Source organism: Pseudorasbora parva, chromosome 9 (genome assembly GCF_024679245.1).
Source record: "Pseudorasbora parva isolate DD20220531a chromosome 9, ASM2467924v1, whole genome shotgun sequence".
Taxonomy (NCBI): Eukaryota; Metazoa; Chordata; class Actinopteri; order Cypriniformes; family Gobionidae; genus Pseudorasbora; species Pseudorasbora parva.
In genome coordinates this window covers 32157730-32301908 of record NC_090180.1, presented here as the reverse complement: position 1 = coordinate 32301908, position 144179 = coordinate 32157730, and the positions used below count along the sequence as shown (strand labels likewise).

The window sequence follows — 144179 nt, the reverse complement described above, 5'->3', positions numbered from 1 at the left end:
TTCGAATCAGCTTTGGCCGCGACTCTGGAAGACTTGGATTTAGGCTTTTCTCTGAGAAAAGTACAAAGAACGGCACTGAAATCATTCTTAAGAACGGAAGATTTGTTCTGAGTTTTGCCGACCGGATACGGCGAAAGTTTAATTAGCACTTTTTAAAAATAAGTTTAAACTAGCTCCGCTTCACGTTGCTTTGGTTGGTTGTAGCGCTATCCAATTGCATCCCAGAGAGCAGGAAGTAGAGGCAAGATGTCAAAAGCCAGCCCACACTCTGATGCAGAACAATTCAATATGTTGATGTGAAATAAACAGTTATAGAAATGTAGAAATTAAAGTTAAAGCTCCAATCCCCTCACGAAAAGCACAAAAAAAAGTCAGTTAAGTCACTCAGAGAAGCCGTCAATCTCAGCTGTCAATCATGACATTACAACCCCCGTTTTTATAGCATCAAATATAAAAATATTGCACTAAAAATGTATTAGAAATTACTAACTAAACTTATTTTAAAGAAAGAACACTTGAAATGAAATCATCGTGATAAAAACTGCCTATAATGACAGAAACCAACTTTGGGGAAAAAATTGTTATTAGAAAACCGTTCATTTCGAAAACACAGATGGGCGTGGATTATGAGCTATACTGGGACCAACCACCGGGGGCGATCGAGGCGCAAAGGCTTCAGTTATTTACAAGAGTGCTGCAGGCTTGGTGTAAATAAATCAGAAACAACAACGGAGTGTCTTTTTATAAACCCTCTTTTGTGCAGAACCACTTCTTCTACCATGAATTCAAATCTCAAGTTGACAGTTTGACAATTGAGCCCAAGCCTCCATTACTAATTTGAAAACGTCACTGTAGAACTAGTAACAAAGATACACGTCGCTTCATTGAAGGACCCTTTTTCAATATGAAATATGGCATATTATTTGAATAAAAAATAATATTTATTGAACAACAATATTTATTTGAAAAACTATAGCCATTATAAAAGACCATATGAACTTAACTCAAGCAAACAATTCAGTCAAACATTCAAAAGGCAGTGCTCTAGTACAGAAAGTTCAATGTAGACTAAATATAAAGTTATGAAACTTAATTTTCTTCTAATTTCCCAAATATATTATTTATATATCATGTTTAACCATTATCTACATAGAGTAAGAGCCAGCAGCAAATTCCCTCAGGATTGTCTGGGATGAAGATGTTCTAAGCGGGTACATGAGCGCTGAACGTCCGCTGACTTTCTGGAGCTCACATCTGTGATAGCGGATTTTAAAACAGGCGCAATGTTTATGTTTGAGGTCTAAATAACTACAATCTCACCTAAAAAAAAACCCTAAAACTACAATCCATGACACAACAACAGTAGAATTTGTAAAAAAAATAACTTAAAAATAAAAAACACATTTGGTGAATTTGCCTTGAGCACCATGACTCTCGACACAAGCGGAGTGATACAAACAGTGAAATGTTTGAGTGCTGATGCTGGGAGAATATTGCATGGCTGGAAAAGGCTCTAAACCAATCAGATTCAAGAACCAGAAAGAACTGTTGTATAAATAGTTTTACTTACCAAAACAGGATACAATGTATGAGGCGAGAGAGCGCGGCGTAAATGACTGTGTGTTTCCTATTCGCAAACAAATCATTCTTTTAAATGGGTCTTTTTTTTCCCCAGTCATTAATTTGTGTGTTTGCGTTTTCTGAGCAAAACTGAGCTAATGAATGCAATAGCCAATCAAAGGCAATTAAATTAATCAATCAGAGAGGGGAAATAAGCTCAGTACTGCTCAAATCGCCAGAGTTTTGCTCAGCATGAGCTTCTTTACGCTTGCGAATGCTCTCGTTACAATCAACAAGGTGTAGAAACAATGTAAATGAGATTAATCAGTGCATAAAACTGCTATAAACTAATTCAGACAGACACACACAAAGCTTCTTGCATGGCCTACATATATAAACAGATACAAACAGAAATAGTTGACTGGCTGATGAATAGTAGAAAGTAGATTGGAATCATTCACTGGAAACTAAGGGACTTGCGCTTCATTGTCAAGGGAAACGCCGTAATTTGTCTGTACACTGACAACATCTACAAATGGATAGAATCAGGATTGGAAAGAGATAGTAAATACATAAGCAAAAAGAGAAATAAAGGGACAAAAATGTATTCAATCATTTTTAGAGCTGTTATGCTGGCAGAGAAGGGTTTGCTGGCCCTGATATTGTTCTCAAAATGCTACAAAATGTGTTTTAAACCATTCACCTGTCATTTTCAGGTCCTGGGTGTTTGGTGCTTTCGCATTGCTCTGTCTTCTCTGTCTGACGTGGTCGTTTGGCCTGTTTTTCTTGAACGACTCTTCAGTAATTATGGCGTACCTCTTCACCATCTTCAACACCTTGCAAGGGATGTTCATCTTCATCTTCCACTGTCTGCTGCAGAAGAAGGTAAACCCAAGCCCTACTGTGAAAAGTTTTATCATACACCACATTCTTCATTATTGAAGGGTGCTGAGTATGTCAAATGTTGATTTATAATGCCATTTATTTTCTGGCTGAGATGTTTATTTATTGTATTTAGTTAAACTAGAATTGTTTGAGCTCATGGCACTTGAAGTCAGTAGAAAATTTGAATGTTTTTTTAATGGATTGTTTTAAGACGTTATTTCTTTTATGTATTAAAGAAAATATATATTTAGTTATAATGGTAAAGTCAACATTACTGTTTGCAATCCAGTTTGAGCAGTTTTACATGCGAGCAGTTATATTTTCACAATATCAAGCTTTTAATTTAAATTAAATAATTATATGCATATAAATAACCTAAGAGCCATAAGAGCCTTTCACAGCAAACACAATGAGCAAAAGTAAACAAATTGCAGAAGAATCGTCCTTTCGCACCAGGATTAAACTAAATGTGCTAATTCCCACTCATACAATAGAGGACGCAACACAAATAGGGCTGGGTGAAAAAATATTTATCTCTCGATTTTATTCGATTCTCATTTTTAAGAATTGACACTTATCTTTTAATTTACAACTTTTGTAATTTAAGTGTTTATATACACATCAGTTAATATGGTTTTAAAATACGTTACTATAATATTGATGGTTAATACATATTATAGTAATGTAGTACCAACTGACTGCCTGTATAGTTTACTGCATTATATATTTTTTCTTGAGAAAATGTTCTATGTACTGTACCTGACATATTTCTAAAATTAATCGATATGGAATCACAAGACTGAATCGAATTAAAATTGAATGGTGAAATTTGTGTCAATACCAAGCCCTCGACCAAACTCATCTTTTACAGATATTAAAATAATCTGGAGAAGTTCAACACTCTCCTTTCAGCAATAATAAAACAAACAAACAATTAAACGTGATTTTTGCCTCATGTAAAGCAATTTGTTGTTTGCTTGGTCAAATTTTATTATCAAAGACCAGCAGCAAAGACACTAATAAATAAAGAGTTTAAATCTTGTATATTTGTATTATGTAACACAGATATTCATTAAGTTCTGTGTTTTATTCATTTAATATTAATATTGAATCTTGCTTTGTGCTAATGAGACAAGCGAAGAACTTCTGTTTCAGAATTCAGCACCTGTCTGTAGTCTATATTTAAGCAGCACATGATATATTTTACTGCAAGTGTGATTCAAATTAATTGTTGAACTCGCACTTTAATCTGTAGATACTGTATTTACACTTTAATCATAGGGTTCTTAATTATCTACAAATGCTTTATTGCAGTAATTGTCTGGCTGTTCTCAAGTCCTCTGCGTTAGCGCCACCAAAGTTGTGCTTGGATTCAGTTGTTTAATATGTGATAACGCAATGAAACATTGTGCCGACATGATTTTTGGCCAGGCTTTTGTACAAAGAAATTATGAACGCATGCAAAAACAAGAGAGAACCAACATAATATTAATAACTGATAATGATGTAGTCAGTGCATGCTTTTTCCTGTAAAAGAAAACCTGTAGCTGCAGTTTACCCTTTTTTGCCAAATAATTTTATTAGATAAATACCTTAAACGAGTTTAGTGTTCTCTATCTCACATTTAATGTATTTAAAATAGATATATATAAAATGTTATCCTCATATTTTGATGGGTTGTTAAAAACAAATATCCCCTCTGGACATCACTTTTGGCCACTGGTGTACATCATGTGTGTCTCCTACCCCTTGCTGGTGTAATTTTTTTTGCTCTGGGCTTTGCGTTTGGTTGTTAACTGACCTGATGTTGGCTTGTGTCATCATAGGTGCGTAAAGAGTACAGCAAGTGTTTCCGGCAGTCTCAGTGCTGTAGTGCTCTTCCCTCTGAAGGACCCCACAGCGCTAACAAGTCCTCGGCCTCCAGGTCCACTGCTCGATATTCATCTGCCACACAGGTAAGTCTATAACCTCTCCAGGTCTATCATTATGAAAAACCATGTGCAGTAAAGCAACATGCTTGAATGTTGATTATTTCCCCCATATTCTCCATTGCTGCAGCACCTCTCTTCCCATTCTGTCAGTAACACTCTGTTTAGTTCCTGTTTCTGAAGCCCCACCTTCTATAAAGCACAATGTGCTCTGATTGGTCGGCTAGGGAAATTCTGGGTCAAATTCTAGTTGGGAAATAATCTATTTGGGACTATTTGCAAACAATATTGCATTAATTTGTCAAATATATTATTAGTCCCGAGATTCTTCGCATGAGTAAATAAATAAGTAGGCTACATCTGCTGCTTATATTTGGGTTCCTCAGTCGTCTAATAGTAGACTTTTAGTAAATCGCCCCAGATGTTCCGAGTTCTGATCCGCTCACATATAGTTTTCTTCTTCAGTAAAATGTTCATCAATGATTGTATGTTAAGAGCATGAACACTGCATTTGTGAGTGTGCATTTAGTTTTGTGATTTCACCAGAGAGATTACCCGATAGATTGATGCGCTCGTCTTTGTGTGTGTGTGTGTGTGTGTGTGTGTGTGTGTGTGTGTGTGTGTGTGTGTGTGTGTGTGTGTGTGTCTGTGTAGACTACATGAGCAAAAGAGAATGTAAACCCTGCCTACTTTGATTTGATTGGCCATCTGAGCGCTGTTAAACCACATTTGTTTCAACTGTCTGATCAGCCTCTGTTCCTGTCAATCATGCGGTGTCAACCAATTACACTGCATGAGGGAGGGCCGCCTTAACTCTCTCTTATACACACACACACACACACACACACAAAGTGAAGCAGAAAGCATGACTCCGCAAAACACTAAACGTTGATGTCAAGTAGGGGGCCACAAAATATCATCCTGCAAGTGGCCCGCGAGTTTGAGACCCCTGCTGTAGAGAGTGATGTGAAGATATGGTCATGTGAACCACATTCAAGCGTTTCATACACTTTTTGCCGCAGATTTACGTCACAAACTAACTTAAATATGATTTTCATTTACATTGATCAGTAATATAATTCTGTATGATTAAATGTTCACCGCATCTGTCACTCGACGTTTCATTTTGAGGCAGACAAGAACAACTGAGTGAGTTTCAAGAAGACGTGCTCTGCCCGGATCAATAAATCAGTGACATGTTGACAGCAGAACAGCTGCGATTATAATCAGTCCAATTCACATTTGAGGCGGTTCAGCAGGGGAACAGAACCGCCTTGTTCACGAATTAGACATGGCTGTTGTTTCTATTTCTTCAGTTCAAAATAATGAGTGAATTCAGTGAAGTCAAAAGAATGATATTTGTATGATTTGAATGTCGTTAAGTAAGATTCCCTAAATAAATATACTTTGATAAAGTACACACATTTTACACGCTATGTATAAACCATAATTAGTCCCTTTAATAATCAATTAAAAAGGAATTATTCCTGTTTGATATTACGCTGTACCCACATATAAAGTGGATGGATAGATGGATGATTCAGCTGCAGGCACCATCTACTGGTCAGACGTGGGAATTCATTCAGCCTGTGACTCTCACAGTGCATTGCGGGTATTCTCTAGCCATTTAGCATACATCAGTTGTCCACTCGTTATTGCGGTGCATTGTGGGATTGAATGAGTGCACTTGATAACATCCACTATGGTTTCGGAAACCACTACAAATGGCTGTCCCCTCAAATAGTGTCCTATTTAAGGGTTTAGGGGTTTCAAAGCTGTTTGCTCGTTCTGCATTAATCGGCGAACGTGTGTTTCTCTCGCCGTAGAGCCGCATCAGGAGGATGTGGAACGACACTGTTAGGAAACAGTCAGAGTCTTCCTTCATCTCCGGAGATATCAACAGCACTTCCACGCTGAACCAAGGTGACAGATCTTACCCAGTGAAACACTGAGCTTTCAGACACGCTACCATAGATTCAGAGACACTATTGGGCTTTTCCCGCTCGCTGACTGAGAGTCTGATGTTCACTGTTTATAGTGATTATCATAGTAACTACATGTAACGTGTAACAAGGACGCTATGACAATTTAGCACAGTTTTGATGATCTATGCGGACTGAAGTTACTTGAATGTAATATAAAAATCACTGATATATGAATGCAGATTATTTTCTACAGAGCCAGAGCGAGGACATATTATTAATAATAATAAATAAAAAAATAATAATTAAAAATGTTAACTTTTTGGTAACACTTTACTTAAAGCTACATTGTGTAACCTTTTTAGTTTGTTCTTAGTTAAAAAAACACTTAGTTCTTTCAAAAAAATATGTGCTCATTAATGTATATTTACTTCTTTCAAGTTATAAAGTATTTTCATAAGTTTATAATATGCCATTGAAAATACATACGGGTGAGGGGTTCGGATACCGGTTGCCATGCTGCCCCTCCATCTTGAAAGTACATTAGCCAAAGAGGGACATACCCGTAAATTCAAGCTTCGCTTTTCGCGTTTTAACACTCGATGGCAGTCATGAACAAGGTCGAACTGGAAGCCATGTTAATCTTGGACTAAATTGGCCACCGTAGGAGTTAAAACGAAATCGGAATTTAGAGGAACAGAAACTAATATTCACTGGATTGTCATATACCTTTACACCGCTAGATGGGGGAAATATCACACAGTGTAGCTTTAAAGCCTTTGTGTATAAAGATATTTATTTATAATTGTATATTATAATGCATTATATCTTTTCTTAAATAATTGTAAAAAATGTCAAATGCATTATGATATTTGCTAAATTTATAACAGCGAAAAGATGAGCATAATAATATATTATGACGGTGGTTACAGTTATTCATGAGATCATCTAATACATTATAAGGTGCATTATAAGGCATAATTAAAATTTGTATAATGCATTATATATAAAGACTGTAAGTGTTACCATTTTTTTGTTTTGTTAGTTAGTTAGTTAGTTAGTTAGTTAGTTTAGGGTTCAATTCTCACTATTAAGTAGTTGCTTATTATCATGCATTATTAGGATTATATTATTAGGATATTGGCTGTTTATTAATACTTATAAAGCACATATAAATGCCTTATTCTGCATGATAGTATTCTTCAACATCTTTTAATCCTACCCAATACTTAAACTTAACTACCTTACTAGTTGTTAATAACCAGTAATTAGGAGTCTATTGAGACAAGTCATTGTTAATAATTAATTAATAGTGAGATTTAGAGAAAAAAACTATTTAAGAATTATAACAATATATAATACATCAATCAATCAATTCATAGTTTTTAGTCACATGACTGGCACAGAGAGCAAAACGTCCTTAAACTGCAGCACAGGCCTGTCAATTTCCCATCTGTTACAAGCCATGAATATTTAGATCACCTCTCAAAAGAAGAAAAACAAAAATATGTGAACGAAATGCAAGTTTTGGGCTCTTGTGTTCCATATACAGCACCAGCTGCAGTATTTCAATCAGTAAAAACAGTGGGACGTTATAAAACACTTAATGTGCTAAAACAGTGTTATTAAATGATCAAATTCAGTTTACAGCTTATTAATGATACAAGCGAGCAGATGAGCCCAGAATATAGTTTGGCATTTTCTTTAACCAACCCCGATAACATAAGTTAAGCATTAGTAAATAGTTAGTTCATCATTTATAAAAGCATTAATATACATTAATAAGCAGTTTATAAATACAGCTGTAAATGTTTTGTTCTTTATTTATTAGCATATCTATAATGTGTTTAATAATTGCATTTTCATACTTTATTTATTATGATCAATTTATTATTTCTAAATTAATTATTACATTATTTACAAACCAGTTATTTAGGAGTTGTCAGTGGTTCATAAGCTCACTTAGAAAGTAAATGATTAATAAACTATTTAAATGTACAGCCATTTATACGTTATTTAAAAATACAGTTTCTCAGTGTGTTAATAAATGCTTTATTAAGATGTGTTCCTTCTGTAATTCATGATTAATATAAGTAGTGTTAAAACATTTAGTAGTTGCCATTTAACTTTTTTTGTGAGCTCATCTAAAGTGAGGACTATTTATGTAAAGGATATTTACAAGCGTAGAGCATTGTAATATCTTTACAATGATAAAGATAATTTTTCATTAGCACAATCATATCTTTGGAGCAATGGCCAATCAGAGGTGCTAGTCATTAAGTTAGTTAAAAATAAGCTTAAAAACGCATCGTGAATCCTTTCATTATAACCAACAAAGTGTAAACGTGACGTAAATAAGAGATTCATTGGAAAATTAAGACAGCTTTTTTATCATTCGATTTAATAAATAAAAAAATGTGTCTATCCCTACAGGGGTAGACAAAAGGCTCGACAAACAATACAAAAAACCCCCCCAAACAACAACAATTTATAATAAAAATGTATAATAAAAAACAAACATTCATCTTAAGATCCTATTTAAAATATCAGTGACAGTTGGAATAAAGGTCTTCTTATACTTGGCCTTTTTCACCAAAGGTGCGTTGTACCGTCTACCAGATGGAAGTACTTGAACTGAACTATATAGAGGATGGGAAGAACCTGCCACAATAACAGAAGCGTAGTAAAGTCAAATCAAGTAGATGTACTTGATTCTCACCAATAATTTATCCAGCAATTGTAATAATCCTTCAGATCCTGTTCTTGTGTTTAACAGATAGAGAGTTGGACCAGGATGCAATATTAAAGTGAGCACAGATTCAATGAGTGATTTATACACAACTATCAGAATGTCCTTTTCAATATTAAAACTACTCAGTTTCCTCAGTAAGCCTAGATGATGGTAAGTTGGACCTTTTTAAAAACACTGATCAAACTGGGAGTCAATCTCTGTTCCCAGGTATTTAAAAGTTCCCACATGCTCAATTTCCTTTCCATTGAGTAACAAAAGTGTGCGTGCATTTTTTAGCCCCACAACACATTTCTTTGGTTTTGTTCATATTAAGCTGCAAAGAACTCTCCACTGTGCAGGCGATGAGAAAATGAACAAAATTGAAGTAGATGTCCAATGATTGGATATCATAACAGGAGTTTTGGCGAGAGCGCTGAATTCAGTGAACAGCCTCAGTGATTATAAAATGAGGTCTCTGGCGCTTGGTACGTTTTTCCTCTTCAAACCAAACTTCGGTCTTCAGCCATTGAAATCCCGTCTGGCTAGCTCTTCCCATAAGGCTCACGCATTAGGTCAGAAGGCGGAGAGTATTTTAGTGGCTCTTCAATGTGGATGTGTTTTCGATGACCTCTGGAAGTGGTTAAAAAGTGGACAAGCTCAAAGTTTTTGACCCTGTTTACACTTGTATTAAGCAACATCCACTTGCGATCCGATCGACCAAAACGCATCTTAATACCTGGTGTAAACAGGGTCCTTGATTTGGAAATGGAAGGTCATATAATAGTGTTTTTGTAGCAGTCATAAGTATAATCTAACAATATTTCTCTGTGATTTGGCATGCTGTAAGCATAAACATAAACACTAGTGTCAAAAATGTCAATCATCACATCAGTTCTAGTGAATAACGAAGAGATATACTTGTTTACTTCTGTGCATTTGGTTGGTGGGCCGTTCTGTTCACATATCTGAAATATCTGCAAATCTTCTGAACCCATCTGTGGTTGTCTCCTGTTTTCTTCTGTTCTGCTTTCCTAGACCTCTCCTCTTATCTCATGCTCCTCTCTTTATCTATTCAACAGGAATGACGGGCAACTATCTGCTAACTAACCCTCTCCTCAGGCCTCACGACACTAACAACCGCTATAACAACCTTCTCGCCGAAACCATCGTCTGCAGCACGCCGTCTCCTCCAGGTGCTCTACGGGGCTGTTCCGGTTCTGCCGGTTGGGAATGTTGAGGTGGTGTGGGTTGGAGAAATACAGCTCTATTAACACTCTTAACTGTCATTCGCAGCGGCTGTAATGAAATCACTGCGGCCGCTCTTCCTTTCAAAACTCGTTTTTCAGCTGCATGAATCTTTTGCTTTTTCTATTACCATTACCTCCAAATTATTAGTTCACCCTTTTGAATTTTGATGTGTTTTTGAGACGAGTTTTGTTTTGTGAACGATGTGTTCATGCTTTATATTTTTTCTTGTTTTATAGCGTTCAGTGCACAGCCTGTGTTGGCATTATATCAGCAAGGGTTATTATCATTAACTAAAACTATTACAAAACATTTCTGTTCAGTTGAAATGAAGGCGAGATAAAATCAAATATGAATATTAGTTGGTAAAAAATGTACTAAATGGAAATATGTTAATAAATTAAAATAAGTTTAAGCTGAAGCACTAAAATTATTAACTGGAAATAAAAATAAACTAAAACTGAAATTAAAAGTAAATCAAACCTAAATTGCAATATATATATATATATATATATATATATATATATATATATATATATATATATATATATATATATATATATATATATATAATTATCTTATTATATATATATAAATATATATAATTTTCTCAAAATCTACAAATAGTTGGAAACGTTTGGGATATTGTAAAACTGAACAAAATATATAACACTGGCCTGGTGGTTTTTGGCCTTTGAGAGACATTCTAGTGACATGTAGTTTTTTTTCTAAATTATTATTATTACCAAGGTTTAGTCTTAAATATAATATATACACATTAAATACAACAATTGTTGTAACAAACCACACAAAGATTATGTTAAACAACCATGCGTTTACGTTAAACAAAAAAGACCACATTTTGATAATAAATGTTTTCCATAAGAGTCATCCTACCAAAGCACAGATAAAGCACATTATTTATTGTACAAGTTTTCACTTTTTAAGGCTACTACAGTTGCACTTCCACATCCTGCTGCAGTCCTGCATGAATTCAGCGTGTTCTGTAGCTTTATATAGTGTGACGAATGGATTTAAACCATCGGCTCTGCAGAAGAAAGAGGGAAGTGTTTGTGAATCAGAGCCTGTTCTCTGTAGTGCCGTTGTTAGAGAGCATTATGAGAGGAATCCAGACACAAAGAAAACGATGCCAGACCTCTTTCGTATAGTAGACTGATGAATGTGAAGAGTAAAACACATACGCTTGAACCAACTATTGAACCACAGATCACTTTGTTTGAGTCATTTGAGTATAATAGTCAGCATTTGCCATTTAATATTGTATTGTCAAAAATAAAAACATTTAATCCAAATGCATTTAATCAACATTTTAAGCCAGGTAGAGTATAAAACGGCACGATCTGCTGTAGCTTCAACAGTCTAAGAAGACCAGAATTAAATACATTATACAAACATTGTAGATATTTTTTAATAAAATCAGTTTTATGGTAAAATATGCTAATTTACAGCATATGTCTCTTAAATAGTGTAGCTCTTTGTGAGTATAAGAACACTGACAGATTTAGTACTGTTTATGGACATGTGGATGAATGTGTTCGCTCTGCTAATTAAATATAAGCGTTATGTGTTTTCGGGAGTCTCAGGGCCGACTGCAGCTTGAAGGCACCGCGTGATGCCTAAGGCAGAAGGAGTAAACAAAAGAAACTATTTAGTAACTGAAAAGAGAAAGAACTGAGACCTTCACTCTTAGACAAACACCAGCAGACGAAGAAAAGAATAGCCGTGCCCATTGTGAACACTGAGTGCATGCCGCATATCTCCGACAGCGAACAGTCATAGATCTGACCTGGCTTTTCTCCCAGAAATCCTGCTTTCCAGCTTGTCCAGCAGCATTGTGTCTGCATCTGTTGGCCAGGCTCTCCAGACAGCTCCGGTCTGGATTAAACCCTTCGCCAGCGCATAAACAAATGCAAATAACCTCGGCTCAGATGATGTTTTATGCCTGTTTGCTTTATTTTTGTCCTTCCTTTCTCCCGCTCTCCTCTCGTTCAACCCTTTGATGGCTGTTTCACGCTCTAAAACGAGACTCTCTTTATTTCTTAGCAGAACACAGATATGGTTTTCACATCCCTGCTATCTGAAGTTATTTAAATCCATCCTGTGCTCTGCATGATTTTCCCCACTCTCTGTTCTGTCACCAATTTTTTATTTAATTTTTTTACTTAAGGAACACTGTTGATATTTCACACTGCTTTGTAATTATGACTCCAGATGTTCATTTAGGCCTAAACAATTACTTTTTTTATTAATTTAATTACCTGTTACACCACCTGCATTCAGCCTTCTGAAAGATTCACTCACTAAAGTCGACTCACAAATCATAAAAAAAAAAAAATCAAATACATGAATTATAATTCTGTTCTACATTCATACTCTATTAATAACACTTCTGGTCATGGACGTCAACTGGAATAACTGGCTAAAATCATATTTGAGCTAAATATTGATTATATTTTGTTTGAACGTTTTGGGTGCCATTCAAAAATGTAGTGGGACATTTTAAATTTAAATTCCTGAATTTGAATATCATTTGAATTGGGAAGGAAAAAAAAAGACAACGCATTCCATTTCTCTGGATCATCTTTGAGATTAATCTTTGATAAATCTTTGGCAAATGCAATTAATTGGATGTGGTTTGTAAACGCACACGCCTTTATTTAAGGTCTAAGAGCTGAAAATCATGAGTCAAAAACCAAGTCCAGCAGAGCGGAGAGACCGGATTGTGTCGAGGCACAGGTCTGAGGAAATCAAAGGGCTTTTCTGCATAAAAGGTTCACAAGAGCTCAGCAGCCTCCATTATTCTTCAGTCAAAGACGTCTGGAACAACCAGGGACTCTTCTGAAAGAGCGAGAATTTCATTTAGTTTAGAAGTACATGTAGGAATTCAAATGGAATGGAAATGAAAGAAATTTCATATCATTGGCATTGGTTTTAATACATTAAAGCTGCAGTCTGTAACTCTTTTTTTTTGGTTAAGTGATCTGAAATCAATTTTTGAGCAAGTGCATAACCAGCCAATGTTCAAAATGATCTCCTTACCTTAGCCGGATTCACTACGGTAAGCTTGTTCTGGTAGGTTTCTGCTGGAAATACAAGCTTTTGCTGTTCATCTTTGCATCATCATGTCATGTCCGTTTACATAAAGAAGGAGTCCGGCTAATAGTAGTATCGCATGTGAGGATGCTGCAGGTGGCGGATCATTTATAGCATTTTCACAAAACAGCTGGAATAATTAAACATATAATTTTGATGTGGATTGAAATTTCAATGTACAGGTAAAGCTAATGCACAATAAATACACGTAGTCACACAATGCTGATGATGGTAACATTAACAATTTGAGAACATAGTATAATAATTTGCAAGGTTAGCTGTAATACGATTTAAGTAGACGTGCCAGTTTTCGGTAATGCGATATATCACGGTAATGAATATGGACGATATTGTTATCATGAGCACCTCAAAATACCGTAAATAATAATTTATTAACAATTATTACATTTTTAACATTTACATTTATTTTTATAATGCACTTAAGAATACTTTGCCCACCAACCGTATAAAATGCTCAACACCGCTGTATTCAAAGGGACACGCGCTCAGGTATAAACAAGCCAAATGGCTGAAGCTTTGAGGACAGCAGAGGGCGCTGATGGAACTGCAGAAAGCAGCGGAAACCCGCTATACATTTTGTATAGACTCCAAAAACAGCCATTCAATTTTTGTTATCTCAGTGTTGTTCATTACAGCACCAAATACTTAATACTTAAAGAATTAATAGGCTATTTATTTTCAAACTTACATTTTTTTATATATTTTAATCTAACCTACATGCCCTAATAATTAGAAATGTTCTGATTATTTGTAATTGTTCAGTAAAACTTTGAGACACACGGCTTTACAGTATTAGTTAACGTGTTAATTCATTATTACCAAACTGACAATGACAAATAGCTTATAAAGAAACTTAGAAAGAATTAATTATTCTAAGTAATGTTAACTTATTAGTTACTGTATAATAACATTACTAAAATCAAAAGAACTTATTTAATGGACCTAAAATAAAACTAACAATGATCAGTTGTATTTCTTAACTAACATTAACAAAACATAATACTTTCTGTAACAAATGTAGCTATTGCTCAATCTTAGTTAATGTATTAAATAATGATTGTAATGTGTTATTGTAATTCTTTTGCACTTTAATCTGTTTGAAAATGTTACTTTTATATATTTTTGGTGCATTGTATTACTGTATTTAAACATTCAGAGTTATTTTTGTTATATACACACTTTTTTTGCAATTTATTTCAATATTGTGATAATACCATATATCATGATAAAAGCTTCAGCAATTAATCACAACATGAAAAATTGATACCGGCACATGCATGTTACTTACTTGTTCAGATGACATTTTCCAGTGAACAATCTTATTTTGGTTATACTCCAAGACGAAGTACCGTATCCACAGAGGTGTGGTGAATGAATGACAAGCCACATAATTCCTCAAAACATTAGATTCATCTGCACTGAGAGCCGTGCCGATGCACTACCCACGTAAAGATGATAATTCCACAAATAACTGCAATTGCAGGTTTCAAACAGAGATGGTGACAAAGAGGCAAAACTTACAGACTGCCGCTTTAATGAATACTTCATAATTACCCCACAAAAACATTAAGAAGTGTTTAAAATGCTAAAAATTTAGTACTTTTTAAATACATTTCTTCATTTAAAATATCATAAATAAATTACCTTTTTTTATGGAGTAAAATGTATTATGTGGTTATAGTTCATATTGATAATCACTTTTTATAGCTGTTAATAATTTTGATCATGTTGACTAGATTTATATTAGGCTGTCACTGCAAACTTGTTCTTAATTAACTTGGAACAAAATACCAATTTATATGAAAATAATACGAGCAAAATTAATTATGTTGTTTCATCACAAATGACATCATTAAATTATCTTGTGGCATCTGGCCAATTCAAATCAAATTCAAGCGTGAAATTCCCAATTCTTACAATAAGTTTCTTCCTAAGAGAAAAAAATCATAATTTTGAGTCTGATTTTCAATGTGTAGCATTACAATTCTCGCATATTTTTTCGAATTGTGAGTAAAATGTGAGCTGGATCTTGATGGACTGAATTCAGACGTTTGTAATTTGCAAGCATTTCTGCTTGATGACTTCTCACTTTTCTGTCTTCGCTGCGACTTTCTAAAGAAGCTCTTTTTCTTTTGGCACATGGGCAGTTCTCAGGTCAGCTAGCCTGAGCAGACACACATGATGTGAGTGTTTGCAACCTGCCTGCGCTCTGTGATCGCTGTGATCCACAAACATGCCTCCATTTCTCTATACAAACATTTACAGCATGTTTTGTGTTGATGCATCTGGCATTCATTTGCAGTAATGGCTCTTTTTGTGTTTTTGCAAGAGGTTCTCTGGCTGCCTTTTAACATTCTTTTTCTCTGTGCTATACGGTTAAGGACATCAGTTTATGGAACATTTTGTTTGGACGGTTTCTGTTTAGTGACATGCATCTCTACTCTTTATAAGAGGACCTATTATGCTCAAGTCTTGATTTTGTTTTTGTAGTTTTCTTGCTTGAATGTTCAAATTGTTTCCCCCATATTCTCCATATTTGCAGCGCCTCCCTTTCAGTCAGTGATGCTTTTGGGGTGCGTTTGCCAAAAGCGCTATTAGTCAACTATGGTCGCATAATGCATTCTGCCGTTATCAGCATAATTCATCGAGTCTGTGTTTCCTGAAACCATAGCTCCAACAAACATTCTCAAACAGCATCACACAGTAGTTGGAACAACAGCTCTCGACATTTGGTTAGAAACAGTTTCTTGTTTGCATGACGTGGACTTAATAAATCCTTATCTTGAGAAAAATAAGCAAGCTGACATTCAACACAGTTTTTTATTTCGTATACATACACGTCATTTACATATTTTAGTTAGTCAAGATTTTTAAAGCTCAGTTGTGCGTGTGCGTAAGAACGAGCCTATGATTGAATCTGGAATTACAGCTAAATAACTGAGAAAAATGATAATTAGTATTTAGATGCCATGTCTGTAATTTATAGCAAAAAAATCTGCCATTAATTAATTCTCAAACGGATAAATTTAAAAAATATATATATATATTACCCAACCACCTGTGTGCCATCCTCATCATTCCCTCGGGTCATTTTGACCCAAAACTCATTTTAAAAAATAAATAATAATAATAATAAAAATTGAGTGTTCATGAGAGTGATCTAAGACCCTAGGACTTGTCACACTTGAACCACAAATACACAAAAAAAAATTGACTGGATTCTGGAACTTTTGTGGTTAACAATGTAACAATAATTTGAACAAATCCTTCCATCGCTGCTCAACTTGACCCCCATAAGAATGAGTGAAATACGATGAATGCTTCAGTTACACATATACAAATCTAAAAATGCTCAAAATTTAAACTAAAAATGCAAAACAATGACCAAAAAAGGATTTTATAGTGTCTACATGTGGATCTGAATGCATTTTGAAAGAAACTGACAAACAGAACAGCTCATATTGAGCTATACGGCCATCTAGTGGCAAGAGTCGTGAAATATCATGTTAAATTATTATTTTTCCACAATTGGGTGTCGGCAGAGACACCCAGTGTGAGATATTTTGAGCTGAATTAAAAGTTATGCATGAAATTGTGAGTTATTTTGAATTCAAGTTGAAATAAATATTTATTTATTATGTACTGATAAAATCTAGACAGTTAAATAATAAAGAACAAAAAATTTCCAAATACATCGCATTAAAGGGTTAGTTCGCTCCAAAATTGAAATTCTGTAATTAATTCCTCACCCTCATGTCGTTTCAAAACCGTAAGACCTTCGTTCATCTTCGGAACACAAATGAAGCTATTTTTGATGAAATCTGAGCGCTCTCTGACCCCTCCAGAGACTGCTATTTAATCAACACTTTCAAGGCCCAGAAATATTTCTTAAAATATTTCATCACATTAGGTGGTTCAATCTTAATTTTATGAAACAACAAAAATACTTTTTGTGTGCAAAAAAACTAAAATAATGTCTTTATTTAACAATTTGTTCCTGACTAGCTAGTTGATTTCTTAAAGGACGCATCCTACTTTGATCGTTTTAGGCAGCGAGTTCTGCTGTTGTATGGGAAACGCACCCCTGTTTAGTTCCTGTCTCTATGAAGACCCTCCTTCTGAAAAGCACAATGTGCTCTGATTGGTCGGCTGGAGCAGTGTGTTGTGATTGGTGTTTGGGAAATGTCCCACCACTTGGACTGCACTTACTATAACCACCAGTTTCAACACACTACTGACTAACTCAGGCAGGCCACGCCCCTTTATTCTGCATATTAATTATTTAAATGAGGGAAATTGTGTTGTGTTTGTTCCCAGAAGAAGTTCGGGAGTTCAGAAACACTGATATGAGCCCTATTCGGATGGGATTATTTTAACATGGGGAGGTGGGGGTAAACTAATTTTACCTCAGGACATCTGTAATATTAATGCCCAATTCGCACGGGATAAGACATCTCAGTAAAACTAGCAGAAGTGGGAGGAGTAACTTGCTTTCGGCACCATGGTAACCTTCTTGTTGTCATGTGCGGATGGCGTTGCTTCTGTTATCACATGAGCAAACACCCAACATGCGCGGGAACGGGATTATCATTACACAAGGTCATTTTTCCGGACCTTTTTACAGAAGGTTTAGATCCCCATGTTAATCTAATCCAGTCCGAATAGGGCTATAAAGATAACCTCCTGCTGGAGGGACTTTGGAACAGCAACATTACACACTAAAGACACATGAACATGGACAAAAGCATCATAGGTCCTCTTTGAATATGTTATTTTTAGTTGGCATTTGGCATGTACTGAGTGTGATGAGAAATATCAAGTCGTTCTCTGTCATGCCACTTACTATTTGTTCACTGGACTGAATTTTCCGTTTGTCATTTCAGGCCAGCCCTCGCTGAGCAACAGCCGTGACGTCAGCACCATGGACACTCTCCCTCTCAGCGACAACTTCAACAACAGTTACTCCCTGCGAGAGGACGACTACGAAGACCCCGCGTTGATCTGCCCGCCCGCTTGCGCTCTGCGCATAGACGACGCCGCCTTGGAAAAGATGATCATCTCAGAGCTGGTTCACAACAACCTGAGGCCTCGCAAGCTGCCGCAAAACCAAACCGGCTCCAAATGCCAACCGGGGCCCGACAGCCGCAGGGACAGAGACCCGTCTCCACAGGAGAGCTGTGACGGGGGTGTCGGGAATGGAGTCGAAGTCGCAGTTGCTGATGCCGACACCTCCGCTCCGCCGCCGTCCGCCAGTCACCAGCCTCTGGAGCTTCTCCTCCTCCACCCAAACGACCGGGAGGCCCTCGAGGCCCCGCTTCTGCCTCAACGAACTCATTCGCTCCTTTACTGCGCTCAAAAGGCGTCTCAGGAGGCCACCAGGCCTCAGAAGGACAGCAGAGAGCCAGACGAAGATAGAGAGGAAGACGACGCGCCCTCGCCAAACAACAGGGACTCGCTGTACACAAGCATGCCCAATCTCAGAGACTCACAGTCCTCCTCGCCTTCCGAATCCCCCGACCTCGTCAGTGGACAGGACGACGGTTCCCCTCACTCATCCGCTCAAAGTGAACTTGAGGAACACTGCTACAAGAGCTTGCCCGACCTGGGAGACGGGTCTCAAGCGCTTTCCTACTATCAGATTAGCAGAGGAGGCGCTAGCGAGGGCTGCATCGGCTCCGGTGAACCCACTAGCGATGGACAAATGCAGCTGATCACCAGCCTCTGAGCCAAGGATCTCAACTTTCGTCCGTATTCTTCTTTTGCCTCTCGTTCTGTCCGTTCAGCCTCAAATGACAGGAGGAGAGGGACAAGTCGACGGCACAATGACTCTTTCACACTTGTTTTTTTTTTAGTAACAGAACTGGTCAAACTCGAGCAGGACATGTCGAGACTGGCACCATCTACATCTGCCAATAGCTTTGTACAGTATACTGTAAAAAAAAAAAAAAAAAAAAAAGAGAGAGAGAGAAAAGAAACATGCCAATGTCTCATTTTTGTAAGGCTTTGAAAACTCTCCCAGCCAATCTTCCCTTCTTGGAAACACAGAATGAAGGGAGAGAGAGACTGTGATACAGAAAATTAAAAGAATTAATATCCCAGACTCAGGCCTTATATTTTCTCTATTGCACAAATAGCTGTTGTACGAATGAAAACTAAAGAAAATATATTTTGCAGTACCAAGTGTAGAGAGAGACCCATATCACCACATCTCCACTTGTGACTGATGTGTTCAGTTATGGATTTTACCATGAAAATCGTATTTTGCCAACGTATATATGTACAAAAAGAAGCTTCCTTATTTTTTTTAGCGTAACGGAAGCTGTGTCTTGCACAGATTTGGAATGAATTGGACTAATGTCATTTCTTTTACTTAAAAATGCTTTGACTTTGTCAGGGATCAATAACATTCATATGTGTCAACACAATGTCTTAAGAACATATCTCATTATTTGGCACTAAATAATTTATTGAATGAAGTATGGAAATAAAAAGGGTTGGAATGAAAAGCGGGTGTGATGTAACACTGTTGATATTCAGTCTTTTCTAAGGCCCCGTTGCAGATGTACATTCAACTCTTGTTTAATATTGAATAAATGTGACAATTTTTTCTTGTTTGCAGATCATTCTCATTCAATGCAGCATTAAACTAGCAAAAATATTTTGTAAAAAGTATGACAAATGAAAAAAAAAAAGATCTGACAAAGATTGACTGACTGGTTACTGGTTACTTATTTTCAATATAAATAAATTGTTGCTATTTGTGTGTTGTTTTTCTAATCCATCTCATTTTTACGACACAAATGTACTGAATTTCAGAGTCATGGACATAAATATCTGGTGTGTTTGATTTTGGCTCGTAAGGATGAAGTCGCATTAGCGTAATTTTGCTGGAAAAATATCCATCCTACACCGCTTTCTGTTCATCAACCTGCCAATTAGAAGTGACCAATTAGAACCCATGGGGAAATCTTTCCCCCTAACATGAAATTCACAATTGCATGGATTCCTATTAAAATTTGGCTGTGTTAGTCAAACTCACATCAGCTGATCACGTCTAACTATAGGAATACGACGTCTATCGCATTTGGTATTCTAATTCCCCTTGAATCAGATTAAATTTCTGAATTATTTTATACATTTACATGATATCTGCAATACATTGTGATTCTGTTCTGTTTACCCTAAGGTGGGTTATCGCTGCTCTCCCTGCTCTTATCCATGCTAGGCTGCACGGATACTCTACAAGGAGTTCTTGCCCAGAACGGAACAAATACCGCCAATCCAAACTAATTTGCTAATTGTCAATCAATCATCTTTGACGATAATGGTCCTGACAGAAATATGACCACAATTTAAAAGATTTTAAAAGGTCCAGAATGATGAACCACACGTTTGTCACAGTTCATGCAATCCTGAATATAACAGCAGTTAAGTGCAAAGGCTTAAACACAAAGACACTGATCTCTTACATGTTCCATATACTGTAATGGAGGTGTTACAACTACACAAGAAAGTTGTAATATTGTACGGTTATTCTGTAACCTTTTATGTACTTGTTTTGTCCAGTTTTTTTGATAATATTTATTTTATTCTTTATATTAAATGGCAGTAATTAAAACTGACACATTACACATATTCAATAATGAGATTAACTACAGCACATGACAATAGCACAATAACAATATTTTTTACAAATTAATAATTAATTTATTTGCCCTGTGGACATAAGTAACTAAATAACTCTTTCTCCTTTTCTCCATCTCCAACATTTACATTATTACTAATGTATATATATATAAATATATATATAAACTCCTATTGTATCTGGCTGAAAGAAGAAAGTCATATACTTTACACCTAGGATGGCTTAAGGGTGAGTAAATAAATTACATTTTTGGGTGATGTAACAACAGACAAATCAGACACAATTATTTATTCATTATATTTAATAAATAATTCAGCAAACTCACTCTCCCAACAAAGGGTTGTGAACCATTCCTCAAAACTTTCAACTAACATCCCTGGTGCAGCTAACACATGGGGCCTCGGGTTACAAGACACATGATAAGGTTTATGACCAGAAGGAATTTGCAAAGAGTTGTGACTCTCACTTTATTGTTTTTGAAAAGGACACATAAACCATCTTAAACCCATATAGCCTGGCCTAGAAATCTAGACGCACCCTAGCGGGAGCAAATCTAATCTGCCGCGAGTGTCGTCTAGAAACTCTCAATACCCTTCTGAGCTGTAAACGGCAAACTCTGGTCGGGCCAATCACATCGTGTATAGAGTCGGTGGGTGGGGCTTAACATAATGACGACAGAGTTGCGCTTGCGTGCTTCTAGTAAACACAGAAACTGGCGAACGGCAGTCTTTCGAATCAGCTTTGGCTGCAACTCTGGAAGACTTGGAGTTAAGCTTTCCCTGAGAAAAGAACAAAGAACGGCACTGAAGTCATTTTTAAGTAGGGAAGATGTTTTCGGAGTTTTGCCGACCGGATACGGCGAATGTTTAATCTATCGACGAGCTCCGCTTCACATTGCTCTGATTGGTTGTAGCACTATTCAATTGCGTGCAGAGGGAGTTTGAAAGACAACCGTTTATCCCGCCCCTCGGATTGAGCCCTGTCAATGGTGAGTTTCCAGACCAAACATCTTGATGTGGGTCTGGCTTGTCAGGCCACATATAGCCTGTATATAACCACTTGAGAACTATATAAACGTATATACAGTGTTGGAGGTAATTAATTACAAGTAACTTGAGTCACGTAATCTGATTACTTTTTCAAGTAACCAGTAAAGTGATACATTACTTTTCAAATTTACCAAAAAATATCTGAGTTACTTTTTCAAACTAGTAACACAAGTTACTTTGTTTTCCCATTTATTGACTGAAAGCTCTCTTGTCCCAATGCTGATATAAATCATAAGTGTAGAGTCGTTGTGTGTAAACATGATGGTTATTGTTAGAATGGGTAAACCCAGCCTGATCTGCCAGGGATTTGATTTCGCCCGGCAACTCAGTCTGGAAACCTGAAGATTAATTTCTACTGCTTCTGGTAAACTTTTGCGGGAACCAATCACAGACTGGATTATCCATCTAGCATGCTATTGGCGGGTTTAACACGATGACAGATAGAGAAATGATGGGTCGTTGCCCATTGATCGCGCCTCTTGACCGATTGGTTAAAGGCCTATCCAATTGCAATCAGAGTCATTCAAATAATGCCAGTTTATCACGCCTCTTGTCCAGTAGAAAATACAGAGCAGACTCCCCAGACCAATGAGAGATCAATTTTAAATTGAGCTTGGTCTGGTGATAGCCAGACAAGGTTATTGTAGTTCTAGGTTAAATGTGAGCGTGCATTTACTAATTTCATTTGCACAAAAAAAAAAAAAAAAAATAGATTCAGCATTCGTCAAAATTAATACAATCTGTGAAATGCAAAATCAGAATAGGCTACTATGCAGACCTACAATAATTAAATAATAAATAAATCAAATATTTGTATGCATTCAATCTCACTTTATTGAACAATGTACTTGCTGCTGACCTTTAATGAATCCGTTTAAACATGCAAAAATGATTTTAGATTTTTTGAGGCTGAGCTTTGATGACCTGATGCTTATTATCTACTTTTGGTGTGAAAGGGTCGTTACATTTGCGGAAAAAAAAGAACTTTTTTGTTATATAAAAAAAAACAAGCCCAGCCCAGGTAATAAAAAAAAAAAAAAAAAAGTAACGCAAAAGTAATGTAACATTGATTTTCTAAGTAATGCAATTAGTTAAAGAAAAAATATTGTAATGCATTACTTTTCAAAGTAACTTTTGTCAACACTGCATATATCCATCTCTTGATTTTTCTTTTATAGGGTTTCGTCTATGTATGAATTAAGACTTGGTTTGAATTATATTTCAGAATTGCATACTATGTTTGACTAAAATTATTTGTATTGCATGTTTGGTCTCTACGAACTCCAAATTTTGTTCCCTATTTGTTTATTTACATTACATTTTGCTAACTCTAGTTATTAGTAATAAGAATCTTGAAGGTTCTTCTCTTTAGCACCCAATCAAATTACATATTCAAATGCCCTTCTAGAAGACAAAAGATTTTAAAACTTTCCCTCTGAAAGCATAAGTACGACTGGCTCACTGAACCCTTGGAGGAGAGGCAATCCTCAGAGGTTAAAATAGCCCCCTGCGCAAATCTAGCTCTCTTCTCTCTGGCACCTACGACTGCGCAGCATCTGCTGGCCACTTGTGCTTCCTCAAACTCTTACCAAATCCTCAACACCACCTGAAAATGCAGACTTCATTCTTCAATCAAGACTCCCTGATGCAAGAGCAATTCAGGTGAGCTGGGACCTGCACCGTACAAACAAGGAGAACATGCAGTGGCAAATCTACTGGATGTGACTACTCTTCCCTGAGGATTACTGTAGACGACTTTCAGTGTGAAATCACTATACAACTGAGCAAAAGTCTTTGAAAACCAAGAACACAACCAGGATTGTGTGTCACCAGACCAGATGACCAACACACAAGGCTCTAAGAACTCATCCGCCATTACACCTTTGACCCAAGGCAACGTCCTTTTAGATCCTAATACCCCTTTTAATCAGAGAGCGCAGAAAATACACGGATAATGTGTCCCGGAATTTGTCCTGGGGTCGTTTGTTTTTGGTTCATTCACACTGCCAGTGTTTTCTGTAATCTGTGCATCGTTCACACGTCCCATAAAGATCCCGTAAACATGCGTTAACATCAGAAAGTCTCCGCAAAGTCTTAAGTTTGATTATGATCAGGATTTTTTCTCTAAGACAGAATTTCAAGATATAAAGTCAAAATTGCATGATTAAAAAGTCAGAATTGTGAGATATAGTCAGAATTGCATGATACAAACTCAAAATTTTGAGTTATTAAGTCAGAATTGCATTATATAAACTAAACTGCAAAACAATTGTGAGTTATAAAATAAGATTTGTTAGATATAGCCTATACTTTCACAGCATTGCGAGTCCTATATAATAGTGTTACACCAACTATATTGAAATGTGTTCGATTTGAATGTTACCTGTAAAAAAATATCAGAATTGAAAATTGTACTACAAAAGTTTTGTTGAGTTGCTAACAATCCGATTAATGGAATATCCACAAAACTTTTGTCCTGTGTGCGCAAATGCGCCAGTTCAAACTGCAACAAACAATCCACCTGCATACACACTAACCAGATGAGACGCATAAAAGAGAGCCATAAACAAGCAGACACTCTTTTATCAGCATGTTTTTAAGACACAACACCAGGCTTAATGAAAGTCTTAAACACCTCCAAAAAGCTTCGCAGGGTTTCTATGCATATATATTGCCTCATTCTTACTCTGAAAAACAGCCCATCGCATCCTATTTCTATGTAATTATCACCCTTCAGGTGGAGCAGATGGCAAATTAACCGCTGGATACAAACTGCTGACAATGTTGCCTTCTTATCCGTTTCGCATCATGACAGTGTTAGTGTTTTATGCACATCCTGATTACAAGAATTTTGACTGTGGGTGGTTGTTTTTAGAAATGATTTCTGCAGGTTTTTTTCTGCGATATAATCAAGTTCCATCTTGAAATTTGTTGTTTGCATAATGAGGGTTCATTAGTAGCACTTGTTATGCAGTGCAAACTTTGGTTTTGGAGTAAGTAGTTGTTTTATTTATCCATTTTGGGAAAATTCATTTGTTAATTGAAAGAGTATTGGCATTTTTGTTTTTTATGACAAAATATATGCAATTAAACAGGGGTGTTTTTTCTACATCTGACCTTGTGTAGTAACACATTCAGGAATCGAATAGTTAAAATAAATAATTCTCTTCCGCATCTTTTTGCACTTGAACGGTTAACACACATACACAAAAAAACTAAAACTTTTCCACAGTTTTTGAACATAAATGTGTATCAGCAATGTGTGTGCACAACCACTAGACTGGGTAAACCCAGTCCTATCTGCTGGTAATTTGATTTTGCCCTGCAGCTCAGACTGGAAACATGTATTGGTTTATCCTGCTTCTGTTACAAATTTGCAGGACCAATCACAATCCGGCTTATCTAACTTGCGCACTATTGGCGGATTTAACACAATGATGGATGGAGAAGTGATGGATCGTTGGTCTTATTGAATTATTCGTTGGTCCTATTGCTTACAGAGTCATTCGAACTATACCTGTTAATCACGCCTCTTGTGGTCTGATTGGTTGAATGACTATCTAATTTTCGTACAGTCATTTGATCTCTGCCCGTTCATCACGCCTCTTGCAGTAGAAAATACAGAGCAGACTCCCCAGACCAGTTTTCAATCTTAAAATATTGAGCTTGGTCTGGTGATAGCCAGACTACACAACCACCCTATCAAAATATATCTACTCCCTTTTTTAAACCCTATAAATCATAAGCAGTGCAAATGCTCAGGCTCTGCCCATGACTGCTGACGAACTCCACCCAATTAGCATACACTATGTTTAAGACCTGTCTGACATCCAGTTTTCTGTGCACGTGCTGCTGGAAAGGGTGTTAGTGAGACCAGCAGGGGGCGCTCTGTGGTCTGTGATGGTCCTAACACCCCAGTATAGTGTTGGGAAACACTTTACTGTAATAACCACCTTTTGGATGAGGCGTTTAACTGAGGTCCTGACTCTCTGTGGCCATTAAAAATTCCAAGATGTCCTTTGGAAAAAGAGTAGGGGTGTCCTGGAGTCCTGGCCAAATTTCCCATTCTTCATGACCTCCTAATCATCCCCATATACTGATTGGCTTCATCACATTGTCTCCTTTCCACCAATCAGCTGGTGTGTGCTCGGCATTCTTGTGCAATATGGCTGCCGTTGCATCATCATGCAGGTGGATGCTGCACACTGGGGGTTAAGGAGATTCCCCCCTTCTATATGTAAAGCGCTTTGAGAACCCAGAAAATTGCTATATAAATGTAACTCATTTTATTACACGGCTCTGTGGAATACTTGATTCTGATTGGTCAATTGTGCATTCCAGTGGTATGTTATTCCCAGATAACCGCCAAAGTTGAATAACACACCGCTCATCCGGGTACTACAAGTTATCTTGACCGGTACTTCTTATATACTTAACGTGTCACTCCGCTGTCGTCGACTGTCTGGTGCCATCGTATGACTGAATCACTTAACCACCACGGGTTACAATGAAAGAAGACTTCAAGGTGTTTTACTCATGATTTACTCACTCTCGAGGCATCCTAGGTGTGTATGACATTCTTCTTTCAGACAAATAAAATCTGAGTTATATTTAAAAAACGTCCTGGCTAATCCAAGCTTTTTAATGGCAGTAGATATTTGTTTTTCTGTTATCTGTTTTTGAAGTCCATAAAAAATGCATCTGTCCGTCAAATAACATGCTCCACATTGTTGGGTTAATAAAGGCATTTCGTCCAATCGCATTCTGTATTCAATTTATGAGGAAAGTGTTGAAAGTGCCTCTGCAGTTAAAAAGGCCGTACGTATCTTGAATTGCGAGAAGCCACTTTCTATACTTTTTCCACAGAAGAATGGATTTTCATTTATGGGTGAACTATCCCTTTCAGCATTAATTTCAAAATATATGTTAAAAAAATATTTAGCAATAGATAAAGGTTTAAAGCAGTTTGGAACTGTTTCTTCGCGGAAGGTTTACGTAAGAGCTAATACAATATTTAAACTCAAGACAATATTTTGTGTCTAATTTACTTGAGACAAGTTAGCCATGTAATAAGCGGGATAATGTACACCTAGCTGGTTATCACATAATTAAATTTGAATGTTTAGAATCTCCACAACCATACAAATTTGGACAAATAATACTGTCATGTTTGGAACAACAGTAAATGAAATAACTTTGACCTATTTCTTTAAGGTCTGCCTCCACCTGTCGGTCTGTCCTAAAAGAAATATTTTTTGTTTGGATTAAACATTGGCCATTTGAACACCACTGCCTGATCTTCTCCTGCAACACATTGCTACAAGGAAGAAGTGTGTTTATTTGAATGTAACACTACCTGAGGGAGATAAGAAGAATATCAACACCGGTATCTTTAATATAGATGAGCAGCAGGGCAGATCTATGACCATTCTCTGTATCTTACACCCATCAGAGTCTTTCCTGTGACACTGACACTGATCCTTGGATTTTGTTACGCCGTATGGATACAGATATGGAACAGATTTGGAGGGGAAATAATACAAATTGTAATGTGTCGTCTGTGAAACATTTGCAAGGTTAATGGTACAACAAGATAAAGCAGCACAAATAAAAATAGGACTACATACCATGGCCTTTTCAATGTCCTCTTTTTTCAGGCTTCCATTGAGCATAATTAACCAATTTCCAATAGAATGCATGCGTGTGGGTTACTAAAGATTTCAAATGATCACAGAGTGAATGAGAAGAGCCGGTGTGAATGTCTGGTGGGCACATTACCGGTGTCACAAAAGCTGCTGTCACCCAGAAAGGTCATACCAACCTTTTCACAAGAAAACCAAAGTGTCTTGAAGACATAGAAAGAAGGAAGTCAACTGAACTGCAGCAGATTGCTGTGTACCCTGGCAAGACTTTACTAAAGGGCATTCAGATACGTTGTTTGACCATTTCATGACATTTAGTATCGCCTAGAGCCTTCTTCTTTCACCCAGCTTGGCACTTGGCAGTGATGAGCTGATGGCTTACTTCACTGCAAGAACAAAAGAGCTATATGGAGATCACATTATTTGAGCTTGTTCCCAAAAGGGAGGACAGGGAACAAGTCAGAAGTTTGAGAAAGAGACAGGGAAAAGAGAAAGGACTATTTTTTAAGGAGTTTTTCTTAAATGAGAAAAAGCTGGAATTACAGTTTAGGACTTCAATAATTAGGTAACTTTTTCTAAACTCTTCACATAGTTCTCCCAACCAACTTAAATCTTCACACAGCAATTCATTTCACATTCAAAATGCAAGAAATCTACCAAAACACTTAGTTCATGTCTCAAATTAACTCATTCTTCCAGAACACTAGCAACATGAGAATGATCATCTTTATTACTTATAATTCACTGCAGTTTATGTTACATAGTCCATGTTTACATTACAGTACTAAATTATTCATAAGTTTTCCATTTTGAATGGATGGTAAGGAAATGTATGTGAAAAAACTAAAAACAAACAAACAATCAAAATCAAGATATATATATATATATATATATATATATATATATATATATATATATATATATATATATATATATATATATATAGTGTGACAAGCGTCCCGAGCCTCTATCAGCGTCGCCCTGGCAACAGACCGGATGCACCCGCACCCGCTCATCATGGGCTGAGCGGTCAAAGCTGCAGCTCATCCGACACCCGCTACATAAGCAGAAGAAACGAACAGCGAGGTGAGATATGTCTCCAGCAGACTCGGCTAACCTTCTTCTCTGCTATTCCCCTAGAGAGCAGCATGTGACCGCCAGCCCACCACACGGAGAGGTGACCACGGACCGGACCCCAGCTCTCTGCTGCCCAAAAGGCACATCTGCAGCACCAGGTCAGTCAGTTTTCTGTGGTTTTCTCCCCCCGGCCCGGGTGGACTCCGAACAACACCTGGAGTCGTCGTACGGCAGCACCCCTACCGGTTTCTGGAGGCTCGGCGACACGCCATCGAAGAGGAAGTGCAGGAGATGTTAAAGTTGGGGGTCATAAAACCATTTAGAAGCCCATGGTCCAGCCCCATTGTCATGGTTCCCAAGCCCGATGGTACCTTCCATTTCTGCAACGACTTCCGTTGGTTGAACGAGGTCTCCGAGTTTGACGGCTATCCCATGCCCGGGTAGACAAGCTCCTCGACTGTTAGGGAAGGGCCCGGTTCATCTCGACCCTCGACCTGACCAAGGGGTATTGGCAAGTCCCCCTCAAGGGGCCCTAGCCACGTTCCAGCAACTGATGGACGTCCTCCTGCGGCCGCATATCTGGACGACGTTGTCATACACTCGGAGACCTAGGAGGACCATCTCGACCGGCTGCGGAAGGTGCTGTCAGAGCTCCGCCGGGCTGGACTGACCGCCAACCCCGGAAGTGTCACTTGGCCATGGGGGAAGCAAAGTACCTGGGGTACCAGGTGGGACGTAGCCTGATCCGTCCCTAGGAGAAGAAAGTGACCTCCATCCGCTCCACGCCGCGTCCCACCTCCAAGACTCAGGTACGGGCCTTTTTGGGGTTGGTGGGTTACTACCGGTGCTTCATCCCTAATTTCTCCTCCTTAGCCTCTCCCCTGACAGACCTGACCAGGAAGGGGCAGCTGGAGAAGGTGGCCTGGAGCCCTGAAGCGGAGACGGCATTCCAGCGGGTCAAGACAGCCCTCACGGCAGAGCCCGTGCTCCCGGCTCACGACTTCAACCATCCCTTCCTGTTGCAGACGGACGCATCCGACACCGGGTTGGGAGCCGTCCTCTCCCAGATCATCGACGGTGAGGAACACCCATTGATCTACATCAGCCGAAAGTTGACCGCGGTGGAACAACGGTACGTGGCCGTCGAGAAGGAGGCGTTGGCCGTCAAGTGGGCAGTCCTGGAGTCACTGACCACGCTCCCCTTCAATGGATGCCCCGAGCCAAAGACACCAATGCCTGGGTGACGCGGTGGTTCCTGGCGCTCCAGGACTTCCACTTCACGATCCAACACGGAACTGGGACGGCCAACGCCAACCCTGACGGTCTCTCCAGGATCTGGTCAGCTTTTGCAGGTCTGTCAGGGGCCACTCCCCGCCCTCTCCATCGTCGCCGCTTCTCCACAAGAACAGGAAGACGCTTGGGGGGTGACAAGCACCCGCACCCGCAGCCGCAGCCGCAGCCGCACCCGCACCCGCACCCGCACCCGCACCCGCACCCGCACCCGCACCCGCACCCGCTCATCATGGGCTAAGCGGTCACAGCTGCGGCTTATCCGGCACCCGCTACATAAGCGGATAACTCGGCTAACCTTCTTCTTTGCTATTCCCCTAGAGAGCAGCGTGTGACTGCCAGCCCACCACACGGAGAGGTGACCATGGACCCACTCTGCACTGCAGCCGGAACACAGCATCAAGAAAGACCCGCCGAGCACCGAGCACCAAACAACTGCACTTTTACACCACTTTCACCCAATAAAATGGGGAACTCACCTGCACTATCGTGTCGTGTGCTTCTTCACCCCGTCAAAATATATAAAAGGACATTTCTTGGTTATGCTCATTTACATGTTTTTCATGTCATTTTACACCAGACATGTGAATTTGCAGTCTATTTCAGTAATTTGACATTTACCACATTTCAAAAGTATGGAGAAATCTGTCAAATAAAACGGTAAAATATCGCAGAATTACAGGGTTTTTTTCCACAGGGTTTTGGTGCTCAGTTTCATCTTATTGCTTGATAGTATGTGATTTTCTAGATTCATAATTTAATTCCAATATAACTTTAGAAATGTAGCAAAGATCTGTCTTATAAGTTTTGTATTATGCTATTGTTTTGAACTTAAGTTTAACAGTTTTGAAAACAGAATGTAAACAAAATTGGCCTCTAGGTAGGCCTACACAGAATTTAGGCAGTTGATTAGAATTCATGTAATTTGAAAGATGTCATCATTGAATTGTAAAAAAAAAAAAAAAAAAAAAAAAAACTCTAAAGGGAGAGATATACAATTCCAGTATAGATAAAGTGCTAAAAGCAATCTCACTCTTTAAAAAACTGGAAAGGATTTTTGGAAAAACACAGCTTGAAAAGTGCCAAAGATTTCCAAAATCTCCTTTCTTACTGAGAATAGCTTCTGCTCTCTGGCATTGGCTGGTAGTCCTATTTATAAAATTGCAAAAAAAAAAAAAAAAAAATTGCAGTCTGTTATTTTTATCTTCGTTAAGGGCTCCCATACTTTTTGGGGGAAAGCAGGGGAGCAGCTTTTCATCCTTAGTACATCCAAATATACTGGAGAACTGGAGTGAACCAGATCAGATTTGAAATAAGATTGTAATAGTCTTTACATGGTTTTGTTGTTGTTGTTGTTTGTTTTCAGTAGTATAGGCCTATATGTTTTCCAGTAAATTAACGTTTTAACAAGCAGAAACTGAACTCTTGTAACTCTAATCATTCTAATTCTAGAACCAGAATTTGTAGAAATTACGTCAATTGATTTTCCATATGCCTTTTGTGCTAGTGTTTGTCTCATAACAAGTGAGTTAGATACCAGATCCTCTTGCTCCCTTCTGTGGCCTTTAGAAGTGTGTCTTCAGCAAACCTTCTCTCAGCTGATTCCTGGTCTTCACTGAGCACATTTTGGTTAGTTCACCTAAAAATGAAAATTCTGTCGTTCCAAACCCATCAGACAAATTAAATTCGAAACAAAGATTAAGATTTTTTTTTTTTTTTTTATGAAATCTGAGAGCTTTCTGACCCCTCCATAGACAACATAGGCCAAATTAACACTTTTAAGGTCCAAGGTAGTAAAACATTGATTGTCCTTGCAACTCCAGTGGTTCAACCTTAATTTTATGAAGCGACTAGAATACTTTTTGTGCGAAAAAACTAACAAACAAAAAAGACTTCATTTTTGCAGACTTCCCTAATCAAGGACTAGTGAGAAGAAGAGGAGACATGAAAGATGAGAATGATAGAGAGCCTAATATGTAGGCAGTAGGCCTATAATAGCAGTGAATTCACGTTCATTCCAACTAAGGTGGCACATGGAAACTGACAACAAGCTGCTACTGACATCTTGTGGTTAGACTGGAAATATCATCTTTAATGAAATCCGTCTTTATGTGAACAAGTTAGCAAATAATTATCTAAAAATAACAGAACTACACTGATTTTTTTGGTTTTATACTTTAAAACAATTTTCAACAGAACTTGCTAGTACATTTGACAAATAATTACAAAAAAAGAGGCAAGTGACAATAAAATAAAACATGAAATTGTGAAGTATTTTGAAAAGTGTGTGTGTGTGTGTGTGTGTGTGTGTGTGTGTGTGTGTGTGTGTGTGTGTGTGTGTGTGTGTGTGTGTGCATGTTTTTCTAGCTTGGTGAGAACTTGCATCTGAATGCACACATGGGGACTAAATTGAAGTCCCCACGGGTACAAAAGCTTATAAACCAAATAGAATTAGTTATTTTCAAATTGTAAAAATGCAAAGTTTTGTGTGGTGGGTAGGTTTAGGGGTAGGGTTAGTGTAAGGAGAATACAGCAGGTGGCGATGCAGTTTATCTTTGGTGCCTCTCGCCGTTATATCAAAGAAAACAAAGAAGAAGACAGATCGAAAGCGAAAGTGACAGACTTCGACCTATGTCTCTTCACGGTCACTTATTCTTATATAATGTCATATTTTCGCATCTTCAAAATACACATTTTGAACTATTCAAAATGTGTAGCCTAACGGTCAATCTCAGGTAACTTAAATTTTTATATCCTGTTACTGTTACCAAAACACGTGTGCCATTTTAAAACCAACAATTCCTTTTTTCCCCTCAAGAAAGTGTTTATTTAAAAAAAAATGGCTAGTTATAGGTTCAAATAATTAATATTTGTGACAATTCTGTTTTAATAACTAAATGTATTAAACAATTGTGTAAATGATGGACCAAACTAAACTGATAAGAGTGTATGGGTTATTGTTTTAGAAAAAAAGAAAACAAAATTAAATTGAAACAGGAATGGTTCATGTGTGTGAGAGTGTGTAGGAGTATTTCTGTGTTGAAGGGATGTACTATGTGCTAGTACTTCACAGTAAAGGAGGTGGAAAGAGATAAGAGAAAAGAGAGGGAAGGAATAACAAAAAAAGGGTATATTATCAAATACAATAAATAAAAACAAGGACTTACATTTGGTCTTCTCATGGCCTTAATAAGATCCAGAGGGTGCAACTTCCTGTTAAAAAATGTCTTGTGGCATTTTTTTAGAGGGGTCAATGTGTGAGGTAGAACTGAGTGAAAACCTGGGGGCATGACTAAAATGTGTATTTTATATAACATTATGGATTTCTTATGAAAACATTTTTGTAAACATTAATGATATATGGAATCACAACAATGCAAGAAAAAAAAAGATTTCTGAAATATTTTAATGATTATATTTTTAGGATAAAGTTTAGAATTATATAACGGGGTCAAATGCAATTGTGTTTGTGTGTGTGTGTGTGTGTGTGTGTGTGTTCTCGGTTTTATTGTTTTAAATTATATATTTTAAATTAGCAGTTAGATTAATGTTCAGGACACTTAGCTTTATAATAAAATGTTTTTGATAGTTAATTTCATGCTTATTTATACATACAATGTCCTGGGGACAGAAATGTTACCTATTCAGTGGAATGGCTCTTTTACACTTTATGTCTCTGAAAAGTCAAATATTTCTTCAAACTTCAGATGTGTAATTATTCTGTCCCTCTAGTTCGCTAGTGCATTTCTTTATTTTCCCACTAGAGGTCACTATCTCCTTTAGTATTTTTTTGGGGTTCATCATCGATTATATTTTGCACGTGCTATGACTGCTCGTGTCAGCAGGAAGAAAGTTTGTTACCCTCAGTGTGAGAAAATGTCTGGAGGTGTTGACATGCTATACACTCCTCTCCGACCCCGTATATCTTTGGGAAGCTTGGACATGCCATAATCTTTTTACAAAAAATCAGAAAAGAGAGGTCTTCAGTAAAGGCTTTAAGAAGAAAACTGTCCTGTCATTCCTGGAGCCACACCTTCTCTTACTGCATGTTTAGCTCGCTGCATAGGCTGAGTAGCCACACACTCAACCAAGGGCAGAAGAGTAAAAAGATTATCTACCTATCAAGCACCCAAGATGTCTCAGCCTGAAGCTACACCGCCTATGTCCCAGATGGTAGCTCGGTCGGAGTGCTACTCACGTTCTTCACGCCGTTCGTCCACCAGTCAAGCTGCAGCACGAGCCCGAGCAGACGCGGAAGCTGCCCGCACCAGAGCACAGTACGCCAAACGCCAGATCGACATGGAGGTTGAGAAGGCGCGCATCGAGGCAACGCTAAACGCTCTGATGAAAGAGGGTGAGGCTGAAGCAGCGCTTGCTGCAGCTCATGTCCTGGAAGCGGCAGCAGACGAGGAGCACCACGCCATCGACCTCACTGAGCAAGGCATCTCCCCTAAAACGCCTCCTTCCATTAGACGTGCTCGAGACTATGTGAATGCTCACTTCGCCAACTTCAGTTTGCAAGTGAAAGAAGAAGAAAAGCCTGACACAGGACAACTGGTCAGTCATAATGACTCTCACCATCTACAACAGAGCCAAACTCCAGTCGCTTCCTCTCCAGATGAACATCTAACTGATTTTGTAGACAGGGAACAGCTGAAGCCCCCTCCTACACAGATAAAAATGGAGTTTTCCCCCCAGTCTAGACCTTCAGTGACTCCACAGACTGAACTGTCAGATCTAGCAGCCTACCTAGCACGCCGTGATCTGCTGACAGCGGGATTCAAGGTTTTCGACAACCGTCCTGTAATCTACTTGTCCTGGAAGTCCATCTTCCGCAACGCCATAGAAGGCCTTAACCTCAAGCCCAGCGAAGAGCTTGACCTTCTAACCAAGTGGCTCAGTGGGGAGTCACTTCAGCACGCTCTGAGGATCAGGGCGGTCCATGTGAACAACACACAAGCAGGTCTACAACGTTTGTGGCAGCGTCTAGACAAGAGTTATGGCTCTCCAGAGGTAATCGAAGCATCACTCTTCCAACGCTTACAGTCTTTTCCAAAGATATCCAATAAAGACACTCACCTGCTGCAGGGGCTTGCAGATCTTCTGCTAGAGTTAGAGTATGCACAAAGTGAAAGTTTTCTGCCAGGCCTTAGCTTTCTTGACACCCCAAGGGGGATAAACCCGATAGTTGAAAAGCTCCCTTACGGACTCCAGGAGTCATGGGTGAAACAAGGGACAAAATACAAAAGAGACAATGGTGCAGTTTACCCACCTTTCTCATATTTTGTTCAGTTTGTAAATGACTATGCTGAAATGAAAACAGACCCTAGCTTTGTGTTACAAAGTTCAAACATAGTAGCTCCAAAAGTTGACAAGACACTGGTTAAACCAACCAGATACAGAGTTCCTGTTATGGTGAACAAAACAGATATCAGTCAAACAAACGCCACAGCTCAATCATTCATTCTCAATCCGGACAAGCAATGTCCCATTCACCACAAGCCCCATTCACTCGCTAAATGCAGGGGATTTAGGTTGAAAACGCTGGATGAACGAAAAGGTATTCTCAAAGAACATGCTATTTGTTATAAGTGTTGTTCCTCCACAAATCACAGAGCTAAAGACTGTAAAGCCCTTATCCAATGCTCAGAGTGTAATAGTAATGTACACGTGTCCGCCATGCATGCTGGTCCACCTCCGTGGACACCTAAAGACTCTAACCCTCTACCTCAGAACCACGGCGGGGAGTCCGATTCCCCAAGCCCTGTAACTACAACCAGTTGCACAGAAGTGTGTGGCCGAGGCCTCAAAGGTAAATCCTGCTCTAAGATTTGCTTAGTCGACGTGTATCCCCGCACATCCCCTGAAGAGAAAAGGAGAATGTATGCCATGTTAGATGATCAAAGCAATTCATCCTTAGCCAGGTCTGCCTTCTTTGACATGTTTAATGTAAAAGGTACCATACTCCCATACACCATGAAAACATGCGCCGGTTTGTCAGAGACTGGAGGGCGCAGAGCTAGTGACTTTGTTATTGAGGATTTAAACGGAGAAGTGTCCATGCTGCTGCCCATACTAACAGAATGTGATCAGATTCCAGATAACAGGGACGAGATTCCCACCTCTGAGGCTGTGTTGGCTCACCCTCATCTACAGGCGATCGCTTCGCAGATTCCTCCTCTGGACCCATCAGCAGAAATCCTTCTCCTCTTGGGCAGGGACATCATCCAAGCTCACAAGGTCCGCAGTCAGGTGAATGGTCCTAACAGTGCGCCTTATGCTCAACGCCTTGACCTGGGATGGGTAGTTATAGGTGATGTCTGCCTCTCGGGTGCCCACAAACCCACAGTGAACTCTTTTAAGACAAACGTTCTTAACAATGGCCGCCCTACCTTCCTCAGCCCCTGTGAGAACAAAATCTATATCAAAGATAAATACACAGAAAGCTGTCATACACTTGATAAGACACAAGTTGAATTGGGGAGGCACATTTTCCGGCAAACAGCAGATGATGACAAAGTGGCACTTTCTGCAGAAGATGCTTTGTTCCTGGACATTATGCACAAAAACTTTGCAAAAGATGATGCAAATAATTGGGTAGCTCCACTCCCATTCCGCACCCCCAGACAGCGTTTGCCCAACAACAGGGACCAGGCCCTCAGTCGTTTAATGTCACTCCGCAAAACGCTAAAAAGGAAACCTGAAATGAGGGAGCATTATGTTGAGTTTTTGGGCAGAATCTTCAGTAAGGGCCATGCAGAACCAGCTCCTGCTCTTACTCCAGACCAAGAATGCTGGTATCTCCCTAGTTTTGGAGTTTACCACCATCAAAAGCCGGGGAAAATTAGGGTAGTCTTCGACTCGAGTGCTCAATACAGCAATGTTTCTCTCAATGACGTGCTACTAAAAGGGCCAGATCTCAATAACACTCTTGTGGGAGTTCTGATGCGTTTTAGGTCTGACCCATACGCAGTCATGGCAGACGTGGAACAAATGTTTCACAACTTTCTAGTTCGAGAAGACCACCGCAACTACCTTCGCTTCTTGTGGTTCAAAAACCATGATCTGGATGGAGAAGTGCAGGAATTTAGGATGAGAGTACACGTATTTGGGAACTGCCCTTCCCCATCCGTGGCTATCTATGGACTGAAACGGTCAGCGATGGAGGGAGAAAGGGAATACGGCAGTGATGCAAGAGAGTTCATTGAGCGTCACTTTTATGTAGATGATGGACTGAAGTCATTCTCTTCCACAGATGAGGCCGTGGACATTCTCTGTAGAGCTCAAAAGATGCTGGCTCAGTGTAACATACGCCTGCACAAAATCTCATCCAACTGTCCTATCATCACAAGTGCTTTTCCAAGTGAGGACCTTGCAACAGACATGCAGGGCCTTGACCTCGGGCAGATTACTCCACCTATGCAGCGCAGCTTAGGTTTGGGGTGGGACCTGTCCACAGACCTGTTCAAGTTTCAGGTAACAATCAATCAAAAGCCCTTCACTAAACGGGGAGTGCTTTCAGTCATTAATAGTGTGTTCGACCCACTTGGCTTTGCTGTCCCAGTTATTGTAGAAGGCAGGGCCATACTGAGAGACATTTCCACTGACATTTGTGAATGGGACACCGAATTGCCCAAAGACAAATTACAGCAGTGGCAACAATGGAAAGACTCCCTTAAATATCTACAACAACTTGAAATTCCCAGAATGTACACCTCAATACCACTATCTGCAGCTCCAACTAAGGAGATCCATGTTTTTTGTGATGCCTCCACTAAGGCAGTGGGAGCTGTTGCTTACCTCAAACTCACAGATAGGGATGGGCACAGTGAAGTGGGTTTCCTTCTCGGCAAGGCACGGCTTTCCCCGAAACCAGACATCACTATACCCAGACTTGAACTTTGCGCAGCAGTCCTGGCTGTTGAGGTGGCCGAGTTAGTCCTGGAGGAGCTAGACAGCACAGTCGAACAGGTCAGCTTCTACACAGACTCCAAAGTAGTGCTCGGTTACATCTTTAACAAAAAGAGACGCTTTCATGTTTATGTGCATAACAGAGTGGAACGTATTAGGCGCTTCACACAAGCTCACCAGTGGCGTTACGTGCCCACTCATTTAAATCCTGCCGATCATGCCACACGAGCACTACCCGCTGAGCAGCTCTCTAACTCCACATGGATCAGTGGACCCGCTTTCCTTTCCAATTCAGGAAAGAGTCAAGCACAGGCAGAGTTGTTTGATCTTGTAGACCCAGAGACTGACAACGAACTGCGACCTGAGGTCACTACTTGTGCCACCACTCTCTTAAAGGAAAGACTCGGTAGTGTCAGATTTGAAAGGTTTTCGAGTTGGAATGTACTTCTTAAAGCTATATCCAAACTCTAACACATTGCCCAGTCATTTAAGCCGAACACAGAGAGCTCCTGTCATGGCTGGCACAGCTGTAATGAATATTTCACTGAAGAACAACTCAACCAAGCCAAGAACACTATCATTCGCACTGTTCAAAGAGAAGTTTATGCAGAGGACATAAGACAAGTTGAAAAAGGTGTGCCCCTTAAAAACTCAAGCCCACTCAGCAAACTGAGCCCTATTGTCGACACTAATGGAATCCTCAGAGTGGGTGGGAGACTTAAACGTGGACAGTTGACATCGGACGAAATAAATCCCATACTCATCCCTGGAAAGCACCACCTTGCCCAGCTCATTATAAAACACTTCCACGGGAAAGTATGCCACCAGGGCAGACATTTTACTGAAGGGGCAGTCAGGACTGCAGGTTTTTGGATTGTGGGAGGTAAAAGAGCAATAAGCAGCGTGATATTCAACTGTGTCACATGCCGCAAACTAAGGGGGAGACAACAGGAACAGATCATGGCTGAGCTACCAGAGGACAGACTGTCCATGGACCCTCCTTTCACTCATGTAGGCCTTGATGTGTTCGGCCCCTGGCCTGTCACAGTCAGAAGAACACGTGGTGGGCAAGCGGATGCTAAGCGATGGGCGGTCATATTCACATGTATGAGCACACGTGCCATTCACATTGAAACTATAGAATCAATGGACACGTCGTCGTTCATCAATGCCCTGCGTCGTTTCTTCGCCATCAGGGGTGCAGTCAAACTTCTTAGATCTGATTGTGGGACCAATTTTGTGAGCGCCTGCAAAGAACTGCAAATAGACAAACAGGGCTGTCACAACAGCAAACTTCACAGCTTTCTCAATGATTCTGGCTGCAAATGGCATTTTAACCCCCCACATGCATCTCATATGGGTGGCTCCTGGGAGCGCATGATTGGGGTCACACGCAAGATCCTCGATGCCATGCTCCTAGAGCATAGAAATGCAAAACTTACTCATGAGATATTAGTGACATTAATGGCTGAAGTCACTGCAATAGTGAATGCTCGCCCGCTCACAGCAGTTTCTACAGATCCAGAAAACCCAGCTATTCTTACCCCTGCCATGCTACTCACACAAAAAGTTGCGACTCCACCAGTCCCACCAGGTCAGTTTGAAAGCAGGGATCTTTTCAGAGCGCAATGTAGGCGCGTGCAATACCTCGCCAATGTTTTCTGGAGCCGATGGCAAAGGGAGTACATCTCAGGACTTCAGAACCGCCGCAAATGGAAAACAGTAAAACCAAACCTACAAACAGGAGATGTTGTTCTGCTAAAGGAGGCAGTTGAACATAGGAACAACTGGCCACTTGGTCTCATCACCAAAATCTTCCCAAGCGAGGATGGACTTGTCAGAAAAATTGAGGTGAAGATTTTCCGCAAGGGTGAACTCAGATACTACATAAGACCTATAAGTGAGGTTGTGTTATTGGTGTCTAAGGACAGTACATAGAATCAGGCATTTTATCTGTATTTACAGGCTAGTTATGGATGACATTCTACAGATGTCAGGCGGGGAGTATTCTGTCCCTCTAGTTCGCTAGTGCATTTCTTTATTTTCCCACTAGAGGTCACTATCTCCTTTAGTATTTTTTTGGGGTTCATCATCGATTATATTTTGCACGTGCTATGACTGCTCGTGTCAGCAGGAAGAAAGTTTGTTACCCTCAGTGTGAGAAAATGTCTGGAGGTGTTGACATGCTATACACTCCTCTCCGACCCCGTATATCTTTGGGAAGCTTGGACATGCCATAATCTTTTTACAAAAAATCAGAAAAGAGAGGTCTTCAGTAAAGGCTTTAAGAAGAAAACTGTCCTGTCATTCCTGGAGCCACACCTTCTCTTACTGCATGTTTAGCTCGCTGCATAGGCTGAGTAGCCACACACTCAACCAAGGGCAGAAGAGTAATATTTATCTCACTAGACTGTTAAACTATTGTAGTGTGTTTATTCATGTTTGTTGACGGCTACTGCCGTCTGACCTCTTTTTAAACTTATCTCCTTTCTTTTCTCTTTCTCTCTTACAGTTTCACAAGTAAAGGAACAGGACTCATGTTTGCCTGACCCGTCATAGACATTTTTCGCTTAATTTAGCTAAACTTTCAGGACTATGATTGAAGTGTAGAGGTAATTATTATTAATATTATTATTAAACTAAAGTAATTGCAATTATCTTCGCAGCATCATATTAAAGTAGAAATAAAGCACGTATTGTCATGTTATCATTAGTTGTCTGTTTCTCCATATACAGGCCTCATATTAGTTTCACATTATGGAGAATAAAGGGAGCAGCAAGAGAGCAGCATCACAAAGACCCAAACATAATCATCCTCAATTCAGTGATGAAGCAGTGACCTCTGACCCCAGGTGAAACTCTATTCAGTATTACAGACAACAGACTTGCTGAAAAATGAAACAGCAGGCAGAACCAAAGGAATAATCATTTCTGTGTGTTTTCTCTCATTATCAGGAGTCAGAGATCTTCATCTCCAGAACCCAGCTGTGTGTCTATGAAGAGTGACAGATCCATGGGTAATCCTCCTAACTTCAGTGATGAATCAGTGACCTCTGACCCCAGGTGAAACTATCCAGTATTACAGACAACAGACTGACTAAAAAATGAAATAGTAGGCAGAACCAAAGGAAGATTTATTTACTGTGATTTCTCTCATTACCAGCAGTCAGAGATCTCCAGAACCCAGCTGTGTGTCTATGAAGAGTGACGGATCCATGGGTAATCCTCCTAACTTCAGTGATAAAGCAGTGACCTCTGACACAAGGTGAGAATCTGCCCAGTATAACAGACAACAGACTCAAGCTGCCAACTGACTAATGAGTGTAATGTCAATTATGAATGTAATTTGATACTTACGACTAATCATGACGGATCTATGGGTAATCCTCCTAACCTCAGTGATGAAGCACTGACCTCTGACCCCAGGTGAAACTCTGTCCAGTATCAGAGGTGGACAGTAACTAAGCACATTTACTTGAGTACTGTACTTAAGTACACTTTTTGAGTATCGTCTCGGTTACGTATGTAACCCTCGTTCCCTGAAGGAGGGAACGGAGACGTACGTCAGAACTGAACCGACGAATTGGGATCTGCCCTCAGAGACCTATCCACTTCGAGTGTGTAAAAACGAGCCAATCGGAGATTGGCATGTGATCCACACATTCCACGCTCCGCCCCGCAGCGCGGGTATAAATAGGAAGTGGAATGGTAGATCAAATGCTTTTTTCAACTGAGGAGCCGAATACGTGACTGGGCTCCTAGCTGAAGCACAGCTCCTGGCGACGGGACGTACGTCTCCGTTCCCTCCTTCAGGGAACGAGGGTTACATACGTAACCGAGACGTTCCCTTTCAGTCGGTCACGTTCGACGTACGTCAGAACTGAACCGACGAATTGGGATCCCTTTGGAAAACGCCAGGATGCTGGCCCTTCCAGCGTCCTGCTTGAGCGCACTGGACCGTCTAGTATGGTACGGAAGTCAGGGCTCCAAGCAGGGAGGTCAGTCACTGCTGTTTCTGCAAGACCCACTTAGAGTGACCATAGACCGCTGGGAAGCGTGCCCTCTCGGAAGAGGTACGCTGCGGGGCCACGTCCTTCAGGGAAGGAGTGGTGGCGGAATACACATAAGGACTAACCTGGCAGGGTAGTGCAACATATGGCAGTCTCTGGGGTGGTTCCAACCTAATTGTAGGGGGGAAAGAACACGCCCAGAGACAAAGACACGGGGCTAGCCCGAAGGGTAGCTGCTTCCGTGGACGAATACACATATGGGGTTGCCGTGAGGGAACCGCTACATATGGAACCCAGCCTACAACCACGTTCCACAAGCATACGGGTGCAGGCCTAGCGTCAGACGGTCCGCAACGTCTGACACCGCATGGGGTGACGGAGGAGCTCGACAGGGTTAGCCGGTTTCCCGGGGAACACAACTGGAGACAAATAAACGCACGTATCCGGCCCAGAGGGCGGGAGTGGCGTTGCAAGCCGACACTTAGAACGGGCACTTAGCGCTCCTGGCCACCAGGGGCGAGGATGCGGGAAGATACCGGCTCTACACGTAAGCTATAAAACCTAGCAAACGTGTTAGGTGTCGCCCAGCCCGCAGCTCTACAAGTGTCTGTCAGCGAGGCGCCTTGAGCCAGCGCCCAGGAAGAAGCAACACTCCGAGTGGAGTGTGCTCTTACACCGAACGGGCAAGGCACGTCTTGGGACTGGTAAGCCAAGACTATAGCATCCACTATCCAGTGGGCTAACCTCTGCTTGGAGACAGCCTTTCCCTTCTGCTGGCCTCCGTAACAGACGAAGAGTTGCTCTGAGGTCCGAAAGCTTTGGGTCCGGTCAATGTAAGCGCGAAGAGCGCGGACCGGACACAACAAATCCAGGGCTGGGTCTGCCTCTCCGAAGGCAGCGCTTGCAGGTTCACCACCTGGTCCCGGAAGGGAGTGGTAGGAACCTTGGGCACGTATCCGGGCCTGGGTCTCAGGACAACGTGAGAGTTACCAGGCCCGAACTCTAGGCACGATTCGCTGACCGAAAGTGCGTGCAGGTCCCCTACCCTCTTGATCGAGGCCAAAGCAGTCAAGAGCACTGTCTTCATTGACAGGATTTTAATCTCAATGGACTCCAACGGCTCGAAGGGAGGGCTCTGAAGTGCTCTGAGCACTAGAGCCAAGTCCCAAGAGGGTATCGAGGATGGACGAGGAGGATTTAGTCTCCTCGCACCTCTGAGGAACCTGACGATTAGGTCGTGCTTTCCGACGGACTTACCTTCGACTGCGTCGTGATACGCCGCTATTGCGGCGACGTACACTTTGAGGGTGGAGGGAGACAGCCTTCGCTCCAACCCGTCTTGCAGGAAGGAAAGCACAACACCAATCGACACCTCCGGGGGTCTTCCTGGCGGGAAGAACACCACTCAACGAACAGGTTCCACTTCAGTACATAGAGGCGCCTCGTAGAGGGGGCTCTAGCTGAAGAGATGGTATCTACGACTCCTTGTGGTAGTCCATCTAGAACCTCCGCGTCCCGTCCAGGGACCAGACATGAAGATTCCAGAGGTCTGGACGCGGGTGCCATAGAGTGCCCCGTCCCTGAGAAAGAAGGTCCTTCCTCAGGGGAATGGGCCAAGGAGGGGCTGTCGCGAGGAGAGTTAGTTCTGGGAACCAGGTCCGGTTGGGCCAATACGGCGCAACTAACAAGACCTGCTCCTCGTCCTCCCTGACTTTGCACAGGTCTGTGCAAGAAGGCTCACTGGGGGAAACGCATACTTGTGTAGGTCCCGGGGCCAGCTGTGCGCCAGTGCATCTGTGCCGAGGGTACCCCCGGTCAGGGAATAGTACCACTGGCAATGGGTCGAGTCCGGAGAGGCAAACAGGTCTACCTGTGCGGCTCCGAACTGGTCCCATATCAGCTGGACCGCCTGGGGGTGGAGTCGCCATTCTCCCGGAGGTGCTGGCTGCCGAGAGAGCTCGTCGGCTGTCTGGTTCAGCGCACCAGGGACATGCATGGCCCGAAGCGACCTCAGATGCTTCTGACTCCACAGGAGCAGGTGGCGGGCGAGTTGGAACATGCGACGGGAGCGTAGACCACCCTGACGGTTGATGTACGCAACGGCCGCCATGCTGTCCGTACGGACCAGTACATGCTTGCCACGTAGCGGCCCCTTGAGGCGGCGCAGTGCCAAGTGTACTGCTAGCAACTCGAGGCAATTGACATGCCAATGCACTTGCGGTTCCGTCCACAGACCCGCAACTGCATGCCCGTTGTACGTGGCCCTCCAACCCGTGGATGAGGCATCCGTGAATAGCACAGCATGCCTGCACACTTGTTCTAGGGGCACCCCGGCCCGGAGAAACGAAGCGTTGGACCACGGGCTGAAGGTTTGGCGGCAGTAAGGAGTCACTGGGACCCGGTACTGGCCGCTCTGCCACGCCCACCTCGGGACTCGGCCATGAAGCCAGTGTTGGAGCGGTCTCATATGAAGCAATCCGAGCGGCGTGACCGCGGCTACGGATGCCATATGCCCCAGGAGCCTCTGAAAAAGTTTCAGTGGGACCGCTGTTCTGCCCTTGAACATATTCAAGCAGTTCAACACCGACCTGACTCGCTCCTCCGTGAGGCGCGCAGTCTGGCAGACCGAATCCAGCTCCATACCGAGGTAAGAGATTCTCTGCATAGGACAGAGCTTGCTCTTCTCTCGGTTGACCCGAAGGCCCAACTGGCTGAGGTGACTGAGCACCATGTCCCTGTGTTCGCACAACTGCTCCCGAGACTGGGCGAGAATGAGCCAGTCGTCGAGATAGTTGAGGATGCGAACGCCGCGTTCTCGGAGTGGAACAATGGCTGCCTCCGCGACCTTCGTAAAGACGCGAGGCGACAGGGACAGCCCGAAGGGCAGGACTTTGTACTGGTATGCCCTCCCCTCGAACGCAAGCGTAGGAACGGTCTGTGTCGAGGGAGTATGGACACATGGAAGTACGCGTCCTTCAGGTCGATCGCTGCGAACCAATCCTGGGGACGGATGCATTGAAAAATGCGTTTCTGCGTGAACATCCGGAACGGGAGCTTGTGCAGGGCCCGATTCAGGAAGCGCAGGTCCAGGATTGGCCGGAGCCCACCCCCTTTCTTGGGCACGATGAAGTAGGGACTGTAGGACCCTGACTTCATCTCGGCTGGAGGAACCGGCTCGATCGCGTCCTTCGCCAGTAGGACCTCGATCTCTGACCGCAAGACTTGAGCATCGCTGCTTCGCACTGAGGTGAAGAGGATGCCCTTGTACTTGGGTGGCCGGCGCGCGAACTGAATCGCGTAGCCGAGTCTGATGGCACGGATGAGCCAACGGGACGGTCGAGGGAGCTGTAGCCACGCTCCCAAGGACCGTACCAGCGGGACCAACGACACCACAGACATGCCCGGGGTGGGGCAGCGCAACGGAGAGCTCTGGCTCGACTCGGGAGGCCCTGAGGCGGCCCGGAGTGTCGCGCGAGCACTCCTGGTGCGGGCAGGGAGCGGGTGAGAAGGCCCGGAGGCGTCCTCTGAGCCCGCTCGACTGCTCGCTGCCCGAAGGCAGAGAGGTGGGATGCTCAGACCCGACTCGGGAGGCCCGTGGGCGGCCCGGAGTGTTGTCTGAGTCTTCCCAGGAGGGGCAGAGAGTGGGTGAGAAGGCCCGGAGGCGTCCTCGAAGCCGACTCTGCTGCCTGCTGCCCGAAGGCAGGGGGGTGGGGCACTCAGACCCTACTCGGGAGGCCCGAAGGCGGCCCGGAGTGTTGTCCGAGTACTCCAGGTTGGGGCAGAGTGTGGGTGAGAAGGCCCAGGGGCGGTCTCGATGCCCACACTACTGCCCCCTGGCGAGAGAGGGGAGGAAGGAAGTAGCAAGGCCCGGGGGCGTCGCACACTACCAACCTGGCCCTCTGAGGCCCAGAGAGAGAGGAAACTGCTCTGAATATGTGGGTACCGCTGGACTCTGGAGAGCCAGTGGCAGAACGTTAACCAGTCAGGGCCCCCCGGTCCTCCTCCGGGGGGGTGGGGGAGGGATACGAATATCACCTCCCCCCGAGCAGCTCCTGTTCTCCCCAGCCTGTCCGTCTCAGGGCCGCGTCCCCTTGCGCTTGCCTGCCGGTTAGCGGGGCCCTGGACGGGTTGGGCGCCTCCCTCGCGCCCGGCACCCTGCTCCTCCAGTGGAGGCTGCTGCTCGGCTCTAGCAGGGTGGAGGCGGACGCAGGAGGGGATGCCCTCGGCGACAAGCCGGCAGAGGCGCCGCGACCGACGACCGAGCAGCTCGTCGTCGGCACCCTGATGCAACGCCTCTGTCTGCTTCTGGGCCACCAAGAACTGCTGGGCAAAGTTCTCGATGGCGTCGCCGAGGAGGCCAGCCCGACAGACAGGCTTTTCTTGCGCATATCTGCCAGGTTAGCCCCCTATTCCTGGACCACTAGTGTGGACATCGCCTGACCCAGGGAGCGTGCAGTGATTTTCGTCGCCCATAGGGCGAGGTCCAACACCGCACGCAGTTCCTGCACAACCCCTGGGCTGGGACTACCCTCGTGCGTGCAGGGCAGAGGGCAGTGAGAGAGGGAAAACAATGATACTTTTTTTTTTTTTTTTTCTCATTTTTGGCCCTTTTGACCCTCCATATTTCCCTCTCTCCGATGCAGCAATTGACATCTGTCCTCTGCCAGAGCAAAAAATGAAACGGGGTTCTGGAGATCTGGAAACGGTCTCTTCTAGGACCAGCGATTCCATCTCTCACTACAAGCAGGCATGTGAGACAGTGAACGTGGCCGTCAGAACGGCACACAGCGCACTGAACGCTCAAGCCTCAATGAAGATGGCAAGGCGAACAATGCCCTGACGTGGTCATGTTCTCATGAGAGAATCCGTACCACCCACGAACAGAGTCTCAGCATGCTTTTGATGCGATAGAGGAGTGGGGGCCCGCGGGGATTTACCCGGCGGGGAATCCCCACTGTAATCCTCAGGCCACCAGCGCTTATCAGCCAAAGTAGCCCTTTTCCAGTAACACTAGAAATGAACTAGATCGGGGGATAGGCGAAGGGACTCGACCCCATCTGAGGTTTCATAGTCTCGGCCGCGCATCTAGAGCACCGGCTGACGCGCGTCGGTTGCTGTGACAACCACCGCTGTCAGCCGGCCGCTCGACGGCACACGGCGCGCTGAACACTCAAGCCTTTTATGAGAAAGGGTGAGACGAACAACGCGCCGACGTGACCATGTTCTTCTGCGAGAACATGAATCACCCACGATCGCAATTTCACATGCGATCGTGGCCGTCAATGAGGACAGGAAACAGTTGCATTCCAGGAATGCACGGTTTGAATGACATCTTGAAAAAGACGCAGGGTCAAACCGTGTTGCTCTTTTAGAATGGAAAAACTGCTCTTTTAGTTTGTGCTGAAGCACTCAGGGAGATGACCGCGGTCAGCACGCAGTCCACAGTGCAAGCCTGCGTGTGACACTCAAATGTTTTTAGGAAAACGCCCAGCGAACCAACAGTTTGGAAGCTCTTTTGAATGCAAGCGATTGCAACAATATACGGTCACTCGCTGAGAAGCGCTATGACACCCGCACTGGCAGTTCCTCCTTTTCTCCAAGACTCAGCTTGTCTTTAACACTCTTCGTGGAAACAGTATTGAACTGTTCGGCTCCGAAGTTGAAAGCATTTGATCTACCATTCCACTTCCTATTTATACCCGCGCTGCGGGGCGGAGCGTGGAATGTGTGGATCACATGCCAATCTCCGATTGGCTCGTTTTTACACACTCGAAGTGGATAGGTCTCTGAGGGCAGATCCCAATTCGTCGGTTCAGTTCTGACGTACGTCGAACGTGACCGACTGAAAGGGAACTGTAATTTACTTGAGTATTATTTTTTCTGGAAACTTATGACTTTAACTTCACTACATTTGAAAGACAAATATCGTAATTTTTTACTCCACTACATTTTTATCAAGGTCCTCGAAGTCAAAAGTCGTTTCTGTAGCAGCTTTGAAAGTCAGTGGATTGTTTGGGGTTTTTGCAGGAAGCCTTTCAGGAATCACTCTTGTTGAGTCAGGTGAAGTTCAAGGATTTCAGAGCATTTTTTTAACATTGATTTATAGTTAATAGAAAAATGGAAGAAGACGGATGTCAAAATGTTAATTTTGGTGAGTATTCACATAAACAAAGTTTATTATGTCTAAAGTGAAGATAAACAGTTGGAGAATAACAGATGTGTATCAGTCTATTGGATCTGTGCATTCTGTCTTAAAGTGACAGCAGCTTTGTAAAGAGCTTTGTAACTTTTACACAAGTATTTAAATGAGTTTAAGTTAGTCGTATGCTAGTATGTCAGATGGAGCGTCACTGACTGGCTTAAACCAATGTGGCATAATGAGCATTTATACCACAATAATAAAATAATGCGTTGGCATAAAAAAGGAAATTTACTTTTGATACTTAAGTACTTTTAAAAGCCAATACTTCTGTACTTTTACTTAAGTAAAAATCAGTTTTTACAACTTTCACTTGTAACGGAGTAATATTTGACCAGTAGTACGTTTACTCAAGTAATGAAGTTGTGTACTTTGTCCACCTCTGTCCAGTATTACAAACAACAGATACCCCTTTTCCATCAGAAGGAAGCAGGTGCTAGTTCAGAGTCAGTACTAGTGCCAGTTCGGAGTTGGTTCAACTGACGAGCCTTCTAAGAACCGGTTTGGCTTTCCACATGCTGAGAGCCACCACAGAGCCACGTCTTATGTCCCTATACGTCTCTTCCTTCTTAGCAACGCTAGCAAGGCAGAAGGAAACACAAACACGTCAAGCTTGTTCGAGATGCTTCGGCACTCCACAGACCGATCCGCGTATGATATCAAAATACAGCATAAGCGATTCAAAAGCATAAGGAGTCGTATGCTCTTGCTGTGCTTTGATGTCATAAGCCGATCAGTCTGCACAGCGCTGATGCATCTCGAACAAGCCTTCCATCGACAATGGCGAATGTTGCTTTACTATCAATGCTCATGGCTTTGTGATCATCAAAACACAGTGAAGCCCAGGCATTTGTGAAGCGCACCATAATTTGTATCGATGGAGATTACAATCGAGCAGTTGTTAGCTCGATTATTTGCTATTTCAAAAATAGTGTTTACAAGTTTGTGTTCATCTTGTTGGCTACGGTAACCCCGCCCCCAGCAGCTGAGACAAGCAGCTCTTACTTCTAGACCAGCAATGTGCTGATGCTCCTTAAAAAAACCTTTTCCTGGTTTGGAGCTGGTGCTTTGGGTGTGGAAAGACAAAGAACCAATTTTAAACAAGTCTCCGGCTCTGAACCAGCACCAGCACTGCCTTGGTGGAAATGGAGTAAGACTGACTGAACAATTAAACAGCAGGCAGAACCAAAGGAAGAATTTTTTATTGTGTGATTTATCTCATTATCAGGAGTCAGAGATCTCCAGAACCCAGCTGTGTGTCTATGAAGAGTGATGGATCCATGGGTAATCCTCCTAACCTCAGGGATAAAGCAGTGACCTCTGACCCCAGGTGAGACCACTTAACATTGATTTCTCATTGATTTTAAGTGTTAAGTGGTCTCTTAATTTTTTTCCAGAGCTGTATATATTTTTGGTGCATTATTGTATTTAAACATTCAGTTATTTTTGTTATAACAAAAATAGTTCTTAAAGCTGTTATGCTATGGCAACACTTGTTTTTTTGCAACTTATTTCAATATCATGATAATATCGTATATCGTGATAAAACTTCAGCAATTAATCACAACATGAAAAATTGATATCAGCACATGCCTAAACAGCAGGCAGAACACAAGGAATAATTATTTTTGTGTGTTTTCTCTCATTATCAGGAGTCAGAGATCTTTATCTCCAGAACCCAGCTTTGTGTCTATGAAGAGTGATGGATCCATGGGTAATCCTCCTAACCTCAGTGATAAAGCTGTGACCTCTGACCCCAGGTGAAACTATCCAGTATTACAGACAACAGACTGACTGAAAAAGGAAACAGCAGGCAGAACACAAGGAATAATTATTTCTGTGTGTTTCCTCTCATCATCAGAAGTCAGAGATCTTCATCTCCAGAACCCAGCTTTGTGTCTATGAAGAGTGACAGATCCATGGGTAATCCTCCTAACTTCAGTGATGAATCAGTGACCTCTGACCCCAGGTGAAACTATCCAGTATTACAGACAACAGACTAACTAAAAAATGAAACAGCAGGCAGAACCAAAAGAAGATTTTTTTTACTGTGTTTTCTCTCATTATCAGCAGTCAGAGATCTCCAGAACCCAGCTGTGTGTCTATGAAGAGTGACGGATCCATGGGTAATCCTCCTAACCTCAGTGATAAAGCAGTGACCTCTGACACAAGGTGAGAATCTGCCCAGTATAACAGACAACAGACTAAAGCTGCCAACTGACTAATGAGTGTAAGGTCAATTATGAATGTAATTTGATACTTACGACTAGGGTTGGGAATCGTGAGAAATTTTCCGGTTCCGGTTCCGGTTCCGATTCCGCCTAACGATTCCGGTTCCGATTCCGGTTCCATTAAAATTATTAAACAAATAGTGGTAAAGGAAAAAGGCACAATACGCAACTTTAAACAATACTTTTTTGTGTTTATTACTTGCTCTCAAAAGAATTTACAGGTTGGCAATGTCAAAAAAAAGTCCTGTACTATACATATATTACAGGATTAATCGAGCCATATGGAATTTATGGAAATTAAAATAAACATGTTCAAATTTACACCTCTGAAATTGTCTTATTACATTTTCTCTCTCTGTTTTAGGGATGTTAACCGATGACTGTTTGACCGATGGTTGACCGTCAACGTTAACCGATCAAAGTTGTCTGAAAAAAAAAAAAAAGTGATCTCTAAATTAGGCTATTATAGACAGTGGACAAAACGCTACTACAGTTAGCCGTCTCATTCCAAAATATTTTTGTGTGAAGTGAAAATATCCCTCGCGCTCAATTTTTCATAACTCTCCTGTTTGTACTTAATAAACCAATAAAAACATTTGGTGCGAGGTCGCAGCGTTTGCGCGCTCACAAGGTTTGCAAAAAGTAAACAGTTTTTAGAGCCAGAGCAGACGACAGTATGAAGCGTGCATTCCGCATAAGATGGGCTTACATTTGGAAATATATATATATATATATATATATATATATATACACATTTGTAGTGGTAACACATAAGGTGTTGATCGTCTTTCTTTATTATTGTTAGCACTAACTTACCTCGAACTAAAGCGGCGTCTCTTCAGAGCTGTCATTTTCTTAAATGAGCCGCGGCAATGTTTCAAATGAGCTCATAACGCTAGACAAACGCCTTTATTTTCAGCACGATCACCTTGTACCCAAACCATTTCGAAACTAATGAGCCATTGTCCTTGGATTACAAACAAGCTCCTCGGCGCCGCGTTTGCGGGACTCGCGCTGTGGGGGATTTTAAAAAAGTGACGTGAGGGGAAAGGAGGCGGCAGCGCTAGGACAGTGTGAGTGTGAGTATGTGTGTGTGTGTGTGTGTGTGTGTGAGAGAGAGAGAGAGAGCGGGAGCGCGGCTCGCGGCTATACTCCCAGCGCTTCGCACACACATTGCACCAGAACCGTTTTCGGAACCGACACTCAGGAATTTCGCGCGGTTCCGGTATTTTTCAAAAATCAGTATCGGTTCTGCATAAGAACCGGTTCTCGGTTCCCAACCCTACTTACGACTAATCATGCCCAAGCACGCAGAGTTAGATCCAGTTGCGTTCAGTCAGTGTTTACAGTTAGTGTTTAAATTGTGCAGTGTGTTGTGCCTAAAGATTCCAATCTTAAGCCACGTTTCCACCTTACAAACTTACCCCAACAACTAGGGACTTTGGGGTGGTTTCGACCACAGCAACCGGGGTCTTAATTAAGTTCCAGGTAAAAAAAAAATCCCCCTCAAAAGGACCTGCTTGGAAGTAGTACTTTTTCAAAGTTCAGGAACTTTCGGGAGTGAGACTTGGACGCTAAACATGCAGATTGGTTGAGTTCACGCAGCATTTTATTTTAACCTAAAAGTCTGTTGTGGTGTGTGCAGTAAGAGTATTCAAATATAGTTTAAAAAATATGACAGATGGACCAACGACGAGATTCAGGCTTTTTAAGTTTATGTGCGGTAGTCGAAATATAGTGGGCTCAGGAAAATCGTGTGCAGTCCTACTTCACCGGACTAATCTTCACAGTACTTTAGACCGTGATGGAAAAAGCAGACAGCAGCAGGTCTGGAAGAAAAAAGTTTGTGGGTAATTTTGGTGGAAAAGGCACTTTAGATTTTAAGATCCAGCTGTTACCAGTTGTCCTCAAAAAGATTTTAGAGTTCCCTGTTTAACTCAACTCTCTTGAAACTTTTTGAGAAGTTTTTCAGTCAGTGCTGAACTGCCTAAATATGTTCAGGTAGAAGACAGTGGTTTCACTGAAACAATTTCAGAGGAGCCATTTGCAATGGGCATGATGCCTCGGGCTCTTGGACAGGACCTCGATTGGATTGACATATCAGTTGCCTTGAGTTGCTAGCAGTACTCCTTGCCCTGCTCTGGTTCTGACCAATGCTGCACGGCGAGCATGTACTGGTCCGGACGGATAACAATTTGACTGTAGTGTACATAAACCATCAAGGTGGTCTACAAACCCGTTGCATGTCACAACTCATCTGGCATCTCCTCCTCTGGAGTCAGCAGTGGCTCAGGTTGCTGTGCGCCATTTACATTCTGGGTGTGCTCACTCGTGTGGCCGACGCGCTCTCATGACAACTCACGCTCCAGGGAGAATGGAGGCTCCATCCTCAGGTGGTCCAGCTGATTTGGACCTGTTTGCCTCTCAGGAGACCACATACTGTAAGTTGTTTGGGACTCTCTGCACTGATGCACTGGCACACAGCTGGCCTCGTGGCCTACACAAGTATGCATTTACCCCTGTGAGCCTTCTCACAGAGACGCTGTGCAAGGTCAGGGAGGAAGAGGAGGAGGAAGAGGAGGAGGAGGAATGCTCCATGGATGATTCCCCTGAGAAAGGACCTGCTTTCTCAGGGACGGGGCACCATGTAGCACCCATGTACAGACCTCTGGAACCTCCACGTGTGGTCTCTGGATGGGACTCAAATGGCAGTGGTAGACACTATCACTTCAGCTAGAGCCCTCTTTATGAGACACGCTTATGCTTTGAAATGTCCTCTGTTTGGTGAGTGGTGTTCTTCCCAAAGGAAAGATCCCTGGAAATGCCCGCTCCGCTCTGTGCTTTACTTCCTTCAAGATGGCTTTGAGCAGAGGCTGTTCCCCTCCACCTTGAAGATATATGTCACAGCACATCACAATGCTATTGATGGCAGCTCAGTGGTAAAGCACAACCTGATCATCAGGTTCCTGAGAGGCATCTGGAGGTTTAATCCTCCCTGGCCATGTCTCAACCCCTCCTGGGACCTCTCTTTTCGGGCATACAGAGAGCTCCTTTCGAGCCACTAAAGTCAGTTGAGCTTAAAATCTTTAATCCCCAGGAGTAGGCTCGTGTTTTTTCTTACCAGTTCACAAAGAGACTCATATAACTCTGTCAGTTTTTATCATTCAGGCAAGTGTTATACTCAGCTCAACATCAACTCAAATAAATAGATCAACACTTTACATCGGTTTGAGACGCGATGAGGAATGATGGTGGAATAATTTAACTAAAAAAAAGCTGTTTATTTCTAAGAGCAACGATGCTTGTGAGGTAAGTTGATTCTGATAGTGTCATAAATATAATGTTAATATAGTGTCATGTAAATATAAATCCTGCGGCAACGCGAAATGTAATAGACGCAAGACTGTTTAGACAAGATTTATTCAGCCTGTTTTGGACATATTAGTAAATTGTAAAGTTAGTGTTTATTGCAAAATATCAATAAAGATTTTGTTTCCAAATGTCTGCTCAGATGCTATAAATATACTAGTCAAACGTACTTTGATTCATACTGATGTGAATTTGTATATTTCGTTTTGTAAAAATTATATCTTAACTTTAATCAATGTATTTGCTTCTTATTTAATACGTAAATATAGCAGACATTATAGCCTTAGCGCTGGTCCGATCATGCATTGCATGCGTGTCTTATAAATAAACCGAAACTCAAAATGATGTGTGTATTGCATAGTTTACAAAATCAAATGATTCAGAAAAATGTTGCACATGGAAATGACTGAAAAAGTAGTCCCAAACAACCTGAATTCACCCTATACTCTTTGAAATCATAATTGCATTGCATTATGTTGTTTTAAATTGTTTTAAGTTTAAATGTGTATAAAGTATTTTACTTAAAACATTCATCATTACCAATTATGCAGTTTTTTGTATTTACTAAATAATAACTTGTGTTCAATGTCACAATATTAGGCCTACTGTTTTTTAGCATGAGACTTTCAAAACATTAAAAATAGTACACTGAATTTTTCTTTTCTTTTTTTTGTGTCTTGTTTAGTCTAAATACCGCAAAATTCTTAAATCAAGATGCATTTATTAGATAAGTAAAATTACATGATATTTTTTCTTATTTTGTTGAAAATAAAATCAAGCAGTTTTGATTTTTTACTATTACAGCAACAGCACTGAACTGAGCTTTTTAAACACTGTAATTTTTGCTGTTTCACTCCCTTACATACAGAACAAAAGACATTTACATCAATAAATAGTCTGAAAAAATGTGCATTTTTTTAAAATACAGTGCAGTCTTTTTAATATTAATGCTGTTTCACCTTTTTATTTATAAATACAGCCATATTAACAACAGGCAAAATACATTTATAAGGTCTAATATTTTCAAATGGAGAACATAAATTAGAGTTGAGTCTATCAAATCCCCATAACTATGAACATAAATATAAGCATTCATTTTAAACTACAGCTTTAAAAGGTTTATGTGTTTAATAGACTAAAGATTGAATATTCTCTGGAATTGTAATAGCTATGATGTGTTCGCGGGTTTGTTTCTTTTTCTTACAGAGTCAATCTCATCTAGTACGGTATCAAAATTAATGTTTGTGTATGTCAATGAAATGCTGACGACAGCGCTGTTTTCATCTCTGCATTTAACTTACACGTCTCGCGGAGATAGGCCTAATAATAAATTTTCATGGAGCTGTAATTAATTAGATATTTTTTATATAAATGTTATATAGCAGACGTTACAGCCGCACTTGGCTACTTTTGCTCTCGGGGTCCCCCTACAGTTTGGAAAAAATAATGTCCTCAACTACTGTCGTAAGAGCTGTCATCCTACAACAGGGGATGCCATCGCGCATGCATTTGTTGACATGACAACCCTGATAGCCCTGAACTAGTGATGCGTGGGTCGTCTCATAACCCGCGGACCCCGTATGTCTATTTAATGGTCGCGGGTGCGCGGCGGGTCGTAAAAATATATACAGTGGTGCGGTGCGGGCCAAATAACTGCCGCGGGTCGGTGCAGCACTAACAGTTCCCCTGAACACTGCAAGAGGAGTTCTTCTGGCGTCGCGTGTGAAATGTCTTCATCCCAGGTAACGTTACAGTCAGTGGCATATGTTTCAGCATGTCATATGAATATAATTTCATGGGTTTTATTTTTTTCAAACGCCAAATAATCACGATGCTCACGTTTACTAGCCAGCGTCATTATAGTAGTCTATTGGTTACCGTTTTACAGAATCTATATGATACTTCAGTTCAATGTTTGAGTGGTAGCTCACCGTAACAAGCAGGACAGCATCGGTCGGGCACGCCTCCTTCAGCTCACGCCGACGAGCAAACGCTGGTCACATGTTGATTCTCGTCCTGCCTTTAATCCCATCACTTTTTAATTTCCTCTTATTGCTTTCCTCCAACAAAACCTTTTCTTTCTTATTTGTCTGTGCTGCTTCGGACATGACTATATTATCCGACGAACAAAGTTGGGCTCGCACGTCCGAATTTAAGGAAGTGTGGGTGTTGGTGGAAGTGACGTATATGCCGTAAAGCAGTCGAATTTTTTAGTTCTTTTTTTTCTCGGGTTACTACCCGAAACCTGAAGTTTAAAAGTAAGATTAAAAACGATACAGACCCCATCAGGCTATGGCAGACGTGTCATTCAACCTATTGTAAGTCGATTTATCATCACAAGAGTCTTAAAAAATATATTATGAAGGTTGAAAAGTTACCTAGTGCTGATTTAATATAATTTAAAGAGTTTTAAACGAGTCTGTCTTGTTTACATTATAAAAACAAGCGTTAGCCTATATGCTGGAGCAACAACTCTGTGAGAGAACGGCTGAATGCGACTGAGCATAAACACATAGAAAGAAAGAAATACAGTGCTTTTACTTCCAACATGCTCTCATTCATGGCTGTTTTGTTTCATTCATGTGAAGTTACGTCTTTATTGTGACATGACGGATTACCTGACGACTCCGTCAGTGAGTTCGTCTCTACAGCGCCAAGTTTAAACTACATAATACAAAAAATCCTTCTCAAAAAATTTGCTTGTGATAAAAGTTCATTATTTTCCATAATGTAATGATAAAAATTTAAATTTCATATATTTTAGATTCATTGCACACCAACTGAAATATTTCAGGTCTTTTATTGTTTTAATACTGATGATTTTGGCATTCAGCTCATGAAAACCCCAAATTCCTATCTCAAAAAATTAGCATATCATGAAAAGGTTCTCTAAACGAGCTTAACCTAATCATCTGAATCAACTAATTAACTCTAAACGCCTGCAAAAGATTCCTGAGGCTTTTAAAAACTCCCAGCCTGGTTCATTACTCAAAAACGCAATCATGGGTAAGACTGCCGACCCGACCCTGTCCAGAAGGCCATTATTGACACCTTCAAGCGAGAGGGTAAGACACAGAAAGAAATTTCAGAACGAATAGGCTGTTCCCAGAGTGCTGTATCAAGGCACCTCAGTGGGAAGTCTGTGGGAAGGAAAAAATGTGGCAAAAAACGTTTCACAACGAGAAGAGATGACTAGACCCTGAGGAAGATTATGTAGAAGGACTGATTCCAGACCTTGGGGGACCTGCGGAAGCAGTGGACTGAGTCTGGAGTAGAAACATCCAGAGCCACCGTGCACAGGCGTGTGCAGGAAATGGGCTACAGGTGCCGCATTCCCCAAGTCAACCCACTTTTGGGCTACAGAGAAGCAGCACTGCTCAGTGGTCCGAAGTACATTTTTCGGATGAAAGCAAATTTTGCATGTCATTTGGAAATCAGGGTGCCAGAGTCTGGAGGAAGACTGGGGAGAAGGAAATGCCAAAATGCCTGAAGTCCAGTGTAAAGTACCCACAGTCAGTGATGGTCTGGGGTTCCATGTCAGCTGCTGGTGTTGGTCCACTGTGTTTTATCAAGGGCAGGGTTAATGCAGCTAGCTATCAGGAGATTTTGGAGCACTTCATGCTTCCATCTGCTGAAAAGCTTATGGAGATGAAGATTTCATTTTCCAGCATGTCCTGGCACCTGCTCACAGTGCCAAAACCACTGGTAAATTGGTTTACTGACCATGGTATTACTGTGCTCAATTGGCCTGCCAGCTCTCCTGACCTGAACCCCATAGAGAATCTGTGGGATATTGTGAAGAGAAAGTTGAGAGACGCAAGATCCAACACTCTGGATGAGCTTAAGGCCGCTATTGAAGCATCCTGGGCCTCCATAACACCTCAGCAGTGCCACAGGCTGATCGCCTCCATGCCACGCCGCATTGAAGCAGTTATTTCTGCAAAAGGATTCCTGACCAAGTATTGAGTGCATAACTGAACATAATTATTTGAAGGTTGACTCTTTTTTGGAATAAAAACACTTTTCTTTTATTGGTCGGATGAAATATGCTATTTTTTTTAGGTTTTTTTTTAAGGAATTTTGGGTTTTCATGAGCTGTATGGAAAAAACATTAATATTAAAACAATAAAAGACCTGAAATTTCAGTTGGTCTGCAATTAATCTAAAATATATGAAAGTTAAATTTTTATCATTACATTATGGAAAATAATGAACTTTTATCGCATATGCTAATTTTTTGAGAAGGACCTGTATAATCTCATATCATCTTATTTGTGCATATCTCAATTGTGCATTAATGTTATGTTAAACAAAGTTTATTAATTAAGAGATGCAGGTTATTTTACCTTTGAACACCATTGTTGACTCATCTCCCCTTAGACAGTCCGTTAATGGATGCAATTCTCAAAATGTCCACAAGGTGGCGCCATTTATCAGGAAATCCGATATTACAAAACCGATACCTAATTATGGGAAAATGCTTAAATATCCAGAAAAATATCCGGAATCAGATATATCGGTCAATCACTACCCATGATGTCAGTCCGATGTAAAGTCTCTGCTCCCTCCTTCAGAGAAGGGGGGTTACATTAGTAACCTAGACATTTTTATTTACAATTTTACCTGAAATCTGTGGACAAAAGTTCAGTGATGGAAATTTTACTTTGATCCCAAAAGAAACTTAATGGTTAACATAATCTCTGATGTCAGATTTGAATGTGTACATTTACATTTTTTATTTGTAATATATATTTAAGTTTGTTTTCCTTTGTAATTTCAGCCGTGTGAATAGAGATGATCAGACTGGAGACCAAAATTCTCCTCATCCAGTAGATGATGAACTACAGAGAGCCAAAGACCAACACAAAACAACCATGAAGAACAAGTATGAGAACTTATTTGAGGGAATGAAACTTCAGGAGAATGAAACCCTCCTGAACAGGACCTACACACAGCTCTTCATCATAGAAGGAGAGAGGGAAGGAGTGTATACACAACATGAGGTTTTACAGATGGAGAAAAAAGCCAGAGACCAACAGTCACAAGACACTTCAATCTGCTGTAATGACATTTTCAAAGCCTTACCTGAGCCAGGGTGTGAGGAGAAAGAGAAAATCAAGACTGTTCTTACTAAAGGCATAGCTGGAATCGGAAAAACCGTCTCTGTGCAGAAGTTCATTCTGGACTGGGCCGAGGGAAAAGCGAATCAGGATGTAGATTTCATTTTTGTGCTGCCATTTCGAGAGCTGAACTTGATCCAAGATAATCAGTACAGTCTTCACAGACTTCTGATGGACTTTCATCCTGAACTTCAAGATTTAGACTCAAAGATTTATAAGGAGTGTAAAGTTGTGTTCATCTTTGATGGTCTGGATGAAAGCAGAATGACACTAATGTTTTCAGATGCTCAGAAAGTTTCTGATGTGACTGAGACTTCTTCAGTGGGTGTGTTGATGTCAAAGCTCATGAAAGGAGAGCTGCTTCCATCTGCTCTCATCTGGATCACCTCCAGACCAGCAGCAGCCAATCAGATCCCCTCCAAATACATCAACCGTCTGACAGAGATTCAGGGATTCAATGAGCCTCAGAAGGAGGAATATTTCAGGAAGAGAATCAGTGACGAACATCAAGCCAGCAGAATAATCTCACACATCAAAAGAGCAAGAAGCCTCCACATTATGTGTCATATACCAGTCTTCTGCTGGATCTCATCCACTGTGCTTCAAAAGCTCCTGAAAGAAGATCTGAGTGCAGAAATCCCTCAGACTCTGACTGAAATGTACGCCCACTTCCTGCTGATTCAGATCAACATGAGGAATCAGAAGTATGAAGCGGGAGATGCAGATAAACCCCTGCAGTTCAACAAGGAAGTGATTGTGAAACTTTCTGAAGTGGCTTTCAAACAGGTGATGAAAGGCAATGTTATGTTCTATGAGGAGGACCTGAGAGAGAGCGGTATAGACGTCACTGACGCCTCAGTGTATTCTGGGATTTGCACTGAGATCTTCAAGGAGGAATCTGTGATTCATCAGAGGAAAGTCTTCAGCTTCATTCATCTGAGCATCCAGGAGTTTCTCGCTGCTTTCTATGCATTTTACTGCTATTTAACAAGTAACAAGGAACCACTGCGGGAATTCATATTTTACAGCTCTGATGAAGAATCTCTGTTTGATTTACTAACATCAGCAGTAGATAAAGCCCTCAAGAGTAAGAATGGACAGCTGGATCTGTTCCTTCGGTTCCTGCTAGGCATCTCACTGGAATCCAATCAGAGACTATTACATGATCTACTGTCAGATACAGAGAACAGCTCACAGAGCATCAGAGAAACCACACAGTACATTCAAAAGGAGATCAAATTTGGACACAGTCTCTCCACTGATCAATCTATCAATCTGTTCCTATGTCTGCTGGAAGTGAAAGATCAGACTCTGTCCAGAGAGATTCAGGAGTTTTTGAAATCAGACAATCACTCAAAGGAGAAACTCTCTCCTGCTCACTGCTCAACAATCGCCTACATGCTTCAGATGTCAGAGGAGGTGCTAGATGAGCTGGACCTCAAGAAATACAACACATCAGATGAGGGTAGAAGAAGACTAATACCAGCTGTGAACAACTGCAGAAAAGCTCTGTGAGTGCTTTATTATTAACAAATAAAGGATAATGTTTAATAATGAATCAAGCACCTTTAAAAAGAACCATTTACTAAAGGGGTTCTTCAGCGCTGGGAAGATGAATCTGTATTTAAACCGGGTCATTAATGTAGTAGAAATGTGAAATTATTTTTGAATTTGGTGCTTTCTAGACTGAGAAAAGACAGAAAATGTATTTTTGTCTCATGGGGATGAAAGACTACAATTCCCAGAATGCTTCGCTGCTCTGTGAGGCCATTCCCAAAGCCACCGCTACTGGATTACTGTGACTGAGTTCAGAAAGTACAATTAAATACTGAACGTGTGTTCAATATAATGATCGAGTTGCCGCGTGAGTCTCACAGCACTAACTCAGATTAGGAGTCAGATTACATTTAACGTCATAAATGAGCTAATGAGCTTTCGTGATGAGAGCTGAGGTAATCGCGACCACATTCGCGGCATACATTCACAACACGTTTTTAGTTCATGCCTTTGGAAGCTTAACTTTCATAGAAATTAATTTGAGAAGTTAAAACACTTACATTGCTCAGCATCCGTTTAAATTAATGCCTGTAGCTGCCAGCTGTGCTGTAAGTGTGATCTCCCATTCCCCATGCATGAGTTGAAAACATGCGGAAATGGCTCCTTCTGCTAGCTGTAGTCTTAAGCCTCTGGGCAAATATTCCAAAGATGACGTAAATATCGTCAGTTTGCGTCACGAGAGGACATTTTTCAGAAATAAAATGCATAAATCTCTCGTCTCAGGGGGATCTAAGAGGGGGGAGCACAATCATTTGAATATACTCCAGGGTTTCTACTGATACAAAGCCATATGCTAATCGCTGAAGTAACCCTTAACTGAGGGATATTCTTTTAAATAGCAAGCTTAGGGTCAGATTACTAACAGCTTTCACCAACACAAACACTTTTGACTAGGGGAGTTGAAATTATTAATTTCTACGATGCATTGTGATGCAGACGAGAGCTATTCGGTATCGGTTCAGTAATAGGCCATAACCGAATATAATATACTGACACTTTTCTGATGTCATTTGTCAGCATACAATGGCAGAGGAAGGTGAGACACGAGTTCTTTTATGAACTTTTTATGAATGTGAGCTTTTAACGCCTGTCATTGCCAAGGTGGACACAGCTCAGTAGGGGTGTGCCATATCATACCATCCACGATAATACCGGTATACATTTTACATGATAAAAAAGTGTCATATCACAATATCAATGATATACACTCCTGAACAAAATCTTAAGACCAGGGGATGCATTGCAAGTTTTACACATTTCGCACTTGTGGATCATAACCGGGTTGTAAGTGCTGCTTCAAAATGCCAAAAGAAGAAACAGGAGCAAGAGACAAAAAATAGAGAGTAGGCAATTTATTGAAAACTGCATTTAAACTGAAACATGCCGTTCACCAGCTGATCAAAAGTTTAAGACCATAGCCCAAAAATAAACGCACAACAGTACTAAAAGTGTCAAAAAAGGACTCAGTAGTGAGTAGCCCCACTGTTCTTGTTGATCACTTCAAAAACTTGTTTCGGCATGCTTGATGCGACTGTTTCCAGGAGGCTGGTGCGAACGTTGCTCCATGTGGTGAAGATGGCTTCACGAAGGGCATCCACGGTCTGGAACTGACGTCCATTTTTGTGAACTTCCCTTGCCATCCATCCCCAAATGTTCTCAATGGAATTTAGATCACGGTAACACGTAGGATGGTCCAAAAGAGCAACGCTATTCTCCTGGAAGAAGTCCTTCGTCAGACGGGCTTTGTGAATTGCAGCGTTGTCCTGTTGAAGACCCAGTCATTACCGCACAGACGGGGGCCCAAGATCATGATGGAGCCTCCTCCACTGTGCTGCATAGAAAACATCTCAGTTGGGATCTCCTTGTCATGCCAGTAACGTTGGAAGTTATCAGGACCGTCCAGGTTAAATTTTTTCTTATCAGAGAGATGTCCCATGTTTGGTGCTCCCTTGCAAATTCTAAACGGGCAAGTTTGTGTCGTGGGAGGAGACGTGGCCTTTGAAGACGTTTTTTGTTCTTGAAGCCCTTCTCTAGTAGATGACGTCTTATGGTAATTTGGCTGCAGTCAGCATCGGTTAGGGCCTTAATTTGGGTTGAGGATCGACCTGTGTCTTCACGGACAACCCGTCGGATCCTGCGGTTCAGTGCAGGTGAAATCTTTTTGGGTCTACCACTTGACTTTTTTGTCCCATAACTCTCAGGATTTTTTTTTTTTTGATTCTTTATTTATTAGACATTTTACATTTTAACACTCTCAGGATTTTTTAAGAAATGTAAAATTACTGTCTTACTGCGTCCAACCTCAGCAGTGATGTCGCTTTGCGAAAGGCCTTGCTTGTGCAGCTCAACAATCTTGCCACATTCAAAGAGAGAAAGCCTTTTTGCCTTTGCCATCAGGAGATCTTGACAGTATGACTGCTTGAAGGACAATGACATGAAAGCCATATTTTTGTGCAGATTTGACCTTTTTATGGCTATGGTCATAAACTTTTGATCAGCTGATCAATCAATCAATCAATCAACTTTATTTATATAGCGCTTTTACAATCACGATTGTGTCAAAGCAGCTTCACAGTGTCAAACAGGGTAATATTGCGACAAAATTAGATTTGGCTGTACAGCCGTACTGGAGAAAACAGTGATGTTATCAGCTTATTTTAATTTATCATATAGCGACAATGTTGGCAGTCTATTTTTTGTCTCTTGCTCCTGTTTCTTCTTTTGGCATTTTGAAGCAGCACTTACAACCCGGTTATGATCCACAAGTGCAAAATGTGTAAAACTTGCAATGCATCCCCTGGTCTTAAGATTTTGTTCAGGAGTGTATATAACACTGGCCTAGTGGTTTTGGGATATTTTACTGCATAGTTTGCTTGGGAGGATGAACAGATGAAAATACTACATAGTGCACCTTTAATTTTGTAAGAGAATTTTGCAAGAGTATTTTATGACCGAGCAAATGACTCGTCCAGCGTTCATCTGAAAGGGATTTAACTCTCAACTCTGCAGCAGATATTAATATCCACACAATAGTTAAGTACTATTTTATCCAGGTAACTTAGAACAGCAGTTTAAGAAATTAACATAACACATAACACAAGAACACTTATCTTTAATTACAAACAAAACTTTATTGATTTCTCTAACATGTAAAACTAATATCTAACAAACACACCCAAACACAAGTTGCAGAAAAGAGGGAATAATGAGTTTTAAGAGATAGAAAGGATGGAGTATCAAGTTTCTAGCAATATATGCATATATTACAAATTACCCAGCCAACACACCCATGTGGGGCCCAAAGGGGTTGCTCATGGGCTGATATCTGGGGCCCACCTGGGCTACCCAACTGGGACCCAGCTAATTTTGTCCTCAGTTTCCATGGAGGCCCCACATGGGTTTGCCCAGAAGGGTTGATGGTGGGTATCTTGATGGGCTCATACCGGGCCCACATGGTTAACCCAGGTAGAACCCATTTGGGGCTTACATGGGTTTGCCCAGATGGGTTGAAGATGGGTCTCTTGATGGGCTCATACTAGGCCCATATGGGTAACTCAGGTAGCACCCATTTGGGGCCTACATGGGTCTGCCCATATGGGCTGATGACGGGACCCAGATAGGTGTAATGTTGGGCTCTTATGGGCCACAACGGGTATATATATGGGCTTGCACATTTTCTGTTTGGGTTACCTTATTTTACAGTAAACCCCGTAATACAAACATTACATGTAATCCACTAACTACATTCAAATGTTAAAGGTATTCAATGAACTGAAACCAGTTTATGATTTACGTTATTAATCAAGGTTTATTAGGAACAATTCAAATATGACTATTATAACATTTATAACTTTATAACACAAAAATATCAACAATAAAAAATGTATACATTAAAATGAAGCTCCTGACAAACTTAATTTGACATAAATTGCATATCTGAACACCAGTGTTGCCACAGTTACTTTGAAAAAGTAATCTGATTACTGATTACTGATTACTCCTTTAAAAAGTAACTTAGTTACTTTACAGATTACTTGATTTTAAAAGTAACTAAGTTAGATTACAAGTTACTTTATAAGTTACATTCAGCAGTTGCCGACAACACCCCTGCCGCCTAAAAATATAAATGACAACCGTTTTTGGCAACACACTTTATTGCATTTATGCCCGAGCCTGACGGCCCCGACTTTTTTACGCCCCTTTTTTTTAGTCTTCTCCTTCGTTTTATATTTATTTTAATAATTAAAATGAACAATGAGATGTGCTGGTGGAAACAACATGAGACCATGATAGCTTGCGCCACTGTCAAGATATGGCTCGCGCAGGGTTAAAGAGTCCGTCTCTTCAGTGCAGCTGCTAGAGTTATGGCCTTTTTACTACTGGTTCCTTCATTCATTTTCTCTGACCAGGTATCTATCTGATTGCGAAATGACCAGGAGTAGGCCTAATGCCTTCCGAGAGTCTTTCGAGACGTATTTAATTCCGATCACTCAAACAAACCAATTCAGAAGGTGCATGAAAGCATTTCAAACTAAACCGGACAAATGTAAATATATCTGGTTGTTTAAACCACATGTGTAAATTTTACTCCTGGCAAATAATTAAAAAATAAATGTGTGAGAGCGTGTTATGTTGTAGTCAGATAGATATGACGGTGCTACTGCAACATCGCTGCAAATGAGTAAAGCAAGCCAACGCATATGGCCGTAAATGAAACTTTAAAATAAGTCACACAAAACACAATCATCTTCAATATAAATTAATGAGATTAATGATCTTACCAGTGCTTAGGTCGCTCTCTCTCATATGCGATCTTTGAATTTGAAATGAGCTGCAGAATAAAATGCTGGAATCTTTTGCTTTGATGTGAACTCCGTTAAATGAGCATATACCGCGGGAATTGAAGATCGGATTTATATTAATTTTGCTGAAGTGTAAGGTAGGTTATAAGACAACCTGCATGTACTTTCTATTTTTTTTTTTTTTTTTAGATTGTGTAGCCCGTTTCGTTTTTTTGAACGCCGTTGTGAGCAGTAGGCTAATCTATCAGCCTGCCTCAGCTCGTCAAAAATTTCTTTGTGGTGGTATAATAACTAGCCTACTTTGTTTTTGATGTCAAAGTAGTTATATTTCGTTTCGTTTCTTTGTTAAGGTCATTTCGAAAAATGTTTAGAGCAATTTTTTGTTTGTTAAATTAAAGTTTTAATTTTTTTATGTGACGACCCAGTGAGTTAACCGCATGTTTAATAGCCTAGTCTCTCAAACCAACTCTTGAATTGCCTTGCCTATATAAACTTTAATTTAACAAACAAAAAATTGCTCTGAACATTTTTCTTAATTAGGTTTATAAAGAAACGAAACGAAAAATAACTACTTTGACATTAAAAACAAAACTGAATTATGTTAATGGCTGCAACAATGTAAAAAAATAAAATAAATAAAAAACACGGGCTCCAGCCGGCGGGCTGAGAATTTTGATAAGCTGTCGGTTTTTACTAAGGAAAATGACTAAAATAGTAACTCACAGTGACTGGGATAAGTAACTTTAATCTGATTACTGGTTTGGAAATAGTAACGCGTTAGATTACTCGTTACTGGAAAAAAGTAGTCAGATTAGAGTAACGCGTTACTATGTAACGCGTTACTGGCATCACTGCTGAACACTCAAAAATAATGTATTTCACAAACAAAATGGAAAAAGAAAACAGTGCAGCTCCTCACTCCTCTGTCGTCGGCCTCCCAACGACCCTTTGAAAAGACAAAATAAATTAAATCAACCATTGTTCCACTTTTTTTATTCCCCTTTTCACACTTAAAGCCTTTTGGTACCCCACATGAAGTTGGTCTAGATCAGAAGTTGGTAAATCTGTCCTGAAATACCCTCAGCACTGAACATACTGGCTGTGCAAAAAAGTACATTTTGACCAACCTTACCTTTTACCACTTTTGAAGTAATTTTAAAGAGAAATTAGTATTGTAGAAAATACATGCTGTTACCAATGCTCTTTCTGTTTTGTTGTAGATCATTAAACCATTGTGCTGCCTCATAAGTCTTTCCGAAATCAGTTTTGTGTGGTAGCTTACTATCTAAGCACTGCCTGTTAAGTCGTTGGCTGATAGGTCGGAGAGGCAACGAGTCAGCTGCATAAGTTGTCAGATGCAGCCTTTGTATGTCTTCCTCATCTAATACATCTGATTCATCTTATCAGCTTATTATAGAAGACCTGAGATTATGCAAGACCTGAAGTGGGTATGCAGAGCTGACAGATTCCAGGACAAGTCACTGTAACAAGTTACGGTCGCTCTACACTGCGTGCAGATTTTGAGGCACGTTGATTTTCTGATCATATTTTTTTATCAGGCATTCCAAATCACATCAATCTTAATAGCTACTATTCTTTTTGTATTTAATCATTTATGAGTGATATATGATTGAAAAAAAAAAGATCAGTAAAATCAACGTCCCTCATCTGCACTGTATGTAACAGCTCTCAAATGGTAAAACAATTTTGAATTTGTATTGATATGCACTATCATTCTTATCTTTTTATAGTTTTTATTACCATTTAAAACCAAGCAAGTCTTAAATTATTTACCCGTCTTGCTGTCCACCACGTGCCCTCACAGTGCGGTGTCCTCCCCTGTCCCTGGCACCGATTAGCCACTTTGACACTGCCTTTTCTGCGTCTCTTCTGGTAATAGAGTTTGTAAGCACATTTTTTTTCAAGCTTCCTGTAAAATATTTAAAGAGCATTAAAGTGAGATTCAATTCCAACAAAAAGGAGTTCTGCCAGAAAGACTCGGGAGAATAAATACTGTGACAATAATCCATTTATTAACAATCCAGCAAGCAATAAAGTACTTTGGCATAGGCCCCGTCCGTAGCTCGCAATCAGAGGGTATGGACTCTGCATATCCTGCCTGAAGACGAAGGCAGAGGCGCAGCCGAACCCCCCCCCCCCCCCCCCCCCCCCCGTGAGGTATGGAAGGGACCATCCTGGTGGTGGTGGTGGGGTGGAGTAGGGAAGGATTTGACATTTTTCAGGAAATAAAATAATGGTATCAGATATAATATCTGCTATACACAAATGGTTTCTGTGGATTTTTACAAAAGTGACAAGAGCAACATTTTTGCTCCAAAGGTTTATTATATACCAATCAAACACAGAAACAAGGGCACAGGGCAATATTTAAAGGGATGGTTTACCTAAAAACTAAATTTGTGTCATCATTTAATCATAAATAGTTATACCCATCAAGTTTTCAAGTTTTCTTGTTAACACAGTCGGTTATGTCTAAAGTAAATGTAAACAGTTGAGAAATTGGATTTCATTATTTTGGATAAAAGCATTATGTCTTATCTCTAAATGAAGAACTGGCACCTTGCAGAACTGTCCTGGTGCGGTCTGGAGTAACACCCGTTAAAGGAGTTGAAGGTGGAGGGGGCTGACACACCCATTTCAGGTTTTGCAGTTTCTGCTAATGAGCTCATGATTTGAATCAGGTGTGATAGATGAGGGAGACATACAAACTGTGCAGGGCTGGTAGTACTCAGGAGAAATTTGAGATTTATATTTGGGGGAAATATCCCTAATTTCTTACATAACCAATTACTTATTTCCTTTTTTTTCTACTGTTTTCAGTTCAATTAATTATTAGCTAATCAATGACAAAAAAATTTCATACCTCTTTGAGAAGTACTACATTCAGATTAATAATTAGAATGATGCATATAGCCTAATTAATTATTAAGTGAAGATCCGAACTATTACTATGACTCAAGTATTACCAAATCCTTCAGAAGCCAATGTAAATTATTTGGAACAGTATTCTTGAGTGTTAAAAAACGAGATGACGTCGGACGCTTTGCTGCTTAGAGGTGTTTTTTTTTTTTTTTTGGTTCATGCGCTCATAGCGCTTCTTTATAAACGCATAAACAGCCCGCAAAACGCTCACTGTTATCAGAAAACCATTTTAAAAAGGCGCCTCTCACGGCAAAAAATAAATAAATAACGCTTCTATATTGGTAATCTTTTGTGCATTTGTTATTTAAATTAACACTAAATAAAAAAGGAAAAGAAGCACATAGGCAGGAACGCTTGTCTCATAATTACATTGGAAATATAAATAAGTCCTGCTTTCATTCTGGGAGTTTGATGTGCACACTTTACACAAACTAAGAAATTACTACCATTGAGGGATTTATATCGGAAAACAGTGGTAGCCTACAATTTCAATGCTGAAGTCTCCAAAATATTTGTAATAATTCACAGTTTGTATACTACTAATTATAAGAAAATAAGATTATTTCTATAATAGGGTACAGTTATGCTTATCGTTTGGTCATGGCGCCGGAAAATGCCACGATTTAGCGAAGTCTAAAATTTTAACTTAAAAAAATCTATGATTAACCTTATGCTTTGAAAACAATGTACTTTAATTAACATTTCAGTTTAGAAATTGTTTGTTCTTACCTTGAATCCACTGGCAGTCAGCAAGAAATCCTGTCTTTCAGCAAAGTGACAGAGGCTGTGACAATGTGCGCGCTTCGAAAGCCAAACCGGACGAGATACAGGGTTGCCAGGTCCACACAACAAAACCCCTCCAATTGCAAATAAAAAGTTGCGGAATCACGGCCAAAATGCGCCAAAACGCGGCGGATGGGAGATAGAAATATTGCTAGGGTAAAGCCAACTCAAACCTGTGGACTACAGGCAACAAACATTCCACAGCAATAATAGTGTAAAAGTAGCCAAATTTCAGACTTGGCAACACTGAACCAAGCGTCATTAAATGACCTATAGCAGGTGTGTGAAAACTGACAGCAGGTTTGTGAAGGGATTTTAAAAGGAGAAATGGAGGCAAAATAGTGTTTTTTTTAATAGATTTTTTTATTCGCTTTTTATGAATTTTGAGCGGATTTTAACATGCTTCAAAGCCTGCGACATCAGGAGACCAGACAATGACCAGGTTTAAAGCCTAACCTATGGTTTAGTTAGCATATTATTTCTTATGTTAAATGTAACCGTTACAATACATTTTCACATTTATATATTTACGTCCAAGACTTTATTGAAGTAGCCCAGCCTACTTCTTTTTTTTTTTTTTTTTTTTTTTTTGATTATTCAAATGCGTTGTACTTTTTATGACATGGCATCGACTGATTCAGTCCAGCAAACATGAAGACAGTGGACACAACTCGGATGATGTCCCTCTGGCTGAGCCAGGGTCTCTATTGTTTAGCCCATCCCGGACCAGCATGGTCTCCCACTCAGCTCAATGAAAGTGTAGCCTACATACAAATGTTGTCTTCTGTTTTATCTGTTAATTTAAATTTGTGTTCTTTCTGATGTTAAACCTAAATTATACTGTATAAATAGTTGTAAAAAGTAACCTACTTTATGTAATGTATAGACCAAAGTATTTTAATTTACACATTTTAATTTGACCGGAAAATATATGTATAGAAGAATTAGTTTAATGTACAAATTAGAAATTGCATTAACAAATAAACAATGTACAGAACAACCACTTCTCTTTTATTTTTTTTCACAAAAATAAAACACAGCAACACATTTCAAGTTACATATCAAAAATAAACAATGTATAGTATTACTCTGGTTAGTTTACAAATAGCTTGCTTTACAAAAATAACTAATGTAGGCTATAGAACTTTAACTATAGAATTTAACTTAGGCCTACAAATTACAATGGACAACAATGACTTGTTACATTAATCTACAAATAACTTGCATTTCAAAAAAAAAAAAAAAAAGAAAATGTATAGACTTATGTTTACAAAATAATATATAGAAAAAATGTTCTGTGGTTCCCGGCCACGAGTGCACATTTAGAGAGAACATTCAGCCTTTGGAGGAGACTTTCGGTAATAGGCCATCGTGACATTCATTCATGGTTGAAAATTAGGTAAAATTGCAATTGTGTTGGAATTTTTAGATTTTTATTAGATTGAAGTCACATTGTGTTAAAGTGTGAAAATAAAATAATTATTTCAAGGTTGCATATTTGTGTGCTATCTACCCATGTAATCAACCTTTGGAATTGACTGTGTTTGCACTTGTCTTTTTGGTAAAAATTAATTAGCTGTGTAGCCCATTTTCAACCCATGTACTCATTTCCCATTGGTGAACCAACTAGGTCCCACATGTGGAGCCCAGCTGGGTTTGCCCATGTGGGACCTACTTAGTTCACCCAAGTGGGCCCCAGATAAGATGCCCATTTTGAGCCCATGCCCACTCTGTACCCCTGTAACCCATGTTTAACCCATGTGGGCCCCACATACACGTGTTGGCTGGGTACCTGAATGAACCACCGATCATTAGCTTAACCCTCCTATCGTTTTTTTGATATCATTGCACCAGCTCAGTTTAGAATCTGGATTTAGAATCTAGAATACTTGCATTTGTGTCTCTGTGTCCTCTGAATGGCAATACCCTTTTCGGTCCTGGCTGGTGAGGAGTTTTCCCGGTTTGTGTTTCTATGGTCTTGCCCGTCTCTTAATCGATGTCTTGGGAAGCCAATCACGTGGCGTGTTGGCAGCTGGATAAAAAGTCTGGTGGGTGTTTTGAAGTTCAGAACTTAGTTCCCTTAAATGAGGTGATTGACATTTCTCTCAGTTCCCACTTGTTTTCATTTTTGTGCGATCAGCTGGAGTCAGAACACCAGTTGTTCACAAAATTAGGTTGTGCACAAAATTAGGTGGCTGAAATGCACAAGCAGGTGCACACATTTCTGGAGGAGAAACGTCTCCCTGGCAAAGCATTATACGGAGGCTAATTTCTTGTGAAACTGGTATACATGTCACATATCTTTGACCAGCTAATCCAGCTAAATTTGTCCTTTAAGGGGAGAAACATTTCTTGATGGCTGACAAAATTGAAGCATTCAAACAGAAGTTGGTATTGTGGGAGAAGAGAATGCAGGAGAAAATTATTAGTAATGTTTCCTAACCTTACTGATGTTCTGCAGGAATTCCCTCACATAAGCACCAACATACAGAGCCCGGGATCACCTTACCTGATTAACACAGAAATTCTCTGATTATTTTCCCAATGACCGAAGAGTTGGGAATGTGTGGATTTGCGACCCTTTTTCAGTAGACTCAAGTAATGTGGATTTTTAGCACTACCTATCTTTGCGAGGATTTATAACAGTGACTGTAATGAAAACAAAAATCAGGAATAGGCTGACCACAGCTAATTTGTGTGCAACATTATGAGTGGCCTTTTCGCCAATTCCACTGCATCTGTATATTATAATTTCAGAGCGGCAGTCTCAATGCCACATTAACGTGCAAAAAATATTAATTTGTTTTTGCCTCATAGTCTGCCTAATTATTGAAAGTGTTTGTGTGTTTTTGTGAAATTAATTATAAGCATATACGGTGTAGCCTAGGTCTAAAGAGCCACTTCAGTTATTTATTTACATCTAGCCTTAGTGAGTCTTATGACTGGCACACTAAAGGTTGAGAAAGTAGGGGTGTAAGGATACACTCGTGTCACGATTCGATATGTATCTCGAAACTGAACTCACGATACGATACGTATCCCGATATTTTAAAGCAAAATAAAAAGGTTTTATTTTGTACTTTTTTATTATTATATATTATTATTTTATATTATTATATAGTTTTATTATCAGGACCCACAAATTTTCCCCCATTGAATTATTATACATTATATTCAACATTATGTATAGTTGTTGTATGACTCTATGTAATAAGATTATTAATGTAATAATGTCACTGAAACTCTAAACTTTACTTTTTTCCCCTCACGCATTATTCATGCTTTCAATGCAGGCAGCATCTCTCCCCATGCCTGGTATGTCCTGCCTCTCCCGCTATTAATGCAGTATGTAAGAATGAACCATCTGAAATGCTTTGAATAATCCTACTACTAAAAATTAAATGTGATCTGGTGATTTAAATGATGTTTGCGCTTTCACTGAGTGTCGCTTTAAATGGTATTTGCGCTTTGACTTTGAGGAGTGTCGCTTTAAATAATGTTTGCGCTCTCACTGAGGAGCACCGTTCCGCCAGCGCCTGCACTTCAGATGATCAATGCAATCCGTCACAGCTCTAATCGCAAGAAAGCTCGTCAGAATGGCCGCTCTCAAACTGTAAACGTTTAGTTCATCCAAGAATTGTAATTCTGCATTTACTCCCTCTCATGTTGTTTTCACGGGTCACGCAATCATTTGAACATCCGTGTTTTCTACAGTATGTGCGTTGTGTTAAATATATTCATCACATAAAACCATTGTGTCTCTTCAGAAGACTTGAAGACTAAAGAAGATTTGGATTAGACACTCGATTACTTATTTTTACATGCCTTTATGACATTCTTTGCATCTTTTAAGTTTGAGAGAAATGGACTTTAAAAATGGAGGGACATAAATCCCTCAGGTTTCATAAAGAATATCTTCATTTGTGTTTGGAAGTTAAAAAAAAACACATGATGGTGAGTACATGATGACAGAGCTTACATTTGTGGTAGCCTACATTTGTTAATTTGTGTTTGGGTGAATTATACCCTATAAATAGGCCTACTACAGCAAGCTGAGCCTTGGATAAAACAACTCTATATTGCGAATCATCGTTTCGATATATCGCTACACCCCTATCTGTCAGTCAACATGATGTTCAATGCTAAAGTAGAGCAACCTATTTCAATGCACTCAATATTTTTCTGCAGATATATTATTTGATCTTAGTGGTAAACCCTTATTTGTGGCTATTCTGAAAAAAGAAAGGTTACAATTGTATATTTTTAAGATAGAAAAATGCAGACACTAGAAAATTGGCTGTCAAGTGAAAGATTTGTATCAAATAACTAGATCTGTCTGTTGATGTGTGTTCTGCTCTCTTTCAGTCTTTCTTGCTGTAATCTCACTAGTCAGTGCTGTGAGAGTTTGTCATCAGCTCTTCGATCCTCAAACGGTGTCCTGAAAGAGCTGGACCTGAATAACAATGACCTAAAAGATTCAGGAGTGAAGCTGCTATCTGATGGACTGAAGAGTCCAAACTGTCAGCTGCAGATACTGAGGTATTTAATAACATAAGAGATAATTTACAGTCAGTCGGTCATAATGTTGATGTGTGTTTGTTGATGATCCAACTATTGATGTGTGTGTTCTGCTCTCTTTTAGTATTTCTGGCTGTAATCTCACTAGCAAGTGTTGTAAGAGTTTGTCATCAGCTCTTCAATCCTCAAATTGTGTCCTGAGAGAGTTAGACCTGAGTAATAATGACCTGATGGATTCAGGACTGAAGCTGCTCTATGATGGACTGAAGAGTCCAAACTGTCAGCTGCAGATACTGAGGTTTGATTTTCATATTCAGTTTCATTAATTTTGTTAAAACATATACTGTACCTGTCAAAAGATTGGACACATTACTAGGGATGCACCGGTTGACCGGCCCAAAATCGGAACCGGACAGTTTTTGCTTCTAGCGCGCGACCGGCAACCGTCCGTTTTTTTTTTCTTTCCGCCGATTTTTCCGGAAGTGCGCCCACTTGTGCAATCCACATACATTTATATTACAATCATTCGCGAACGTCACTTGTGTGGAAGTATTTATTTCTACCTGTCTGAAGCACAGATACCAAGAAGCAAACAGCCGTTAGTGTACGGGCACACAAATACGGTAAGAGCCGCTTTCCTGCACTCTCTGAAGTTGCGCGAGCTCCTCTCTGCGCCGTGCACAAGCGTAGATAGTGAGCACTTGTTCAGCTCAGTTTCTCACGTGTTGGAAGAGAAACGAAACAGACTAACTTGTGAGAGCCGAAATGCTTCTGTTTGTAAAAAAGAACATCCATGCACTTGAAGTGAAATAGGCCTACTATCAGTTAAGGATGATCATTTTTATTTATTTTTTTATTTTACCTTACCTTAATTACATTGAATTAATTTGTTGTAGCATCTTTGTTTTCTCATTGCACTAAACATTATTTGATTTAACATTTTTGGAACAATGTATTTATAAACTTTTTTAAATTATATAATTTAATTATTTATTTTAATTTAACTGGTAAAGACTTTTTTTTTCTTCTTTAAACTGAATTTAAAAACAAATGCTGATTTAAGTTAATTCTTTGTTTGGATTGTGTTGATTGTGTTGTTTGGATTGCAGAATATGCATATGTTAAAGTTAATAGGTAATGTTAATTTTTAAATAGGTTCAACCTAATTTAATTTCCTATTAATTTCAGATTGCAAACTTGTTTTCATTGGCCAAAAGCCAAATTGGCCTATTAAATACCAAATAAACATCTTGTTCATGTATACTTTTTCTTTCTTTATTGTTTGTTGCTTAAAATAAAATCGGAAATCGGTATCGGAATCGGCCACTTCGCTTGAAAAAAATGGTATCGGAATCGGCCATGTAAAATCACGATCGGTGCATCCCTACACATTACTATTTTTTATGTTTTTGAAATAAGTCTCATGCTCATAAAGCCACATTTTACTTGATGTGTGTTTTGTATATGATGAGGTTGTTTTGATCCATCTATAGGTTGTCTGGCTGTATGGTGACAGAGGAAGGCTGTGGTTATGTTTCTTCAGCTCTGAGTTCAAACCCCTCACATCTGAGAGAGCTGGATCTGAGCTACAATCATCCAGGGGAATCAGGAGTCAAGCTACTTTCGAACAAACTGGACCATCCAAACTGCTCACTGCAGATACTCAAGTATGTCAAACTGATACTGACATACTGATTGTGTGTGTGCATGATGCATATCTACATTAATGTTTGTTTGTGTCTTTATAGTGTGGATCATGGAGGGGAGATCAGGATGATACCAGGACTACAAAAGTGTACGTCTACCAACACACACACTCAACACACAAACTCTCTTTCTCTCTCTCTCTCTCTCTCTCTCTCTCTCTCTCTCTCTCTCTCTCTCTCTCTCTCTCACACACACACACACACACACACACACACACACACACACACACACACACACACACACACACACACACACATACCGCTGTATAATGCATATATATGAACCTGATTCCAAAAAAGTTTACAAATTGTTTACAAATTTACAAAACTCATAAACTTATATTTTATTCAGAATAGAATATAGATAACATATAAAATGTTGAAAGTGATACATTTTGAAATGTCATATCAAATATTGGCTCATTTTGATTTCCAAAAAATTTGGGACAGGTAGCAATAAGAAGCCGGAAAAGTTAGATGTACATAAAAGGAACAGCTGAAGGACCAATTTGCAACGTATTAGGTCATGATTGGGATAAAAAGAGCATCTCAGAGTGGCAGTGTCTCTCAGAAGTCAAGATGGGCAGATGATCACCAATTCCCCCAATGCTGCAATGAAAAACGGAGTTTCTCAGAGAAAATTGCAAAGAGTTTAAAGTGCAAAATTTCATCCAAAGATTCTGAGAATCTGGAACAATTTCTTTTGCAAATTATTTTGCAAAAAAGCACAACATTTTGTTTTTATTGAGTGTACACATATAAAAGTAGATACATAACAGATTATAATGATGTATAACACTTGCCTGAATGATAAAAATAACCAGTTATTTGAATCTCTTTGGCACTGATAACAAAAAAATTGGGGGCGGTTGCTCCGGCGTGATCTTCAACCTCTATGGGGTTAAGATAAGGCTTTTTCAAGCAAACTTCGAGCTTTGTTTGCAAACTTTACTCATCAACGTACCCATCACAGAAACGTGCAAAACACTACATTCAAATAAAAACTAGCGTGAGTGTTGTTTTGTTGTTCTAGATGTTTCTTTCTTCTTGTGTTCAGATGCCTGTCATCTCACACTGGATCCCAACACAGCAAACAGGCTTCTCGTTCTGTCTGAGGAGAACAGGAAGGTGATGCGTGTGAAAGAGTATCAACCATATACTGATGATCCAGAGAGATTTGATAAGTATCCTCAGGTTCTGTGTGGAGAGAGTCTGATTGGACGCTGTTACTGGGAGGCTGAATGGAACGGAAGTGCTATTATATCAGTGGCATATAAAGGAATCTGCAGGAAAGGATGGAGAGACTGTGAGTTTGGATCCAATGACAAATCCTGGAGTCTGTGCTGCACTTATATTGGATTAACTGTCCGTCACAATAAAATCCCCACTGATATACCTGACATCTGTTCATCCTCCCAAAGAGTAGGTGTGTACGTGGACGTATCGGCCGGCACTCTGTCCTTCTACAGCGTCTCTGACACAAACACACTCACACACTTACACACACTCAACACCACATTTACTGAACCCCTCTATGCTGGATTTATGCTTTCTAATTCTGGTTCCGCAGTGTCTCTGTGTTAGATTAAACAACACAGACACTTGTAAATCCTCTTTCTAATGTCCACATTAGGGCTGGGCGGTATATAGAGTTTGTAAAATATCGATATATATTTTTTTAGAAACGGTATGGATTGAGGCAATACTGTTTATATCGATATACAATAGTTTAATATGAGCGCATTTGAAAAATAGCGGAGGACACAGAGTGCATAATTTAATTTGTCCTAAACATGACACACACTTCATATTCAGGGCTTCAAAATAACTGGTAAAATATAGTTAACGCGTATAGTTTAAATCAGCAGACACTCTGACAGATACATGTGCTGACTGACAGACTCAAGCTGTTTAATATGTTTGAGATGTTTCACAGGTATTTTCTCCATCTGTAAATGTTAGAAAGTCATGCAAATATGTCCATTTTGCTGTCAGGAGAGAACAGTCCTTCTGCAAATAAATGTCCACTAAAATTCAGGCTTCCATGAACAAGCGCCGCCATGCGCATGCGTGCCAAACAAACAGTACAATAGAATAAGAGCGCAATAATTCTGACTAAAATATACATATTGCTGAAATATTTGTTGTTGGACATAAAAGTAAGTTTAGCCAAGTAAATAAGGGCACTGTTGTCAATATTCGCAGAAGGTGCGCATTGCCTTTAAATACAGCGCTTTCTATGAGTGGAAGATTCGCAGTACCTGGATTGTTTGCTGTGTAGGTGGTTGTTGGTCGCTGGAAGAACAAGTTCTGATAGGTCTATTTTAATGGGAGTTATGGCTTTGAGTAGAGTGTTTTTTGTGCTTGTCTGTGGTGTTTTGGTGACCCTTTTGATGTATTGGCCAAAGACCAGCGACTTTAAGCTGATAATAAATTTGATGCAAACAGTACGGAATAATCCCAGCTGTGTAATAATTTTGTTGTTTTTGTTGTTGTTGTTTTCTCCGTTTAGTTGACTTTTTGATTTGTGCTTTAAATGTCCTAATGCTGATTAAGTTTGGCTGGACGAGCAGTAGTTGCTGAATGATAAGTACAGCATATTGCAAGTGTGTGTGTTTACAATTTATTAAAGTAGATCATTTTAATGTATGAAATGATTAGTAGCATACCCTTTGTACGTATCAAGACAAGTTATTCTTTTTTGTAGAGAGTTAAATTAGTATTCCTGTTTTAGGAAGTAAATGGCTGTACTCCCTGTGGTTTCTGAAATCTGTCAAACGCAACAAAGGTATTTATTCCTGTTTTTATGTAATGTTGGGATAGCTAGCATATTTTAACATTTTCTGATATATATATAGGGACAAGGGTTTCTATTTCAAATTGTAATGTGATGTTGGTTATCAGTGTATTTTTTATTTTATTTTTATTGGTATCTGTTTTTAATGAATGTGGTTTTGTTTTCATGGGCTGCATATTGTGTTACTTTGTTTTTTACTATTGTATTTTCTTTGAGTTCTGTCCTTTGCTTTTGATCACTCTTTTTCCTACCTATAGATGTGCCTGTTTTGTTACGTCAGGATAAGTGAAAAAGGTGAGGGGAGTCAAGTGCAGATAAAAGAAGATTTATTTACAAAAATAAACATAAATACAAAACAAAAACCCACAAGGGGGAAAACGTATAATCATTAAGCATAAACCAAAGACTCAAACATACCAAAAGGAATCACGGGGAAATGGGAGACGTAGAGATTACAAAGATCCGACAAAGACTGACACACACTAGGAGCTTATAAAGGGAACAAATGAGGCAGGGCCCGAGGGAACACAGGTGGGAGAAATCAAACACTAATCAGATAACAAGGAGGAGGGATCTGACAAGGACAGGAGCACATGCTCAACATCACAAAACCCACATGTGCACACAAGAGAGGACAGGCATGTGACAGTTTTAACTAGCCCCCTATTAAACTTATTATATTAAACTTATATTGACTTTTGTACAGTAGAATGGAAGATATTGCATAAATGCAATGTGAAAGTTATTCATCAGCGTTATTTAAGTTTCAAAACAGATGCAGTATGTAGAGAAAAATTAGCCATTGATTCCGAAACTAAACCTGTTTGGAGAGTACTCTACACAAAAACAAAAACAAATGTTGATTAACAATGGAGGGTTTTACATGGAGCTATTGCTAAATGCCTTTTGTATGTATTTTAAACCCCACTGTAAGTGACAAATGTCCTTTTTTTGGAACGAGGGACCATTTTTTAAAATGATTTTATGTACTGTAATCGACTTAACCCTCTTTTTGATTTAAGTGTTTGCTTTTTTAAATTATTTTCAAATTTGTTTTTCAAAGCAAGATTTTATTTAGGTTTTTTTTTTGTTAGTCCAAAACAAAAGTTAAAATGTAATGTTATTATTGTTATTGTGGGACAAGCTAAATATGCCGTTTATATTACTAGAAGAAATAAGATAGAAGAGAGGTCAGGACAAGATGTGCTCCTTTTAAAAATATGGTAAAATCAAGAATTCTTATTGATTTTAATTTTCATACACTAAACTGAGTACGATAAATGCTTTTAAAATTCAGCTGGGTTATAATGTTCTGTGTTCAGTTACTGATGAAGAAAGTTGTAGTTTTTTATTATATAACAATGTAAATGTTTAAAGGACAATTATTTTAATAAATTGACTTTAAAAATAAATCCCCCCCCCCCCCTTATGCTAAGAAAGGCATAAAAATGTATCAGTTTTAGCCTGATTTTTTCCAAGGGCCTGTATTTATTCATGTATGAATGATTTTAAATGTCTCTGAAGAGTAGTCATTTGGCTGAAACTCCTCCCGCATGGAGCGCAGTGATACAGTCACTAGATAAAGTCACCAAGAAAGGTTAACTATTTCAGAAATCAGAATATTAAGTTAAGGACCCAGAAAAGGGTTAACAGACCAAAAACTACTGTGATTTCTCAAATCAGAACAGTCTATTGTGACTAGATTATCATTTTAAAACTTATATAAGCTGATTTATGTAATGGTTTGTATTGTTATTCATTGGCACATTTACATGCCTAGATGTCAAGAAGTTTAAAAGGAAGAGATGACTACCAAATCTTGTTTTTACGACCTTTTCTGATGACAATATTAATGTGCTACTATCATTCTAGTGCAAACACACTCATACAGAGTTATTATCGCAGTTACAACCAGTGTTGGGGCTAGTTACTCAAAAAAGTAATATATTGCATATTACTCTCAAAAATAGTAATGCATTACTTTACTTTATTACTCCCAGATAAAAGTAACTAGTTATTATTACTAGTTAGTATTACTAGTTATATTACTAGTTACATTTTTTTATAATTGCCTGAGATGCATCAGATGGAGGGAGATATTGTTAAATTGTTAACAATTGTAAATTGTTAAAAAGCAACAGGTACATTGCGATGGTTTTCCTGTCGGAAAACGGCTGGTCTGTCCCTGCTATCGGTAGAAAGAGGTAACATTTCTTCTATTACGTACGAGGCAACAAGCTATCTCAGATTTTGATGTTGGTAGTAGGCTACTTTATGTTCAAATGAAAGTTTTTGCTGCTTGTGGGGCTGCTCGTTCATGTCACTCTGTCGCTTCGCAACGAGCGTGATGTGTCCGTGCTGTCGCTGCAGGTGCTTCTTCAAGTTGGAAGTAGAGTTACAAGCGGTGGAGAGCAGCTTTCTCCCCGGGCAGAGTGTGCACTTCACTGTCAAGTTATTTTCCTTCCGTTGAACATATTCAAAATAATTACTGAATCTCCACCCGTCGAAACTAGCTTTCTGTTGTTGGGAACCTTCCTCTGAAAAAGAGCTTGCCGTTATTGACGCTTCCATTTTTCCCCCCTCTGTCTTTGAGGGTGCCGCTCTGCTGCTGGCTGCCGGGTGTCGACCAGTCGGTGATGATAAATGATACCTTGTACCAAACCCAGACCAATCACTGCTCCGTTCACGCCCTCCTCCCCCTCCCTTCTGTTCTCTGTGTTGTGTGCCTTGTGTGTGATGAAGGTGCTACTGGCAAATGTAACGCAAGTAACTAGCTCGGGAAAACTGTAATAATATTACCATTTTCAGACGAGTAATGCCTTACACTACCAGTTACTGGAAAAAGTAATATGATTACAGTTACTTTGTAATGCGTTACACCCAACATTGGTTACAACACTGTTACCGTCACTATAGTATACTGAAGAGTCAAGAAAGATCACCAACCTCTTTCATCATCTTTCACTCTGCGTGGTTCAGGCTCCCACGTCTTCACGCTCCTCTTTAATAAACTCCATCATCTCAGCAGTAGATTCAGCTGTTGCTCCTGGACTCATTTGAGAGGCTTTTTCTCCAGTGTGATCAGGATGATCTGTCTGTCTGTGTTTATATTTATGAAGGGCTGTGGGAGTGTCTGACTGAAGCTCTGATGGTCAATTGCTGTGCGAATGGACTGTGTCTGGGCTTGTCTCCTTCTCCTGAATTTACACATGAACCATCCAACTAAAAGAGTTTAAAACTTGTATTTACTGCTGGTCCAGATGGAGCCAGTCTGAGGTAGCCTGACAAGCCAGACCCACATCAAGATGTTTGGTCTGGTAACTCACGATTGACAGGGCTCAATCCGAGAGGCAGGATAAACGGTTGTCTTTCAAACTCCCTCTGCATGCAATTGGATAGCGCTACAACCAACCAGAGCAACGTGACGTGGAGCTAGTTGATAGATTAAACATTCACTGTATCCGGTCGACAAAACTCTGAACACATCTTACCTTTTTAAGAATGACTTCAGTGCCGTTCTTTGTTCTTTTTTCAGAGAACATCTCAACTCCAAGTCTTCCAGAGTCGCGGTCAAAACTGATTCGAAAGTTTGCTGTTCAACAACCTCTGTGTTTACTAGAAGCATGCAAGCGCAACGCTGCCGTCACTTTGTTAAGCCCCGCCCACCGACTCTATACACGATGTGATTGGCCTGACCAGAGTTTTGTTTTTAAAGCTCAGAAGTGTATTGAGAGTTGCTAGACGACACTTGCGGCAGATTAGATTTGCTGCCGCTAGGGTGTCTAGATTTCTAGACTATCTGCCTAAAGGAAGACTTGATTAAAATAGGGAAGCTGTCTAAAATGCTCAGCTGGAAGACGCATTATTTACCTGAGACGAGCGGAGTGCATGTAGTCACATCATGTCAGAATCACATTTAATAAAAAAATCTAACTTCATCAGTATGAATATAAACAAATAAGATGTCTTTTAGTGCTCACTATCAAGCTAGAATACTGATACTGGTAAAGTTTAAAATATATTTTTCTTTGATTCGGTAACGAGCTAGTTATATTTATAAGGCAAAGAAAATGGGTAGCATCGATACATGTTTTTCCAAAAACATCAGTTATACTGTGATGAAGATGAATTTCGTGTAAGATTCATAACATATACTGTGTTTTGCATGTAAGAGTTGATAATGAAGAAAGCATTGTTGACTAGTAGTAGCTAAAGCTTTTGCGAAATTCCACACGACGGCGATCAACTTGAGCTAAGCATATTGAGTATTTATCATCTCTACTAATGGCTAAGTGTTACATTGTAACTTTATGCTAAGTAATGTTATGTTAGCTATATTAGGCAGCTTCATGTGCTAGTGATACATGCTTCATGAAAACATAAACCAAAAAAATGTATAATCAAAATTAGGGGTGACACCTAATAGTCGAAGATTCGATGCATCGATATGCCGGACCGGATTCGACCATTGATCTCATGGTCGAATCTTCGCGGGTGTTATGAAATGAGGATCATACCATTTTGGCAATATGGGGGTGCTCAATATTAGTGTTATAAAGACGTGTCGTGGCACTGAGTGATCGCCCCTTTAAGGGCTCTGAGCTTCGCACCGGACGCGCTGCGCCTTTAAAATTCGAACACATACACCGACGGCGGCATTCAACGCCTGTCCGCGGCGATTAAATGTATATTTCCCTCAAATCGTGAATGTACATACTGATTTCACCCTGTGCTACAAGATACACTCATTGTGCAGCTCTTCTGTCAGAAGTCGATTCAAAATTGAGCTTGCGCGTCTATAGTGTTCGCGTCTGGCTGAAGTGAGATAACGTTACCTGAGACATGGCGCTGAGCTTCAGTCCGGTGTGCGACCCCCTTTTAGGCACAATTGGCTTAAGAACGTGCATATAGACGCACTCAAAGTGTTCTTTTCCTCTCTAGGCAGGTATTTTTTTAGGTTTATTTATCAAAATGTTCTTTTATATATTTGTGTGATGTTCTGTGTTTCGATCGCGGCTTTTAAATGTAGTTTAAAATAGTTCGTTTTAGATAGTTTAGAATGTGCTCATAAATTTTTGACTGTGCTCCTAATTTTTTTAAATTAGGAGCACAAGTGCTCCTCAAGAAAAAAGTTAGCGTAGAGCCCTGTTTAATGATCTCATGGACATAGACACCAACACCGTAGAACTGAGCAACAACGAAATATACAACATAGCATCAATTACACATTCAGTTACATGGAAAACAAATATATCACATTAAATTAGCAAATAAACAGAAAACATATCCACATACCACATTTGCCTGCTTGTGAGCTAAGAGAGGGGGTTATATTTTGATGATTCTTAGTTGGATGACTTATAATTAAAGAGAGAAACACCTTTAATTTTGTGATGATTACATCATTCCTTCTCTTCATGTGAATGACAAAAAAAGAAGTGATGTACAAAAGCATGATGGAATAAAATAAAATATATCCAAAAAACTCTTAAATTCAGTATAGAAATCACAATGAACATTATAAAAATTAGACTAGTCAAAAGTAGCTTAAGTAAATGAGTGCTGAAGTACACAAGCGCCATCTAGTGGAAATTAACATTATAGACAGAGAACATTGTGACAGCAAATACACTCCCACCATCATGCAATGTGATTCTTAATCGAAGTTGTGAATACAACATTACATTAAGGGAAAACATTTTTTAAGGGAAAACATTAAGGGGTAAGTATTTTGTATACTTAAGCATACATAGTCAAATATTCTTGTCAAACTTAACCCTTTAATCAGCTTCAAGTAGTTACACTGTTTTGTGTATGGGTCTTTCTAAGTAGACTGACTTGTACGTGCACCCTTGCTATCTAGTGTTGCATCACTAATGAGAGGTTTAAGTCTTCTCACCATTCCATCAGTTCCTGAGAAGACCTTTACCACTTTGGCTAGCTTCCACTGATTTCGTGGTGCCAAGTCATCTTGGAGCAGAACAACATCCTTTATCTTGGCATTTCTCCTGCTCTTATTTTATTTACGTCTCTGCTGCAAATTCAACAGATATTCCTTTCTTCACCTGGTCCAAAACTCATTCACCAGAAACTGAACTCTTTTCCATCTCTTCTGAAGATAGAGATCCTCCTTTACAAACTCTCCAGGAGGTGGTGCAATGATGGTAGGCTTCATTGCTAGTATGTGATTCGGCGTCAATGGTTCTGGTGCCACAGGATCATTGATGTGCTCTGAGGTCAATGGTCGACTATTTAAGATCTCCATTACTTCATACATGAATGTTCTTAAGGAAGAACTGTCCAGTCTCGCTGCAGACTGATCTAGGATGGACGCCAATACACTCCTTACAGTCCGGATCAGTCTCTCCCAGACACCACCCAGGTGACTAGAAGCAGGCGGGTTCATGACGAAGGTACAGCCTAACTCTTTCACACGTTCCTGGTTCATCTGCTTCATCAACTCTAGGAACACTCTCTTTGCACCAATAAAGTTGGTACCCTGATCACTGTGCAGTTTTGCAATAAATTTGCAAAAAACCAATAAACCAATTGCAATAAACCAATGCAGTGTGTTAAGAAAGGCATCAATGGTAAGATCATCCAACACCTCAAGATGAACAGAACGTGAACACATGCAGGTGAACAAGAGTCCGTACCTCTTCAACTCTCTTCTTCCCTCTTTAACATAGAATGGTCCAAAGCAGTTAATGCCACTATAAGTAAACGGAGGGGTAGCTTCCATCCTTTCTGGTGGCAGGTCAGCCATTCTTTGTTCCTGATTGCATTTCCTTAGCTTCCTACACTTAATGCATTTGTAGATGAGAGATGACACTTCACTACTGCATCCCAGGATCCAAACACCATTGGAACGGATTTCATTGATGGTCATGCCACGACCTTGATGTTGCACCTTGTCATGGAAATGTTTTATGAGTAGACGAGATACATGATGCCCTTTAGGAAGAATGGCTGGATGCTTGATATCAGGGTGAAGTTGTGCTTGCATCAATCTTCCTCCAACCCGTAGGATATCATGATCGTCAATAAACGGACTTAACTTGTACAGCTTGTTGGACTGATTTGAATTAACTTCTTTCCCTTGTCTTAGACACTTAATTTCAGCACTGAAAACTTGATCTTTCTACCAAACCTTTCACCCTCCTTGCATAACGTTTGAGTCTTGCTACGCCTTTCACTGCCCTCTTCCAATCAGAGAACCTTTGCAGGTGATCTGAAAGAGACCACTCTTCCTTTGCCTTGGTCATAAGAACCTGTGCCTTTTTGAGCTCCGGGTCTCCATCGTCAACCTCTCCCACCGTAATGTCCTCATTAGGAAGTTCTTTTTCCCACAAGAAACTTGGACCGGTAAACCAGTTGGATCCCATGAGTTCCTTTACAGTGAGCCCCCGAGAGGCATGGTCAGCTGGATTTTGATCTGAAGCAACGTATCTCCATTGACTAGGCTCAGTGCTTGTTCTGATCTAATCAGTTCTGATCATTGTTAATATAGCCAAGGACAACCTTGGAGTCGGTCTAATAGTATTCACGAAGGCCATCCAATTGTCGTGTGTGCTGGGAAGAAAGAACAGAAAGATCCAATTGCGAAATAATAAAGATTTATTTCTCTCAGTAACTTAGCAAGAACAGTCTTTCACAAGAAAGTCAGGTAGATCAGTCTCAGGTGATGATGTGGCAGTGAAGCAGCGTAGTCCGTGCGGAGAGGCCTGCAGATACCGATGTTCCGTGAGCAGGGAGGCAAGGGCAGACGCGGTCGGGCGGAACCGGAACAGAGGCGAAGCAATCCCACGAAGAACACGAACACACAGGAACCACAAGACACACTGCAACGATCTGACAACAGACTGAGTGAGACACAGGAATATATGGGCCCGGTAATGAAGGCAGCAGGTGAGAGTGATCAGTGATGAGTAATCAGTGACCATGCCTCCAACAACACAACACAATACAGGCAGAAGGAGACAGTGAATTTATGAACCGTGACACCTTTGAGCAGATCGCCAGTTCTTGTGGCAACCACAGCAACTGAGAGCTCCAGTCTGGGAATTGTCGTTACCTGTGTTGGGGCAACCCTAGCTTTACCCATAATGAGAGTGCAGTAGACTTCTCAAGACCTGGTCACAGATCTGAGGTATGAACATCCTCCATAGCCTGATAGACTGGCGTCCGAAAAATGGTGTAGCTCATATTGTTGAACATCCTCCAATGTTGATGGAACATAGCAACGTGCTATCTTTATCGAAGACAGGTTAAGAAGGTCTTGTAACCAAGCTTCCCAATGCGGCTTGAGGTAATCAGAAAGTGGTTCATCCCAGCCTTTCTTGTTTTGACACATCCTTTGTAGGATTCTTTTCCCAACTAAAATGAAGGGAGCTACAAATCCAAGAGGATCAAAAATGGAAGCAACTGTAGACAGCACTCCTCTTCTAGTAAAAGGGTTTTCTTTTACTAGTACTTTGAAAGGAAACTCGTCTGAAGCTACCCACCATTGAATTCCAAGCGCCCTCTCTACTTTAGGTTCTCCTAGCGCCAAGTCAAAGTCAGTCGCACTTTCAGTGCATTCCTCCCATGGAATTGTGGCAGTCACCTTCTTGCTGTTGGTGATGAATTTGTGCAAGCGGAGCTTCCCGGTATTGCAGAGATCCCTGGCTTCCTTTACGAGCTGGATTGCCTCTGCTTCGGTGCCCACACTTGTTAAACCATCGTCAACATAAAAATTACATTGTATAAACTTCAATGTGGCTTGATTAAACTTTACTTCACCTTGTGCAGCAATGTACTTGAGCCCAAAATTTGCACATCCTGGCGAGGAGGCAGCTCCGAACAAGTGGACCTTCATCCGAAAAACTGCTGGTGGGGTTCCCATGTTGCCTTCCTCCCACCATAAGAACCTGAGGTAGTCCCTCAGGTAGCCCCTGAGGTAGCCACACATAATGGCTGCTTGCCCCTTGCGGAAACGACACAAGACCCCAACAAGGGTGTTCGTGAGTTCAGGCCCAGTCAGTAGATGCTCATTCAGAGAAGTATTCTGAAATCTTGTAGAGCAATCAAAGACAATGCGAATCTTGCCTGGTTTCTGCGGGTTGTAAACCCTAGGTGAGGGATATACCATGCTGGCTGATTGCTCAACTCAATCTCTGGGACCTTTTCAGCATTGCCTCTTGCTAATATGTCTTTCATGAAAGCCAGGTAGTCCTTGTTGTATTGCTCATCCCTCTTCAAATGCTTCTCTAAAGATTTGAGTCAATGCTCTGCACACACTTTGTTATTTGACAAGTCTGGTCTCTCACTTTTAAACGGCAATGGCATCTGATAGTGCCCGTCTTGCATTTGATTAATGCCTTTGCTTAACTTTGTCAAAAACCTTTAAGTCTTCTTGTGATGTAGAGACTTCCTCATTATTCCTTTCAACAAAGTCAGACAAAAAAACCTTCAGTACCTCTTCTGGAGTGATCATCTCTTTAACCTTGTTCCTGTGTATAAAGCACACTTCAGACCTGAGTTTGTGAGACAGTTCACCAGCTGTTAGAACTTGCTTCAGGATAATCATATGACTCACACCGATTTCATCTTCATAGTCCCCGTCGTAGTGGTTGTATCCAATGATACTCCAACCCGGCTGATCTTCATTACCGCTGAGAACATCTCTGGGAAGTAAGGCTTGAGGACAGTTATAACCTATTAGCAAACCCACTTCACAATCAATTGCAGGAGACATTTCATCTGCCAGATGTTCTAGATGAGGCCAGTTCTTGGCGGTTTCACATGTGGGTATATGAGATCTATTGACAGGTATGTAGTCTCTAGTGTAGGTCGTTGGAAGTTTGATTTTCACTTCGGACTTAATACCTCTTACTTGTAGTCCATTCAATTTGGGACTTGACACAACCTTTGTTTTGGAAGTTATTGTAGAGATCTTAAGTTTGACTGGTTCTTTCTTGATATCAAGTGTCTCAGCTGTATCCCTCAAAATGAAAGTAGTGTCACTATGGGTATCAAGCAAGGCGTACACTAAAATCTCCTTCCTTGGTTCAGCTGTTGTTGAGACATATACTGGAATGATCGATGAAGTATGAGTGTTGTTACAGTCTTGAACTACTCTGTTTGAAGTCACAGGCTTTGTGATGATTACATCATTCCTTCTCTTCATGTGAATGACAAAACAGGAAGTGACGTACAAAAGCATGATGGGAATAAAATAAAATATAACCAAAAAACTCTTAGAAAGATTACATTTTGCACAAATAAACAACAATTCATTAAAGAAATCACAACGAACATTATAAAATATTCAAAATATACAAAATTAGACTAGTCAATAGGAGCTTAAGTAAATGAGTGCTGAAGTACACAAGCGCCATCTAGTGGAAATTAAAATTATAGACTTTGTGAGAGAGAAAAGAGAACTTTGTGACAGCAAATACAGTCTACGAGTGTGTTTAATCCCAAGAGACTTCAACAAAGCTATCCAGCTATCCCACTACCCACTCCCAACATTTGAAGATGTCAACACAAAGCTATTGGGAGCCCGCTACTTCAGTGTCCTAGATGCCAGGTGAGGGTACTGGGCCATAAAGTTAAGCACAGAATCATCAATGCTGACCACATTTTATACTCCATTTAGCAGGTACAGGTTCCTCCGACTGCCCTTTGGTATCAACTCAGCGCAGGATGAATTTCAGAGGCGTGTGAATTGAACGTACGAAGGCCTCAAAGGCGTTGCTGCCATACTTGATGACATCCTCGTATTAGGTAAGGACAAAGAGGAACATGAAACTAACCTAAGAGCCACGTTACAACACACGAGAAAAGGAGGGCTAAAACTGAACCCCGATTAAATACCGTGTCGACCATGAGGTCAGCTATTTTGACCACAGGCTCACAAGTGAAGGCATTAGCCCAGACCCACAAAAGGTAAAAGCCATACAAGAGATGCAGCCACCACAATCCAAGCTTGACCTAGAGACCTTGTTTGGCATGGGCCACTACTTGGCAAGATTCACGCCATACCTCTCAGACGTGAACGCACCGCTCAGACAATTGCTAAACAAAGATTGCGAGTTCGCATGGGATGCCGTCCACGATGCAGCATTCAAGCAGATCAAAGAACTGATCACAAATCACCCAGTATTGGCATATTTTGACCCAAAGAAGAAACTTACATTGCAAGTAGACGCCTCAAAGAATGGCCTAGGTGCAGTTCTACTCCAGCATGATAAGCCTGTTGCCTACGCATCCAAATCACTTAAAGGTGCACTATGCAACTTTCCGTCCACTGGAGGGCGCCTATTCAAAACAAAGGCGTAGTTTGAAGACGCAAAGTTTGAGCGCAGCATCTTGGGACATGTGGTCTTCACCTCACAGCGGTGGAAAATAGAACTCGGGCAGAAATCACATTCATGCATGCGGTTATTAATGTTACTGTAGTGTAAAGCAGAGCAGGACCAAGTGTTGTGGAGCTGAGCACAGCTGCTGTAGCGATTGTTAAGAAAATACCTGCCTCGCAAAAACCGGGACTTTTATTTTGACGGGATGGGACACAGTCGCCGGGCGCCTGCACTGATCCGCTCTTCCGGTTATGATTATGAGGTAATGCAGCTCTGTTTATCATATTAGATACATTGAAGTGTTGAAAATGATGTTATGACGTTACTCCGTGCATTCACTTGTTGACACTGCTAGGAGTAAAGCACTCCTGCCAAATAAAACCCGAAACCAAGGGTAACGCAGATATGACACAATTGACAAGCGACTTCCTCAGACGCTATGCTGAAACGTCCCGATCCTTAGTTAAAATAGCAATTTTCTCACAATTTACAAATAGTTGGAAACATTTGGGATATTGTAGGTACTCAACTGAATAAAATATATAACAACGGCCTAGTGGTTTTTGGATATTTTACTGCAAAAATTCTACATAGTGCACCTTTAACAGTACAGAACAGAAGTACGCCCAGATAGAGAAGGAGCTGTATGCAGTACTGTTCGGATGTAAGCGTTTCCATGAGTACATGTATGGCAGAACAGTAACTGTAGAATCCGGCCACAAGCCACTGGAGGCAATACTCAGGAAGCCTCTTGCCTCAGCCTCCCCTCGTCTCCAGAGGATGATACTCCAACTCCAAAAGTACAACATCCACATCCTCCACAAACCTGGGAAACAGATACCAGTGACAGACACACTATCACGCAAAGCTATCGAATATCATGACAACAGCTTAAGCGAAGGCATGGATGCGCAGATACATACTCTGATAACCAATCTCCAAGTGAGTGATAATAAACTGAAGGAAATAATAGCAGCGACGGCACAAGACACCCAGCTCATGGCACTGAAGCAGGCCACAAAGACCGGCTGGCCCGACAAATGCAGACAATGCCCACTACTTATTCGGGAGTATTGGAACCACCGATGTGAAATCTCTGAAATTGATGGCATAATGTTCAAAGGAGAGAAAATCATAGCCCCCCAGAACTTACGAAAGGACATGCTAGACCGCATTCACATGGGACATATGGGCATGGAGAAATGCAAGAACAGAGCACAAGACCTTTTATTCTGGCCGTGAATGGGACAGGAGATTGAAGCAATGGTGGGACAATTTAGCATCTGTCAGGAATGATGCATTGCCAACACCAAAGAACCCTTACTATCACACATCGTCCCTAAAAGACCATGGCAAGTGGTAGGAACCGATCTGTTTACATAGAACGAAGAGAACTACATCGTCATTGTGGACTACTGTAGTCGATACTTTGAGATGGAAAGGCTTCACAGCTGCATTGCAACAGCTGTCATAACCAAACTCAAGACAGCCTACAACGGCCCATGCTACAGCACAGAGGAGTTTCACAGATTTGGAGTGGCATGGGATTTCAAACATACTACCACGAGCCCCAGACATCCTCAAAGTAATGGCCCATCGGAGAAAACCGCTTAAACTGCAAAGCGCATCCTTGGGAAAGCAAGAGCCGATGACGAAAACTACCACCTTGGACTTTTAGAATACCGGAACACCCCTGTGGATAACTTAGATTCCCCAGCTCAACTCTTGATGAGCCGCAGTTTACGATCAATTCTTCCCATAACAACTGCACCACTCCAGCCCCAAGTCACCCCTCAGCACATACTCCAGAACCGCAGAGGAACATGTCAGCACAGACAACAGTTATACTACAACAGGTCTGTCAAAGCTTTACCCCCCTTAGCGGCAGGGACACACATCCGTTTCTACCAACAGGATGGCTCATGGCAGCCAGCCAAGATAATACAACCTGCTAGCACACCCAGGAGTTACCATATCCAAACCGAGGATTGACAAATGCTTTGACGCAACAGATGACACCTTTGCAAAACCAGCGAGAGCCCAAGTACACCAGAGAACCCCCAGCCTACATCACCCCACAGTGCTACCCCAGACCCGCAACCTGAACCCGTTAGCCAGCCACAGAAGGACCAACATGGCTACACCACAAGATTCGACCGTGCAATCAAGCCCAGACAAATTATTGACCTATAAATACTAGTCTAACCAGTCACACAGAACAGGATCGCTATTATACATTCACACCCTTGTTGTTATAGCAGACACATTTGAAGGTTTTTCTATCATGGGTTGTTAATAATTCAAACCTAATTTGATGTTGAATTATGTTTCAAGTTTGCTTGAGTTATGTAAAATTATTTTAGTGAACATGTACGCACTTAAACATCACACCATGCTTCCTTAAAGAGGGAGATGTAACATACTGATGTTATTAATGCCTCAGTTACACTAAGTACTACATATTGGTGACATCATTATCGCGAGACTACCTGGTGGTAGAGAGATCTTGTGTGTGTAAAGAGATCAGAGTAAACAGTGATTAAAGCTATACCAGTCTCTGAGCTCTTTATTGTATAAGGGTTAACAACTTGCCAAAGGGCAACCATAACAGTTGCAACAACATTTAGTTAAAAAAAATGTAAGTGCCATTTAAAAAAATTAATAAAAATGTACTGGCTTAAATTTCAAAGTCGTTCAGTTATATGCTTTAAAATTGTGCTATCCAGGCCTAGCCTATGTATCTTCCAGACAAGAAAAAAAAGAGAGAAAAAAAAGACAAAAAATAACTTTCAAGTTTATCTTTTTGAATAGATTGGTGTACCTTGGTGTGGAAAATAAATATTCAATAATTTGATCATGGAGCCACACATCTATGGACTGAACCATATTGGGCCTTTAAAATTAAGGTTACAAAAGAAAAGTTTATTAAGAATGAGAATATAGAAGGATATAGAAGGATATTTAGATATATTACACAATATGGGAAAGATAGTATTGATGGCACATTTAGACAGAAATATTCAATTGTAATGACAGAAAAAAAGAGAGTTTCAGCATTATTTTGTTGTGGGTGAGACCATTGAAAATCTCTGTGTGAAAATGAAATGATTATTATTAGATTTTTCTAAAGCCATTTTTGCAACTGTGAAAATTGGCATTCTGACCCACTACAAAATATCGAATTACTCAGTAAATTTAACTTACATCTGTTACATTCAATAATGTGACACCCAAACCCCCATCGCTGCCACGGCCGAAATCTCACTCTGAACTCAGGGCTCTCAAGTTCAAAACTTGAGAGCCCTGTTATTGTTATTTGATGTAGGCTAACTGTACTGTGACCCTCACATTAGTCCAGCAGGTGGCAGTATCAATTATTTTTCTGCTTGCAATCGCCATGTCTCTGATACAGCAGAGGAAGATCTGGCTTAGTGGGTGAAGAAGAAGAAGAGCGCTGTGAGAAAGTCAAGAGAGACTCCGCGATCACCGTGGCGGAGACCAGAGGCTGCCATCTGCGGCAAGGAAGGAGAAGAACCGCTGCCGAGGGATCTGTCCCGCTACCGATATCTCCCTGTGTAGATCGCCGTCCGTGTGAAGCGCTGCTCCATAAGACGCGGCCCGACCCGAGGTGTCGAGTTCAGGGAAGCTTCCTCCAAGGACTCGCCGTCGTCTCGCCCGAGAATCGCCCGTGTCTCCCGCCGCACTATGGGAAACGCAGCTACTGCCAAGAAAGGCAATGAACTGGAGAGCGGTAAGAGGAGGAGCGTTTGATTCACCTGCCGTTACTTCCAAAAGTCCTTGCTCTTCTTATAATGTCAGTGTTTGTTTAACTTTGTAGCCAGGGCTAATGCTAGTTAGCTGCAGGTCTGGAGATGTGAAACTGTTATCGTAAGGAAATCCGTGATCATAATCTTCACCATAGACCGCGTTAATGTTTTTGTGTTTAGATCGTGCTGCTGTGGTTGTTTGCCATCTAGAAACCACAAAGTGAGTCAAGCTAGCTTGATCGGAGGCCCAAGGCTTAGTGGCGGTCATTTTTCTACACGAATGGCAATGCTTATATAAACTGAAACGTTACAACGGAAAAGGGCTTTTGTTTTCATAGCGTATGCAATGAAGCTATACGGTTAGAGGCTAGTTAAGCTAACGTATATGCTAGGATAGAGAGAGAGAGAGGCCCAGGCCTGTAAGTTATCAGGAGAAACACTCGCTTAAACGCTGTCTCTTATCGTTCACACATGTTCACTTGGTCTCTAGATAATGCACACAGATGAAGAGTTGGTTTAGTTGTCCTGAACTGGAGGAGGATAAATGAAATGTGCGCTGACTGTCGACCCGGGCCTGTTAACAGCAGCTTTTCACTACTGTCTAGTAAACAACACCAAGACATTAAGCGAATTAAACGCTTGCTGTAGCTGGTCAGCTCATGATAAACACTTGGGGAAAGTCTTAAACGAGTGTTTTCTTGCGGTGTTCGTCAGTGACATGTCAAGATTTACAAATGCTTAGGGTTGCCAACACCAGATAAAGGAGTCATTTCAGTGTGCAGTTGAGTATGTATAAAATATTTCTCAGATATAAACACATTTGTTTTGTTTTACCTATTAATAAACATTTTAATCCTAAAAAGAATGTTAACGTCATAGAGATAAATGGCAATTGGTACACACAATAGATTAACTATAAGCTTTTGTAGCATATACACCCCACCGTTTTAAATGTTGCTGTCAGTAAGAATTAGTTTGAAAGAAATTTGTAGTTTTATTCAGCAAGAATGTGTAAAATGTATCAAAAGTGGCAGTAAGGACATTTTAATGTTACAAAAGCTATTTCAGATGAATGCTGTTCTTTTGAACATTCTATTCATCAAAGAATCCTGAATTTTTTTTTATACGCAATTGTTTTCAACATGGATGTCTCATTACAGACAGCATAAACATTGTATAATTTGTTTGCAATATAATCTACAAATGCATACCCCAACAGATGTTCCTGTTACGTTTAAAGGCATTTTACTCACATACACCTAGTTTGCAGAGCAAACGAAATGCTCCTGTGGTGTCTGTCGTTGCTAAGAGATCATGAGCTGTGTTCTCCATGATGAAGTTTCAGCAAAAGATAAATGGATTTCCAGCCCTTGCATTAGCTCTACTGTGAGACATATTTATGGAGATTATCAATAAAAAACTTGCTGTGTAGTTATGTTCAGCTGCTAATCCATCTTGCCTGAGCTTTCAATGTTGTTATGAAAAGGCTGAAGCTGTTCGGATGGTTCGATGTCACATGACCTGCAGTGAACGCATGAGGGTCGCGACGTGTTGCTCTATTTGAGAATAATTTAAAATGAACTTGTGTACACAAAAGATGCAACATATGTGAACTTAGCAGTTAGTTCAGTGTAGAAGTCAATAAATTGGTCAATAAAGGGAGGTCACGTACGGGACAAAACAATACTCTACTAATCAACTAGAGATGCTTAATTTGTATAACATACATCAACTCAAGGTGCAAGAAAAAACGCTATCTGCCGCCATCACTGGCCCTGTCCCAAATGGCACACTTCATGTGCACTTTCGGTCTTGTGGACTTCCAATGGCCATAGTGTGTGCGTGTCTGTTAAGTCCACAAGACCGTAGGGTGTCCCATTCGTCATTTAAGCTTAAAGAAGGGTGCTCGTGAGCGCCCCCCTTTGCAGCTGCTCTGTGCCCTCGATGCACATTTCAGCTAAGCCCACAAGTTTGCGAGCTACGCAGAGAACTTCTACCCGGCAGTCAAAGCGGCATTACGTTGTAAAAAGTGCGGACTCCGAGGAAGACCGCGAGGGTTTAGGGTGCCATTTGGGAAAGGGCCACTGACAGTGTAAATAATCCTCTTCTTCTGCATTTGCCTTGAGACTGGGGGTTACCATCAGCATGCCTGTGCATGTGTAATTGCATATTGACAACAACGCAGAAGTATAAATGAAAACCAATACGTAACTTGCGGTGTAGAGGATACGGCGTAGGTCCAACGCAGAAGTACAAATCAGCCTTAAGTTGCACGCGCGCACGCCCGTGCACTTGTGATGCCGCGGCCACGCAGAAAGAATAGATAATAGATAGATAATTGCAGTGCTCTGTTCGAGAGCTACAGAGTTAGTATCATTATAGTGTTAGAACCGGTGAATGCGGTTTACAGGTTTCGTAGAGAGAATGTTGCATGTGAGCGGAAGTGAGTCATGTTTTGCGGTCCAAATAATTCAATATGAGGCAATGTGAAACGCAAAGACGTAAAATAAAAAATCATCATGTTTTAAAAAATAGTGGCTTGATTAAGTGGTGACAATAATGGATGATGGGCACAGCACAGTAACAAAACAGACATTTACAGTTACACCCACCACAAGTGTAGCATGCAAACTCAAAACACCTAAGCAGCACGTCAGTTTAAATAGATGAGTGTGTGGTTTCGGTTTCAGAGATGTTTAGATAACTTGGATAACGTTCACACGTTCCCTTGAACATACATAGCTATTAGATCTAATTGTAACTGTTAAATTTCATATTATAATATTATAAAGAATTTATTTGTTTTGGCAGAGATTTTTAATAGTTTTTCTTGGTAAAGAAGATTTGTACAGTTAACAGCATTGTTAGAAAAAACTCGGTCAAATTAAAATGTGCATGAGCTACATAAAGGGTTAAATAAATAGAAATGGCATTGAAGTTAATTTATAACTGCATGATGAAACTACTTTTTGTGGGAGTTTATGCATGCTGTTTGGTTTTCATCGGACAGCCTCTCTCTCTCTCTCTCTCTCTCTCTCTCTCTCTCTCTCTCTCTCTCTCTCTCTCTCTCTCTCTCTCTCTATCTATCTATCTATCTATCTATCTATCTATCTATCTATCTATCTATCTATCTATCTATCTATCTATCTATCTATCTATCTTTCTGTCTACCTATCTGTCTATCTATCTGTCTATCTATCTGTCTATATATATATATATATATATATATATATATATATAAAATTTAAATTAATTAGGGCCAGGCCTTTAACGCGTTAATTAAGATTAATTAATTACGGGACTTTAACGCGTTAATTAATTACGCAAAAAAATAAATAACATAATTTTAACCACACTTATTTTTGCACCGCGGAACGTTTTTCAATGAATGAGTTTCGACGGACCGATTATACTGGAACACCAACTAGCGCTCACGAGTCACGACAACAACAAACCATAGACATCATATAGGATGTCTATGCAACAAACCACAGTGAACATGAACGAAGCTGATGAGACCGTTTTGCTTGGCCCCGTGGATGGGAAATTTTGTTTTAAAAAATGAAAGGATGGAAGCGTCGACAAGAGCAAGGTTGTGTGCAAGCTACACAACAAGGAGTTTGCGTATCACCGCCGCACATTGAGCCTCAAATATCACAAATATGCTTTTGCTACACTTAATGGAAAACATTGCGCTGGTGTGCTGGACTGAAATAAATAAACAATATTTTGGTGATTAAGCTTATGTATTCAGTCATTATTCAATGGTATACTAAACATCCATGTGAAAAATTACTTCTCGTTGCTCTCGGGTCAAATTTTTATATGCAATTAAAATGCGATTAATTTCGATTAATTAATTACAAAGCCTCTAATTAATTAGATTAATTTTTTTAATCGAGCCCCGGCCCTAATATATATATATATATAATCAGCTTTCCTTTAGCTCAACCAGTAGAGCATGGCACTAGCAATGCCAAGGTTTAAATGTAAATGTATATATGTGTATATATATATATATATATATATATATATATATATATATATATATATATATATATATATATATATATATATATGTATATATATATGTATATATATATATATATATATATATATATGTATGTATATATATATATGTATATATATATATATATATGTATATATATATATATATATGTATATATATATATATATATATATATATATATATATATATATATTAGTTACGCTTTCTAGTATTTGTACAGCTTTACATTTTATTTCAATGTTGTAATCAGCAACTCTGTGAAGCAGATTTGTTACGTGATGGCATTTATTTAAGTTTCTTAAGGCTCAAGAACATTTTTCTAAGGGCTCAGCAACTCCAGGATGATCTTCGAAGATCCTAACAATCCTTGATCATGTCATATCATCAACAATGAAACCCAGATAACTGAGTAAAAAAGTTATATGAAGTGTTAAGTTCTTTTTAAAGGTGATTTTAAGACAGGGAAATCACTGTCATCTAGAAATGAGATTGCGTTGATGTTTGAATAGAGATTACCAGTTTTTAACAATGATTCGTCCAGCTTTAACACGTAGTAACGTCAATCTGGATGTTAACTACAGTTACTGTAATTGAGTGATTTACATAACATTACATGATTTACTCTGAAAAATGTATTTTAAAGTCATTAAATATATCTTTAGATTCAAAGATCTTTCTCTGTTCCTGTTGAAAAAACCTAAGCTTGGTGGCTTGTCAGTGTCATAGCTGATTTAAGATGGTTTTAAGCTAAAAAGTGCCCAGAAACCTCAACAGAGTAGCTTTTATTTGTGTGAAGATGAGCACAAACTACAGATTGCTCTGTTAAATTATTAATCATATTTGTACACTTGTTTAAACTGGTTTGATCAGTACAAAAATTAAATCGGTTGAATATTTCATACCAGTTTTTCCTTTTATACATTTGTACTTTCCCCTTACTGGTATTATAAATGACCCTCAAAAAACATTAGGATAATAAAAAAGCATGTCATCATGACCTCTTTAGAAAGCAGCAAAGTGGAGCACAAAAACATGTTCCGTGTGAATCGGCCTCACATGAAGGTGAGTAATGATAGCATTTTTATTTTTCAGTTTGATATTCCTTGAAAGGGATAGTTTACCCCCCAAAAATGAAACTTGTAATCAATTACTCACTTTAATGTCGTTCCAAACCCATACGATTTTGGGCCCAATATAATTAGTACTTTTATTTGCATATACACATTGATCAGTGCACATACATATAGCACATAAAATACGGTAAACAGAAGCTCAACAGTGTACTTGATGCAAACCTTATCAGTTATTGCAGAAGATCAAATATTCTTGCATGTGATTAAAAATGTGTTATTGATAAACAAAAAAGTTACTTTGGTCTGAAAGCAACTGTACAAATGAGTGATTCTCAGAGCACCTGTAGTCTTAGTACTATGGGAGCCTTCCAAGCCTAAGTACACTTAGGGATGGTTGTTGTTGCAGCATGGACTGTAATCAGTGTGACATCAGTCGTGTTATGTTGTTTATATCTGATAGCACAGACCGGGCTTGTTGTGTTCAATAAAGTTAAGTGTACGCAACTATATTGGTATCAACCGTCCCTTCTATTGACAATAGAGGATAAGAATAATTGGTAGATTTGACAGGCTTGATGCAATCAACTGCAGTTAACACTGTTATTTGAAGTTGCACACATCCTTAACCTAAATGCACTGCTCAGTGTGATGGACCTACATCACCAAAGGCAATGTGGACTTTACATTTAAAGTGCTCAAACCAGGACTTTTTAACTAAAAGGTATATGATCATCCAGTGAATAATAGTTTCTGTTCCTCTCAATTCTGATTTCGTTTAAACTCCTACATTGGCCGTTTTAGTCCAAGATTAACATGGCAATCCCCCTTTTCACATTCGACACGGTGCCATCGATTGGTAAAACGCGAAAGGCAAAGCTTGAATTCATGTCTAGGCCTGTCGCGATAGTCGATAAATCAATTAATCGCACGATAAAAAAAATGAGCTCGTTAATTTTTTTCAGCCACGATAATTGCCATTTGAATGCTTTTTTGTTTTCCTCGTCTCTCTCGTTGACTGCGCGCGCATCGTCCGTTTGGGGGGGTGTTTATACTCAACGCGCAGACCGGGTGCGGCATTCTCGGCCAACAGATTCGTATGGAACTTGTGGCTCTTCAATTGCGGAGCCACATGCAAAATTACGAAATTTGACATCATTCGAACCCCTCACCCGTATATATTTTCAATGGCATATTATAAACTTACGAGTACTTTATTACTTGAAAGAAGTAAATATACATTAATGAGCACATATATTTTTGAAAGAACTAAGTATTTTTAGCCAAGAATAAACAAAAAAAGTTACAGTGTAGCTTTAAATATCTTTGCAGAAAATATGCATGAAATGGGAAGGCAAATATTGTACAAACCTATCTTAAACATATCCTATATATTCAGAAATAATATAAAATGAACGTTAAATATTTCTTAGCCAAAAAGTAATAGCATAAATAACAGCACTAATAGGCTATTGGTAGCAGCAAATTTTTTGTAAAAACAGAAAATAACAGCAGCTTTCAGCCTGTCGCCATCATGCAAACATGAAATATCAATCATACAGTAGTAGTTATTTACAGGTTTATGCATTCCATTGAGCTATTTTTCCATTGTTTTAATGTTTGGCGGACATATTTGGCTGCGTCCCACCCATGAAACGGCATTCTAAAAACTCGGCTCTCAAGTTAAACAAGGTCAACTCCTGTCTAATAACTTTTTTTTCCCATTCCACTGCCGCACCTCGCTTTTTTCAATGTAATAATGCATTTCTGAGTGAATAGCCATTGAGACGTGATGTGTTCTACGTTCATAGACAATGTCACACAAGAGCTGTTAATGATGCACATCATGTGTTCAGAACATTTTATTCTCTTAACTTTTATCATTGCTGTATTGTCAACCGTCGCCCTGGTTGCCTTAGGCTTTGGCTTGCTCAGTTGGGGACACTACATATATTTAATTACATTTACCTTAAGGATTATTAGGAACACCTGTTCAATTTCACATTAATGCAATTATCTATCTAATCAACCAATCACATGACAGTTGCGTCAATGCATTTAGGGGTGTGGTCCTGGTCAAGACAATCTCCTGAACTCCAAACTGAATGTCAGAATGGGAAAGAAAGGTGATTTAAGCAATTTTGAGCATGGCATGGTTATTGGTGCCAGACGGGCCGGTCTAAGTATTTCACAATCTGCTCAGTTACTGGGATTTTCACGCACAACTATTTCTAGGTTTTACAAAGAATGGTGTGAAAAGAGAAAAAAACATCCAGTATGTGGCAGTCCTGTGGGCGAAAATGCCTTGGCCGACTGATTCAAGCTGATAGAAGAGCAACTTTGACTGAAATAACCACTTGTTACATCCAAGGTATGCAGCAAAGCATTTGTGAAGCCACAACACACAACCTTGAGGCGGATGGGCTAAAACAGCAGAAGACCCCACCGGGTACCACTCATCTCCATTACAAATAGGAAAAAGAGGCTACAATTTGCACAAGCTCACCAAAATCAAACAGTTGAAAACTGGAAAAATGTTGCCTGGTCTGATGAGTCTCGATTTCTGTTGAGACATTCAGATGGTAGAGTCAGAATTTGGCGTAAACATAATGAGAACATGGATCCATCATAGCTTGTTACCACTGTGCAGGCTGGTGGTGGTGGTGTAATGGTGAGGGAATGTTTTTTTGGCACACTTTAGGCCCCTTAGTGCCAATTTGGCATCGTTTAAATGCCGTGGCCTACCTGAGCATTGTTTCTGACCATGTCCATCCCTTTATGACCACCACGTACCCATCCTCTGATGGGATACTTTCAGCAGGATAATGCACCGTCACACAACTCGAATAATTTCAAATTGGTTTCTTGAACATGGCAATGAGTTCACTGTACTAAAATGGCCCCCATAGTCGACAGATCTCAATCCAATAGAGCATCTTTGGGATGTGATGGCACGGGAGCTTCGTGCCACAAATCTCCATCAACTGCAAGATGCTATTCTATCAATATAGGCCAACATTTCTAAAGAATGCTTTTAGCACCTTGTTTAATCAATCCCACGTAGAATTAAGGCAGTTCTGAAGGTCAATAAATGGGGGTCAAACACAGTATTAGTATGGGGTTCCTAATAATCCTTTAGGTGAGTCTATTAAATTCTGTTGCAATATTTTCCTCTTATCACTGTGAAGCTGCTTTGAAACAATCTTCATTGTAAAAAGCCCTATATAAATAAAGGTGACTTGACATGTCTAAATGGAACGTCTACTAATATATATTTAAAAAAAACAACACAATTTCTCAATTTAAAAATAATAACATTGCGGAAAAACATTACATTTTGAATTAAATTAAACTCGCCCAGCACTAATGGACCCTCTCAACCTTTACGATGAAGAGAAAATCCAACGTGACCCAGCAAAACATGATTAGGCCTATGTATTTCTACTCCGCTAGCGACATTGGATATCAGCCACACACCACGAATACTTTTTCTTATACTACTTTCTTTGCATAACAGTCCTATCTGATAGCATATTAAGCAGGACTGTTAAACAGATTGTAAACCATAAAGACAGAGAATGTGAGAGCTGTGTGCTCAGGATATGGGATTCTCAGCACTGTCAAAATAAGTCACAAGAAGTGCAGCTTGCGTTACTTCAGAGTTCCTATAGGAAAATGTTCCAATAGTATAGGGGGACTTTTAGTTCTCGGGGGAAGCACCCTGGTGGCTAGTTCCTAGAACTATCCGGTGGGAAAGCCCCTTTGGTCTGAAATGCAAAACTGTTCTGTTGTTGCTTTGTTTGCCACTAATTAACTATTTTCAATGGAGAAGCAATATGTTATGGCATATAATAGTGCCTGAATATAACTTACTGAATATTAAGATCTTGTGGTAACACCATTTTACAGTGTCTTTGTTTCATGTTACATGTACTTACATTAATAACAGTAAATTTTACATAATTGCATTAACCCCAACCCTAAACCTATAGCAAGTATGTGTAGTTAATTATTACTCAGTACTTGAATGAATAATTACACTGCAACAAGGACACCTTAAAATAAACGGTACCTGTTTTTGTTTATTGAATATCGTATAAAACCAATCAACTGTTTAAGGAAGCAGTGATATATACTTGCATACATAAAACAAATAAACGGTAGAAATAACAAACTTTTATATACCAAAAAAAAAATCAACTTTTGTATAGTTATTTTAATCAAGGATTATCAAGATACATTTATATCAGAAGCTGTTGAGAAACACTTGAGATATTTACAGAGAATGTACGTATATCTAGTACAATTGTTTTTGTCTTGCTGCACTGGCAGATTTTTCACATTTTAAAGCAAGTTAAAAAGTACAATTCTGCCAGTGCAGAAAGACAAAATACACACATCCAAGACATGGTCAATGAAATTTTTTTTGATGCTAAAGTAAATTTCTAGATATTTTTAGTGGAATGTACAAAACAGGGGCAGACCTGTTTGTTCCTCTGCGTTCACTGTCAATATTTATAACAGTCAATATTCATTACAGTTTAGAAGCTTACTATTAAATTTCCAGTAGGTTGTTTGACCATCCTGGCTCAAAATCAGTTTTTCTGCACAACCTTAACATTTTCGTGAATTCATATTAAATAACTGAGCTGTTTTAATCTTTGCCTATATTAGCCACCTGTACCCATAAGCAGTCGCACTTCACAAAATGGTTTGTTCCAGGCCGTCACATACTTGCAGAGCAAGAAAATACCATAAAAGGATGTGGCGGTGAGAATGATCATCCTGCAGACGTCTACGCTTGTAAAATATCTTCAAACAGAAACTAGCACGTGCATGAGACGGTGCCCAAAACCGTTTGTACACATTTAGCTAAATTCTTGTGAACTATGGCTAGCGTCTTAGGACGTTCTCTAGCAGTCGTCTTTGTTGTCTGATTATTCTGATTACTTTTGATAAACTCAACTTTACTTTGTGTAGTTTCTTTAGGCCTATACTTTTGTCACGTCTAATCCATGTCTTGCACTGATGTGATTGTTTGACAGAAATATTTCTTTTGTATCTCTTTGTCTTTCTCTCTTCTCTGTCTGCCTCTTCATCATCCCATCCATGTGGGTCAATGTTCCTGAAAATCCGTGGTGATCTGTAGAGACTTTTGGTATGATCACGATTACATTAGGTTACCGCAGTGACGGAAAACATTTGCATAAAATCTCTTGACCATTGTAAGAAAAGCCACAGTAAATATATGATTAGCTTTCTGATAATTTTTCCGCCACTGCGGTCAACTGAAGTCTGCTGTGTTTTTGTTTTCTGTGGGATTGTTGTGTTAATCAATAACTTAATATATGCATGCTTCATAAGAACACCTGTCTGTTCATCACTGATGTCCATGGTTGACATGCCTGACTTTGATGTCTAGAATGTATCACTAGCTAGAAAAATGTATTCCTGGTTTACTGCTAATTTGGTGTCAACTTGAATATGAAGTGTCTTTATAAGTTCCAGCTACAGTTTTCTTGATTGTACTCTTGATTTGTCCCCTCTCCTTGCAGTCAAAGAGTTTCTAGCCAAAGCCAAAGAAGATTTCTTGAGAAAATGGGAATCACCACCACAGGTGAGTTATTATTATTATTAGTAGTAGTAGTATTTTTTTTTTTTTTTTTTTTGCGGTGATGCTTTCTTTTCCCAATAAGTATGTGAAACATATATATTGGTGATCATTTTCAGATTTTAAATGTATTAAAATATAATTAACTTTACACGCATAAAGCATTATCGTATGACATCGCATTTTTTTTTTAATATCGTGTAGCAGTAGTATATAGAGTGCATCCGTAAAGTATTTACAGCGCTCCACTTTTTCCACATTTTGTTGCAGCAATTGTTACAGCCTTATTCCAAAATGGATTAAATTAATTATTTTCCTCAATTCTACAAACAATACCCCATAATGACAACACAAACTTTTATTTTTTTATAAATATTTCATATTTATTAAAAATTAAAAATCGTATGTACATAAGTATTCACAGACTTTGCCATGACACTCAAAATTGAGCTCAGGTTCATCCTGTTTCCACTGGTCATCATTGAGATGTTTCAACAACTTTACTGGAGTCCATCTTTGGTAAATGCATTTGTTTGGACATGATTTGGAAAGGCGCACACCTATATAAGGTCCCACAGTTAACAGTGCATGTCAGATGGAGTTGTCTGTAGACCTCTGAGACAGGATTGTATCAAGGCACAGATTTGGGGAGTGGTACATAAACATTTCTGCAGCATTGGAGGTTCCAATGACCAGTGTCCGTCATCCCTAAATGAAAGAAGTTTGGAACCAACAGGACTCCTAGAGCTGGCCACCCGGCCAAACTGACCGATCAGGCAAGGAGGTACTTAGTCAGAAAGGTGACCAAGAAAACGATGGTCACTCTGATAGAGCTCCAGCGTTTCTCTGTGGAGAGAGGAGAACCTTCCAGAAGAACAACCATCTCTGCAGCACTCCACCAATCAGGCCTGTATGATCGTGGCCAGACGGTAGCCACTCATCAGTAAAAGACATGACAGCTGACTTAAAGGACTCTCAGACCATGAGAAACAAAATGCTCTAGTCTGATGAAACAAAGATTGAACTCTTTGGCCTAAATGGCAAGCGTCATGTCTGGAGGAAACCAGTCACCGCTCAACACCTGGCTATAACATCCGTACAGTGAAGCATGGTGGTGGCAGCATCATGCTGTGGGGTGTTTTTCGGCAGGAACTGGGAGACTAGTCAGGATCGACGGAAAGATGAATGCAGCAATGTACAGAGACATTCCTAATGAAAACCTTCATACTTAAAAGGACTTGAGGATGTTAACGGTGCCAAAGGGGCTTCAACAAAGTATTGAGCAAAGGCTGTGAATACTTAAGTACATGTAATTTCATTATTATTAATATATATTTTGGAATATATACATTTGCAACAATTTCAAACTAGCTTCTTTCACATTGTAATTATGGGGTATTGTTTGTATAATTTTGTGGAAATTAATTAATTTAATCTATTTTGGAAAAAGGCTGTAACATGAAATATGGAAAAAGTTAAGCGCTGTGATTACTTTCTGGATGCACTGTAGTTTTTAACATTACCTATTTTTATAATAAATACGGCAGCAGCCAGTTTTGCAGCTGGAATGTTAGGTGTGAGTTTTAAAATCTCTAAAAATGATTCATTACCCCATTGACAAATTAAATTGCACTTTAATGCCCACTCGTTAGGATTTTATTACATTTTTATTTAGATAAACCAGTGTTGATTCTGAATTTCCAAAATTAATGTGCTCTTTTCATAGGGCCCTAAGAAATCTGCTTAATATTAAGCCTAAAATATGTTTAATATCACTATTAGTAAGAATAGTAGTATCTCTTTATGATAATCTTTAAATGCAAGATATTTATTGAGTACCTAAAGTATATTGCAGTAGTTAATCTTTAGCACATTCAAATATACTTAAGTATGTCTTTAGATGGACCTCAGCACTGTTTCCAGATTAATGTACATTAGTACAAAATAAGTTGTTCCAATTTAGTAGACTTTAATTCCAAATTAGTATACCAACAGTACGTTTCCAAGGTTTTTATATTCAGTACATTAAATATGTAAATGTATTTGTAGTATACTAAACATAAAATACATGTATTTAAAATATAATTTGGTATATTTATTTTTCACTAGGTTGTGTATCTACTTTATACGAATATATATAGTTTGTATTAATACATTTTCAGAAGTTAATTTGTGTGTAATATGGCACTATTGTAGGACAGTTTATTATAAATGTGTGTTGTTTGTCCCTATAGAGCACAACAGGTTTAGATGACTTTGAAAGACTGAAGACGCTGGGAACAGGATCTTTCGGGAGAGTCATGTTGGTCAAACACAAGGCTACAGATCAGTTCTACGCCATGAAAGTTCTGGACAAACAAAAGGTTGGTAACTAAAAGTACTGCGTGTTAATGATTTCTCAGTATTTCACACTATAAAAATGTCATTTATTTAAGTTCTTCAAGACAAAAGTATCATCGACGCTTTCACTGTCTAGTTATTTGCATCAATATGTAAGGGTAATAAACAGCATTAAAACTGTGATTTAACTGATAGAAATTCAGCCAATCAGAACCGAGAACATGCTCTAAATACAGTATGTATGATGAGTTCTTGTTTGTTTTTTGTGCTAGGTGGTGAAGTTGAAACAAGTGGAGCATACGCTAAATGAGAAGAGAATATTACAAGCAGTATCCTTCCCGTTCCTCGTCAGATTGGAATATGCCTTCAAGGTACCTTACAGCACCTTCCTGTAGCTGTTTCATTAGCTGTGTGTAGAGATCAACCGACATTATTTGGCCCTTTTAGTGGTATTGATTGCGTTGCCTTAGGCCAAGAAATAAAAAGTGGGTAACACAATAAGGTTTCGTTAGAATCTGGATAGTTATGGAAAAATATTTGTGCTTCCAGACTATTGACTATATTCTGTTTTCTAAAGTATAATATTTATAAAAATTAATCTGTCATACAAGCAGTGTGGTTTTAGTGTTCATTTAGTGATTGTTGAACACAATTGAATAAATTACAGTACCAATCTGATGTATCAGAGGTATATAATATATGCAGGTTATAAAGTGTTTTAGGTTTCTTCTTAGCAGGTAAGCACATGCTATCACTTCAAGAACACCAATGGGGAAAACAGAGAAAATAAGAATATTTATAGAGGACTGTACTATATACCAAATATAATGCTGTATGAAACTGCTGTATTAATTGAAGCTATAAGAAACATTTACAGTATGTTAAATATGAGAAATCTGCAGGTTTGGACATTAGAGTCTAGAAAACTATGGAAAATGTCAGTGATTTGTACTCGAGACTCAGACTGTCTAAAAGACCATATTTTAATGGCCTCGCTCTCGTCATGGACTCGGTCTTGACTCGTACTTGAACATATTAGGACTATTAGAGTTCTTTCCGAGTCCACTCGAGTTCCATTCAGAATATTCATGATTATTACTCTATGTTAATATTTCTTTAAATTGATGTTTGACATGTCCAATGGTGTGATTTTCTTGATCGCAACTGCGCATGACTAACGTTAGTTTAAAGGTAGCAGGACTTAGGAAGGAAGGATGTCATGTAGAGCGAGCCTCTAGCTCTTATCTACAGGTCCTTCTCAAAAAATAAGCATATTGTGATAAAGTTAATTATTTTCCATAATGTAATGATAAAAACTAAACTTTCATATATTTTAGATTCATTGCACACCAACTGAAATATTTCAGGTCTTTTATTGTTTTAATACTGATGATTTTGGCATACAGCTCATGAAAACCAAAAATTCCTATCTCAAAAAATTAGCAAATTTCATCCGACCAATAAAAGAAAAGTGTTTTTAATACAAAAAAAAGTAAACTGTCAAATAATTATGTTCAGTTATGCACTCAATACTTGGTCGGGAATCCTTTTGCAGAAATGACTGCTTCAATGCGGCGTGGCATGGAGGCGATCAGCCTGTGGCACTGCTGAGGTGTTATGGAGGCCCAGGATGCTTCGATAGCGGCCTTAAAGGGGTACTTCAGCGCTGGGAGGATGAACCTGTATTTAAACGGGGTCATCAATGAAGTAGAAATGTGAAATTATTTTTGAATTTGGTGCCTTCTAGACTGAGAAAAGACAGAAAATGTAGTTTTGTCTCATGGGGATGAAAGACTACAGTGAGGCCATTCCCAAAGCCACCTACTGGATTACTGTGACTGAGATGAAAAAGACAGTACAATTAAAAACTGAACGTGTCTGTTCAATATAATGAGTGAGTCACCGCGTGAGTATGACAGCACTGAGCACTAACTGCAAGAGTGATGAGAGCTGAGGTAATCGCGACTACACTCGCGGCATACATTCACAACGCAAGTTCAGTCTGGTGCGTTTCAGTTCATGCCTTTGCAAGCTTAACTTTCATAGAAATTAATTTGAGAAGTTAAAAGACTTGCATTGCTCACCATAGCTCCATTTAAATGAGTGCCTGTAGCTGCAAGCTGAGCTCTTCCTGCAAGCTGAGTGTGATCTCCCATCCCCCATGTGCATGTTCAAAACTTGCAAAAATGGCTCCCTCTACTGGCTGTAGTCTTTAGCCTTTGGGCAAACATTCCTCCTATGATGCAAATATCGTCCATTTGCCTCATAGGAGGAATTTTTCCAGGAATAAAATGCATAAATCTCTTGTCTCAGGGGGATATGAGGGGGGAAAGCACAATCATTTGAATATACTCCAGGGTTTCTACTGATACAAAGCCATATGCTAATCGCTGAAGTAACCCTTTAAGCTGTGTTGGGTCTTGCATCTCTCAACTTTCTCTTCACAATATCCCAAAGATTCTCTATGGGGTTCAGGTCAGGAGAGTTGGCAGGCCAATTGAGCACAGTAATACCATGGTCAGTAAACCATTTACCAGGGGTTTTGGCACTGTGAGCAGGTGCCAGGTCGTGCTGAAAAAACAAATCTTCATCTCCATCTCCTGATAACTAGCTGCATTGACCCTGCCCTTGATAAAACACAGTGGACCAACACCAGCAGCTGACATGGCACCCCAGACCATCACTGACTGTGGGTACTTGACACTGGACTTCAGGCATTTTGGCATTTCCTTCTCCCCAGTCTTCCTCCAGACTCTGGCACCTTGATTTCCGAATGACATGCAAAATATGCTTTCATCCAAAAAAAGTACTTTGGACCGCTGAGCAACAGTCCAGTGCTGCTTCTTTGTAGCCCAAAGTGGCTTGACCTGGGGAATGCGGCACCTGTAGCCCATTTCCTGCACACGCCTGTGCACGGTGGCTCTGGATGTTTCTACTCCAGACTCAGTCCACTGCTTCCGCAGGTCCCCCAAGGTCTGGAATCGGTCCTTCTCCACAATCTTCCTCAGGGTCTGGTCACCTCTTCTTGTTGTGCAGCGTTTTTTGCCACACTTTTTCCTTCCCACAGACTTCCCACTGAGGTGCCTTGATACAGCACTCTGGGAACAGCCTATTCGTTCAGAAATTTCTTTCTGTGTCTTACCCTCTCGCTTGAGGGTGTCAATGATGGCCTTCTGGACAGGGTCGGGTCGGCAGTCTTACCCATGATTGCGGTTTTGAGTAATGAACCAGGCTGGGAGTTTTTAAAAGCCTCAGGAATCTTTTGCAGGTGTTTAGAGTTAATTAGTTGATTCAGATGATTAGGTTAAGCTCGTTTAGAGAACCTTTTCATGATATGCTAATTTTTTTTAGACAGAACTTTTGGGTTTTCATGAGCTGTATGCCAAAATCATCAGTATTAAAACAATAAAAGACCTGAAATATTTCAGTTGGTGTGCAATGAATCTAAAATATATGAAAGTTTAATATCATTACATTATGGCAAATAATGAACTTTTATCACAAGATGCTAATTTTCTGAGAAGGACCTGTATGTGTGAAAATGTCTGCTACATCTGTTATTCAGTTTGCATACAAGAGGCACAAAGAGTTCATATGTAGTACCTCACATTGGAAAACTTTGGAAAGAATGATACTTTTTTGAAGGTTTTAACTGGCTTTAAAAAAAAATGTTGTCTGAGGTTAAATAAATGACTTTTGCATGGTTTTTACATTCAAAAACATCATAACTAATAAGTAATAGGCTATTTTCTACACTGGTTTTGAGGCTGTCTTCTGAACGCTGTGTTTTGATGGGCGTGGCGCACTGGAGACTTGGAAGTAAACGCCCATGGCTAGGATTGGATAAGATTTGCATATTTAATGAGCTTCAGCTTCTGTCATATCTATGCCCCTGTCAGTTCAGTTCACATGAGGGAGGGGTTGTTTTGAAAGCGGCAACCGGAATGATTCAAGTACGTCTTTATCAAACAAACACATTGATTTATTTCTCATCCACCCACAGTTGATTTTCACTATTGTTTTTGAATTACATAGCCCGCACGATTGTTCGATATAAGCGCAAACTACACACACACACACACACACACACACACACACACACACACACACACACACACACGTATGCCCTTCAAATGTCTAGTCAAGAGAGAGATAACAGCGCAGTACAAGAAAAAAAGGAATATTTTGAGAGGCTTACGTTTTAGTAGCCCGTCTGGAAAACACACACCCCGGGACGTTGGGCTTTGTGAGCCCTGGCCCACACGTGTCCAGCATGCTAAAGGTATGTTCTGTAAGACACATACACATAAGCAAAACAATCTATTACAATGCAATACTATTACATAGAAAAACACGAACTTTAAAAATAAAGTTCAACCACACATTCCCAATATTAAGATCTGAAGGAAGTTTATGCAGCGACTGTGTTCTTCCCATAAACTGTAGGTTCTTCCGCAACCAGGAATAGCACAATATCTTGCTAGATTCTTCAGCATGTTTATTGGTGCTGGCTAGTGTGATCCGATGAGTCGGTGGACGGGGCTACTGAATTACACGTGCTTATTATTCTGTAGAGGCGGTGTTTCGTTAGTCGATGACGTCAAGATGCGAACACGATTGTTTTCTGGGCCTGGTGTCTATAAAAGCTTTTCTTTGACTAACAAGGATGTTTTCAGCTCTTAAACATACAGAATAATCTTATATTACAATGATCTTTTATATATCAAAAATTTCTCAATTTATCACCCCTTTAAACATGTAATTAAACCGCCAGTAGGTGGCAGCAGGTGACATCTTAATTCATTAGTTAGACAGTCATTAATTCAAACGATTCATTCAAGCGACTGATTCATTCATGAATGAGGCATTTGTTTATAAATGGTTAATTGAATCTTTCACTTAACCGATTCGTTCAAAACGCTTGAATCATTAAGTAGTGAAAACAGTGTGGCTGTGAGATACGCTATGGTTCTGCTGTGATCTTTGATTGGAACTGATTTCGCTGCTGAAATGGAACAAAAACAGTCAATATTGCATCTAAAATGTAAGGGACTTACATAAACATAAGTACATAAACTGTATTGAACTGTGAACTGTTGTATGATATCAGTATCAGTTTTTTTTTTTTCATTTTGCACGCTAGTTTGCACGTCACATGTCAATGGAGCGCACTGAAAAGGTGTGAGTGAGTAAGTGCTCAAAGATGAAGTTTAATGGGTTATGTGGTAGAATGGTAGACTGGTCTCTGTATCGGCTCACAGTAGGCACATACTCTGCAGTAATTAGCCAATATTTTGTAAAGAAATGAACACTGGTCACACCTCAATTATTTGCACTCACACAAATGCACAAATATTTTTTGAGGTCGCACAGATTACATTTTGGCCCAAAATGGTCTAAATTTCAAGCCTTGTAAAACATGATTTGTAGGGCTGGGCGATATGGAGCAAAAAATATATATCGATATATTTTGCTATATCTTGATATACAATATATATCTCAATCTTTACAGGAAAAATAACCCCCTAAAAACTACAGCAAAAACAAGTATGCCAAAAACAAATAACACATTCTTTTTTGAATTTGCAGAGTGCAAAGAGGTAATCAGTTCCTGTAGGAACAAAGTGCTTTTGCAATATTTAAAAAAATGTCTCCCCGATTACATAAATAATAATTTAATTGAAAAAGAAAATAATACATATAGCCTTCTTTTCATTCATTTCATGCTTTCATAAGATGAATCAAAGACTCTTAGACTTTTTTACACTTAGAGTAAACAGTAAGCATTCTGCAGAAAGATGGGGGCATGACTGAGATATAAATAAACTGATTTTGTCATAACACCACTTCCTGTTAAATTTGTATCAAAATTCAAACAGATGTCGCACTCTTTACTAAAGCGTGACTGAGTGCCTCATCATGCGGATCATGTACACATGAGCCGATATTCACTTCTTTTCCAGTTACAGAACTAAATAAAAATGTCAGAAGGTAGGCTATATGATAGGCTTAGGCTACAGCACAACTTATAGAAGAGCACTGTCTCAGGACACCCGGGATGTCTCGTATTTCCCTCTTGGTTAAAACATGAATAGACCTATTCATCATAATCCCGCGATAAAGCTGACAATATAATAATGATATTGCAATAATTTTTTTAATGTTTTCAAATGATATGAGATTATTTTAACTGAAAACTATGCGATTAGTTAGACACAAATCATAAACTGACATGATTGTGACCGCGTCTCTCACCAATAGTGTCAATCACCTGACTGGGTGAAACTTGCATTTTGAACTATAATGAACATTAATATTTCTTTATGAATTTTAGCAAGCTGTTGTGTTAGAAGGAAAATCATGGTCTCTAAACTGAGTTTTGAACAACGCACGCGCTTGTCAACATGATAACTAATCCTCACCTGGTTGCGAACGCCGCTGTGTTCAATGAGACAACACGCGAGGGGACGGGGAAGAAAAGCAAGGAGGCGGGAGGCGCGCGAGCACAGAGAAGGCAAACAAGCAAAGTGGTGGAATTAGAATTAAATATAAACAACATACCGATATATACGATATGTCCAAATCCATATAGAGTTTAAAAAATATCTCTATCTCGATATTTAAAATATATCGCCCACCCCTAATGATTTGCCTTATTTTATTATGACAGTTATTTGAGCTTAGCCTTTGTAAAGGAAAAGAAAAGATAAACCAAAACGTAAATGTGTAAATAAGTGTTGTAAAACTGAATGAGAAACATTATGGAATAGTCGAGGAGTGTTTCCAGGAGCGTTTGATACCTCTACACATCTCTATTCCAAACTTGCTTTGTGTGTCTGTCTATTTCAATGTGGGCTTTATTCTCATAGGACAACTCTAATTTGTATATGGTGATGGAGTATGTACCGGGAGGAGAGATGTTCTCACATCTTAGAAGAATCGGCAGGTTTAGGTGAGTAGTTACAGCTTGATGTAAATTATGACAGAATGTGTTCACTTTTGGGTGAACTAACTTTTTAAGCTAACAGAAAGGTTTGATCGATTTGAAGTTAAACTCTAGCTCAGGTTTATGCAAACGATCACAGTGTCTGATCAAATTATTGCAAATTAATATCAAAAATGTTACTTTGATAATGTTGTGGAAGAAGTAGTTTGTCGAGTTATTGAATTGTTTTAAAAGTTAGTATTAGTAAATGTGCTTGAGAATTTCTTTTTTTAAAATGTTTTATATTGTCTGTAAATGTTAGATATTCCTTTTACAAAATGGCTTGTCTTAACAGCACTCAAGTCAGTCTGTGCATGCATGTCAAATACTTTAATTTAGGTTTAAATTATTTTTTTTATTAAAAACATACATGTAATGCCATGCTGTATGGGATTGAGACATGTTGTGGGATGTGACAGAAAGTGTTGCTATATTCATCAGTTCATAATAAAAACTAATCCAGTAGTCATTTCCAATATCAGATAAATGTTATGATTTTCCATTCAATTCTCAACACAGGTCATGGTGATGGGAAAACAATTATGTAGGAGGAAAAATTATATGTCAGCACATTTGCAATCTCTCACAGCGGTTTTGTGTTCCCGCAAGAAACTTTGTTCGCTCACAAAACATTTCAGTTCTTTGTGAGCAAATGCGAAAAAACAAAAAAAAATTCGTCTCAATTTTTGTCCATATAATTGTCCCTTTAGGGGCTCTGTAATTTTCACATCAAAGCTAAAACCAATTGATATTGAACTAGCCTGTGTAACTAGCCACATGTTAAGACTTGATTTTTGATTCAGGATTTTAATGTTTTATATCTTGCTGTCACGTAGACGATATGTTTTGTCTAACTGTTTCATGTGATTTGTCTGGTCGACAGTGAACCACACGCACGGTTTTATGCTGCACAGATTGTCCTGACCTTCGAGTACCTCCACTCACTAGACCTCATCTACAGAGACCTGAAGCCTGAAAACCTACTCATTGACCAGCACGGATATATACAGGTAACCCTCTGACAGTATCTGGATCGATTGATTTGACTTTATTGTCCACCAGTGTGGAGATTCTCTTTGGCTTTTTAAATACACTTATACACATTAAGGCCGTTCTTTTGGCAAAAATCATAATTATGATTATTTCGGTCAGTTTTGAAATAATTTAACACGATTATTGGTATATGATCAAAGGTATATCTCATGATACATGCAATTTTAAAGTTAGTGAAATTTCATAATTATTGATACTTTAGCAAAAACTAATACTAGGTTAATTTAATGCAAGTAAAAAGTCATCAAAACTGTAGACTGCATTTTACATCTCTTATTCGGTTAATTTGTATGTTAAGTTTGGCTTGGGGAGGAAAAAAATGCACCACTGTGAAGGAAAGGAAAGTGCGCTGGACAGAATGCGACAGCGGCACAATAATCGCTTTGCCTCGATTCTCTTTTTTTCATAATCATTGGAAGTCAAAATCAAAAAATGCAATTAATTGCAGCGCCCTAATACGCTTAAGCAATATATCAATATAAAAATTATATTTTGCACTTCATTTAACTCTTTCCCCGCTAAACACGAAATTTTCTGTTATTTGTGAGAAAACACTTCCAGGCCAAATGGATTTTTCCAGGTTTCAGTGTTTTCACTGTCACCGCTAGGGGGCGCTATTGCGCATCTTCTGAATGAGTACTGAATGTCCTGATCAAAACACACGCGAGTAAGAAGCAGTAAAACAAGGGATCATATGTAATATGCATATTAAAAATAACGTGATCATCATCATTAAACAGCATATGATTCAAAACTATCTAATGTTACTGAATAAAATGTTGACTCAGAGCGATCTACGGGACTGTGCAAGCATTAGAGGTGTTGATGGACTCGATCTACTTCATCTGTGTTTGATTATCGCTCTGAATCTGATCTGGGTACAGTCTTTTACAAAAATGTGGTTTTCTCAGCTTTTTGTTAAAAATGTTGCTTTTTTTAAAATGAAACTTAACCATATTCAAGTGTTGATAAAAAATGAATGCATGAAGCTAAAAAAAATCTTTTTTCTTTTTCTTATTTTTTTTAAGCAGAGGGTCAGCTCTTTATTTTGATACATTGCATGCTCAGATATTCATTACACGAAATATTCTATACGATATTACATTTTTGTCAAAAACCCTGGCGGTAGCTGGCAACTTTTTTTAAAAACGCTGCCGGGGAAAGAGTTAATATTCTAATTGCCACTGGTATACCGTAATTCCTCGATTCTTTTGTGGTGTGGTTTTTGGTGAAATGTCTAAAATAAATATCATCACCTGTGTACATTAGCCCACTTCTTTTTGATGCTTTTTCCTGTTGGTTTATAGAACAATTACTCCGAGTCGCCCTCTGTCGTTTCAAAGAATAGCACAAGGGCGAGCACGTCAAGTATAAACGCCTCGTCCGTTTGGGGAGGAGCGTGCTCAGTCAGCGGAGGCTCGTGCCGCGGAGACAGGCGAAAGTATAAACAAGGCGTGAGACGCGGCTCTGCGCGGAGCTGAGCTTCGAGGCTTGTGTGCGACCACTTAAGATATAAAAGAGACGAGTGGCTGATATTAGGTGCGTCTTAATCAGCTCCCTAGTTCAGTAGTCAGGGCACTGATCAGGACATACCGGTAAGTCAATGGACTGACTCCCTGATCAGTGCCCTGACTACTGAACTAGGGAGCTGATTAAGACGCGCATTGTGAAGATCAATATTTGTAGCCTGCCTGACACAGCGTTTTCACAGACGTCGCATCGGGGCACGTGACATCAGGATGGTTTCGCTCCTTCGTGATGTCGGTCAGCCGTCACAGCTCAACCCTATTGAACATTACGATGAACTTGAACGCACATTAAATTAATGGCATTTAGGAGATTATCCACACCTTTTCCCCCAGCCTTTATACAGCACAATTAAATGTGCTAAACTGTTGTTTCCTGCACAGGTAACAGACTTTGGATTTGCAAAAAGAGTAAAAGGCAGAACCTGGACATTATGTGGGACTCCAGAGTACCTGGCGCCAGAGATCATCCTCAGCAAGGTCTTCCTCGCCAGTTTTCTCATTCACTTCAATCCAGATTTCCCCCAGGGCAAATCACTTATTTGTTGTTCAAATGTAGGGGTACAACAAGGCTGTGGACTGGTGGGCCCTCGGTGTTCTTATATATGAAATGGCGGCTGGATATCCCCCATTTTTTGCAGACCAACCAATTCAGATCTATGAGAAAATTGTGTCTGGAAAGGTACTGGCAGGTTTTATTGTGTTTACTGTGTGTAGACAGCTGAGGAACTAGATTGATTTTGATATGCACTGAATGGAAATTACATCTTGAGCATGTTTTGTAGGTACGATTCCCCTCACACTTCAGCTCCGATTTGAAAGATCTGTTGAGGAATCTGCTGCAGGTGGATCTGACCAAGCGCTACGGCAACCTAAGGAACGGTGTCAATGATATCAAAAACCACAAATGGTTCGCCACAACAGATTGGATAGCCATCTATGAGAGAAAGGTTTGATAATCAGTCTTCAGTTGCATAGTTTGAAAGTTTACACACCGCCATAGTGTTGATTTCATTTTTAAAAGAAAAACCTTAGTCTCTACAGTAAAAATTGTAAAATTGTAAAAAATGTAGGGCTGTCAAGGGATTTAATGTAATTAAATACATGTGGTTATTAATTAATCAAATGAATTGCAAATTATTCGGACAACAATTTGGCTGAGAAATTGCAAAAAAAGATTTTAAAAGAAATTTGATTTTTAAAAGTTTCATTTTAAAAGTAGACATTTCAAGCTTTTATACAAATATTTCTCATGTGTTTCGGTTCGTTTAGGAGACACGTTTCAGTTCACGTGCAATTCAAGTGATCGCATCGCTCCTCCATGTCACGATTATGTTGACTGCTCTAGCCTATGTGCTTTTTATTAAATCCAGGCAATTGGCTGATGAAACATTAAATTCACTTTAAAGAAAGGCTTTCTACATAATAAAACGTAATGAAATGTCAAAAACATGTCTGACCCACTCCATGTCCATATTGCGCATCTTATGATGTCCTATTTTACGTATGCTGTTCACTTTTCATAATCAACAGATGAAATAAAAAATAACATTATAATATTTAATCCTAAATATGAAACCAATATGTTTTTTAATGGCTACAACAAGTTTTGTAGGCTACAGTAATTAGGCTAGAGAAATTTAATGTCTGCGTGGAATTTGAGCGAACGTTCATTTACCAGTAAGCAGTTCATGAGTGGAGCGTTCACTTGGGTTGTGAACGTGCTAGCATAGAGCGGAATATTGCGCTGAGTGTTACTGATCCACTTTGCTCATTACAGGCTCTTGCCAGAACCCAACGCTTAATGTAGCTTTTGTCACGTTACACCACTACTTGCTGGATAAAGTAGTTAGCTACTGGAAAAGCTGCACTGTTTTAAAACTGACAAGCAACTGAAAAATGTAGTTAAGCCAGTAGTGTTGCTACTTGTAGCTAGCTACTGCCCAACACTGCATGTATGAAATGTAAGACAAACTACGTAGGTTTTGCCCATAACTAATTAAAGGTGGGGTAAGTGCTATCTGGTAACCGTTGTTGATATTTCAAATCACCAAAACAAACACGCCCCTACCCCCAAAAAGGTTCTCGGCCCTATTTTGATTGCTCCGCCCCACACATACGTAACCCAGGCAACGACTATGGCAGAATCTGTGTGTTACTAATCCAGGTCGAATATTCAATGAAAAATTCACCCCTTCCATCACAAAAACGCAAACCGTTCTCATGAACACATCGAAAGAACACAAGCGGACAGTTCAGCTAACGACATATTACAATTATGACCAGATTAGAGTTATGGCGATCACAAAAAGTTCTCATGAACAACTCGATAGAAAACAAGCACGACAGTCCAACTAACGACATATTACAATTATGACAAGTTTAGAGTTATGGCGATCACAAAAACACAAACCGTTCTCATGAACAACTCGATAACGTTAGTATACATGCTCGATAGTCCAGCTAACAACATGTTACAATGATGACCGAATGGGTTATATAGATTAAAACAGGAAACAAACATATATTAGGAGTATAGTATCTTACCTGTTGGACACATTTTGTGAGCTGACACTTGAAACCTTGAAACACTGAGGGGATTTAGATGCTCCACACAATGTGGAAATGAACGGGTCTTTATCATCGCTGAAGTGAGCGACAATACGATCGCAAATGGACAAACAAGCGAACATGACACACAAGCATATTCAAGCAAAAGCCAGCATATATTAGTTCTTTCTTGGCTAATGTCCGTCCTGTGTGACTCGTGTGTTTTGAATAATGTTGTGCACTAAGCCTCTCCTCTCACCATAAACACGCGCCTTACCTGCTGATCGGCTACAAGTTTATTTCACTCGGCCCTTTTTCTAAAACAGTTTTGAAATAACACTTATCCCATCTTTAATTTAATGTAACATTTTATACATAAAAAACATAATAAAACATAATATTTCACAATATTACAGTTTTTGCTGTTTGTTTTACTAGTCTTGGTGAGCAGAAGACACATTAAAAAAAAAAAACTTTTTAGAATCTGAATTATTCCACATTTTTGACCAGTAGTGTATACAGTCCCTGACAAAAGTCTTGTCGCTTGTGTACAAATTGACCTAAAGTGCCACTGAAATATATTTCTAATCAAGATTTTTTTACAAGAAATGGCTCATTTTAATCCCACCAGCTTTTGTGATAATGTTTCAGTGAAAAACTAAACTTTCAAAAAGTATTCTAATATTCACAGCTTGGTAAAGCCCATTGAGTCAATTTTTGCAAAGACATAAGTGTTGTCACCTTGTCATATGAGCTTCACCTGTGACTAATAATGGATCAATTAGGTCTCAAGTGTGTATAAAAAGAACCCCAGTACACAAGACCTTCACATCAACTGCAACTAGACCTCTGCAAACATGCCTAAGATTCACCCTGAGACTAAAGTTTTGATTATCAAGAGGCTGAAGACCAGATCCACTGCTGATATGGCAGACACCTTCAATGTGTCTCAGCGTCAAGTACAGAGGATAAAAAAAAAAGATTTGAAGAGACTGGAGACATTTTTGACAAGCCCAGGTCAGACAGACCCCGCAAGACAACTGCTCGAGAGGACCGTTTGTTGGCTCGAAAATCCAAGGCCAGCCCATTTTCCACTGCAGCAGAGCTCCACGAGACCTGGTCACCTGAAGTCCCTGTGTCAACCAGAACAGTTTGTCGGATTCTGTCTCGAAATGGCCTCCATGGTCGAATCAGTGCCCAGAAGCCAGCACTAAACAAAAGACAATTGAAAAAACGTGTGGCATTTGCCAAGGCCCACAGCCTGCTAAAAGGATGGACGCAGGAAAAGTGGCAGAAGGTGGATTTTTCAGATGAATCTTCTGTTGAATTACACCACAGTCACCGCAAATATTGCAGGAGACCTACTGGTGCCCGAATGGATCCGAGATTCACCCAGAAAACAGTGAAGTTTGGTGGCGGAAAAATCATGGTCTGGGGTTACATCCAGTTTGGGGGTGTGCGAGAGATCTGCAGCGTGGAAGGCAACATCAATAGTCTAAAATACCGAGAAATCTTGGCTACCTCTTATATTCTCAACCATAAAAGAGGCCAAATTCTGCAGCAGGACGGTGCTCCATCGCATACTTCCATCTCCACATCAAAGTTCCTCAAGGCGAAGAAGATCAAGATGCTCCAGGATTGGCCAGCCCAGTCACCAGACATGAACATCATTGAGCATATGTGGGGTAGGATGAAAGAGGACGCATGGAAGACAAAACCAAAGAATATTGATGAACTCTGGGAGGCATGCAAGACTGCTTTCGTAGCTATTCCTGATGACTTAATCAATAAATTGTATGCATCCTTGCCAAACCGCATGGATGCAGTCCTTCAAGCTCATGGAAGTCATACAAGATATTAAATTTGGATCTCACAGCACCACAACTTAATTTGCTGACATATTTTTGTATTTGCAGTAAATTTGTTCAATTTCTGTATAGGCGACAAAACTTTTGTCTTGCCAAAATTTGACCTTTCTGTCTTGATTAAATGATAAATATTTTTTCTGTGAAAATTATTTATTTCAGTGCATTAAACATCATTTGGGAGGGTTTTAGCTTTTCATATGAGCTATTTCTAACACCAATGAATTAATTAAAAGTCAGGTTAATATCAGGTATTTCTAGAAAATAGATAAGCGACAAGACTTTTGTCAGGGACTGTAGTAAGAGAAAAAATGTGTTGCTGTTTTGTTAGAAGAAGTGTAGAGGCGTTACACTAGACTTCTTATTTAATCCGTTTTTCCATTCACCACCAGGTGGAGGCGCCGTTCATACCAAAGTGCAGAGGTCCTGGAGACACCAGCAACTTCGACGACTATGAAGAGGAAGACATTCGTGTATCTCTCACAGAAAAATGTGCAAAGGAGTTCTCAGAGTTTTAGTTACGGACACATCAGAGCTAGACAAATGCATATATACATATATGTACTTCTCTATATATGTGTATATATGCGTGGTTGTGTGTGTGCGCATCACACGACACGTCAAATAAGGGTATCTTTGCACTCTAAAGACATGGGATGAGCAGAGAGCACATCACCCTTCCCTCCTTCATTCCATCCATCCGGCTTTAGAGAGGTCACAGGTCACCAGGGTTCTCATGCTCGTAACCATCATACACTGGCACATCTCTCACTCCTGTAAGTCAATCGTTTCCCACTCCTTTGTTCAACAACCTCAGTTGTTTGACATTGTGTTCCCATTTGAAAGATGCTTTAAAATACGGACGTGGGGGAGAAAAAAAGCTAACAAACACAAAGGCCAATTCAGCATTGTTACTCTTTTATTTTATTTAGTTTCTTTCACGGCAGCGTCTCACAGTGTTGTGATCGAAAAGAAAGGCGTTGTCTGTACCTACTGGCATTTTTGGTGTTACACGTCTTTTTTATTTCCTTTTTTACCTTAGACCAAAACAACTGACATCTTTTTTGTTACTTGTGCATATCTGTTTAATTCAGAGTGGTTTTTCTTTTATTCGAACCACCTTGTGTGTTGAAAGCATGACCAAAACCATCATGTTGTGAATGGCAGAGGAGGAAATCTCAATATTACGGAGCCCACAGAATGATTGCGTTACAAATGTTACAGTGATCTTTATCACGGCGTTACAGTGAAGGTCCAGTCTCATGCATATACTGACAGATGTTGTTAGCAATATGAAATATATCTTATTTTACCACTTCATTATGCAAAGGTTTTATTCTAAAATGTAAGGTAGAACCGGTTCACTTTGATCATTTTAACAGCGCTGTTTATTATCTGATATTTAAAAAAAACAAAACAGCAAATGCATCGGTCCAACGGCTGTAGGATGAATTAGATCAGGGATGAGCAGCTTCAGTCCTGATGAAAAATCACCTTCCTGTAGCTTTCTAGTAATCCTGAAGACATCGAGGTGTGTTTGATTAGGTTTGGATCTGAATTCTGCAGGACCGAAGCTGCCCATCACTGAATTGGATCATCTCAGCGAGGCACTTATCAGTTACACATTATGTTCACGATTTTTTCTGTCACCGTTTTTAGTTTGGTAATGTTGAAGCTGTTTTGCAAAGTTCTTTCTTAACTGAAAATTGTAAAACTGCCAAAACGCCATGTTCTTTCTTTCTTTTATTTGTTGCTGTTGAACTTGTCGTTTTTTTCTTCTTCTTTTCTTTATGACCGAATGTAGTGTTGAAACTTCTAGGTATGCATATTGTTTGAAAAGTTTGAATTTTGAGGTACATTCTCACAGACATATACTAAGAAACTGAATATGTTACAAAGAAAGAGAGAGAAAAAATGAGGTTAGTGAGCCTCTTCTCCTTTGTATCACATATAATCCAGTTATTGTTCAGCTCATACTGCGTATATGCATTATTTCTTATAAATGTTTTTATTTATACACATATTAGAGAGATGCTAATAAATTTTATTTTTAAGATTGGTTGTTCTCTTGAATGTGTACAAATGATTTTTTGCTTATACATCACTTAGGGAATTTTTTAAGACTAAATGCCTCTAAAATCACCTTTTCAAACCAAAATGTTAAACATTGAGTTAATGTTAAACAGGCTATTAGTAAATGGCATTGTCTCAAGCTAAATTAATACATTGATGGGATACAACTGTCAAAAAGGTAGCAGCATTAGCAATGTAAAATAGCAATGCACTCCATTTTAATTGGTGTTTTAAAGTCTTCTGTAAAAATACTGTTCTTTACATATAGACACTGATCAATGCACGTATAAAGCACATCAAATATGGTCAACATAATATAAAACATACCTGATGCTTGTGAACCATCACTCATTATTTAGTAAGAATCAAACAATGTTCAGTCATCAAAAATATCAAGCTCTATATCTTTAAATCAGCTACCTGTGAGATGGAGAGAAGTGATTTCACAACAGTCCAGTAGGTGGTGATGTAGACTCGTGTCTTCTTTCAGGATGCACTAACTCGGAGACGATTGAACTAACTGGCCTCCAGAATAGATTATATCGGAACAGATGAATGTAAGTTAATAAACCTAGAGTTTATCTGACTGGAACCATTTATTTACTGGTCAAACACAATTCTACATCATTCATTTTTGTTTATTTTATTTTTTACTGCTATTAATAAAATATGATCCCAGAAGAGCGCTCCTCAATGGAAATAATTAAATACTTGTTGGATTCCATGTAAAGTATTAGCCTACAATACCCATAATCCTTAATCAAGCGCCACTAATCAATGATGGAAGTGTTTATGTAGCTTTACACAGAACAAGCCGCACCTGCCTTAATGCAACATTTAACAGATGCTTTTATCCAAAGCAACTTACATTGCATCCAACACCCTTAAAAACTGGGGGGGAATGCCGTTTCATGCATACTGCGCTTTTTACACTGTTAAAGACTTGGATTCCCTATCCTAAACAGACAAAGTTTCAAAAACTAATGTTGGACGTTTGATGGAGTATTTCTGTGTCAAAAATACTCCTTCCGGTTTCTCACAATTTTCAGAGTTTTTTTCGAGTATGGGTCGGCTTGACGTCGATAGAGCAGAAGGTCCTTGTATGGGCCGTACGGGCTCTTCTCCCGGCAGTGTGCGCGCGCGTGACTAGAGTGAGAGGAAATGCACGCCCATAAACACTGCTCTCAAGGTGCAGATCCAGTCGTCCGTGAACACCCATGTCGTTATAGTCCGCGCCGCGCTCCACTTTATTCCTATGGGTGACATCAATGCGACTTCAACACTTCAGCACAGCATTTCGGGAAGGCAGCGCTGCATTTGAACCGATTTGAACGCAGAAATGACGGGAAGCTTCACAACATCGCTTCAGTCACATCGCAAAGTGGATCGTCGTGCGAGTAAACATCAGTAAACGACACGATCGCGTGCTTCGTCATTCAAATGCGCTAACGGTTACTCCATTGTTGTTCTATATAACGTTACACTAGTCTGACGTGCAAAACCGTTTTGCTTGCTACTGCTAAGGTTTAGTTGCATACAATAGTTCATAAACCGAATCATGTCCTCATAAACTGAGAGTAAAGACACACAAATGTTGACAGGCTACTAAATACAGTACATACCACTGAGACGGACGTCCTGCTGTTGCTGTTTCTCCTGTTCAATTTATTTCAGCCTCTGAATCTGATTCTGAATCATATATGTATTAGCTGAATCTTATCGATAGCCATGGGTTTCTCCACGCTTGTGGACGTCACCGCTTTGTGTGCGATCGTCATTCTTTAGCTCCGCCCTCCAGGCGCTCGTTTTTTTCCGGAAAGACTCGGTACAGCCTATTTCTTTTATAAATATAATAAAACTAAAGACTTTTCGGAGATATGAAGGATGCAATACTACTCTATAGGTACACAAGTTTCTCATGAGATTGACTGAAACTGAGTGCCCCCCCCCCCCCCCCCCCCCCTAAATAATTTTTAGATAGCCTATTTGGACCAGAAACAAAATAAATAAATAAGAAGCATATTTTTTTTTGCAGTGTAGAACCATTGATGTCAAGGTACACATTTGATCAGTTCTTGCTTTCCCTGGGAATTAAACTTTACGTTTACGATGCTGGTAAAATATTTAGACTGTTCTTCTGTCAACACCATCACATGATGCTTGCCACTGAAGTCCCGCGAGATCAAGATGAACTCAACCGCAAGAGTCAGCCACTGCTGGCTCGAGAGCAACTCCTCAATTGTTTAGTAAAAATCTTTAAAAAATGTTATTTTCTTCTTTCTTTTTATACAGACAGTTTTTGGACTGCCCATGTCAGTGCTCATCTGCCTGTCACTCTGTCACTACCAGTCTTGTCCTGCTTTACGGTTGTTTGCTTGGACTCTCTGGTGCTGGCCTTCGACTTCACCTGGGTTGCGCCCCCGGATGAGTCTGTCCCTCTCAGACTGATGTTTTGTTTATGACCTTTGACTGACTCTGTTTCCCCCATGGGCTCGACATAAAGAGATTGTGTGACCAAACCCACCATGGTCAGACAGAATCTCTCTTCACCGCAAGACACATGAAAGCCTTTTGAAAAAGAAATAGTCTAAAGGACTCTCAGGCAGAGCCGTAACCACCATAGACAATGAGGGGGACGAGTCCCCTCCAATAATTATGTCCTAATTGTTGTTTCCGTCGTATAGTTGTCGTTTCTAGGCACAGGTCCACCAGCTGATCTGGATCCGGCAGAGTACTATAAACCTTGGGATAAACAGAGAGACTTATATAAACGTAGATGCCATTCTTCTTATGATGTAACGAATACATCAGGTGTTATAGGAAGAGTTATAGGCTAACCTACACTGTACAAAATTTGTGGTGTTTTTTGTTGATTTAACTTAAAAAAGTAAGTAACCTGGTTGCCTTAAAATTTTGAGTTACAATGAAGGAAATTAGTTTAATAAATAGAAACTCAAAATATTTTTGTATCTGAACCACATAAAAAAATGTGATAAATCATTAAAATAGCACAATTTGGCATGTTTTACTGCGTCATCAGAAATAAAACACACACAATTACCCAATATGCTTACAAAATCTTTTAATAATCTTTTAATAAAGGTTGTCGAATCTCAAAAAATGTTCATTGTATTAACTAAAAATTTTAATTTCAATGAACTCAACATTTTAAGGCAACCAGGTAACTTTTTTCTAAATAATTTTTTACAGTGTAGTTAGTTAATGCAGCTTAAAAATCATTTAACTGATTTGAATAATTAAAACTGATAATATTCTATGTGTGTGCCAGGATAAAGAGATGCGTTTTTAGTCTAGATTTAGTTCACCTTCCAATAATCTCCTCTGCACTTGAAGAAGATTAAGAAGAACAGTCCTACTTAAGGCGTGGAATGATAAGTACACTCACAGCCTCAAAAGTGAAGCCCTCAACATTGCATTGAATAATTTGACAAAATTAAATTGACAAAAAAAATAAAGCATTACCAGATTTAGACCTTCTTCCAAAACCACAACAGTAATGATTTTATGATTTTTTTACCTACAAGATTGATAATATGAGGGAGAACAGTTCCCTCTTAAAATGACTATAGGTCTACATTGTCATTTAATAGATAATATTGTCAACAGGCAAATCGTTCTTCTTTTTTCTTTTCTTTAACAGACAAAAGAAGTATTTCAAATGCAAGTCACAGTTGCCCATATTTGTGGGTCCCTTAACACTTCTTCATTCCTTAGTAAAGGGGGTGCTGGTGTTGCACAGAGAAAAAAAATACCGTTAGAACTATTTGCGATGCTAATGAGCATTCCCAAACTGAATGGACATTAAAAAAAACGAAGCTGTCTGAGCTATTTTAACCCTCTGTTATTCAGCTTGCAGCTACGGCAGATCAAAGCATTTGCTCTGCCTACCACCCTCTCTCTTTCTCTCTCTCTTGCAAATGCCTCTTTTCTCTGTGCTCCAATTTCAAGAGTGGAATTCCCAGATCCTGAAACACTGCATGTGACTGCACATCTGTCTCTTGAAGTGTCTAGTTCAGACAGAGGATGAACATCTAAACCAATTACTTTAAAATAAATGGAGCATGATTATGATTCTGAAGAGTCAGTCAGCCATAAAGAATGATAGCAGACTAAAATGATATGTTTATGTTCCAAAGCAGTGAAGATCAACGCTGTTCCTGGAGTCTCGCACTCCCATTTCTAAACTTGGAGTCTCTCCTAATGAGCTACTGACCCCCACTCACACCATCTGATAATAAATAGAATATTATAGTGTCCCTTTGTGTAAGTATAATTGATGTAAATATTAATTAAACCCTTTGTCAGTTAAAATGTTAATACCAAGAGCAGTGGGGGAGTCTATGAAATTATTGTAGGCTCTGTCGTCTGTATGTGAGCTGATATGTGCATATAATCGAGATGTCTGAATTTGTATGATGAGTATGAATAAGGAATTTTGCTTTTAAACTAAGGGAAGTGTGATTGTATTTGAATGAGCTGTTTTTACACTACGGGTTACTTTGTTGTAATGTATTGGGTATTATTATGTATTATGTATCTATGTCTCTATCAGTTTTGCACATCGAGAGACTGAAATGTTTGCCCATTCCTCCTTGCAGAACAGCTCGAGCTCAGTGAGGTTGGATGGAGAGCGTTTGTGAACAGCAGTTTTCAGTTCTTTCCACAGATTCTCGATTGGATTCAGGTCTGGACTTTGACTTGGCCATTCTAACACCTGGATATGTTTATTTTTGAACCATTCCACTGTATATTTTGCTTTATGTTTTGGATCATTGTCTTGTTGGTAGACAAATCTCCGTTCCAGTCTCAGGTCTTTTGCAGACTCCATCAGGTTTTCTTCCAGAATGGTCCTGTATTTGGCTCCATCCATCTTCCCATCAATTTTAACCATCTTCCCTGTCCCTGCTGTAGAAAAGCAGGCCCAAACCATGATGCTGCCACCACCATGTTTGACAGTGGAAATGGTGTGTTCAGGGTGATGAGCTGTGTGGCTTTTACGCCAAACATAACGTTTTGCATTGTTGCCAAAAAGTTCAATTTTGGTTTCATCTGACCAGAGCACCTTCTTCCACATGTTTGGTGTGTCTCCCAGGTGGCTTTTGGCCAACTTTAAACAACAATTATTATGGATATCTTCCATAAAGGCCAGATCTGTGCAGTATACGACTGATTGATGTCCTATGGACAGAGTCTCCCACCTCAGCTGTAGATCTCTGCAGTTCATCCAGAGTGATCATGGGCCTCTTGGCTGCATCTCTGATCAGTCTTCTCCTTGTATGAGCTGAAAGTTTAGAGGGACGGCCAGGTCTTGGTAGATTTGCAGTGGTCTGATACTCCTTCCATTTCAATATTATCGCTTGCACAGTGCTCCTTGGGATGTTTAAAGCTTGGGAAATCTTTTTGTATCCAAATCTGGCTTTACACTTCTTCACAACAGTACCTCGGACCTGCCTGGTGTGTTTCTTGTTCTTCATGATGCTCTCTGCTCTTTAAACGGACCTCTGAGACTATCACAGTGCAGGTGCATTCATACGGAGACTTGATTACACACAGGTGGATTCTATTTATCATCATTAGTCATTTAGGTCAACATTGGATCATTCAGAGATCCTTACTGAACTTCTGGAGAGAGTTTGCTGCACTGAAAGTAAAGGGGCTGAATAATTTTGCATGCCCAATTTTTCAGTTTTTGATTTGTTGAAAAAGTTTGAAATATCCAATACATTTCGTTCCACTTCATGATTGTGTCCCACTTGTCGTTGATTCTTCACAAAAAATTACAGTTTTATATCTTTATGTTTGAAGCCTGAAATGTGGCAAAAGGTCGCAAAGTTCAAGGGGGCCGAATACTTTCCCAAGGCACTGTATTTCCCTAGGAAAAAAGGTTAAAAAAAACTTAATTTTAACCATAATATAGATTAATTCCATTGAGGTTAAATTATAAAAAATAATAATTCATTATATATAGCACTTTTCTAGACACTCAAAGCACTTTACTTATAGAAGGGGGGAATCTCCTCAACCACCACCGATGTGCAGCATCCACCTGGATGATGCAACAGCAGCCATATTGCGCAAGAATGCCCACCACACACCAGCTGATTGGTGGAGAGGAGACAGTGATTAGGCTAATCATTATATGGGATTATTAGGAGGCCATGATGGACAGGGGCCAATGGGCAAATTACTATCACTCTCTGTCTATATTCTATAATTCCCACACCATTTTTGTAGCATGATTGGTTCTTTATTGATCCGAGGCCTGTCGCAAACAACTTTTTGTTCAAATAATCCTCAATTGTGTGGTGTCATTATGATTATTTTATTGCTCCTGATCATATCAGAGCCTCCACGATCCAAAATCATGGATATCAAACATGTTTGCTATTTCTGAATCTTGATCAGGCTGCCTCTGATGTAATACCCATGATAGCCAATGAGAGCGAGCTAGCGAGCGAGCTTCACCAGCTGGATGTTGCATGCTTAGCTGAAACTTGGCAGCCACAAACATGCCATGAAAGAGAAGTATTGAGAAAGATCATCCATAATCTGTTCTACTTTTTTTCTGATTTTCACTGCAAAAAGAACATGCTCCAGAAGAACGTTGATTTTCCTCCACTTGTTTTTCTTCTCAAGTCACATTTGATCTCGTGAGTCTCCATGAGTATGGAGGACCAAATTACTCAAAATCAAATAATTAATTAAATAAAGAATTCAATAAAACAATAATTTAAGTGTACCAGTTATTCTGAAATAATTAAATAATTAATTTATTAATGAAATTATTAAATATTAGTTAAATAATGAAATTAACAAATGTATCTATTTATTTTGTAAAATTACATGAAAACACAACATTTATTGTTTAATATATATCACAATTACCTCTTCCACACGTTATGTTTAAAAATCAATTTTTTCATTATTAAATGTGCTTTTTCAAAAAGCCATCTTCATAATAATATGCTGCATTTACGAATGACGTCTATTTGATGAATCATGCATTTCCAAAGCACGATTTTCCCCCAAAACATTTTTTCCATGATAATAGAGGACATTTCACAAATGCCAATCAACTGGCAGTGGGTGGAGCTTGGTGCTGATTGGATAATCCTTTTAGATTGATTACTTTTTTCTGTCTGGGTCTGTTTTTTTTCTGTCTGGGTCTGGGATATTGGGGAATTGATTGGAAATGAATATGGCGGTAGGAATTGATCAAGATAAAAACACACTGCCTTAAACACAGCCACAGTTCTCATAGTTTTCAGGTTTTTAGAAAATTCAGTAGAGTCAAAATACATTTTCAGTCACAAATAAGAAAAGAGAAGCACCCTTGGTGTTCCGTGATGTCATCACACCACACACACACAGATCGATCTGTCATGTCTGTCTCTTCAACTTCAACAAACCAATCAGCACCAAGCTCTGCCCACTGCCTGTTGATTGGCATTTGTGAAATGTCCTCTATTATTATGAAAAAAATCTTTGGGAAAATCGTGCTTTGGAAATTCATGATTCGTCAAATAGGTGTCAAGTTTGTAAATGCACTATATTATTATGAAAAACGGCTTTTTGAAAAAGCAGTTTTAATAATGAATTAAAAAAAAACATAACAATAGTGTGTGGAAGAGGTAATTGTGAAATATATTAAACAATAAATGTTGTGTTTTCATGTAATTTTACAAAATAAATAGATACATTTATTTATTTAATTATTTAATTAATATTGAATTACATTAATTATTTAATTATTTATTTAATTATTTCTAAATAAACTGGTACATTTAATTGTTGTTTTATTGAAATCTTAATTTATTTATTTCATTTTGAGTAATTTGGTCCTCCATACATGAGATCTCATCTCACTGTGAAATCATTCCTACAATCAACAAGTGTGTCTTGCGGTTAAGCTGAATCTTATAGTGTGCGTTCAGAGGATTATAATGCTACAAACTGGTTGCAACTGTCATTATGTCTTTGGTCTTCCACTTTAAAATCAGTTAAGATTGGTGTAAGATAAGGTGTGTCCCAGGCCTAGGTTAAGAAGTTTCCTTATGTATTTGTTTCAAGAAATAATTTCAGTGCAACAGAATTAAAGACACCTGTAATCACTGACATAATTGATACATTAGCCTAACTCATTTAATAGTAATTTGTCTATCATTTTTGTATTATCAACCAACGTGTTTACAGATATTACTACAAAATTGTGATTTGTTTACAAAAAGTGATCCATAATATATCATCTACTGGTTACTGGGTTACTAAAACAGAACAATTGCTCCAACAATTGCAAAGGGAGCTTTCTTTGATCGCTTTCTTTATAGAATTTGATCAACGTTATATAACATTATTTTCATCCTACTAAGAGAAAAAGCGTAAGCTGACACACAGGCAAATTTCAGAATTTCAAAATCAGTCTCAGATAATTTTTTTCAAAGAGTTTGAAGTTATAATCATCTACAGTGCATAATATCATCCATCGATTCAGAGAATCTGGAACAATCTCTGTGTGTAAGGGTCAAGGCCGGAAAACCAAACTGGATGCCTGTTATCTTCGGGCCTGTTATCTAACACATACAGGGATGCTACTGTAATGAAAATCACAACATGGGCTCAGAAATACTTCCAGAAAACATTGTCAGTGAACACAATCTACTGTGCCATTCGCCGTTGCCAGCAAAAACTCTATGGAAAACTCTTCTTTCAAAAAAGAAGCCATATCTAAACATGATCCAGAAGGGCAGGCGTTTTCTCTGGATTTAAGGCTCATTTAAAATGGACTGTGGCAAAGTGGAAAACTGTTCTGTGGTCCGACAAATTAAAATTTTAAGTTATTTTTGGACAACTGGGACGCCATGTCATCCGGACTAAAGAGGAAAAGGACAACCAAAGTTCAGCGCTCAGTTCAGAAGCCTGCATAGAAAACATTTGGCGCATCATAAAGAGGAAGATGCGACAAAGAAGACCTAAGACAATTGACAACTAGAAGCCTGTATTAGACAAGAATGGGACAACATTCCTATTCCTAAACTTGAGCAATTTGTGTCCTTATTCCCCAGACGTTTTCAGACTGTTATAAAAAGAAGAGGCGATGCCACTCAGTGGTAAACATGGCCATGTCCCAACTTTTTTTGAGATGTGTTGATGACGTGAAATTTGAAATCAACTTATTTTCCCTTTAAAATTATACATGTTCTTAGTTTAAACATTTGGTTTTGTAATCTATGTTGTTTTCTGAATAAAATATTGAAATATGAAACTTCCACATCATTGCATTCTGTTTTTTATTCACAATTTGTACAGTGTCCCAGCTTTTTTGGAATTGGGTTTGTGTTTGCAATGTGTGATCTGATCTGACTGAGCAATCGTTTTATCTAAACGTCAGTAAGATGATTTATTTCAAAGGTGTGGACCCGTCCTTTGAAGGGTGCAGCCTCTGAATTGGGACAGAGTTTTAGTTCAGCAGCATTATAGTTATATAGTTGTAGTTATACAGCTATTGTTCAGCAACACTGTCACGTGACATTCAGGACGCTTGGGGATGCCCAGCATATCAAGGCTGTGGAATGTAGGTCAGAGAAGCATGCAGTGAGCACATATGTAACACCGCATTACAGATTACACAATGCAGAGGATTCTGTCTCTTTCTGTTAACTTCCATGCAGCGAATAGATTATGTGAATATTATCCAATTATTATCCAATAATTGCACTAACAAAACCCTCAATGTAATGAAAAGGCATGAAAGGCAGAAAAGCATGAAAAAGCCTTTCTGCACCAGGCCTAAAGAGAAAAGGTCTACTGGAGGTGATATTGCAAAGATGGAAAACAGCAATTTTAGTAACATTTTTAAACCGAGTCAACTGAACATAAAAAAAATCACACCTTAATGCCACACCTGAAAAGAAAAGGGAAATTAGATTATAATCCACTTTAAGATTAAAAGTTCTTACACTTATTAAAATTTACTTTAGGAAAGTTATGTTTCTGGTACAATATTCTCAGAAAAATAACTATCAGCAAAAAAAACTATCAGCAAACTCAAAGCATGATCTACTATCATGCTGCTGGATGTTGATGTAGATCTCATCCATCAGACAAAAATCTCTTTGATGAGGACTCTCTGAAACTAATAGTTTCAGTGATGTATACGTTGGAGGTATATTTCAAAATTCATGGTTTGCAGAGGGATGGCCAAAGGAGCTCAAAGATCTTGCACCTTCCATTCGGTCTACAGCATTGCTAGACTTATATCCAGGTGTGATAGCATGGCTTATATGTAGTGATGGCCAAATGAAGCGTTTCAAAGCATTATTGCTTTCTGATACAATTGTGTCAAAAATGGTTCGTTACTCGAAGCTTCATTCAGATAGAAATTGCAGCACCATCTTCTGGTGAAGTAAATGTAATGCAACAAAGCTGACAACCATAAAATGCAAGGCTTATGTTCACGCCCCGTTTATTACGTGTTTACCGAGACGATCGAAGCTCAAACAGTGTTAGTGCTGTGAAGCTCATTTATGTGTACATTTTACAGATACTGAGGAATTTAATGTGTTCACCTTGATAATAAAACATTAATGATGTGTGCGTGTGTAATTATTTATTTAGACAAGGACAGAAGATCAGACCAGCTTTAAAAAGCTGGAAACCATCACAGAAATTCTATTGGTTTCTATTAAAAAACCAATAGGAACCGTTGGCTTTTACAATTTAAACCACTACAGATTTTTTTTTCTTTGTGTGTGGGACATATTCCATTAGGATCTGATGCCCCCACCAATAGAACCCAACATATCAGAAGAGACCCGCAGAGACCACAATAATTCCCATTACAACCAATACAATTCCCATGAAAACCATTAAATGCAATAGAATTTCAGTAAAAGTGTTTTTTATTTATTTATTTTTTTGTTTTATTTATTTATATATTTTTTAGCATGGCAGTATAATGTGTGAAAGCACATAAGAAATACAGCCGGCAGGTTTCAAACCTGTCAACACTCATTGGGCTGTGATAGCAGTCAGGTGGTTCACTACAGGAGTGAAGCAGTTTGTTTGCTTCAGAAGGCATTTTCACGTGACTAGTGACGTAATGATACATGCTCCGAAGCAGTGGTTCATTGCAGGAGCATCGGTGTCAGACGTAACATCACTACTTATATGGGGAAATCAGTGGTCCAGAAAAAATGCAGACAATGAAGCATCTGTTACCATTATGAATAAAAATTGCTCCTCTGTGCCATTAATCAGTCGGTTCTGGTATGGGCAATTTCATTAAAGTGACCCATATTCCAGGCCTGGATAACAAAATAGTTTATTCTCGGCCCATGATTTCAGATGCCTGTATCCAGATGCATTCCCGACAAGCCTATCCAGTAACACTTTAGAATAATGGTCATTAGTTAACATTAGTTAATGTATTAACTAACATTAACTAATCATGAGCAGTACATTTGTTACTGTATTAGTTCATCTTTGCTAACAAAGTTCATCAACAATCCAGCTTTTCATGGTTTATTCATGTTAGTGTCAGGGAACTCAGAAATAGGAGGACTCAAATGCTGAGATGATCGTGAGAAAAAAAAGTTTATTAGGGAACTGAAGGACAGAACATAAGCAGTCTCAGTGTGACAGAACAAAAGCTGGGTTCTCTCTGATGGTGGTTCCCGTGTGCACAGCACAAACATAAGCAAGCGTGCAGGAAGAGGAGGCAGGTCGTAGCACCAAAAGACAAGTCCTGGCTCAGCAAGTGACTCAATCTTGCTACTAACTCCTCGTCTTAAGGTTCCTGAACACAAAAGTCAGCAGGTAATCACAGAACACATACACAGGAACACAGAACATGAGCCGTTCACACGACATAGCATATGATCAACTGACAACAAGAGGTAGACACAGCTGGGCATATAAAGGGTAGAGGGAACGAGTGACAGGTGTGGGAGATCCGCTCGTGATCAGCTCATTATCCAATCACGAGCTGCAGAGAAATGACAGGACAGGACAAACAACAGGAAGAGCCAGTGTCACACCCTGAACCTGTACAGTTAGTTCATGGTGCATTAACTAATGTTAACAAGATTTTAATAATGTATTAGTAAATGTTAAAATTAACATTAACACAGATAAATGGATGCTTTATAAGTGCAGGTCATTATTAGTTCATGTTAACTAATGACCATTATTCTAAAGTGTTACCGCCTATCCTACCCAAACTTCAGCCAAACGGCTCTAGATTAATTTACAGCCTGCATTCAGCTTCACATTACATTGGATTCTGTCTCAAATCCAAAAAGATTCAGCCTTCTACTATTAAAACCGAAATATCAGAAATCCAATTTCAAGTAAGGTGCTTAAAACTGTTGTCTCAAAGCCAGCTACAAAGTCCACCTATTTGTTTTCTACATAAGGGTTTAATAAAGAAAAGTCCCTTCTGCATCCCTTTACCATGCTCAGCAAGCAATAGCCATCATTTCATCATCTCGGTTAACAGACCCGATATACTCTGGCTATAAGTAACCCACTTGTAGCCAAAAAAAACCTTGAATTTGGTTACATGTCATTCTTGCCAAAATAACTTGTTAAATGTTATTCCATCATGTCAGCCAAGGCAAAAGTGATTACAAGGATTGGGTTCTTTTATTTTCTTTGACATGGTCATGTTCTCGATTACCTGTCTATTCTTGGGCTATGGTTAGATGATTAAAGGAGTACTTTAATCTATTAAAGGAGTACTTCGGCACTAGGAAGATGAATCTGTATTTAAACTGGGTCATTAATGTAGTAGAAATGTGAAATTATTTTTGAATTTGGTGCCTTCTAGAGAAAAGAAAAATGTATTTTTGTCTCATGGGGATGAAAGACAACAATTCCCAGAATGCTTCGCTGCCCTGTGAGGCCACTCCCAAAGCCACCGCTACTGGATTACTGTGACTGAGTCGGAAAAGACACTACAATTAAATACTGAACGTGTCTGTTCAGTATAATGAGTGAGTCGCAGCGCGAGTGTCACAGCACTAGCGCTGCAGGAGTCAGATTACATGTAATTTCATGAATGAGCTGATTGGCTCTTCTGATGAGAGCTGAGGTAGGCTAATCACAACTCACTGCATACATTCACGTGTTCAGTCTGGTGCGTTTTCAGTTCATGCCTTTGGAAGCTTAACTTTCATAGAAATTAATTTGAGAAGTTAAAACACTCAGAAAGCATAGCTCCGTTTATATGAATGCCTGCAGCTGCGAGCTGAGCTGTGAGTGTGATCTGCCATTCCCCATGCGTGGGTTGAAAACATGCGGAAATGGCTCCCTCTGCTGGCTGTAGTCTTTAGCCACAATCATTTGAATATACTCCAGGGTTTCTACTGATACAAAGCCATATGCTAATCGCTTGAAGTAACCCTTTAAATTTTCACTGACAGCCCGCATTTTGCCTTGTTTTTGCCTATATGTCAGCGCTGTGTTTGGAAGGCTATTAGACATCTTTTAAACGTCTAATAACAATACATAGTCCATACAGAAATACAATTTCAGAAGCAGTATTTCTTACAGCTGTTTACAGGTTCCTGAGGTACAGCCACTATTCCATTGAAAATAAGGTTTTCGATCTTCTCATCCCTGATTTTTTTTCCATTGACTTGAAACACTGTACATTTCTAGCACCAATGCTGAATTTTGCCCCATTGCAGTCATTTCTCATTTTCTGAGCTCTCATAATAAAGCCAATCCTCTTGAGCCTCTTTTTACCACAGAGAAGGAGGATGCCTTGACAAAACAATGTTCTCTTCTCGGGTCAGGATTGTATGCTGCCAATGTGGTCTCTATACGCAGCTTTCAGAGTTAAACAATCCATCCTCAAAGCCATGGGGCGCTGGTCTTCATCAGCATACCAACATCATGATAGACCAAAAGTTAAAGATATTCTTGCTCAAAAAGCTGAGTTTGAAATTAAAGATATTCTCGCCCCAAAAATACATTTAATTTGAACAGCTGCTTATTTGCTCTATAATCAAATGTGCTTCTAAGCATCCATGCACTGCTCGAGAGGCAAGCAGCCAAAACTTCATATGAGGGGCTCTGTTCTTCCCTGCTGTTATAGAAGGGAAAAATCAACACTCCGCTGTCGCAATCAGTATCAGCAGGATGAACTACACTGCAATAAGAACAATCAGTATGGTTAATAGGGTTCATATAATCTATGTCATCTTTATTGTTGTGTGGATTGCTGCAGCATTTAATTTATATTTAAAAAAGAAAAGAAAAAAAGATGCAGGATGGAAACAGAAGTACAGGAGTGGACTGGGAGGGCTGTGGCTGGATGGCACGATTGTTTTCCAACTCACTGATGGTAAAGGCTGAGCCACCCTCACTTTCAATACTGTATACTGTGCCAGGGTACAAGATGTTTCTCCCGCTGGCATCAGGCAGAACAGATGGTCATCCAGCCCACTCCGAAAGCATACCTTGAGCGCGTTGTCGTTCCAGGATAACAGGTGGAAGAACTCCTCTATGAATTCCTCGATGTAGTGTTCCAGGGGGCGGCTGGGTTGGGTGATAATCAGTGAGCAGTGAGTCTGGAGATAAATGTGGAAACCCTGCTAAACATGTTGAGAGGTCTGCTATTCTGTCACAGATTGAATCAGGGTTTATTTACAGAACAAAAACTGATCTAGAAACAAAACCAAAAGAAACATGAGGACTCTAGGTGTCAGAGTTAGTGGCCGGCAGAGTTAGTGCTTTTGACAAACGCAAGGTCGTGTGGTGATGTAATAGCTGTCCGAATCCACATCTCTGACTTTTCAACAATATATCACTTCAAAATTCACTTTTTATAATAATTTCTGACTACTGCAGAGCACCATACGGTTGCTTTGCTGTTATTTGGAGGCATTTCTAGACTTGTATTTCTTTAAAATGCTGACAAGTATTTACAAGAGCAATATATTTCATCACCACTCAAACAAATTAAAATAAAACCACTTAAACATTTGAATTGGTCTGTTATTTATAGCAGCATTTATAATACCAAGCATATTACATTTTATTTACAGCATACAATGATGTTACGGACCACGTGAGCAGCGCATTCCCGATCACAAAACTCATCCACCGTGGCGTGAATAAATCACAATCTGAATGCATGAGTTTTAGGTTTTATCCTTGAGGTGGCCTGCACAAGTGTGCATTTATTTAGTCGGATTTCCATGTGTGAAACAGGCGAAGGGCGCATGACATACCTCACGACCAAACGTTAGCGATTGGTTATGGCAGATCCAGAGTGGCTCAGGGCAGATCCAATAGTTTTAAACCTCAACAGAGTGCCCGCCTTCGCGGAAATAAACCCTTGTAGAGTGGCCAGACTCTATGTACAAATGAAATGTACAAGAGTCTGGTAAGACCAGGGTAATATTACATGCCTAAGATAGCCGGAAAAAACCCTTAGTCTATATAAGTCGTATGAACTATATAAATATAAATGTCACTTTACATTAAAAAAATATTTACATCTCTCGACAGAAAGGTATTCAAAGATTTTAATCATTATAATGACAAGTCATAAGCATATTTCCATTATTTGCCTCAGGCTTGCATCACCAACTCACTCCATCAACCAAATCCTCTGCAAACTTCGACAGCTGAATGAACTGGCTCGTTCGATTCCTTTGGGTCATCTGTAATCCTTAGCAAACTTCGACAGTTGGTTGAACCGGCTCATTCAGTTCTTTTTGAGTCTTAGGTAATCCTCTGCAAACTTTGACAGCTGGTTGAACAGGCTTCTTTGGTTCAGGGATGGCAGTGGCTCAGTGGTTCATGTAGGTTGGCTACAAACCGGAAGGATGGTGATTCAATCTACGGTTCCACCGGACCAAGTGTCGAGGTGTCCATGAGCAAGACACCGAACCCCAGCTGCTCCCGATGAGCAGGATGGTGCCTAACATGGCATGAATAAGTGAATGAATGCGTAAATGTAAGGCAATATGTAAAGCACTTTGGTGCCCATGGGTCTTTTGAAAGCACTACTTAACTTCTTAACCCGCACCGGATCGTGGGCGGGGCGTCTGACGCAAGTGGGCGTGTCTCTACTTATAATTACTTTTGTTTTATACAAACTGTTCAATCAACTATCACAAACTATGCATCATTTGAAAGCTAAAACACTCAAGATTCATGTTCTGAACTCGTTTTTGCAATAAACACAACAGAGAGGAAAGGGTTAAATGAAATGCTGAAGCACTATCAATTTAAACATTAACATAATAAACGCGGTACTCATCTTCCATCTCTTGTCGTTTAGATCAGATCCGACGAATCCAAGAAACAACAACATACATGTCTTTGTAAGGGTCCACTCTTCAAAATGCATCCCACTTTTAAATCCAAAACAACAAAAAAATCCTAAAATCCTCCTTTGTTTGCATGAGCCTTATGAATTAGAGTAATCGATCGTGTCAATGTTTTATGAAATGTTGAATCTAACCCATATTTCAACGTTCAAAAGCCATATCCCCCCCGTAGTTTAGACTCTTCCTGATACAATAGGCCATCCCTCGTCTCTTTCCTTCAATCACAGACTTTGTGATCAGCCAAAACATCCAGGTAGCGCGTTACAGGCTGAGCAACCTGTCAATCACCGTACCTGGGTTTTTGACTGGATAAAGACAGCCAATGCATATGCAACAATGTTTTGATGGATGGGGGTGTTGACCAATCAAAACACGATTACAGTGATTGACAGTTTGTAAACAGACATGTCAAAATACATGTGATGTGTGCAATCGTGTCATTCATTCGCGCGCTTTTGTAAGTTTACACAGAACGCACCGATTACACGGATCGCTCCACAGAGTTGTTATCAACGACCGGATTTTCTCCAAAGCCTTTTTCCTGAATATCTGCACTATGCATCGTCAACTACAGAAGAGGTTTTGTGGTGTTGAGAGTGTTTTGGAGGAGGTAATGAGGAGCAGTGATGAAGAGGAGCAGACAGACGCGGGGAGATGCTTCTCTGACAGGAATAGCACGGCGTCGAGCGTCGATTCGATGCAGGAGGAAATGTTTGATCAAGGACTTGATCCCGTTTTAGATCGGTAAGTTTCAACACGCTGTCTTGAATTTGTATATATATTTATCATGCATTTGCAGTTTTTATTTCATTTGAGCTCATTGTCATGCTAGTATAAAATGACAGTGTAACGTTAGATGACAAGCAGTAACTTACACGAGGCTACATGAGTAGGTGATAGGGTTATATTATAAATAAAGACATCATAAATATGTGTAGTGCATGTGTGTATATATGCATGTGTGTGTATATATATATATATATATATATATATATATATATATATATATATATATATATATATGTATATATATATATATGTGTGTGTGTGTGCGTGTGTGTATGTACATGTAATGTGTGTGTGTATGTATGTGTAACGTTATATATAGATATAACGTTAGATAGATATATAGACGTGTGTATGTATGAACGTGTGTATATATATATATATATATATATATATATATATATATATATATATATATATATATATATATATATATATATATATACACACACACACACACACACACACTAGTGTGTGTGTGTGTGTGTGTGTGAATTAATATAACAATGATGTAAGGAAAGTATTACAAGAAGTCAGGTGAAGATCTGTGGAGAAAAAAAGTATAATTCTTACTAAGCGTTTATAATTATCAGAATTATAAGCATAAGGTATTTATGGTAAACATGCATTTATAATTATAATTTGAAGGAATTGTAGTTGTATGTCTCTCTGACTGAAATCATATTTTTCTTTTGTGTGTTTTTTTTTTCCTCTGCTGTAAAAAAGGCCTTCAACAGACACCGATGAGGAATGGAATCCAGAGTCCAGTCCTGAGCGACAGAAGAGACGACGGCAGTCATCGTCATCTCCATCTACTTCAGCACCAAGTGGTAGAGGTAAAGGTAGAGGTAGAGGTAGAGGTAAAGGTAAAGGTAGAGGTAAAGGGAGAGGGAGAGGGAGGGGGAGCCAGTCATTGCCTTCTGTGTCCCTTAGCAACTCACAGGAAAGATGGCACAATGTGGATGATGAAGATATTGGACCTCCACAGCCAGTGTTTAGGCCAGCACGTACACCTGGGCCACAGTTGGTGACAACTGCATCGTACACCACTCTGCAGTTGTTTCATCTGTTCTTTTCAATGTCTGTGCTGCAGACCATCGTTCAGCACACAAATGCTTATGGGGCCAGAAATCAGCAGGGCAAGCCATGGAATAACATCTCTGTGGAAAATTTAAAGTCTTACCTGGCGCTTGTTGTTTACATGGGTCTCGTGAAGGTCTCTGCCTTGACTGATTATTGGAGGAGGTCCCGAGTCTACACTGTTCCCCTTCCTGCAGAGATCATGTCGTGTAGGAAGTTCACTACCATCACAAACGCTCTTCATCTCAGCGATCCTCAGGATGATGAAGAAAACGAAAAGAAGAAGGGAACAGCAGCCTATGACCGATTGGGGAAGATCAAGCCTCTCTATGATGACATTAGGGATGCCTGCAGAACATTTTTTCATCCAAATCAGAACATTTCCATAGATGAGAGGATGGTGGCATCTAAGGCAAGGTCTGGACTCAAGCAGTACATGAAGAACAAACCAACTAAATGGGGCTACAAGCTGTTTGTCTTGGCAGACTCCTTGTGTGGCTACACCTGTGAGTTCTTTGTGTACGAGGGTAAGTCGCTGACATCTCCGAATGGGCTGAGCTATGAGTCTGTCATGGCACTTATAAATGAAAAGATGTTGGGCACTGGTTACAAGCTGTACGTTGACAACTTTTACACCAGTCCCAAGCTTTTCAGAGACCTTCTCCATAAGAAGATTTGGGCATGTGGCACCATTCGTTCGAACAGGATCGGATTCCCAAAGTCAATCACCAACAGACTACCACGGAATGCTCCACGAGGGTCCATGCGATGGTTCAGAGAGGATGAGCTGCTGTTTGTGGAATGGAAAGATACCCGGGAAGTGCTGATGTCCTCCACATTCCACAAAGCATATGAAGGCAACACAGTGCAAAGGAGGGTGAAGGACAATGATGGGCAGTGGTCTCAAGTACATGTGCCTATTCCTGGTGCTGTACTGGACTACAACAGGTTCATGGGTGGAGTGGACCTGTCTGACGCCCTCATTGGATACTACAATGTGCTCCACAAGACACGGAAGTGGTACCGAACCTTCTTTTACCACTTTGTGGATATTGCAGTTGTCAATGCCTTCATTTTGCACCAGCATCTGGCCAGAGCAAGGAACGAAACACCGCTGACCCAGAAAGCATTCAGGGAAACACTTGTTCTGGAACTTGCAGGCTTGGACTCAAGAACAGCTGCTCCTCAGGCTTCAAAGGGTGATGTGCACAACCCAAAGTACATCACAGAAGACAGCACTGCTGGACGGCGAAATTGCAGGCTCTGCCACAAGAAGACACCGGTCATGTGTGCAAAGTGTGACGTGCCACTGTGCTTTGTGCCTAAACGGGACTGCTACAATGACTGGCATAAGCAGGGTGGGAAATATTAATCATGTTTCTAATGTTCTTATTTCCATGTTCAAAGCATTCTGTTCCAGAAATGTTTCCAAGTTTAGGTGGATTTTGCAGTTCCGAGAAGGGAGATGAAGGCAGAGCAGCCATCACTGGCATTGGTAACACTTACCAATAAGTTTTCTTTCTGTTTCTCCCTGTTATTGTGTTCCATCATATGCACACATATTTTATAGACTTGAAACCCTCAGTTTAAATGTATTCTATTTGGACTTTGTGTTTGTTTTGCTTGGTTTTGTTCTGCTTGTTTGCTCTCTCTCTCTCTCTCTCCCCCTCCCTCCCTCTTTTCCAGTGGGTGTCTTTTCTGAGTCGGCGCAGTTAGACAAATGTGACATGCTGACGTCAGGCAGTTCAAGGTAAGTCAGTCCTCTCACACATGCATACATAGTGTTGCAAAATATTTTTCATTCTGATATAGTAAGTGAATTCACTTCGATGAACCTAATTCTACAGTTGAAACAGAAGATATTTCAAAACAGAAGTCTTTGTTCTTTGTTCTGCTTACACACCATTTCTCTCTCTTCCCTTTTTATTTTTGCAGTGGGTGTCTTCTGAGTTGGCAGAGTTGGAGCAAATGTGATAGGCTGGCTTCAGACAGTACTTAGTACTTAGGTAAGTACTCACACATACATATACACATGCATAGATTTTGTTGAAAATTTGGTTGGTTGATTTATTTTTTTCTTACACACTTTCTCTCTTCTGTCTTTCAGTGGCTTTGATTTCCAGTTGTTTAGAAAACAAATCTTACTGACTGCCTTGATCAACATGTCTTCATACACTTTGTAAATACTGTAAAGTTGCTTTAGTTTTTCAGTAATTGTATATTCATTATTAGTAGTTTATTGTAATTCATTTGAATGACAACCTGTTTATAATTTCAAATGTTAAAAAAACATTTACTTTTTTTTGTTCATTGTAAAATGATCAATTTTGGAATTTTATTCATACAGTGAAACGTTTTTTTTTTTTCCTTCACTGTTTTCACTATTATTGTTCAAAATAAAGATAATTTAGTAAAAATTTAAAAATGTTGTGCTGAAATATGTTTTTCTTGTGTGGTTTGATGGGCAGAGCAGTTCTGAATTGATATACATATATGTAGTATGTAGTGTTTACTTGTAGTTTCATTTGGTTACCAGGGTTCCATTTGGAGTCTCCAAATGGCCTTTTGGAAAGGACGCCTAGACTTGAATAAAAGCTTACAGAAACTTCATTTTTGGGAGTATCATCCTCAAATTTGAATCAAAACTTGATCAAACATTCAGGTTTATATTTATGGTATTTTCAGGCCCTAAACATAAAAGTCTCATCCATTTTACCCTAAATGAATCTCATTCAAAGAAATCGTTTGTTATTTTCATGTATATTTTACCTTGTTTTACTCTGTTCCTATGCTACTTTGAGTTATTATGACTCTTGGGTAACACAGTGTCAAGTGTCTAGTTTAAAATAAGACCAGAATTATTAATATAGACCATACGGTTTAAGAACTACGAACATTTGAAGTTGGGTCTGTCGTTTTTCAAAAATTCTCAAAAATAGGGGCGCAGGTTAAGAGGTTAAAGGTGCCCTAGAATGAAAAATTGAATTAACCTGGCCATAGTTAAATAAAAAGAGTTCAGTAAATGGACATCACATACTGTGAGTCTCAAACACCATTGCCTCCTCCTTCATATGTAAATCTTGTTTGTAAAAAACACCATGGAAAACAGGCTGTTTTCAACATAACGCCAACTGTGACGCAATCGCTGGGATCATTAATATATACGCCCCCAACATTTGCATGTCAGCCCATGTTCATTGTCAGGTGGAACTGCGCAGCTGAATCATCAGGACTGTAGGTATTAAACAAGTGTCACGCGAGGATAGGGATAACGGCAGATCATGAAAATAAATGTCATGTTCCAGGCTGTGCAAGGGACGTGAGGACTTTTCATACCCTTCCCACAGATAAAAAATGTCAACAGTCATGGTTGATGTTTTTTTACAATCGGATACCACAACAATTTAATTAAAAGTTGCTTGTTTGCTCGGCCACGGACCACGGACAGTTTTTCTAACCTGGGGCAATACCAAGCAGGATTCACTCAGCATCTAAAACGATTCCAACTAGACCTGTCACCATTATTAAATAATCGTTTGATCGTTGATTAATTGGTCTAATCGCGGTCATTACAGATTTTCATTGATCGTAATGACCATGATCAGCTGCTTTAAGCCTAGTTCAGACTGCACGATTTTCAAACTCGTCGGGTCACTGCTCTTTTCACACTGCATGACTA

General features: G+C 39.6%; 4 protein-coding genes and 2 long non-coding RNA genes across 16 annotated transcripts in view; 5 read left to right on the top strand and 1 right to left on the bottom strand.

Moving 5' to 3' along the window:
- LOC137088889 (adhesion G protein-coupled receptor L2-like) overlaps window positions 1-20169 on the top strand; it is a 161441-nt gene extending 141272 nt beyond the window's left edge. For 4 of the 11 annotated variants that reach the window (XM_067452257.1, XM_067452255.1, XM_067452256.1 and 1 more), the window contains 5 exons: window positions 2277-2445; window positions 4272-4400; window positions 6200-6296; window positions 10106-10219; window positions 18290-20169. In XM_067452257.1, the coding sequence (XP_067308358.1) occupies window positions 2277-2445; window positions 4272-4400; window positions 6200-6296; window positions 10106-10219; window positions 18290-19131 (1351 nt within the window). In that variant the 3' untranslated portion in view covers window positions 19132-20169. Of the gene's footprint in view, window positions 1-2276; window positions 2446-4271; window positions 4401-6199; window positions 6297-10105; window positions 10265-15553; window positions 15590-18289 lie in introns of all 11 variants that reach the window. The other 7 variants (XM_067452259.1, XM_067452263.1, XM_067452264.1 and 4 more) reach the window with 4 other exon arrangements.
- A 12536-nt stretch (window positions 20170-32705) lies between these two features.
- On the top strand, window positions 32706-79466 carry LOC137088891 (NACHT, LRR and PYD domains-containing protein 3-like). Its single transcript, XM_067452265.1, has 15 exons — window positions 32706-32844; window positions 40533-40632; window positions 40757-40872; window positions 40976-41083; window positions 41184-41285; window positions 49458-49559; window positions 49882-49989; window positions 50091-50198; window positions 50300-50401; window positions 58610-60460; window positions 73400-73573; window positions 73677-73850; window positions 75046-75219; window positions 75301-75347; window positions 76316-79466. The coding sequence occupies exons 3-15, from the start codon at window positions 40778-40780 to the stop codon at window positions 76840-76842; spliced, it is 3672 nt and encodes a 1223-aa protein (XP_067308366.1). The 5' UTR covers window positions 32706-32844; window positions 40533-40632; window positions 40757-40777; the 3' UTR covers window positions 76843-79466.
- LOC137088908 (uncharacterized) lies at window positions 66163-69393 on the bottom strand. Its single transcript, XR_010907604.1, has 3 exons — window positions 68981-69393; window positions 67103-67238; window positions 66163-66254 (listed from the first exon to the last, which is right to left on the bottom strand). It is a non-coding gene; the product is annotated as an uncharacterized lncRNA (long non-coding RNA).
- A 13318-nt stretch (window positions 79467-92784) lies between the features above and the next one.
- On the top strand, window positions 92785-122253 carry prkacbb (protein kinase, cAMP-dependent, catalytic, beta b). Its single transcript, XM_067452251.1, has 10 exons — window positions 92785-93151; window positions 103823-103884; window positions 106113-106241; window positions 106491-106589; window positions 113088-113170; window positions 114087-114213; window positions 116167-116262; window positions 116342-116464; window positions 116568-116732; window positions 120590-122253. Exons 1-10 carry the CDS (start codon window positions 93106-93108, stop codon window positions 120713-120715), a joined length of 1056 nt encoding a protein of 351 aa, XP_067308352.1. The 5' UTR covers window positions 92785-93105; the 3' UTR covers window positions 120716-122253.
- Window positions 122254-139190: 16937 nt separating this feature from the next.
- On the top strand, window positions 139191-141802 carry LOC137089856 (piggyBac transposable element-derived protein 4-like). Its single transcript, XM_067453422.1, has 5 exons — window positions 139191-139378; window positions 140147-140256; window positions 140354-140427; window positions 140514-141699; window positions 141798-141802. The coding sequence occupies exons 1-5, from the start codon at window positions 139191-139193 to the stop codon at window positions 141800-141802; spliced, it is 1563 nt and encodes a 520-aa protein (XP_067309523.1).
- Window positions 141803-141817: 15 nt separating this feature from the next.
- On the top strand, window positions 141818-142832 carry LOC137089653 (uncharacterized). The gene is made up of 3 exons (XR_010907755.1): window positions 141818-142250; window positions 142436-142506; window positions 142608-142832. It is a non-coding gene; the product is annotated as an uncharacterized lncRNA (long non-coding RNA).
- Window positions 142833-144179: the final 1347 nt, after the last annotated feature.

Coding starts and splice junctions, on each gene's coding strand:
- LOC137088891 (XM_067452265.1), top strand. CDS start 40,778: ATGGAGAATAAAGGGAGCAGCAAGAGAGCAGCATCACAAAGACCCAAA. Junction 50,199..50,299: donor TCAGTGACCTCTGACCCCAG/GTGAAACTATCC, acceptor TCTCATTATCAG/CAGTCAGAGATCTCCAGAAC. Junction 75,220..75,300: donor TGCTCACTGCAGATACTCAA/GTATGTCAAACT, acceptor GTGTCTTTATAG/TGTGGATCATGGAGGGGAGA.
- LOC137089856 (XM_067453422.1), top strand. CDS start 139,191: ATGCATCGTCAACTACAGAAGAGGTTTTGTGGTGTTGAGAGTGTTTTG. Junction 139,379..140,146: donor CTTGATCCCGTTTTAGATCG/GTAAGTTTCAAC, acceptor GCTGTAAAAAAG/GCCTTCAACAGACACCGATG. Junction 140,428..140,513: donor GCCAGTGTTTAGGCCAGCAC/GTACACCTGGGC, acceptor TCTGTGCTGCAG/ACCATCGTTCAGCACACAAA.
- prkacbb (XM_067452251.1), top strand. CDS start 93,106: ATGGGAAACGCAGCTACTGCCAAGAAAGGCAATGAACTGGAGAGCG. Junction 106,590..113,087: donor GATTGGAATATGCCTTCAAG/GTACCTTACAGC, acceptor TTATTCTCATAG/GACAACTCTAATTTGTATAT. Junction 116,263..116,341: donor CAGAGATCATCCTCAGCAAG/GTCTTCCTCGCC, acceptor GTTCAAATGTAG/GGGTACAACAAGGCTGTGGA.